The sequence below is a fragment of the Ranitomeya imitator genome, chromosome 5 (genome assembly GCF_032444005.1).
Source record: "Ranitomeya imitator isolate aRanImi1 chromosome 5, aRanImi1.pri, whole genome shotgun sequence".
In the NCBI taxonomy this organism is placed as follows: domain Eukaryota; kingdom Metazoa; phylum Chordata; class Amphibia; order Anura; family Dendrobatidae; genus Ranitomeya; species Ranitomeya imitator.
This window is the reverse complement of record NC_091286.1, coordinates 472,170,446-472,314,624: the sequence shown is the minus strand read 5'-3', so window position 1 is coordinate 472,314,624 and position 144,179 is coordinate 472,170,446. Positions and strand designations below refer to the sequence as shown.

At 44.5% G+C, this 144,179-nt stretch overlaps 1 protein-coding gene across 1 annotated transcript; it reads right to left on the bottom strand.

Annotated features, from left to right (window-relative positions):
- Nucleotides 1-83,089: 83,089 nt before the first annotated feature.
- Nucleotides 83,090-120,769, bottom strand: NCEH1 (neutral cholesterol ester hydrolase 1). Its single transcript, XM_069727308.1, has 5 exons — nucleotides 120,573-120,769; nucleotides 105,887-106,115; nucleotides 97,659-97,728; nucleotides 90,658-90,829; nucleotides 83,090-87,827 (listed from the first exon to the last, which is right to left on the bottom strand). The coding sequence occupies exons 1-5, from the start codon at nucleotides 120,708-120,710 to the stop codon at nucleotides 87,210-87,212; spliced, it is 1,227 nt and encodes a 408-aa protein (XP_069583409.1). The 5' UTR covers nucleotides 120,711-120,769; the 3' UTR covers nucleotides 83,090-87,209.
- Between the last annotated feature and the right edge of the window lie 23,410 nt (nucleotides 120,770-144,179).

Here is a 144,179-nt window from a genome sequence, read left to right as displayed (position 1 = left end):
GCGGACATTTCTTCTTTTCTTATGTCATGTGGATGTTTTTATAAGAGGGTTATTTGGTTTTGTTTTTAATGTGATTTTATTATTTTGTATTAATGGCTACTATTTGATCCTTTTAGATTTATGCCAGTAGATGTTAATCTGGCTTTTTCACTAACCTTGTGAATATTTTGGTCTGTCTAGTTCACTTGAGGGTTCCATGGATGACGACTAATCGTGGAGAAGAATATATTCATTTAAAGACCAGGAAGCTTCTACGAATTCCTTAGGACATTTATGGTATAATATTTTATCTGATTTAACACCTATATTTGTCTCTAGTGAGGTCATCCGTTTGAGAAGGAATTTTGAAGTAATTTGAATGGATTATTGTTTTCACCTCACTGGAAAATATATAGGACTTGTTAAATTATATATAATATTTATTAATTTTAACAAATATAGGACCTTATTAAAATTAATTTACCGGTAGGTTAAGAGGCTAATTGAGGGAGGGAGATTTATGTGACTGATCTTGTAGACTCCTTCAATATGATTGTAGGAAATGTGAGTAATTTATCGGGTATACTTAGTTATTTATAAAACTTATTATAATATAATGTATAGGAATGACTCCTTTCTTAACATTTTGAGTGTCATTTATTTTGGGTATGTATGCTTGAATTTTTTAGTTCATGGATATTGTATGTACATTCCAGGTTTGTGAAATCTACCTTGGAACTCTCTTTTTGTAGGTATCCCTTTATTATTCATTTTCTTTATTTTTCTTTTTTCCGTCGTGATTTTGTATAGTTTCAGTCTTACACTTATGCTCACCTTATCAGTGGGAAGATCTTTATAGTTGTTTCTTTTACCATTAGTCACTTTCACTATCACTTCACATCACTTTAGCTCTCCTTTTAATTTTAATTTTATCGCCTTCATCAGACATTCATCTTCATTAATGTCACATATATTATTATAGGTCTATACAACATTTATTGTATTTTATCAGCATCAGTCTAGTTTTTTGTGCACTTAGATCACCGCATCACATATGCTGCTGCTTTGGGCATCCCGCTCCTGGCACCTGATGGGGGCACTTTACTTCCGCTTGGCTGTGGCCGGGTGGAATGCAGTGCATTCTATCACATCCGGAAGTCGGAGGTCCATTGCAGGAGTGACTATAGTGTAAAATATCCCGTGGCACTACTGTGAAGGTGCTCAAGTAGGTTACCCAAACCAATAAGTAGAATAATAACACTTGGCACTCAACTTGTGGAAATCTTTTGTAGTATAATTTTATTTGCAGTCTGTAAAACGTTTCGGTCCCACACGGACCTTCATCAGTCTGCCGACTGCTGTTAGAAGAAGAGTATGGAGATGAAACTATAATGTCAAATGCCAATGGTGGTCAGTGGTTTAATTGTGTATTATAGACACGGTGTCCACTGACAGACAAGTGGTGGACACCGTGTCTATCATACGGCCTGCAAATAAAATTATACTACAAAAGATTTCCACAAGTTGAGTGCCAAGTTTAATTATTCTTCCATTTGTTGGAGTGACGTCAGTGCCGGATGCGCCGCCACCTCTTGGCCCTAATATACTTCCTGACGGGCAGAAATACAAAAGGAAGCTGTCACATGATGATTTAGCTTGTTTTTATTGGCCATAAGGCATTTAAAAGGATCACAAGGTTCCCAGTTAGAAGAATCGGCGAAACGCGCATCGGGGTTAGACACAGCATTTGTGACACAGTATTCGGGTATTTAACAGACTTTATGCACTTCGGTGTGTGATTAATTAGGGTAATTTTGATTTGTAGATTCTTTACCTGTTTTCATTCACCCAGACACCTTACAAACATTTTGGTAGTTCTTGCATACGGAGACCTGGTAGATTTTTACCTTATTTATATGCACTCAGACACCTTATAATGTTTTGGTAGGTCCTCTTCATTAAGATCAAGGGTGTTAGATTGATGTTTTATTGGTAAAAAAAAAAAACCCTGCAAATTAATCTATCATGTCTTGGGTGAATGACATTATGCCTTATTTTAATGATTTCTAATCTACCTTACAAATAGGGTTAAACTTTGGGTACTGACAATTGCCATCTTTTCAATATTGATTTTTCCCATTGCCCATGGTATTTTAAACCACTGAGGTCAATAATAATATCATTAGCCTATATTTTGTGTGTCAGTTTGCTGCTTGTCTTCTGGTCTGACCAGTAGCATCCATTATATACTTTCACATCAATTTTATGTATAATTATTAATAATATATTTTGATATATTTTCTATATACTTCTTGTGCTGTTTGTTTAGTGGGTTCTGATTAAGTTACAGTGCCTTGTGAAAGTATTCGGCCCCCTGGAACTTTTCAACATTTTCCCACATATCATGCTTCAAACATAATCCCAAATCTAAATTTTTTGGTGAAGAATCAACAAGTGGAACACAATTGTGAAGTTGAACGAAATGTATTGGTTATTTAAAATTTTTGTGGAAATTCAAAAACTGAAAAGTGGGGCGTGCAATATTATTTTGGCCCCTTTAACTTAATACTTTGTTGCACCACCTTTTGCTGCGATTACAGCTGCAAGTCGCTTGGGGTATGTCTCTATCAGTTTTGTACATTGAGAGACTGAAATCCTTGCTCATTCTTCCTTGGCAAACAGCTCGAGCTCAGTGAGATTTGATGGAGATCGTTTGTGAACTGCAGTTTTCAGCTCTTTCCACAGATTCTCGATTGGATTGAGGTCTGGACTTTGACTTGGCCATACTAAGGCTAGTTTCACATTTGCGTTTAAAAATGCAGTGTTTAAAATGCAAACGCAGGTGGTGAAAAAAACACGTGCAAACGCTGCGTTTTTTAAACGCATGCGTTTTTGCATGTGGTAAAAAAACGCGGCGTTTTGACGCGTTTACATGCATTTTTTTCCTGCGTTTGCGTTTTTTAAACGCATGATGAGAAGTGTGTGACAGCTGCCAATCATCAAAATCAACTAGAAACTCACTATAAACAGAAATAGCTAGGGTTAGGATCCCTAGGGTTAGGGTTAGGATCCCTAGGGTTAGGGTTAGGGTTAGGATCCCTAGGGATAGGGTTAGGATCCCTAGGGTTAGGGTTGGGGTTAGGATCCCTAGGGTTAGGGTTAGGATCCCTAGGGTTAGGGTTAGGATCCCTAGGGTTAGGGTTAGGGTTTGGATCCCTTTATCACCTTTATGGTGGGGGGTGGCTTATCAGTGTGTATTCTTGTTTTTTTCTATTGAAACGCATGCGTTTAAAAACGCAAGCAAACGCATGTGCTTAAAACGCATGCGTTTTCATAGACAGCAATACGTTTTTTGCCACAAAAAACGCATGCGTTTTTTTGCGGCAAAAAAAGCCTCTAGAAATTACTACATATTGCATTTCTGCAACAAAACGCAAGCATAGAAACGACGCATGCATCAACAAACACGGCAAAACGCATGCAAAAAAAACGAATGCGTTTTTAATGTTAAGTATAGGGAAAAAAAGCATGCGTTTTTTTGCGCTAAAATGCAGCGGCAAAAAACGCAAATGTGAAACCAGCCTAACACCTGGATACATATATTTGTGAACCTTTCCATTGTAGATTTTGCTTTATGTTTGGGATCATTGTCTTGTTGGAAGAAAAATCTCCGTCCCAGTCTCAGGTCTTTTGCAAACTCCAACAGGTTTTTCTTCAAGAATGGTCCTGTATTTCACTCCATCCATCTTCCCATCAATTTTAACCATCTTCCCTGTTCCTGCAAAGGAAAAGCAGGCCTAAACCATGATGCTGCCACCACCATGTTTGACAGTGGGAATAATGTGTTCAGGATGATGAGCTGTGTTGCCTGTACGCCAAACATATTGTTTGGCATTGTTGCCAAAAAGTTTGATTTTGGTTTCATCTGACCAGAGCACCTTCTTTCACATGGTCAGTGCGTCTCCCAGGTGGCTTGTTGCAAACTTTAAACAACACTTTTTATGGATGTCTTTGAGAGAAATGGCTTTCTTCTTGCCACTCTTCCATAAAGGCCAGATTTGTGTAGTGTACAACTGATTGTTGTCCTATGGACAGACTGTCCCACCTCAGCTGTAGATCTCTGCAGTTCATCCAGAGTGATCATGGGCCTCTTGGCTGCATCTCTGATCAGTCTTCTCCTTGTTTGAGATGAAAGTTTAGAGGGACGGCCAGGTCTTGGTAGATTTGCAGTGGTAAGATACTCCTTCCATTTCAATATGATTGTTTGCACAGTGCTCCTTGGTATGTTTAAAGTTTTGGAAATCATTTTGTATCCAAATTCGACTTTAAACTTCTCCACAACAGTATCACGGACCTGCCTGTTGTGTTCCTTGGTCTTCATGATGCTCTCTGTGTTTCAAACAGAACCCTGAGGCTATCCAGAGCAGGTGCATTTATACGAAGACTTGATTACACACAGGTGGATTATATTTATCATCATTAGGCATTTAGGACAACATTGGATCATTCAGAGATCCGCAATGAACTTCTGTAGTGAGTTTGCTGCACTGAAAGTAAAGGGGCCGAATAATATTGCACTCCCCACTTTTCAGTTTTTGAATTTCCACAGAAACTTAAAATAACCAATAAATTTCGTTTAACTTCACAATTGCGTTCCACTTGTTGTTGATTCTTCACCAAAAAATTACATTTGGTATCTTTATGTTTGAAGCATGATATGTGGGAAAAGGTTGAAAAGTTTCAGGTGGCCGAATACTTTCGCCAAGGCACTGTATATACGGAGTGTGACATGTTTTTTTAAGGACTAATATGTATGAATATTCACATTTAGCCTATGCTATCTATTACAATCAGGTACATTTTATCCAGATTGGGTTAAATAGTTATGAATTTTTTGTATAATATTCCTGGTCATCTTACTAGGCTTGTTAAAACATTGGAAAATTTATAAAGACTATGTGCACATGTTGCAGATTTTCTGCGGATCCGCAGCGTTTTTTTCCACGCAGAAATGCTGCAGATCCACAAGTGATTTACAGTACAATGTAAATCTATGAAAAAAAAATGCTGTGCTAATGGTGCAGAAAATTCCACATGGAAAAGCAGCGGATTAAAAGAAGGAGCGTGTCATTTGTTTGTGCGGATCTGCAGTGTTCCTGCACTCATTCCATAATAGAAATCCGCAGGGGTAAAAACGCATGAAATCCGCATAGAATCCGCAGTAAATCCACAACAAGAACGCACAAAAACCGCATGAAAAACCCCGCAGATTTTGACCTGCGTTTTCTGCCAAGAGATGCAGCATCCAGACGGAAAATTCCACATGCAAATCTGCAACGCGTGCACATACCCTAATAGGGTAGCTACCTATTAGTGAGATAGTTTTCTTCTCATCTTGGGACAGCTAATTTGCATGTTTTCTCATGGGACTTTGCTAATCAGACACCATACAAAACTGGCTTCCGTAACGAGAGCCAGTAACTTCGCCAAAGATGCGGTAAAGGATCAATAAAAAGAAATCTTTGTTTTTTCTGAGTGCTGGACTTTGCATTTCTTAATTAGAACACAAAGTCCTCAGGCTGCCATGTGCAGAGGAGAAGAATATTGCAGGTGTGGTGAGCTGATATATTGCTTTTTCTCTTAAGAGTAAAGGTTATAAGGAAACCATTTGGATAGTTAGCTCCTGAAGCAAGAAATGAAGCTTGTGCAGCGCCCCAGAGATCTGGTCGTTGCAGTATGACACTCTGCCGCTAAGGGGAGTGATGGTACGTCTGATGGCACTGAAGGAATTCTACTGACCAGGTATCACCAGCACACATTACACTTCACACTCCGGCCACTAGGGGGAGAAAAAGGCTTTATTTATTGGGCCACTCCTCACACTGGTAAAACTAGGGGTTGGATAGGAAGTTAGTCAGAAGCTGACTGGGTTGGATTCAGGCAACATCCCGTGGTAGGGGGTTTGGAAGGAAGAAGGCACAGGGGGATCCCTGTCAGGCGTGGGAACCTTACAGGTGCCTAGCGAACAGAGCAGAACGTTACGGAACCGCGCCTGCACACCCCGCGGCAGTATCCTAAGAAAGTGACACGAAGGGAAGGATATTGTGGAACAGTGAGAAACGAGATCAAGCACAAAGGAGAGCCAGTAGGAGTTGTGTCGTGAGACCGAGGCAACATCCTACTGAGGCGCATAGCCGGTGGCCGGAACACCGCGGGAGTAACTGACTCTAGGCCTTACTTCGAACTCCGCAGGACAGTTAATTATAGGTTGGCTGTCTACCTTAAATTTCCTACAAAGACATGGGCAATGCGTGGAGAGGGGCGTCTCTAGGGTCCCAGAAGAGCTCCGAGCCTTCCCGTCATACGGGTGCGTCCTAGCCATAACACACCTGGGGGACGAGAAACTAGTAACATCTGGAACAAGAGAGAGAGAGAATTAGAAAGAACGAACGAACGAGAACAGAAGTTGTGAGGACTATTCCGAATGCTCAGCAGGGTAGCACTACAACACACAGGCGCTAGTGGTAGGCACTGTTTTCCACCTGCAAAGGGAACTCTGGATGTGCCCATCGGACCGGCCGGTCTCAGAAAGCCCTGTTAATCGTGCTCTGGATTGAGGATCCTGAAGTCTTAAGTAAAGAGGTAAAGAGACTGCGACCCTGTGTCTTCGTTATTGACTGCACCTTACACCATCACCATCTACCTTACTGGGAAGCCCTGGGGACACACTTCACCTGTGGGAAGGTATACCATCCAGCTGCCATTCCATCACCCCAGCGGACCCCACAGCAGCGTCGGTCACCCTGACCGAGCACCACAGGTGGCGTCACGAACCCCTGACAGACTGTACCACCTTTATTGGACGCCCCTTAGCAGGGTCGCGGGCCGGGTCTAGCCACCGTGACAGTCTCAGAACCGAACCAGAGAGGCCCGGTACAGAGAACTCGTGGCCCTGTGTCTGGGGGCGCTCCACTGGCACATGCCAATCCTGTAGGAAGCAAAATGTAAAAATAGTACAATTCAGTCTCTGAAGAGTTAATTTTATTCGGTAGGTTCTACTACAGCTAATAATTAGTGATGGACGAACGCGCTCAGATAAGTTATCTGAGCATGCTCATGGGCTAACAAACAGGCATTCCCTGCATGTGCTGTGGCTGTCGAACTGGACATGGAGGCGCAGGGACTCAAACATATTTTTTGAGCACACCGAAAACACTCGGTTAGCCCTCTTTGCATGATATCACGCACCTGTAGGTCTCATAACATGATTTGCAAGAGTTGGCGTCATTGCCAGTTCTGCTCAAGCCTTTCTTCAAGCACATAATTGCGTCTCTGAAGCAAGGTGTACTTCTCCCGACTTCAGAGTTGCACTGTGCATAACCAGAAGTGCAGATGACGACTCAAGTACAACTTGAGGACTTTTGGTTATGTGTTTAGGTAACTAACAGGATAAAGGACTGTTTAGGCAAGGAATTTAGCAATAAATACACAAATCAGTGTAGGTTGGAGGGCATGGGGGACCTGACAGGTTCCATGTAACAGGTGCATTGTTCCGGATATCCAGTATGTACAGGATGGGTGACAAATGTATGACCAAGGTGGCACCAACCCATCATGAGAACAGGAGTCCTAAAGTCCTCAGCGTGAATGAAGCATTAGTGAGGAAGTGCAACCACTGCTCTATTATCTATACGCTGAGTGCAGAATTATTAGGCAATTTTGTATTTTTGTTTGATTATATTGTTCAACAACTACAGTTCTGTAACTCCATAAGGTTAATAAACAAGAAACTTAAATATTTAAGGAAGTAACAGTGAGGTTTTGTCTTTTTAGGAGAATATCTCCATGTGCTTAATTATTGGGCAACAATTAGTGTGCAGTAGTATTATGCAACTAAATAAAAAATGTGAAATCAAAAACTTGTCCTCATTTGAAAATGGCCCTACTAACATGGGCAGCACTTCTAATTACATTGTACAAAACCAAAGATTTACCAAGTGCATGGTTTCACTGTGGTAAAAATTAGAAGTCATACTTGTCTAAATTTAAAACCAGGTGAATATTAAACAAAAAAACTAATTAAAACCAGTATAAGGTGCAAGTTAGAAAGAGGGACTGGAGCTGAAAGCGTAATGTTAGCGAATAGGTAAACACTGGAGAAGATGTCACACTCAAATTAGCATATAAAAATGTGAATATAACAGACAGAAGGGCAAAAATTGTCTGATATAAACCAATACTTAAATGTACTTTTCTAAAGATGATTTATTTGCATAATAAATAGAGTGCAATGTGCAACTATTTAATGCAAACAGGCAAACTTTAGGTTAGACCCAGAGTCTATGTATATAATCGTGATAAATTAGATAGCCATTTTACAATAGGCATCAGGTGAGCTATTTAGTCACAAATTAGTGCAGCTAAAATGCTTCCCTGCTGCACAGCAATTCTTTCGTGACTATACTAACAAAATGCAATATAAGTCTAAGGCCGGCGTCGCACCTAACGTATAAAAATATGGTCCGTTTTTTACGTTCGAGATACGCAGAAATGTTTATGAACAGTGATCCGTATGTCATCCATATTCAATGCGAGGATGCGATTTTTTTCTCAAAAAAATATCCATGTGCCATCCGTATGGCATCCATATGACATCTGTGTAGCGTTTTCTCCTCGCACCCTTGCAAAATGGACATTTACCGGTTTTTAGGCCTGAAAATAATTTAAAACATAATCAGCAACCCTATTTATTGCCTTTACAACATTTGTCACACTCCAATCTGGGCATTTTCTGGCCGTGGTTTGGTTTGTGCATTTCTGATTATTGGGAAACATGTCTGACAGACTTCATATCACCCCAACTCAGAGGATGCTTTACAACTGGGTTTTGTCACGATGCTTTGGGCAGCTATACCCAGTGATTGTGGATCCGATGAGGCGGAGACGAATGTGGGTCCATCCGCTTTTGAGGCAACGCCTCACTAAAGGTCATTTTCACCGTCTCTATGCATCTCTGCGGACACATCCTGACAAGTTTTACCAATATTGTTGCTAGAGCCTTGCCACCTTTGATGTTTTGTTGGAGAAAGTGCGCCCTGGGATAACCTTTAAGGACACCAGGATGCGCCAGTGTATTTCTGCCGAGGAGCGCCTTATTCTTACGTTATGGTATGGGTTTCTCCTCCTCTATGTTAATGATGTTTATACATTTTTGTTTTAGTTCTAAACATAATACACATACAATCATATACAAGATTTCTCTCGCGCATCACCCCTACTCTGGAACTCTCTACCACAACATATCAGACTCTCACCTACCATCGAAGCCTTCAAAAAGAACCTGAAGAGCCACCTCTTCCGGCAAGCCTACAACCTGCAGTAACCACCGATCGACCAAACCACTGCATGACCAGCTCTATCCTCACCTACAGTATCCTCACCCATCCCTTCTAGATTGTGAGCCCTCGTGGGCAGGGTCCTCACTCTTCCGGTACCAGTTATGACTTGTATTGTTCAAGATTATTGTACCTGTTTTTATTATGTATACCCCTCCTCACATGTAAAACGCCATGGAATAAATGGTGCTATAATAATAAATAATAATAATACCTTTAGTAATTTTTGTATTTTAACAAAAAATACCTGTAATTAATCATAATGTTTTGCTTATTTACAAATAACATTGCCAGTGTTAAAAATATAATTGTGTTATGGCATGGCTTATTCCTAACAGACTCAAAATTACTTAAATGTTAAATTATTTCTAGATGTAAAATGTTATCTGAATTTTTTCTTTTTCATTTTTTTTTTAGTTTCCTCACAACTGGTCTTTCATATGCGGCACTGCATCATTAATTTTTTATTGGAAATTCAACAATATCAGGCATAGTCCGCTCTATCTGTTCTGAAATCTGGTCACGACTTCGAGTGGTCACGCCTGAGCCAAAAATGGAAGACTGGGTGCGGATAGCGCATGGTTTTGAGGAGACCTGCCAGTTTCCAAATTGTATTGGAGCCCTGGATGGCAAACACATCCGGGTGCGTAAGCCGCTGAACTCAGGGTCCCAATTCTATAATTATAAACAATATTTTTCTGTAGTGTTGTTGGCCCTGGTCACTACAGGTTTATAATTGTAAATATTGAGGCCTATGGATGAACTGGAGACTCCAGAATCTTCAATTCATCCATTATGAGTCGACAGCTGCACAATAATCAGTTGGATGTACCCCCACCACGTCAGCTTCCAGGCTACAATATGGAACCTGTGCCTTTTGTCCTTGTTGCAGATGAGGCGTTTCAATTAACCCGTCATGTCATGAGGCCATATCCCCGTCAAAACCTGGACCACCTGCGAAGAATCTTTAACTTGCGCCTATCCTGCGCACTCCGACTGGTGGAGTGTGCCTTTGGTATTCTTTATGTCAAATGGCGAGTCCTTCAGTCAGCCATTCAGCTAAGTGACGCTAATGTACAGTGCCTTGCGAAAGTTTTCTGCTCATTGGAACTTTTCAACCTTTTCCCACATATCATGCTTCAAACATAAAGATACCAAATGTAAATTTTTGGTGAAGAATCAACAAGTGGAACACAATTGTAAAGTTGAATGAAATTTATTGCTTATTTTAAATTTCTGTGGAAATTCAAAACCTGAAAAGTGAGGCGTGCAATATTATTCGGCCCCTTTAACTTAACACTTTGTTGCGCCACCTTTTGCTGCGATTACGGCTGCAAGTCGCTTGGGGTATGTCTCTATCAGTTTTGTACATCGAGAGACTGAAATTCTTGCTCATTCTTCCTTGGCAAACAGCTCGAGCTCAATGAGGTTTGATGGAGATTGTTTGTGAACAGCAGTTTTTAGCTCTTTCCACAGATTCTCGATTGTGGATTGAGGTCTGGACTTTGACTTCTAACAGCTGGATATGTTTATTTGTGAACCATTCCATTGTAGATTTTGCTTTATGTTTGGGATCATTGTCTTGTTGGAAGAAAAATCTCCATCCCAGTCTCAGGTCTTTTGCAGACTCCAACAGGTTTTCTTCAAGAATGGTCCTGTATTTGGCTCCATCCATCTTCCCATCAATTTTAACCATCTTCCCTGTCCCTGCTGAAGAAAAGCAGGCCCAAACCATGATGCTGCCACCACGTTTGACAGTGGGGATGGTGTGTTCTGGGTGTTGAGCTGTGTTGCCTTTACGCCAAATATATCGTTTGGCATTGTTGCCAAAATGTTCAATTTTGATTTCATCTGACCAGAGCTCCTTCTTCCACATGTTTGGTGTGTCTCCCAGGTGGCTTGTTGTAAACTTTAAACTACACTTTTTATAGATATCTTTGAGAAATGGCTTTCTTCTCGCCACTCTTCCATAAAGGCCAGATTTGTGCAGTGTACGATTGATTGTTGTCCTATGAACAGACTGACCCACCTCAGCTGTAGATCTCTGCAGTTCATCCAGAGTGATCATGGGCCTCTTGGCTGCATCTCTGATCAGTCTTCTCCTTGTTTGAGATGAAAGTTTAGAGGGACAGCCGGGTCTTGGTAGATTTGCAGTGGTATGATACTCCTTCCATTTCAATATGATCGTTTGCACAATGCTCCTTGGGATGTTTAAAGTTTTGGAAATCATTTTGTATCCAAATCCGGATTTAAACTTCTCCACAACAGTATCATGGACCTGCTTCTGTGCTTCAAACAGAACCCTGAGACTATCACAGAGCATTTATACGGAGACTTGATTACACAAAGGTGGATTATATTTATCATCATTAGGCATTTAAGACAACATTGGGATTGGATCATTCAGAGATCCACAATGAACTTCTGGAGTGAGTTTGCTGCACTGAAAGAAAAGAGGCAGAATAATATTGCACGCCCCACTTTTCAGTTTTTGAATTTCCACAAAAAATTAAAATAACCAATACATTTCGTTCAACTTCACAATTGTGTTCCACTTGTTGTTGATTCTTCATCAAAAATTTACATTTGATATCTTTACGTTTGAAGCATGATATGAGGGAAAAGGTTGAAAAGTTCCAGGAAGCCGAATATTTTCTCAAGGCCCTGTAAATGAGGTAATAAAAGCATGTGTGATCCTACACAACTTCTCCAGAATACATGATTGCTAATCATCTAATGATGCTGAAGTTGTGTTGGGAAATGTTGTGATGCCTATTCCACAAGTGATACCTCTCCGTCGTCCGCCCCCTCGCCTTAAAGTGCAGGATGTGTTCACTAATTAGTGTTCGGAGATTTAGTTATAGTCCCCTCAGCTGCATGATTTGCGACTGTTAGACAGCTTGATTACTTGTGGGGATTCCCTAGCAACCAGGCAACCCCCACATGTGCTTAGGCTGGCTAGAAGTTGTAAATCATGCAGTTGCATCAACAAAAACTAAATCTCCAACAGTTACAAATACTCGGAGATCACCCGAGCGTGCTCGGAAAAACCTGACCAAAGAGTATACTCGTTCATCACTAGTAAAAATCATTAACACATTATGATTTTATGGTCTAATGGAAACACGTATTAGTTTGCTCAATAATATTAAGAAAGAAGAGTACTTACTAATTTGTGGCTAGCCCTCACATGGTCTGTCCTCAAAGTCATAGAACATCTGGACACATATCCTCCTCCATGCAACCTCTTTTCTGACACGGTCAGCATAATGGGCGTCCCTCTGATCCCACAGTTCTTGCCTCTCTTGGACCAGAACTAGCAGCAATTCCTCATTTATGTATGTTGCCATACTGGATTCCGTGGAGGCGTTCTTCCGGGATATATGGAGCGCTCTCTAAGCTAATTAGCATGTCAAAGCTTCCTGATAATGTAAGATTCAATTTCCTGTCACCTGGAGAAGTCTTCCCTATTTCTCGCAAGTGACACGCATGGTCCGGGTGTAATCCGTATTTTTCTCGAACCCATAGACGTGCATTGGCTTATTTCGGGCGTAATACGGTGACAATCGCAGCATGCTGCGATTTCGTACGCACGTTTAATATGGCCGAGAAAATAACAGATGATAGGAGCTGCATCATATATTAACATTGGTCCGAGTGCTATGCTTTTTTTATTTATAGGACTCATTCGTATTACGGTCAAGTGTGACTCCGGCCTCAGGAACAAATACAATCATGCGTGTCTGTGCAAAGTACAATAATGCATATAGGTGTTTGAGGTAGGGTGACAGATTACCAAAAGGAACAATAGTCTAAGAAATTGTAACAGATAAAGCCTTGTATCACTCAATTGTGATCAACTACACAGCCACCTTAATCTTTATTTTTTAATATTTATTTTTTATATAGCGCTAACATATTCCGCAGTGCTTTACAGTTTTGCACACATTATCATCGCTGTCCCTGTTGGGGCTCACAATCTAAATTTAAGCCGGTTTCACACGTCAGTGGCTCCAGTACGTGAGGAAACTGTCACCTGACACTGACTCACGTAGACAGATTAAAATCAATGTGTCTCTGCACATGTCAGCGTGTTTTCACGGACCGTGTGTCCGTTTGGAAAACACGGAGACATGTCAGTGTTCGTGGGAGAGCACGGATCACACGGACCCATTAAAGTTAATGGGTCCGAGTAAAACACGTACCGCACACGGATGCTGTCCGTGTGCAGTCCGTGTGCCATGCAGGAGACAGCGCTACTGTAAGCGCTGTCCCCCCCGTGTGTTGTGCTGAAGCCGGAATTCATCCCTTCTTCACAGCAGCGTTCGCTGGAAAGAAGGAATGAATAATCTTTTTTTCTTTCCCCTTAAAAATAAAGTTTTTGCGTCCCCTCCCACCTCCCATCCCCTGTGCGCCCCCCCCCCCCCAGCTTGCCAGGAAATACTCACCGACACCCAGCTCCAGCGATGTCTCCTCTCAGCGGCTGCAGCCTGTGCTGTATGAGTGGTCACGTGGTGCCGCACATTACAGTGATGAATATGTGGCTCCACCTCCCATAGGGGTGGAGCCACATATTCATTACTGCAATAAGCGGCACCACGTGACCGCTCATACAGGAAGAGCTGTGACACTGAGAGGATGGAAGCACTGAGGGAGCTGGGTAAGTATTTTAATGCCAGCGGGCGGGCACACAGGGGGTGGGAGGGGGCAGATTACCGGCAACTTTATTTTAAAAACAAAAAAAAATTTTTTTAAATGATTTTTCATTCCTTCTTTCCAGCGAACGCTGCTGGGAAGAAGGGATGAATACCGGCTTCAGCACCGCATACAGGGGACAGCGCTTAACTGTAGCGTTGTCTCCTGCACGGTCCGTGTGGTCCTCAGTCGGCACACGGGCGGCACACAGCTGCCGCACATGTGCCACACTGATGTGCTACGTAAGCACACGGGCACGGATAATTCCGGTACCGATTTTCCGGTACCAGAATTATCTGGTCGTGTGGGACAGGCCTTATGATAGGTATCAAATGTGATATTCACCTACCAATTAGTATGGCTGGGAGCCGGCACCTGCTGCACTCAGAGTTTTTTTTATAATTAATTGCACTAAATACACTCATGGCCAAAAGTATTCACACCCCTGCAATTCTGTCAGATAATACTCAGTTTCTTCCTGAATATGATTGCAATCACACATTCTTTGGTATTATTATCTTCATTTCATTTTTGTCTTAAATGAAAAAACCTAAAAGAGAATGAAGCAAAAAGCAAAACATTGATCATTTCACACAAAACTCCAAAAATGGGCTAGACAAAAAGTATTGGCACCCTCGGCCTAATACTTGGTTGCACAACCTTTAGCCAAAATAACTGCGACCAACCGCTTCAGGTAACCATCAATGAGTTTCTTACAATGCTCTGCTGGAATTTTAGACCATTCTTCTTTGGCAAACTGCTCCAGGTCCCTGATATTTGAAGGGTGCCTTCTCCAAACTGCCATTTATAGATCTCTCCACAGGTGTTCTATGCGATTCAGGTATGGACTCATTGCTGGCCACCTTAGAAGTCTCCAGTGCTTTCTCTCAAACCATTTTCTAGTGCTTTTTGAAGTGTGTTTTGGGTCATTGTCCTGCTGGAAGACCCATGACCTCTGAGGGAGACCCAGCTTTCTCACACTGGGCCGTACATTATGCTGCAAAATTTGTTGGTAGTCTTCAGACTTCATAATGCCATGCACACGGTCAAGCAGTCCAGTGCCAGAGGCAGCAAAGCAACCCTAAAACATCAGGGAACCTCCGCCATCTTTGACTGTAGGGACCGTGTTCTTTTCTTTGAATGCCTCTTTTTTTTCTCCTGTAAACTCTATGTTGATGCCTTTGCCCAAAAAGCTCTACTTTTGTCTCTTCTGACCAGAGAACATTCTTTCAAAACGTTTTAGGCTTTTTCAGGTAAGTTTTGGCAAACTCCAGCATGGCTTTTTTATGTCTCGGGGTAAGAAGTGGGGTCTTCCTGGGTCTCCTACCATACAGTCCCTTTTCATTCAGACGCCGATGGATAGTACGGGTTGACACTGTTGTACCCTTGGACTGCAGGGCAGCTTGAACTTGTTTGGATGTTAGTCTAGGTTCTTTATCCAACATCCGCACAATCTTGCGTTGAAATCTCTTGACAATTTTTCTTTTCCATCCTCATTTAGGGAGGTTAGCCACAGTGCCATGGGCTTTAAACTTCTTGATGACACTGTGCACGGTAGACACAGGAACATTCAGGTCTTTGGAGATGGACTTGTAGCCTTGAGATTGCTCATGCTTCCTCACAATTTGGTTTCTCAAGTCCTCAGACAGTTCTTTGGTCTTCTTTCTTTTCTCCATGCTCAATGTGGTACACACAAGGACACAGGACAGAGGTTGAGTCAACTTTAATCCATATCAACTGGCTGCAAGTGTGATTTAGTTATTGCCAACACCTGTTAGGTGCCACAGGTAAGTTACAGGTGCTGTTAATTACACACATTAAAGAAGCATCACATGATTTTTCGAACGGTGCCAATAATTTTGTCCTCCCCCTTTTTTATATTTGGTGTGGAATTATATCCAATTTGGCTTTAGGACAATTCTTTTTGTGTTTTTTTCATTTAAGACAAATTCAATGAAGATAATAATAACAAAGAATTTGTGATTGCAATCATTTTCAGGAAGAAACTGAGTATTATCTGACAGAATTGCAGGGGTGTTAATACTTTTGGCCATGACTGTATATGCACACTAGGTCAAACACTCTAATATAATAAACCATATAAAATACTATATCCAAATCAAGCATAATTGGAGGGTTTAATAGGGCAGCAAAAAGCAGTAATGCTTGGATACATATTAGAAAGGGTAACACATTTACAATAGCAAAAGTCTCAGCAACTGTGGCTACTGCGAGAAAAATACAGAAGTGACAAAGTAGTTTTAAAGCAAGGTTTTAAAGATTATAGTTTTACCTGTATTAACGCTATTGAGAGTTATGAGGAGTTCCTGCCAACAGCCGCAATGCACAGGTTTAAGAGATACAGTACATGGCTTTATCTGTTGAAATTTCTTAAACTATTGTTACTTTTGGCAATTTGTCACCCTACCTCATTCATACTTATATGCATTATTGTACTTTGCACAGACACGCATGATTGTATTTGTGCCTTAGACTTATTTAGCCTATCTATAATATAACGCTGGGAGCGTCACTCTGTCTGAAGCCTTTATAAACTGCGCAAGCACCTGCACAGTCTGGACCCCACAGAGTGAGGCATACGGGGATGAGAATTGTGGCCCTTGAGATCGCGGTATGCGTAAGCACTGAACGCATACTGCGATCTCTGATGGAGAAGCAGGGACGTGCCAGGAGGGTGAGTATGCGATATTAATCTGTCCCCGTTCCACCGCTGTGCGCTGCTCTGTCTTCCGCATCCTCTGGCTGTGACGCTCAGGTCAGAGGGCGTGATGACATGGTTAGTGCGTGCCTCTGACTGAACAGTCACAGCCAGAGGACCCGGAAGACAGAGCAGCGTCTGGCGGTGGAACGGGGACAGGTGAATATTACAAGTGCAAGGGGCCTGAGCCAGCAGCGACTTCGGCACCTGACCCCCATAGCGCACCGGTGTCCCCGCCTGCTCAGGTCCCCGGCACTCAGCGCCCAGCGATGAGAGGAGAGTATGTTTTTTTGTCTTTTAATCGCAGCAGCATACGGGACATATTATGCTATGGAGTATCTTATGGGGCCATTAACCTTTAAGGAGGAGCATACAGGGCATATTATGCTATGGAGCATCTTATGGGGACCATCAGCCTTTAAGGAGCAGCATACAGGCATGTTATGCTATGGAGCATCTAATGCAGGCCATCAACCTTTATGAAGCAGCATACAGGGCATATTATGCTATGAAGCATCTTATGGGGGCCATCAACCTTTATGGAGCAGCATACGGGGCATATTATGCTATGGAGCATCTTATGGGGCCATCAACCTTTATGAAGCAGCATATGGGGAATAAGGATGGGAGAAGCACATGACAGAATGGGGGCGCAGGATGAGAGCAGCACATGGCAGGATGGGAGCAGCACATGAAAGAATGGGGGCGCAGGATTGGGACAGCACATGACAGGATGGGGGCGCAGGACGGGAACAGCACGACAGGATGGGGGCGCAGGATGGGAGCAGCACATGACAGAATGGGGGCGCAGGATGGGAGCAGCACATGACAGAATGGGGGTGCAGGACGGGAGCAGCACATTACAGAATGGGGGAGCAGGATGGGATCAGCACATGACAGAATGGGGACGCAGGATGGGAGCAGCACATGACAGAATGGGGGCACAGGATGGGAGCACCACATGACAAGATGGGGGCGCAGGATGGGAGTACCACATGGCAGGATTGGGGAGCAGGATGGGAGCACATGACAGGATGAGGGCTACTTTAGTAGCACATGACAAGATGGAAGCTAACAAAATAAAATGAGGGCGCAGGATGGCAGCTGCACATGACAGGAAGGGTCGCAAAATGGGAGCAGCATATGACAGGATGGGGACACCAGATGGTAGCAGCACATGACGGAATGGGGGCGCAGGATGGGAGCAGCACATGAAAGAATGAGGGCCCAGGATGGGAACAGCACATTACACAATGGGGGTGCAGGATGGGAGCAGCACATGTCAAGATGGGGGTTCAGGATGGGAGCAGCACAAGTCAGGATGGGGGCGCAGGATGGGAGCAGCACATGTAAGAATGGGGGCGCAGGATGGGAGCAGCACATGACAGAATGGGGGTGCAGGATGGGAGCAGCACATGACGGAATGGGGGTGCAGGATGGGAGCAGCACATGAGAGAATGGGGGCACAGGATGAGAGCAGCACATGACAGGATGGGGGCACAGGATGGCAGCAGCACATATCAGAATGGGGGCGCAGGATGGGAGCATCACATGACAGAAAGGGGGCGCAGGATGGGAGCAACACATGACAGAATGGGGGAGCAGGATGGGAGCAGCACATGATAGAATGGGGGCGCAAGATGGGAGCAGCACATGACAGAATGTTGGAACAGGATGAGAGCAACCCATGACAGCATGGGGATGCAGGATGAGAGCAGCACATGACAGGATGGGAGCAGCACATGACAGGATGGGGGCACAGGATGGGAGCAGCACATGACAGGATGGGGGGGCGCCAGATGGGAGCAGCACATGACAGAATGTGGGCGCATGATGGGGGCAGCACATTCCAGAATGAGGGCCCAGGATGAGAACAGCACATGACAGGATGGGGGCACATTATTTGAACTGCACATGACAGGATGGGGGCGCAGAATGAGAGCAAACATGATAGGGTTGGGGCGCAGGATGAGAGAAGCACATGACAGGATAGGGGTGCAGGATGGGAGCAGCACATGACAAGATGGGAGCACAGGATGAGAGTAGCACATGACAGAATGGGGTGCAGGATGGGAGCAGCACATGACAGGATTGGGGTGCAGGAGGTTTCAATTGTTTATTTTCATCTGTCAAAGTGAGAATAATAACCACACAGCTTAAAATGTACAAAAATACATATCTGACATAACATTAAAAAAACCTGACCCCCATAGCACACCGGTGTCCCCGCCTGCTCAGGTCCCCGGCACTCAGCGCCCAGCAACGAGAGGAGAGTATGTCTTTTTTTCTTTTAATCGCAGCAGCATATGGGACATATTATGCTATGGAGTATCTTATGGGGGCCATCACCCTTTATGGAGCAGCATACGGGGCATTTTATGCTATGGAGCATCTTATGGGGCCATCAACCTTTATGGAGCAGCATATGGGGCATATGGATGGGAGAAGCACATGACAGAATGGGGGCGCAGGATGACAGGATGGGAGCAGCACATGAAATAATGGGGGCGCAGGATGGGGGTAGCACATTACCAGATGGGCGTGCAGAATGAGAGCAGCACATGACAGAATGGGGGCGCAGAATGGGAGCAGCACATTACAGAATGGGGGAGCATGACGGGAGCAGCAGATGACAGGATGTAGCGAAGGATGGGAGCAGCATGTGACGGGATGGGGGTGCAGGATGGGAGCAGCACATGACAGAATGGGGGTGCAGGATGGGAGCAGCACATGGCAGAATGGGGGCGCAGGATGTGTTGTGAATTCTGTGGCCAAGCTCCCTCCTGTGGTCGTGAGTGGTACTGCGGCTGGTTCTGTCTATAAGCTTCCTTTGGTGGATGAGAGTGGTACTGCGGCTTCTGAGTTTCCTTCCTCAGGTGATGAGGTTAAGTCGTTAGGTGCTGCTCTACTTAACTCCACCTGGTGCTTTGATCCTGGCCTCCAGTCAATGTTCTAGTATTGGTCTTGCTTCCTCCTGGATCGTTCCTGTGGCCTTTCTATCCTGCATAAGCTAAGTTCTGCTTGTGTTATTTTTGTTCGCTATATTTTCTGTCCAGCTTGCTATATTGGTTTTTCTTGCTTGCTGGAAGCTCTGAGATGCAGAGGGAGCACCTCCGTACCGTTAGTCGGTGCGGAGGGTCTTTTTGCCCCTCTGCGTGGTTGTTTGTAGGTTTTTGTGTTGACCGCAAAGCTATCTTTCCTATCCTCGGTCTATTCAGTAAGTCGGGCCTCACTTTGCTAAATCTATTTCATCTCTGTGTTTGTATTTCATCTTTACTCACAGTCATTATATGTGGGGGACTGCCTTTTCCTTTGGAGAATTTTCTCTGAGGCAAGGTAGGCTTATTTTCCTATCTTCAGGGCTAGTTAGTTTCTCAGGCTGTGCCGAGTTGCATAGGGAGCGTTAGGCGCAATCCACGGCTACCTCTAGTGTGGTGTGTTAGGATTAGGGCAGCACGGTGGCGCAGTGGTTAGCACTACAGCCTTGCAGCGCTGGGGTCCTGGGTTCTAATCCCACCCAGGACAACATCTGCAAAGAGTTTGTATGTTCTCTCCGTGTTTGCGTGGGTTTCCTCCGGGCACTCCGGTTTCCTCCCACATTCCAAAGACATACTGATAGGAATTCTAGATTGTGAGCCCAATCGGGGACAGTGATGATAATGTGTGCAAACTGTAAAGCGCTGCGGAATATGTTAGCGCTATATAAAAATAAAGATTATTATTATTATTATTAGGGATTGCGGTCAGCAGAGTTTCCACGTCTCAGAGCTCGTCCTATGTTTTTGGTAAATGTCAGGTCACCTTGTGTGCTCTGAACTTCAAGGTCCATTGTGGTTCTGAATTACCTGTTCACAACAGGATGGGAGCAGCACATGACAGAATGGGGGTGCAGGATGGGAGCACATGAAAGGATGAGGGCACAGGAATAGATTGCCACATGACAGGATTGAGGAGCAGGATGGGAGCACATGAAAGGATGAGGGCACAGGAATAGATTAGCACATGACAAGATGGAAGCTAACAATACAGGATGAGGGCGCAGGATGGCAGCTGCACATGACAGGAAGGGGCGCAGGATGGGAGCAGCATATGACAGGATGGGGGCACAAGATGGTAGCAGCACATAACAGAATGGGGGCACAGAATGGGAGCAGCACATTACAGAATGAGGGCCCAGGATGGGAGTTGCACATGACAGGATGGGGGCACAGGATGGGAGCAGCACATTACAGAATGGGGTCGCAGAATGGGAGCAGCACATGACAGAATGGGGGTGCAGGATGAGACCAGCCCATGACAGCATGGGGGCGCAGGATGAGAGCAGCACATGACTGGATGGGAGCAGCACATGACAGGATGGGGGCACAGGATGGGAGCAGCACATGACAGGATGGGGGAGCAGGATGAGAGCAGCACATGACAGGATGGGGGCACAGGATGGGAGCAGCACATGACAGAATGTGTGCGCATGATGGGGGCAGCACATTCCAGAATGAGGGCCCAGGATGGGAGCAGCACATGACAAGATGGGGGCGCAAGATGAGAGCAGCACATGACAGGATGGGGGCACATTATTTGAGCTGCACATTACAGGATGGGGGAGCAGGATGGGGCAGCACATATCAGAATGGGGGCGCAGGATGGGAGCAGCACATGACTGCATGGGAGTGCAGGATGGGAGCACCACATGACAAGATTGAGGAGCAGGATAGGAGCACATGAGAGGATTGGGGCGCAGGATGGGAGCACATGACAGGATGAGGGCACAGGAAGAGATTAGCACATGACAAGATGGAAGCTAACAAATCAGGATGAGGGCGCTGGATGGCAGCTGCACATGACAGGAAGGGGCGCAGGATGGGAGCAGCATATGACAGGATGGGGGCACAAGATGGTAGCAGCACATGACAGAATGGGGGGGCAGGATGAGAGCAGCCCATGACAGCATGGAGGCGCAGGATGAGAGCAGCACATGACAGGATGGGAGCAGCACATGACAGGATGGGGGCGCAGGATGGGAGCAGCACATGACAGAATGAGGGCCCAGGATGGGAGCAGCACATGACAGGATGGGGGAGCAGGATGGGAGCAGCACATGACAGAATGGGGCGCAGGATGGGAACAGCACATAAAAGAATGAGGGCCCAGGATGGGAGTTGCACATGACAGGATGAGGGCCCAGGATGGGAGTTGCACATGACATAATGGGGTCGCAGAATGGGAGCAGCACATGACAGAATGGGGGTGCAGGATGAGAGCAGCCCATGACAGGATGGGAGAAGCACATGACAGGATTAGGGCGCAGGATGGGAGCAGGAAGAGAGCAAAACATGACAGGATGGGGGCGCAGGATGGGAGCAGCACATGACAGAATGGGGGCGCAGGATGGGAGCAGTACATAAAAGAATGAGGGCCCAGGATGGGAGCAGCACATGACAGGATGGGGCGCAAGGACAGATGTGGGTATAAAAGGGGACATTTATCCTTCTGCAAGTAGACTCTACAGAACAGCAGCCAGGACACCATGGCTCCATCTGGACAGATACAGATTTAAGGAAAGAAACACCATGTGCACTGCTATAATCTGGTGCAGAGACTAGGTACCCAAACCATCTAGTAAATTATGAAGACGTCTCGCACTCAACTTAAGTGTTTAATTTTGTAGATTTATTAATAGTACTAGCAGTAGCACACTTAAGTTGAGTGCGAGACTTATTCATAAGTTGCTAGATACAGATTTAAGACACTTCTCTACATGAAGACGGATTATGGCCCAAGTTGGACGAATACAGATCTGCTCCATTGACTATCACTGAATCCATGGAGACATTTGGAGAAGCCAGGTTGAGACCATCCAGTCACCTGGCCCCCATGGAGATGTTTGGAGAAGCCAGGTAGGGACCATCCGGTCACCGGGCCCCATGAAGATGTTTGGAGAAGCCAGGTAGGGACCATCCTGTCACCTGGCCCCATGGAGAGAGACCTTCGGAGAAGCCAGGTTGGGGAAATTAGGTTACCTGGCACATGCTTCAATGTCAGCTTCCTAACTTTGTTGTTACCTTCTCCCAGTGGGTGCCTGCCAAAAGCGGGGTGTCACTGGCAGGGGTAGTCAACCCTGGAAACCCCAAATTTGTAGCTGCTCTAATCCTGGCAAGCCAACAGAAGGGTGAGACTCTGTAATTTGCACCATCTTATGTACTTGCTGGGACTGTAGTATGTGTTATTGTCTGTTGATGGTTCTATAAATTATTGCCACACTGTTTTACCCTCACCTTGTGTTGTCTGAGCAGTATTATGCCAATGGGTAAGGTGAGCAAGCATTCAGTGGTATGAGCATTTGTTCATGGTGTCTTTTTAACCCCTTCCCGACCTTTGACGCATACGCTGCGTCATGAAAGTCGGTGCCATTCCGACCCATGACGCAGCATATGCGTCATGGAAAGATCGCGTCCCTGCAGATCCGGTGAAAGGGTTAACTCCCATTTCACCCGATCTGCAGGGACAGGGGGAGTGGTAGTTTAGCCCAGGGGGGGTGGCTTCACCCCCCCATGGCTACGATCGCTCTGATTGGCTGTTGAAAGTGAAACTGCCAATCAGAGCGATTTGTAATATTTCACCTAAAAAACTGGTGAAATATTACAATCCAGCCATGGCCGATGCTGCAATATCATCGGCCATGGCTGGAAACACTTATGTGCCCCCACCCCACCCCACCGATCGCCCCCCCAGCCCTCCGTTCTGTGGTCCGCTCCCCTCTGTCCTGTGCTCCGCTCCCCCGTCCTCCTGTCCGCTCCCCCCGTGCTCCAATCCAACCCCCTGCACTCCGATCTGTTATGGCTGGCAATCAGGCAACACAGCGTGCAGTAATCAGCGCACATACAGAGATCTGGCAATAACCAAAAACAATAGGACGAGCTCTGAGACGTGGAATCTCTGTAGACTGCAGTACCTGATCTATCCTCACACAACTATAAGCAGCAGTGGATTGCGCCTATCACTACCTATGCAACTCGGCACTGCCTGAGGAGCTGACTAGCCTGAAGATAGAAATACAAGCCTGACTTACCTCAGAGAAATACCCCAAAGGAATAGGCAGCCCCCCACATATAATGACTGTTAGCAAGATGAAAAGACAAACGTAGGAATGAAATAGATTCAGCAAAGTGAGGCCCGATATTCTAGACAGAGCGAGGATAGCAAAGAGAACTATGCAGTCTACAAAAAACCCTAAAACGAAAACCACGCAAAGGGGCAAAAAGACCCACCGTGCCGAACTAACAGCACGGCGGTGCACCCCTTTGCTTCTCAGAGCTTCCAGCAAAAGTTAATAGCAAGTTGGACAGAAAAAACAGAAAACAAACTAGAAGCACTTATCTAGCAGAGCAGCAGGCCCAAGGAAAGATGCAGTAGCTCAGATCCAACACTGGAACATTGACAAGGAGCAAGGAAGACAGACTCAGGTGGAGCTAAATAGCAAGGCAGCCAACGAGCTCACCAAAACACCTGAGGGAGGAAGCCCAGAGACTGCAATACCACTTGTGACCACAGAAGTGAACTCAGCCACAGAATTCACAACAGTACCCCCCCCTTGAGGAGGGGTCACCGAACCCTCACCAGAACCCCCAGGCCGACCAGGATGAGCCACATGAAAGGCACGAACAAGATCTGGGGCATGGACATCAGAGGCAAAAACCCAGGAATTATCTTCCTGAGCATAACCCTTCCATTTGACCAGATACTGGAGTTTCCGTCTAGAGACACGAGAATCCAAAATCTTCTCCACAATATACTCCAATTCCCCCTCCACCAAAACAGGGGCAGGGGGCTCCACAGATGGAACCATAGGTGCCACGTATCTCCTCAACAACGACCGATGGAATACATTATGTATGGAAAAGGAGTCTGGGAGGGTCAGACGAAAAGACACCGGATTGAGAATCTCAGAAATCCTATACGGACCAATAAAACGAGGTTTAAATTTAGGAGAGGAAACCTTCATAGGAATATGACGAGAAGATAACCAAACCAGATCCCCAACACGAAGTCGGGGTCCCACACGGCGTCTGCGATTAGCGAAAAGCTGAGCCTTCTCCTGGGACAAGGTCAAATTGTCCACTACCTGAGTCCAGATCTGCTGCAACCTGTCCACCACAGAATCCACACCAGGACAGTCCGAAGACTCAACCTGTCCTGAAGAGAAACGAGGATGGAACCCAGAATTGCAGAAAAATGGAGAGACCAAGGTAGCCGAGCTGGCCCGATTATTAAGGGCGAACTCAGCCAACGGCAAAAATGACACCCAATCATCCTGGTCAGCGGAAACAAAACATCTCAGATATGTTTCCAAGGTCTGATTGGTTCGTTCGGTCTGGCCATTAGTCTGAGGATGGAAGGCCGAGGAGAAAGATAGGTCAATGCCCATCCTACCACAAAAGGCTCGCCAGAACCTCGAGACAAACTGGGAACCTCTGTCAGAAACAATATTCTCAGGAATGCCATGTAAACGAACCACATGCTGGAAGAACAAAGGCACCAAATCAGAGGAGGAAGGCAATTTAACCAAGGGCACCAGATGGACCATTTTAGAAAAGCGATCACAGACCACCCAAATGACCGACATTTTTTGAGAAACGGGAAGGTCAGAAATGAAATCCATCGAAATATGTGTCCAAGGCCTCTTCGGGACCGGCAAGGGCAAAAGCAACCCACTGGCACGTGAACAGCAGGGCTTAGCCCTAGCACAAATTCCACAGGACTGCACAAAAGCACGCACATCCCGTGACAGAGATGGCCACCAGAAGGATCTAGCAACCAACTCCCTGGTACCAAAGATTCCTGGATGACCGGCCAGCACCGAACAATGAAGTTCAGAGATAACTTTACTAGTCCACCTATCAGGGACGAACAGTTTCTCGGCCGGACAACGATCAGGTTTATTAGCCTGAAATCTCTGCAACACTCTCCGCAAATCAGGGGAGATGGCAGACACAATGACTCCTTCCTTGAGGATACTCGACGGCTCAGATAACCCCGGAGAGTCGGGCACAAAACTCCTAGACAGAGCATCCGCCTTCACATTTTTAGAGCCCGGAAGGTATGAAATCACAAAATCAAAACGAGCAAAAAATAACGACCAACGGGCCTGTCTAGGATTCAAGCGCTTGGCAGACTCAAGATAAGTAAGGTTCTTATGATCAGTCAAAACCACCACGCGATGCTTAGCACCCTCAAGCCAATGACGCCACTCCTCGAATGCCCACTTCATGGCCAGCAACTCTCGGTTGCCCACATCATAATTACGCTCAGCAGCAGAAAATTTCCTGGAAAAGAAAGCACATGGTTTGAACACTGAGCAACCAGAACCTCTCTGTGACAAAACCGCCCCTGCACCAATCTCAGAAGCATCCACCTCGACCTGGAACGGAAGAGAAACATCAGGTTGACACAACACAGGGGCACAGCAAAAACGACGCTTCAACTCCTGAAAAGCTTCCACGGCAGCAGAAGACCAATTAACCAAATCAGCACCCTTCTTGGTCAAATCGGTCAATGGTCTGGCAATGCTAGAAAAATTACAGATGAAGCGACGATAAAAATTAGCAAAGCCCAGGAATTTCTGCAGACTTTTTAGAGATGTCGGCTGAGTCCAATCCTGGATGGCCTGAACCTTAACCGGATCCATCTCGATAGTAGAAGGGGAAAAGATGAACCCCAAAAATGAAACTTTCTGCACACCGAAGAGACACTTTGATCCCTTCACGAACAAGGAATTAGCACGCAGTACCTGGAAAACCATTCTGACTTGCTTCACATGAGACTCCCAATCATCCGAGAAGATCAAAATGTCATCCAAGTAAACAATCAAGAATTTATCCAGATACTCACGGAAAATGTCATGCATAAAAGACTGAAAAACAGATGGAGCATTGGCAAGTCCGAACGGCATCACCAGATACTCAAAATGACCCTCGGGCGTATTAAATGCCGTTTTCCATTCATCTCCCTGCCTGATTCTCACCAGATTATACGCACCACGAAGATCAATCTTAGTAAACCAACTAGCCCCCTTAATCCGAGCAAACAAGTCAGAAATCAATGGCAAGGGATACTGAAACTTAACAGTGATCTTATTAAGAAGGCGGTAATCAATACACGGTCTCAGCGAACCATCCTTCTTGGCTACAAAAAAGAACCCTGCTCCCAATGGTGACGACGATGGGCGAATATGTCCCTTCTCCAGGGACTCCTTCACATAACTGCGCATAGCGGTGTGTTCAGGTACGGACAAATTAAATAAACGACCCTTAGGGAATTTGCTACCAGGAATCAAATCGATAGCACAATCACAATTCCTATGCGGAGGTAGGGCATCAGACTTGGACTCTTCAAATACATCCTGAAAGTCCGACAAGAACTCTGGGATGTCATAAGGAATGGATGACGAAATAGACAAAAATGGAACATCACCATGTACTCCCTGACAACCCCAGCTGGTTACCGACATAGAGTTCCAATCCAATACTGGATTATGGGTTTGTAGCCATGGCAACCCCAACACGACCACATCATGCAAATTATGCAGTACCAGAAAGCGAATAACTTCCTGATGTGCAGGAGCCATGCACATGGTCAGCTGGGCCCAGTACTGAGGCTTATTCTTGGCCAAAGGTGTAGCATCAATTCCTCTCAACGGAATAGGACACCGCAAAGGCTCCAAGAAAAATCCACAACGTTTAGCATAATCCAAATCCATCAGATTCAGGGCAGCGCCTGAATCCACAAACGCCATGACAGAATACGATGACAAAGAGCACATTAAGGTAATGGACAAAAAGAATTTGGACTGTACAGTACCAATAACGGCAGAGCTATCGAACCGCCTAGTGCGTTTAGGACAATTAGAAATAGCATGAGTAGAATCACCACAATAGAAACACAGTCTGTTCAGACGTCTGTGTTCTTGCCGTTCTACTTTAGTCATAGTCCTGTCGCACTGCATAGGCTCAGGTTTACTCTCAGACAATACCGCCAGATGGTGCACAGATTTACGCTCGCGCAAGCGACGACCGATCTGAATGGCCAAGGACATAGACTCATTCAAACCAGCAGGCATAGGAAATCCCACCATTACATCCTTAAGAGCTTCAGAGAGACCCTTTCTGAACAAAGCCGCTAGTGCAGATTCATTCCACAGAGTACTGACCACTTCCTAAATTTCTGACAATATACTTCTACATCATCCTGACCCTGACATAAAGCCAGCAGATTTTTCTCAGCCTGATCCACTGAATTAGGCTCATCGTAAAGCAATCCCAGCGCCTGGAAAAATGCATCAACATTACTCAATGCAGAATCTCCTGGTGCAAGAGAAAACGCCCAGTCCTGTGGGTCGCCGCGCAAAAAAGAAATAATAATCAAAACCTGTTGAATAGGATTACCAGAAGAATGAGGTTTCAAGGCCAAAAATAGCTTACAATTATTTCTGAAGCTCAGGAACTTAGTTCTGTCACCAAAAAACAAATCAGGAATCGGAATTCTTGGTTCTGGCATCGATTTCTGATCAATAGTATCTTGAATCTTTTGTACATTTACAACGAGATTATCCATTGAGGAGCACAGAGCCTGAATATCCATGTCCACAGCTGTGTCCTGAAGCACTCTAATGTCTAGGGGAAAAAAAAGACTGAAGACAGAGCTAAGAAAAAAAAATGTCAGGATTTCTTTTTTCCCTCTATTGGGAATCATTGGGTGGCTCCTTGTACTGTTATGGCTGGCAATCAGGCAACACAGCGTGCAGTAATCAGCGCACATACAGAGATCTGGCAATAACCAAAAACAATAGGACGAGCTCTGAGACGTGGAATCTCTGTAGACTGCAGTACCTGATCTATCCTCACACAACTATAAGCAGCAGTGGATTGCGCCTATCACTACCTATGCAACTCGGCACTGCCTGAGGAGCTGACTAGCCTGAAGATAGAAATACAAGCCTGACTTACCTCAGAGAAATACCCCAAAGGAATAGGCAGCCCCCCACATATAATGACTGTTAGCAAGATGAAAAGACAAACGTAGGAATGAAATAGATTCAGCAAAGTGAGGCCCGATATTCTAGACAGAGCGAGGATAGCAAAGAGAACTATGCAGTCTACAAAAAACCCTAAAACGAAAACCACGCAAAGGGGCAAAAAGACCCACCGTGCCGAACTAACAGCACGGCGGTGCACCCCTTTGCTTCTCAGAGCTTCCAGCAAAAGTTAATAGCAAGCTGGACAGAAAAAACAGAAAACAAACTAGAAGCACTTATCTAGCAGAGCAGCAGGCCCAAGGAAAGATGCAGTAGCTCAGATCCAACACTGGAACATTGACAAGGAGCAAGGAAGACAGACTCAGGTGGAGCTAAATAGCAAGGCAGCCAACGAGCTCACCAAAACACCTGAGGGAGGAAGCCCAGAGACTGCAATACCACTTGTGACCACAGAAGTGAACTCAGCCACAGAATTCACAACACCGATCCACCCCGTGCTCCGATCCACCCCCCCGCACAGCGATCCCCCACCCCGTGCTCCAATCCACCCCCCGTGTTCCGATCCACCCCCCCATGCTCCGATCCACCCCCCCGTGCTCCGACGCCCCCCCGTGCCCTGATCTTCCCCCCCCCTTATACTTAGCTAGCCTCCCGGGGTCCGTCCGTCTTCTTTCCTGGGCGCCGCCATCTTCCAAAATGGCGGGCGCATGTGCAGTTCCAAAGTGAGTTTGATCACTGAGATATAACCTATCTCAGTGATCAAAATAAAAAAAAGTAAATGACCCCCCCCCCCCTTTGTCACCCCCATAGGTAGGGACAATAAAAAAAAATAAAGATTTTTTTTTTCCCACTAATGTTGGGGTAAGAACTAGGGGTAGGGGTAGGGTTAGGGGTAGGGGTAGGGTTAGGGGTAGGGTTAGGGTTAGGGGTAGGGGTAGGGTTAGGGGTAGGGTTAGGGTTCGGGATGTGCACACGTATTCTGGTCCTCTGCGGATTTTTCCGCAGAGGATTTGATAAATCTGCAGGGCTAAACCACTGTGGATTTACTGCGGTTTTTCTGCGCATTTCACTGCGGTTTTACAACTGCGATTTTCTATTGGAGCAGTTGTAAAACCGCTGCGGAATCCGCAGAAAGAAGTGACATGCTGCGGAATGTAAACCGCTGCGTTTCCGTGCAGTTTTTCTGCAGCATGTGTTCAGCGATTTTTGTTTCCCATAGGTTTACATTGAACTGTAAACTCATGGGAAACTGCTGCGGATCCGCAGCGTTTTCCGCAGCGTGTGCACATACCTTTAGAATTAGGCTATGTGCACACGGTGCGGATTTGGCTGCGGATCCGCAGCAGAGTTCCATCAGGTTTACAGTACCATGTAAACATATGGAAAACCAAATCCGCTGTGCCCATGGTGCGGAAACGCTGCGTTGTATTTTCCGCAGCATGTCAATTCTTTGTGCGGATTCCGCAGCGTTTTACACCTGTTCCTCAATAGGAATCCATAGGTGAAATCCGCACAAAAAACACTGGCAATCTGCGGTAAATCCGCAGTTAAAACGCAGTGCCTTTTACCCGCGGATTTTTCAAAAATGGTGCTGAAAAATCTCATACGAATCCGCAACATTGGCACATAGCCTTAGGGTTAGGGTTGGGTTGGAATTAGGGTTGTGGTTAGGGTTAGGGGTGTGTTGGGGTTAGGGTTGTGGTTAGGGGTGTGTTGGGGTTAGGGTTGTGATTAGGGTTACGGCTACAGTTGGGATAAGGGTTAGGGGTGCGTTGGGGTTAGGGTTGTGGTTAGGGGTGTGTTGGGGTTAGGGTTGTGATTAGGGTTACGGCTACAGTTGGGATAAGGGTTAGGGGTGTGTTGGAGTTAGAATTGAGGGGTTTCCACTGTTTAGGCACATCAGGGGGTCTCCAAACGCAACATGGCGCCACCATTGATTCCAGCCAATCTTGTATTCAAAAAGTCAAATGGTGCTCCCTCACTTCCGAGCCCTGACGTGTGCCCAAAAAGTGGTTTACCCCCACATATGGGGTACCAGCATACTCAGGACAAACTGCGCAACAATTACTGGGGTCCAATTTCTCCTGTTACCCTTGAGAAAATAAAAAATTGCTTGCTAAAACATCATTTTTGAGGAAAGAAAAATGATTTTTTATTTTCACGGCTCTGCGTTGTAAACGTCTGTGAAGCACTTGGGGGTTCAAAGTGCTCACCACATATCTAGATAAGTTCCTTGGGGGGTCTAGTTTCCAAAATGGGGTCACTTGTTGGGGGTTTCTACTGTTTAGGCACACCAGGGGCTCTGCAAACGCAACGTGACGCCCGCAGATCATTCCATCAAAGTCTGCATTTCAAAAGTCACTACTTCCCTTCTGAGCCCCAACGTGTGCCCAAACAGTGGTTTACCCCCACACATGGGGTATCAGCGTACTAAGGAGAAACTGGACAACAACTTTTGGGGTCCAATTTCTCCTGTAACCCTTGGGAAAATAAAAAATTCTGGGCTAAAAAATTATTTTTGAGGAAAGAAAACGTATTTATTATTTTCACGGCTCTGCGTTATAAACTTCTATGAAGCACTTGGGGGTTCAAAGTGCTCACCTCACATCTAGATAAGTTCCTTTCGGGGTCTAGTTTCCAAAATGGGGTCACTTGTGGTTTCTACTGTTTAGCCACATCAGGGGCTCTGCAAACGCAACGTGACGCCCGCAGAGCATTCCATCAAAGAAATAAAAAACAAAAGATGCAGCGGCGCTAGTGAAAAAAGCATAAAAAAGCAGCGGGTACAGCCCTTAACCACACAGGGCAAAGATAAGACTCAATGAATGGCAATAATTAATATATACCTGCGCTAAAAAAATGCATAGAAGTAGATAACCATTTACCTGAAGCGAAGGATGGTACTGGGAATAATATTCATATATGCACAGAGCAATAATAATCGGACTAAAGAGAAAAAAAGTAGAAAATAAAAAACAAAAAATAAATCTATATATAATATACTCCTCAGAAAAAACAAAACATGAATGGTGTTGTATGCTCAACACATAGCCAAGCAGATAAATATAGATAGTATTAGAGAAATATATATGCGTAATATAAAAGAGCAATCAATGATATAAAGGAGCAATCAATGATATGAAAGCTCACATACTAATAACTTCCTTCAAGCAGCACACAATGGCAATCGAGGAGCAATTATACGTACTATCCACTGCAGCGGCACATAGGTCCGGAGGATATCAGCAGGAGCAACACACGTGGAGTGATGAAACAAACCTTGAAACTTGATATTTACTTCCCTTAGGTCCTTGTAGTGGAGTTTAGAGGTAATAATCCCTCGGCGCGCTGTCCCGGTCGGTGACAGCCGCCCTTACAGCAGGAAGTAGATCGGCTAAGCGCTTCAGTTCGTTGCAGCTGACAGGACCTGCGGAGACTTCGGGTCACGTGTCCTGTATGTCACGTGGTGCCCCTGTTGAAAGTACGGAGCACCGTGGGAGCCAAGAATAACCGACGCGTTTCGGAATACCACAGATTCCTTCTTCAGGGTTGGCTCCCGATGTGCTCAGCTGGCTATATATAGCCTTGACTCCCAAGATGCCCGTCACTCAAAAGCAAAAAGTTCGACTCCATTATTAAGTCCCTTCGGTTTGAGTGTATCCAATTCAAAAATAAATCTCGTTTCTTCTCTTGACATTTGTTTAATGTAGTCACCATTGCGCCAATCTTTCTGGACCACTTTTATTCCAAACACTTTCATCCCTTGTACAGAGCCCCCATGATGAACTGCAAAATGTTTTGAAAGGGGATGTTCGCCATATTTTTTCTTTATATTGCGGAGATGTTCACAGATTCTCCTACATAGGGGGCGTTTAGTTCGCCCTATATACAGCTTTTTGCAGGAACATTCGATTGCATAGATCACCCCTTTCGTATTACAAGTAATGAAATCAGTGATTTCTATTACTATACCATTGTGAGATACCACAGATTTTTGTTTTGAAAGACTTAATGATTTACATATCTTACATTTTTGGCATGGGAAAAAACCTTGTATAGTCTGTTTAAATGGGCCTACGTATTTCTCCGTGGGATATCATCCTTCATTGTTTGATTACTAAGGAGCTGCTCTCTAGGGATATCTCCCACGTTATTTCTTGTTTCCACCAATAGTTTATAGTCATAACCCTTGCTCACAAATTTTTCTATCAGAATATCCGATTCTTTAGTATAGTCGGTGGATTTTGAGCAATTTCGGTTCAATCTCATAAATTGACTGCATGGGACGTTCAGCAGCCATCTTGAAAGATGGCAACTGCCCATAGAGATAAAACTGTTCGAGTCCGTTGGCTTGCTGTATGTGTTTGTCTGAATCCTACCGTTTTATATAAAAATATTTAAATCTAAAAAATGAATACTTTCTTTATTAATATTTGCACAAAATTGAAGATAAAAATCATTATTATTAATGCTAGTTAAAAACTGATTCAGTGAGACATCATCCCCCTCCCAAATGAAGAGGATGTCATCTATGAACCGCAGCCATAGGGCCAGGCCCGCGCGCAGACACCCCCCCTGGAATATGTGGAGCTCCTCCCACATACCCACATAGAGGTTAGCGTAACTGGGCGCGAACCTGGTCCCCATGGCTGTGCCCCACTGCTGGGCATAGTAGTCCGCCTTGTATTTAAAAACATTGTGTGTTAAAATAAAAACTGCACACTCTTTTAAAAAATTTACTTTTGCTGGAGAAAAAAGTTGTGATGCATCTAAAAAATGTCCCATTGCTGTTGTGCCTTTTTCGTGCTGAATAACTGTGTATAATGAGGCTACATCCAGCGTACCAAAAATATAGTTTTCTTTCCATTGTATTTCATTTAAAATTTGTAAAACGTGTTTACTATCCTTTAAATAGGCTGGCAGTGTTGGCACTAATTTTTGTAAAAAACAATCCACGTAATGGGATAAATTTGACGTTAAGCTTCCGATTCCAGAAATAATAGGGCGACCTGGAGGATTAGTTGAATCCTTATGGATTTTCGGGAGGTGATAGAACATAGAGGTCCTAGGGTATGGTGTATAGATGTAGTCAAACTCCTGTTTGTTTATTAAACTACCCTCTAGACCTTTACTCAAAAGTACTTTTAAGTCCTGTATAAACTGTCCTGATGGATCACTATCTAATTTTTTGTATGCTCTTTTATCACCTAAAAGGCGTCGTGATTCTTTATCATAATAGGCTTCGTCTAAGATAACGATACCTCCCCCTTTGTCCGCTGGGCGGATCACAATATCCCCCCTTTTGTTGCAGGTCACAGATTGCTTCTCGCTCTTTTCTGGAAAGATTATACCTATATTTAGAGCACTTTTTTTCGCTAGTGAGCTTTATATCGTTGATCACATTTTTTTGGAATGCCTCAAAGGCTTCGGAGTACTCATTTACAGGATTAAATGTCGATCTAGGTCGTAAACTACTATATGTATCCACTGATGTATCATTACTTGGCGTGGTATATTCACTAGGGGCTTTTTTAAAAAAATGTTTTTTTATAGCTAGCTTACGCATAAATTGTTTGACCCCAATAAAAGCATGAAATTTATTAAATTTATTAAATTTATTAAATTTAGATCGACATTTAATCCTGTAAATGAGTACTCCGAAGCCTTTGAGGCATTCCAAAAAAATGTGATCAACAATATAAAGCTCACTAGCGAAAAAAAGTGCTCTAAATATAGGTATAATCTTTCCAGAAAAGAGTGAGAAGCAATCTGTGACCTGCAACAAAGGGGGGATATTGTGATCCGCCCAGCGGACAAAGGGGGAGGTATCGTTATCTTAGATGAAGCCTATTATGATAAAGAATCACGACGCCTTTTAGGTGATAAAAGAGCATACAAAAAATTAGATAGTGATCCATCAGGACAGTTTATACAGGACTTAAAAGTACTTTTGAGTAAAGGTCTAGAGGGTGGTTTAATAAACAAACAGGAGTTTGACTACATCTATACACCATACCCTAGGACCTCTATGTTTTATCACCTCCCGAAAATCCATAAGGATTCAACTAATCCTCCAGGTCGCCCTATTATTTCTGGAATCGGAAGCTTAACGTCAAATTTATCCCATTACGTGGATTGTTTTTTACAAAAATTAGTGCCAACACTGCCAGCCTATTTAAAGGATAGTAAACACGTTTTACAAATTTTAAATGAAATACAATGGAAAGAAAACTATATTTTTGGTACGCTGGATGTAGCCTCATTATACACAGTTATTCAGCACGAAAAAGGCACAACAGCAATGGGACATTTTTTAGATGCATCACAACTTTTTTCTCCAGCAAAAGTAAATTTTTTAAAAGAGTGTGCAGTTTTTATTTTAACACACAATGTTTTTAAATACAAGGCGGACTACTATGCCCAGCAGTGGGGCACAGCCATGGGGACCAGGTTCGCGCCCAGTTACGCTAACCTCTATGTGGGTATGTGGGAGGAGCTCCACATATTCCAGGGGGGGTGTCTGTGCGCGGGCCTGGCCCTATGGCTGCGGTTCATAGATGACATCCTCTTCATTTGGGAGGGGGATGATGTCTCACTGAATCAGTTTTTAACTAGCATTAATAATAATGATTTTTATCTTCAATTTTGTGCAAATATTAATAAAGAAAGTATTCATTTTTTAGATTTAAATATTTTTATAGAAAACGGTAGGATTCAGACAAACACATACAGCAAGCCAACGGACTCGAACAGTTTTATCTCTATGGGCAGTTGCCATCTTCCAAGATGGCTGCTGAACGTCCCATGCAGTCAATTTATGAGATTGAACCGAAATTGCTCAAAATCCACCGACTATACTAAAGAATCGGATATTCTGATAGAAAAATTTGTGAGCAAGGGTTATGACTATAAACTATTGGTGGAAACAAGAAATAACGTGGGAGATATCCCTAGAGAGCAGCTCCTTAGTAATCAAACAATGAAGGATGATATCCCTATGGAGAACGATAATGTGATATCTATTCCAATTATCACACAATACAATTCAAATGTTCAGATACTCAGAAAAATTGTTAGAAAACACTGGCCACTTCTGAAAGATGATAAGGTAATTGGGGAAAAATTGCCAAATTATCCAAGTTTTGTATTTAGAAAGGCACGTAATTTAGGTCTCTTTGTCGCTCCCACTGTGAAGTGTCCAAATCCCACGGAGAAATACGTAGGCCCATTTAAACAGACTATACAAGGTTTTTTCCCATGCCAAAAATGTAAGATATGTAAATCATTAAGTCTTTCAAAACAAAAATCTGTGGTATCTCACAATGGTATAGTAATAGAAATCACTGATTTCATTACTTGTAATACGAAAGGGGTGATCTATGCAATCGAATGTTCCTGCAAAAAGCTGTATATAGGGCGAACTAAACGCCCCCTATGTAGGAGAATCTGTGAACATCTCCGCAATATAAAGAAAAAATATGGCGAACATCCCCTTTCAAAACATTTTGCAGTTCATCATGGGGGCTCTGTACAAGGGATGAAAGTGTTTGGAATAAAAGTGGTCCCGAAAGATTGGCGCAATGGTGACTACATTAAACAAATGTCAAGAGAAGAAACGAGATTTATTTTTGAATTGGATACACTCAAACCGAAGGGACTTAATAATGGAGTCGAACTTTTTGCTTTTGAGTGACGGGCATCTTGGGAGTCAAGGCTATATATAGCCAGCTGAGCACATCGGGAGCCAACCCTGAAGAAGGAATCTGTGGTATTCCGAAACGCGTCGGTTATTCTTGGCTCCCACGGTGCTCCGTACTTTCAACAGGGGCACCACGTGACATACAGGACACGTGACCCGAAGTCTCCGCAGGTCCTGTCAGCTGCAACGAACTGAAGCGCTTAGCCGATCTACTTCCTGCTGTAAGGGCGGCTGTCACCGGCCGGGACAGCGCGCCGAGGGATTATTACCTCTAAACTCCACTACAAGGACCTAAGGGAAGTAAATATCAAGTTTCAAGGTTTGTTTCATCACTCCACGTGTGTTGCTCCTGCTGATATCCTCCGGACCTATGTGCCGCTGCAGTGGATAGTACGTATAATTGCTCCTCGATTGCCATTGTGTGCTGCTTGAAGGAAGTTATTAGTATGTGAGCTTTCATATCATTGATTGCTCCTTTATATCATTGATTGCTCTTTTATATTACGCATATATATTTCTCTAATACTATCTATATTTATCTGCTTGGCTATGTGTTGAGCATACAACACCATTCATGTTTTGTTTTTTCTGAGGAGTATATTATATATAGATTTATTTTTTGTTTTTTATTTTCTTCTTTTTTTCTCTTTAGTCCAATTATTATTGCTCTATGCATATATGAATATTATTCCCAGTACCATCCTTCGCTTCAGGTAAATGGTTATCTACTTCTATGCATTTTTTTAGTGCATTCCATCAAAGTCTGCATTTCAAAACGTCACTACTTCACTTCCGAGCCCCAGCATGTGCCTAAACAGTGGTTTACCCCCAAATATGGGGTATCAGCATACTCAGGAGAAACTGGCAACAACTTTTGGGGTCAAATTTCTCCTGTTACCCTTGGGAAAATAAAAAATTGCGGGCTAAAAAATCATTTTTGAGAAAAGAAATTTTTATTTTTATTTTCATGGCTCTGCGTTATAAACTTCTGTGAAGCACTTGAGGGTTCAAAGTGCTCACCACACATCTAGATTAGTTCCTTTGGGGGTCTAGTTTCCAAAATGGGGTCATTTGTGGGGGATCTCCAATGTTTAGGCACACAGGGGCTCTCCAAACGCGACATGGTGTCCGCTAATGATTGGAGCTAATTTTCCATTTAAAAAGGCAAATGGCATGCCTTCCCTTCTGAGCCCTGCCGTGCGCCCAAACAGTGGTTTACCCCCACATATGGGGTATCTGTATACTCAGGACAAACTGGACAACAACATTTGTGGTCCAATTTCTCCTATTACCATTGGCAAAATAGGAAATTCCAGGCTAGCAAATCATTTTTGAGAAAAGAAAAATTATTTTTTATTTTCATGGCTCTGCATTATAAACTTCTGTGAAGCACCTGGGGGTTTAAAGTGCTCAGTATGCATCTAGATAAGTTCCTTGGGGGGTCTAGTTTCCAAAATGGGGTCACTTGTGGGGGAGCTCCAATGCATAGGCACACAGGGGCTCTCCAAACGCGACATGGTGTCCGCTAACAATTGGAGCTAATTTTCCATTCAAAAAGTCAAAAGGCGCGCCTTCCCTTCCGAGCCATGCCGTGTGCCCAAACAGTGGTTTACCCCCACATATGAGGTATCGGCGTACTCGAGAGAAATTGCTCAACAAATTTTAGGATCCATTTTATCCTATTGCCCATGTGAAAATGAAAAAATTGAGGCGAAAAGAAATTTTTTGTGAAAAAAAAGTACTTTTTCATTTTTACGGATCAATTTGTGAAGCACCTGAGGGTTTAAAGTGCTCACTAGGCATCTAGATAAGTTCCTTGGGGCGTCTAGTTTCCAAAATGGGGTCACTTGTGGGGGAGCTCCAATTTTTAGGCACACGGGGGCTCTCCAAACGTGACATGGTGTCCGCTAAAGAGTGCAGCCAATTTTTCATTCAAAAAGTCAAATGGCGCTCCTTCCCTTCCAAGCCCTGCCGTGCACCCAAACAGTGGTTTACCCCCACATATGAGGTATCAGCGTACTCAGGACAAATTGGACAACAACTTTCATTGTTCAGTTTCTCCTTTTACCATTGGGAAAATAAAAAAATTGTTGCTGAAAAATCATTTTTGTGACTAAAAAGTTAAATGTTCATTTTTTCCTTCCATGTTGCTTCTGCTGCTGTGAAGCACCTGAAGGGTTAATAAACTTCTTGAATGTGGTTTTGTGCACCTTGAGGGGTGCAGTTTTTAGAATGGTGTCACTTTTGGGTATTTTCAGCCATATAGACACCTCAAACTGACTTCAAATGTGAGGTGGTCCCTAAAAAAATGGTTTTGTAAATTTCGTTGTAAAAATGAGAAATCGCTGGTCAAATTTTAACCCTTATAACTTCCTAGCAAAAAAAAATTTGTTTCCAAAATTGTGCTGATGTAAAGTAGACGTGTGGGAAATGTTATTTATTAACTATTTTGTGTCACATAACTCTCTGGTTTAACAGAATAAAAATTCAAAATGTGAAAATTGTGAAATTTTCAAAATTTTCACCAAATTTCCGTTTTTATCACAAATAAACACAGAATTTATTGACCTAAATTTACCACTAACGTGAAGTCCAATATGTCACGAATAAACAATCTCAGAACCGCTAGGATCCATTGAAGCGTTCCTGAGTTATTACCTCATAAAGGGACACTGGTCAGAATTGCAAAAAACGGCAAGGTCTTTAAGGTCAAAATAGGCTGGGTCATGAAGGGGTTAAAGTGGACGGGAACACACACTCAGACCCATGTCACCACACTTCCACTATGTTGTTGAAATGCTGCCTCCTGCTAATACGAACCATATCAGATGGTGGTGTCGGATGTTGTGGCATGACGAGGAAGGTTTTCCACATTTCAGCCATGCTAACTCTCCCTTCCAAGGTGGTACCAGTGCCCCAGCTGTGTTGGTGACTTCCTCCTCCTCTGCCTTGTGCTTCCATTGGGCCTCTCCACTGTCAGATGGGAACACCATCAGTATTGCATCTACCGGCATGCACTTGTATTCCCACATATTCCAATCCGGCTCCAGTGATATAAGTAAGGATGGTAAGTTGTCCTTGTAGCGGCGAACCAACAAGGTGGCCACCCAATAATCACCACTGGTAACAATCTGGAAAACTCGGCGGTCATTGCGCAGGCGTAGCAAAATGTATTGGCTCATGAGTGCCAGGCTACAAACTGTCCTCAGTGAAAAGTGCATAGTCTGGGTCCTCTGTATTCCACTAGCCACGCTTAGTGATGACTGTGAGCTGCTTTTAGTGCAACCCGGCTGTGAACACTGTTCCTCTTCCTCCTCCCATTCCTCCAAAACTGTCCCCTTGCTGCACAGTTGTGCACCGGCCACTGTTGGTACAGAAATTCACCCTCTGAGCCATGTGTGAACGACTGGCCTGATAATGGAGTGCATGGTCCCTGTTCCTCCTCCTCTTCCTCCTGTACCACCACAGCATTTTCTTCAAGCATAGAAGTGGAATAGTAATGCTGATGATTGCATTATCAGTGCTGGCCAAACTGGTGGAGTACTTGAAGCAGCGCAACATGGCAGCACAGACATCCCACATGGAGGCCCATTCGGTGGTGAAGTGATGTTGTTCCGCAGAGCGTTTCACCCGTGCATACTGCAGCTGAAACTTGTCTATTGCCTGCTGATGCTCGTACAGTCGCTCCAGAATGTGTAAAGTTGGTGTGAGGCATATGAGGTGATGAACGGAAAGGCAGAGGTGAAGCTGCAGTGTAGACAGGCGTGCAGCAGCAAGCGGAGAACGACAAAAGCGCGCAAAAATGCCTGTATTTTCAGCAGCAGTTCTGACATATCGGGGTAATTTTTAAGGAAGCTCTGCACCACTAAGTACAGCACAGGTGCTAGGCAAGGGATTTGAGGGATTTGCATCAAACAGGCTACGATACAAGATTTTGCCTGTTATCGCACACCAACAGGCCAGGCTTGAAGTGGCATGAAACCACTCATTGGTCTGTTGATTGATCCCCGTCCACAACTCCTGCATGGTTTGGAATCTTTTCCCCAAACAGATGAGTTTCAGAACAGCCTACTGTCATTTATCCATTCCTGCGCTGAAGTAGGTGGTGTAAGTGTTCCACTGACTGGATGAGGAGGCTGTGGAGGAAGCGGAGTAGGAGGAGGAGGCAACATGGTCATAGAAGCGTCCATTATACCTCGGTGGTGGTAGGACATGCAGCAGAACGCCTTTTACCTCAAGTTCAGCCACCACTATATTTACCCAGTGGGCAGTTAGGGAGATCTAACGTCCCTGACCGTGCTTACTGGTTCATGTATTAGTGGTTATGTGGATCTAGCAACTGATGGAGTTGTGCAGTGCACATCTGATTTTGTCCGCAATGTGTGTGTGTTTGTGTGTGTGGGGGGGGGTAGGGATGGCTCCCTGTAAAAGTAGTGGCAGCTGGAAAGCACATACTGTGGAACAGCCTCCGCCATCAATTTTATAAAACTGTCCACCTCCACTAGCTGGAATTGCAGCATTTCAAAGGCCAGGAATTTTGAAATGCTGCTATTCAGGACCATATCTCATTGGTGAGTAGGGGCACTGTCACTGCCTCTCTTTACGCTGAGCCTGGTGGCCCTGTTGATTGGGAGCTGGAGGAAGAGGCTGAGACTGCAGCAGAAGAGGGAGCCTCAGGTCTTTCTTTTACAGGAGTGTACTCCATTTCAGCTTATGCTTTGAATTCAGACGCCTCATCATGCAGGTGGTGCTCCATTTCCGAACATTTATGTCTCACTTCAGGCTCTGACGGCACAGCCAGCAAACCACCTGTCCCTTGTTATCAGTACATTACCTGAAGAAATTCCTACACAAGGGCGCTCCAATGAGCTGGCTTTGGTGTGTTCAGTTCTCTGTTCTACTGGTATATCTAAAGTCACGTATCTAAAAACAGGTATCACACAGCACGGTCACAGATACAGTTCAGCAAAGTACTCACACAGAGATGGGTGCAGAGTACACACAGAGGCTTTTAGGCACAGTACTCACACAGAGATGGGAGACGGGTGCAGAGTACAAAGATAGAGGCTTTTTGACACAGTATTCACATAGAGATGGGTGCAGAGTAGACATACAGAGACTTTTTGGTACAGTAATCACACAGATGGGTGCAGAGTACACACAGGCTTTTGGCAAAGTACTCACACAGATACAAGTGCAGAGTACACACACAGGCTTTTTGGAAAAATACTCACACAGAGACAGTTTCAGAGTACACACAGGCTTTTTGGCACAACAGTCACACAGATGCATGCAGAGTATAAACACAGGCTTTTCGTAGAGTACTCACACAGAAACAGGTGCAGAGTACACACACAGGGGCTGTTTGGCACAGTACTCACACAGAGACGGAATGTAAGCACTCAGTGTAGATTACAGCACACATGTGAGCCGAGCCTTACTGCGATCTCTGGGAGACAGCAGGTCAAAAATCGGTTTCATTTATTTTTTATGCCATTCCTCATGCTGTATAACTGATAAGATGATCAGTGCGATTACAGCAATAGCAGATTTATATTGTTTTTTTTTTTTGGGGGGGGGCTACTATCACACACTAAAAAGCGCTATACTTTACAAGAAAAAGGTTTTGCATTACCATATTTGAGAGCTATTATATACATATACACACATATGCACGCACGCATGCACACATTCTTTTTCTGTATTTCTGCCAACAGAGTCATATGAGGGCTTGTTTTTTGCAGGACGAGTTGATGTTTTTATTGGTACAATTTTTTGGTAACATAACATTTTTTGATCACTTTCTATTCTGATTTTTGGGAGGCAGAATCAACAAAAACCAACAATTCAGGAATTGATTTTAGGAATTTTTTTTTGCCTTTCACTGTGTGGTAAAAGTGATAAGACAGCTATATTCTTCGGGTCAGTATGATTACAGTGATACTACAATGAAACATATCATTTTTTATGTTTTGCTGCTTTTACTGAATTAAAATAATTTTAAAGAAAAAAAATGTTTTTGCATCGCTATAGTTTTTTTATTTTTCCTCTGAATGAGCTATATGGGGAGATAATTTGTTTTCTGCTGGACAAGATGATGTTTTCAACTATAGCACTTCTATTCACATTCATCTTTTCGATCGCGTTTTATTCCACTTTTTTTCTGTGGCATGATGAAAAAGCATATTTTTTTTGCCTGTTTTTTTATTTACTTTTTACGGTGTTCACCATAGGGGTTAAATGTTGTGACAGTTTTATAGATCTGGTTGTTCTAGACATGGCGATAACAAATGTGTACTTTTTTGTTTTTATTTATTGGTACAGTATAATTTTTTTTTCATTTTTTTGGTTCTATATTTTGTGATATTTCAAAAATATTTTTGCTTAGTCACTCTATGGGACTTTTACTTTTATTAGTCGCATCACTGATATAGTGCATTACACCTGTCAGTTTTAGAGAAAAGTCAAAAGGCTGTATAACTTGGACGAGAATCACAATGCATTGCAGCTGCTTTGAAATATACTGTATGCTGTCATGCTCTGGTCAGGAGAGCGGCAGCCAGTCCGAGCATTGCGTTGTGATCCTCGTCCGAGTCATACGGCCATCTGACTCTTACTGTGTAATTGTCCGTTACACCGTCAAAATGCCTTTCAAACCATGTTCCTGGCATAATCTAACAGGCCACTATAGCTTGCAGACTTATTTAACCTCCTGCTGTTATGGCATCCATCGGCAACCTGTGATCACGTCACAGGGTGTGTCACTCGGGTAGGAGACGGAACCTTCTCCCTCTCCTAACCTTCTAAATGCTGCAACTGTTATTGAGAGGGTTAAAAAGCCAGGGGATGGTGCAGGCACCATTCTTGTCTGCAACAGCCGGAGCACAGCTATCACTTAAGCCGAGCTCCTATCGGCGATCATTCGGGCACAGATCGTACCAGTTCCAGTACGTTATATGTTTGCAAGTGACTACAAAACATGATATATTTGCAATCTAAATATGAAAGTAAAAATCTGAAAGAAAAAAAAGCTGTGAGATACCTCATATCTCACAGCATTTCTAGGTGTGAGGTATCTCCCAGATATAATAACTATACTACGCCTATAATATTCAAGGGAACTGATAAGGGAAGGTTGACAGAATTCCCGTAACTTAGTGTTGCATAAGCCATAAAAATCTGCTCTCTCCCACTGAGTCAGTAACATATTCATTGGCATGTATTGTAGTGAAAGAGGTATCTAAATACTGTAATTAATTCTTGTTTTCCTCAGGCATATGTTTGGTGTATGCATGTTTAGACAATTCCTTGTAATACACTACTCAACATTGAAATTGAAAAAAACAAGAAGGAATAGTCATGGAATTATGAAAATGATGTGATTAATAAATATGCGAATGATGAAAAAATGGAAACAAAAGTTTCAAAACATCTTCATTTATTAGTCATCAGGTATTACCGCCATGTACAGAAATACAGACACACCTTTATTGTTATCAATGAGGTTATCAATGGATATCTGAAGAATGGTCTGCCACGCTGAATTCACTTGGGCAAATCCACAAGATCTGCTGCTGGCAGCTTCTTTTAAAAATGCAGACCAATGACATCACAAATGTGCACATTGGGAGACAACTCCTGAGACACTGCAGGCTACGGTAGCACATTCAGGCCACACATGACTTGTAAATCTATGACAAAATGAATTGCATTTATTTGGTTTTGCTATGTTTTATGACTACTTTACATAAGCATCATTTTTTTTTACTTTTTTGTTAGCAATGTAGAAGGTTTAAAAGTTTAGCAGCAATTTTTTTTCCAGCAAAATGTGCAAAACCAACTTATTTAGGGACTACTTACCATTTGAATTGACTTTTAGGGGCCTATGTATAAAGAAACTCACAAAAGTTACCCCATTTTAAAAAACTTCATTCTTCAAGGCATTCAAGCCACATTTAGGTAGTTTGCTAAATCTTCAGGTGCTCCACATAATTAAAAGAAAGTGGAAACAATAAATGAAAAATCAATTATTTTTCACAAAAGTGTTGCTTAAGCCCCAAATTTATAATTTTCACAAGGGTAAAGGTAGAAAACAGATCATTAAACTTTTTGTGTAATTTCTATTGAGTGTGCTAATACCCTATATGTGGTTGTAAACAACTGTTTGGGCACACGGCAAGGCATGGAAGGGAATAAGCGCTGTTTGAAATTTGGAGCATTATTTCGCCAAAAATAGATTGCAAACACCATGTCCCATTTGAAAAGCCCAACATGACAAAACAGAAGAAACTCTCTATAACCCCTTTACCCTCAAGGGTGGTTTGCACGTTAATGACCAGGCCATTTTTTACAATTCTGACCACTGTCCCTTTATGAGGTTATAACTCTGGAATGCTTCAACAAATCTTGGCGATTCTGACAATGTTTTCTCGTGACATATTGTACTTCATGATAGTGGTAAAAATTTTTGATATTACCTGCGTTTATTTGTGAAAAAAATGGAAATTTGGCGAAAATTTTGAAAATTTTGCAATTTTCCAACTTTGAATTTTCATGCAATTAAATCACAGAGATATGTCACAAAAAGTACTTAATAAGTAACATTTCCCACATGTCTACTTTACATCAGCACAATTTTGGAACCAAATTTTTTTTTTGTTAGGGAGTTATAAGGGTTAAAAGTTGACCAGCAATTTCTCATTTTTACAACACCATTTTTTTTAGGGACCACATCTCATTTGAAGTCATTTTGAGGGGTCTATATGATAGAAAATAACCAAGTGTGACACCATTCTAAAAACTGCACCCCTCAAGGTGCTCAAAACCACATTCAAAAAGTTTATTAACCCTTCAGGTGTTTCACAGGAATTTTTTGAATGTTTAAATAAAAATGAACATTTAACTTTTTTTCACAAAAAATTTATTTCAGCTCCAATTTGTTTTATTTTACCAAGGATAACAGGAGAAAATGGACCACAAAAGTTGTTATACAATTTGTCCTGAGTACACCGATACCCCATATGTGGGGGTTAACCACTGTTTGGGCGCATGGCAGAGCTCAGAAGCGAAGGAGCGCCGTCTGACTTTTCAATGCAAATTTGACAGGAATTGAGATGGGACGCCATGTTACGTTTGGAGAGCCACTGATGTGCCTAAATATTGAAAACCCCCCAAGTGACACCATTTTGGAAAGTAGACCCCCTAAGGAACTTATCTAGATGTGTGGTGAGCACTTTGACCCACCGAGTGCTTTACAGAAGTTTATAATGCAAAGCCGTAAAAATAAAATATCATATTTTTTCGCAAAAATGATCTTTTCGCCCCCAGTATTTTATTTTCGCAAGGGTAAGAGAAGAATTTGGACCCCAAAAGTTGTTGTACAATTTGTCCTGAGTACGCGAATACCCCATATGTGGGGGTAGACCACTGTTTGGGCGCCTGGCAGAGCTCGGAAGGGAGGGAGTGCCATTTGACTTTTCAATGCAAAATTTACTGGAATTGAGATGGGACGCCATGTTGCGTTTAGAGAGCCACTGATGTGCCTAAACATTGAAACCCCCCCACAAGTGACACCATTTTGGAAAGTAGACCCCCTACTGAACTTATCTAGATGTGTGGTGAGCACTTTGACCCACCAAGTGCTTTACAGAAGTTTATAATGCAGAGCCGTAAAAATAAAAAATCATATTTTTTCACAAAAATGATCTTTTTGCCCCCAATTTTTTATTTTACCAAGGGTAAGAGAAGAAATTGGACCCCAAAAGTTGTTGTATAATTTGTCCTGAGTACACTGATACCCTATATGTGGGGGTAAACTACTGTTTGGGCTCATGGGAGAGCTTGGAAGGGAAGGACCGCCGTTTGACTTTTGAATGCAAAATTGACAGGAATTGAGATGGGATGCCATGTTGCGTTTGGAGAGCCACTGATGTGCCTAAGCATTGAAACCCCCCACAAGTGACACTATTTTGGAAAGTAGACCCCATAAGGAACTTATCTAGATGTGTGGTGAGCACTTTGCCCCACCTAGGGCTTCACAGAAGTTTATAATGCAGAGCCATAAAAATAAAAAATAAAAATTTTCCCACAAAAAATATTTTTTAGCCCCCAGTTTTGTATTTTCCCAAGGGTAACAGGAGAAATTGGACCCCAAAAGTTGTTGTCCAATTTGTCCTGAGTACGCTGATACCCCATATGTTGGGGTAAACCCCTGTTTGGGCACACAGGAGAGCTCGGAAGGGAAGGAGCACTGTTTTACTTTTTCAACGCAGAATTGGCTGGAATTGAGATCGGACGCCATGTCGCATTTGGAGAGCCCCTGATGTGCCTAATCAGTGGAACCCCCCCATTATAACTGAAACCCTAATCCAAACACACCCCTAACCCTAATCCCAACGGTAACCCTAACCACACCTCTAACCCTGACACCCCCCTAACCCTAATCCCAACCCTATTCCCAACCGTAAATGTAGCCCCAACCCTAACCCTAACTTTAGCCCCAACCCTCACCTTAACTTTAGCCCCAACCCTAACTGTAGCCTTAACCCTAGCCCCAACACTAACCCTAGCCCTAACCCTAGCCCTAACCCTAGCCCTAGCCCTAACCCTAGCCCTAACCCGAGCCCTAACCCTATCCCTAGCCCTAATGGGAAAATGGAAATAAATACATTTTTCTAATTTTTTAATTTTTCCCTAACTAAGGGGGTGATGAAGGGGGATTTGATTTACTTTTATAGTGGGTTTTTTGGCGGATTTTTATGGTTGGCAGCCGTCACACACTGAAAGACGCTTTTTATTGCAAAAATATTTTTTGCGTTACCACATTTTGAGAGCTATAATATTTCCATATTTGGGTCCACAGAGTCATGTGAGGTCTTGTTTTTTGCGGGACGAGTTGATGTTGTTATTGGTAGCATTTTCAGGCACGTGACATTTTTTGATCACTTTTTATTCCGATTTTTGTGAGGCAGAATGACCCAAAAATCAGCTATTCATGAATTTCTTTTGGGGGAGGCGTTTATACCGTTCCGCGTTTGGTAAAATTGATAAAGCAGTTTTATTCTTCGGGTCAGTACGATTACAGCAATACCTCATTTATATAATTTTTTTTATGTTTTGGCGCTTTTATACGATAAAAACTATTTTATAGAAAAAAAAATTATTTTTGCATCGCTTTATTCTGAGGACTATAACTTTTTTTATTTTTTTGCTGATGATGCTATATGGCAGCTCGTTGTTTGCGGGACAAGATGATGTTTTCAGTGGTACCATGGTTATTTATATCAGTCTTTTTGATCGCGTGTTATTCCACTTTTTGTTTGGCAGTATGAGAATAAAGCGTTGTTTTTTGCCTCGTTTTTTTTTTTTTAGCGGTGTTCACTGAAGGGGTTAACTAGTGATATAGTTTTATAGGTGGGGTCATTACGGACGCGGCAATACTAAATATGTGTACTTTTATTGTTTTTTTTTATTTAGATAAAGAAATGTATTTATAGGAAGAATATTTGGGGGGGGGGAATTTTTTTTAAATTTTTTATACACATGTGAATATTTTTTTCACACTATAACATTGCCCCGGGGGGGGCATCATGTTATAGTGTAAGATCGCTGATCTGACACTTTAACATAGTTACATAGTAACATAGTTAGTAAGGCCGAAAAAAGACATTTGTCCATCCAGTTCAGCCTATATTCCATCATAATAAATACCCAGATCTACGTCCTTCTACAGAACCTAATAATTGTATGATACAATATTGTTCTGCTCCAGGAAGACATCCAGGCCTCTCTTGAACCCCTCGACTGAGTTCGCTATCACCACCTCCTCAGGCAAGCAATTCCAGATTCTCACTGCCCTAACAGTAAAGAATCCTCTTCTATGTTGGTGGAAAAACCTTCTCTCCTCCAGACGCAAAGAATGCCCCCTTGTGCCCGTCACCTTCCTTGGTATAAACAGATCCTCAGCGAGATATTTGTATTGTCCCCTTATATACTTATACATGGTTATTAGATCGCCCCTCAGTCGTCTTTTTTCTAGACTAAATAATCCTAATTTCGCTAATCTATCTGGGTATTGTAGTTCTCCCATCCCCTTTATTAATTTTGCTGCCCTCCTTTGTACTCTCTCTAGTTCCATTATATCCTTCCTGAGCACCGGTGCCCAAAACTGGACACAGTACTCCATGTGCGGTCTAACTAGGGATTTGTACAGAGGCAGTATAATGCTCTCATCATGTGTATCCAGACCTCTTTTAATGCACCCCATGATCCTGTTTGCCTTGGCAGCTGCTGCCTGGCACTGGCTGCTCCAGGTAAGTTTATCATTAACTAGGATCCCCAAGTCCTTCTCCCTGTCAGATTTACCCAGTGGTTTCCCGTTCAGTGTGTAATGGTGATATTGATTCCCTCTTCCCATGTGTATAACCTTACATTTATCATTGTTAAACCTCATCTGCCACCTTTCAGCCCAAGTTTCCAACTTATCCAGATCCATCTGTAGCAGAATACTATCTTCTCTTGTATTAACTGCTTTACATAGTTTTGTATCATCTGCAAATATCGATATTTTACTGTGTAAACCTTCTACCAGATCATTAATGAATATGTTGAAGAGAACAGGTCCCAATACTGACCCCTGCGGTACCCCACTGGTCACAGCGACCCAGTTAGAGACTATACCATTTATAACCACCCTCTGCTTTCTATCACTAAGCCAGTTACTAACCCATTTACACACATTTTCCCCCAGACCAAGCATTCTCATTTTGTGTACCAACCTCTTGTGCGGCACGGTATCAAACGCTTTGGAAAAATCGAGATATACCACGTCCAATGACTCACCGTGGTCCAGTCTATAGCTTACCTCTTCATAAAAACTGATTAGATTGGTTTGACAGGAGCGATTTCTCATAAACCCATGCTGATATGGAGTTAAACAGTTATTCTCATTGAGATAATCCAGAATAACATCCCTCAGAAACCCTTCAAATATTTTACCAACAATAGAGGTTAGACTTACTGGCCTATAATTTCCAGGTTCACTTTTAGAGCCCTTTTTGAATATTGGCACCACATTTGCTATGCGCCAGTCCTGCGGAACAGACCCTGTCGCTATAGAGTCACTAAAAATAAGAAATAATGGTTTATCTATTACATTACTTAGTTCTCTTAGTACTCGTGGGTGTATGCCATCCGGACCCGGAGATTTATCTATTTTAATCTTATTTAGCCGGTTTCGCACCTCTTCTTGGGTTAGATTGGTGACCCTTAATATAGGGTTTTCATTGTTTCTTGGGATTTCACCTAGCATTTCATTTTCCACCGTGAATACCGTGGAGAAGAAGGTGTTTAATATGTTAGCTTTTTCCTCATCATCTACAACCATTCTTTCCTCACTATTTTTTAAGGGGCCTACATTTTCAGTTTTTATTCTTTTACTATTGATATAGTTGAAGAACAGTTTGGGATTAGTTTTACTCTCCTTAGCAATGTGCTTCTCTGTTTCCTTTTTGGCAGCTTTAATTAGTTTTTTAGATAAAGTATTTTTCTCCCTATAGTTTTTTAGAGCTTCAATGGTGCCATCCTGCTTTAGTAGTGCAAATGCTTTCTTTTTACTGTTAATTGCCTGTCTTACTTCTTTGTTTAGCCACATTGGGTTTTTCCTATTTCTAGTCCTTTTATTCCCACAAGGTATAAACCGCTTACACTGCCTATTTAGGATGTTCTTAAACATTTCCCATTTATTATCTGTATTCTCATTTCTGAGGATATTGTCCCAGTCTACCAGATTAAGGGCATCTCTAAGCTGTTCAAACTTTGCCTTCCTAAAGTTCAATGTTTTTGTGACTCCCTGACAAGTCCCCCTAGTGAAAGACAAGTCCCCCTAGTGAAAGACTTTGCTGTGCACTGTGTCAGATCAGCGATCTGACGTGCACTTCTTCTGGCTTTCCGGTGCCTGTTCTGAGCAGGCGCAGTGAAGCCACCTTCCTGCAGGACCTGGATGCCGTGGCCCTCTTGGATCCAGGCCTGCAAGGAGGAGGAGGAGGTAAGAGACCCTCGCAGCAACGCGATCACATTGCGTTGCTCCGGGGGTCTCAGGGAAGCCCGCGCGATGCTTCCCTATACCGCCGGCACACCGCGATCATGTTTGATTGCGGTGTGCCGGGGCTAATGTGCTGGGGGCGGTTCGTGACCGCTCCTGGCACATAGTGCCGGATGTCAGCTGCTTAGTCAGCTGACACCCGGCCGCGATCGGCCACGCTCCCCCCCATGAGTGCGGCCAATCGCTATGACGTACTATCCCGTTGGTGGTCATATGGGCCCACCCCACCTCGACGGGATAGTACGTCATATGTCAGAAAGGGGTTAAGGAACCCTATTCTGGAAATCTTACATCTCAAAGAAATCATCTAGGGGTGAAGTGAGCAGGGGTGTCAAACTGCATTCCTCGAGGGCCGCAAACCATGCGTGTTTTCAAGATCTCCTTAGCTTTGCACAAGGTGCTGCAATCATTATGTGTGTAGGTGATTAAATTATCACCAGTGCACTACAAGGAAATCCTGAAAACATGACCTGGTTGCAGCCCTCGAGGAATGCAGTTTGACACCCCTGAAGTGAGCATTTAGGTTTCACAGGTGGTTCACTGAATTTAATAGCATTTAAATTTTTCCTCAAAAATGTTCCCTCCGACCCAAATTTTACATCTTCATAAGAGAAACAGGAGTAATTTGAGCACACAAATTGTTGTGCAAATTCTCCTGAGTACGATGATACCCCATATGTGGTTGCAAACTACTGTTTGGGCACATGGCAGGACTCGGAAGGGAAGGAGTGCTACTTGAATTTTGGAGCACCATTTTAACTGGAATAGATTGCAGATGCCATGTCAAGTTTGAAGAGCTCGTGATTAGGGTTGAGCGAAACGGATCGTTCATTTTCAAAAGTCGCCGACTTTCATGAAACCCGACCCGACCCCTGTGTGGGGTCGGCCATGCAGTACGCGACTTTCGCGCCAAAGTCGCGTTTCAATGACGCGAAAAGCGCCATTTCTCAGCCAATGAAGGTGAACGCAGAGTGTGGGCAGCGTGATGACATAGGTCCTGGTCCCCACCATCTTAGAGAAGGGCATTGCAGTGATTGGCTTGCTGTCTGCGGCGTCACAGGGGCTATAAAGAGGCGTTCCCGCCGACCGCCATCTTACTGCTGCTGATCTGAGCCTAGGGAGAGGTTGCTGCCACTTCGTCAGAAGCAGGGATAGTGTTAGGCAGGGTCCATTAACCACCAAACCGCTTGTGCTGTAGCGATTTCCACTGTCCAACACCACCTTTTGTTTGCAGGGACAGTGAAAGCTACATTTTTTTTTCTCAGCGCTGTAGCTCATTGGGCTGCCCTAGAAGGCTCCCTGATAGCTGCATTGCTGTGTGTACGCCGCTGTGCAAACCAACTGCTTTTTTCAAAGCACAAATCCTCTTGTTCCTTCCTTTCTGCACAGCTATCTTTTTTGTTTGTACACACTTTTTATTTAATTTGTGCATCAGTCCACTCCTTATTGCTGCCTGCCATACCTGGCTGAGATTACTGCAGGGAGATAGTAATTGTAGGACAGTCCCTGTTTTTTTTTTTTTTTTTTTTTTAATTCTCCCTAAAAAAATAAGTTGTGGGAGATTAAGATTGGCATTTCTGCTAGAGTGCCATCCCTGTGTGTGCGCCATCTCTCTCACATAGTGGGCCATAGAAAGCCTTTTTATTTTTCTGTTTTTTTTTTGTGGGGTTTATAAATTCTCCCTGAAAGAAAAAAAAACAGTGGGAGATTAATATTGGCCTTTGGGCTTGTGTGCCAGTCCTGAGTGTGCCATCTCTCTCTCTCAAATAGTGGGCCATAGAAAGCCTATTTATTTATTTTTTCTTTTGGTTTCTAAATTCTCCCTGAAAAAATAAAAAAAAATCAGTGGGAGATTAATATTGGCCTTTCTGCTTGTGTGCCACTCCTGACTCCTGGGTGTGCCATCTCTCTCTCTCAAATAGTGGGCCATAGAAAGCCTATTTATTTATTTTTTTATTTGGTTTCTAAATTCTCCCTGAAAAAATAAAAAAAAATCAGTGGGAGATTAATATTGGCCTTTCTGCTTGTGTGCCACTCCTGACTCCTGGGTGTGCCATCTCTCTCTCTCAAATAGTGAGCCATAGAAAGCCTATTTTTTTTTATTTGGTTTCTAAATTCTCCCTGAAAAAATAAAAAAAAATCAGTGGGAGATTAATATTGGCCTTTCTGCTTGTGTGCCAGTCTTGACTAATGGGTGTGCCATCTCTCTCTCTCAAATAGTGGGCCATAGAAAGCCTATTTTTTTTAATTTGGTTTCTAAATTCTCCCTGAAAAAAAAAAAAATCAGTGGGAGATTAATATTGCCCTTTCTGCTTGTGTGCCAGTCTTGACTCCTGGGTGTGCCATCTCTCTCTCTCAAATAGTGGGCCATAGAAAGCCTATTTTTTTTTTATTTGGTTTCTAAATTCTCCCTGAAATAATAAAAAAAAAAGTGGATGATCAATATTGACATTTGTGCTTGAGTGACAGTCCTGCGTGTGTGGCATCTCTCTCATTTGGTGCCACCGAAAACAGAGTGTGTAACATTGTGCCTGATTTTCCTTGCGGTCTCACCCACCTGTAAAGGGATATCTAAATCATACTGAAGTTATAGCTCACCGTGTAAGTTGTTTTACAGCAACAAATACCGTTACGTTGGTTAATTTTTTAAAACAATGAGGAAGTCTGGTGGAAGAGGTCGTGGCCGTGGGCGTTCATTGTCAGCTGGTAATGATGGTAGTGGTAGTGGAGCATCAGGTGGTCGTGGGAAAAAAAATATTGCACCTAAGTCTGGAGCTGTGGAGCCAGGTTCGTCGTCTGGCTACACAAGGCCTCGAACGCTCCCTTTTCTGGGAGTAGGAAAACCGCTTTTAAAGCCGGAGCAGCAAGAGCAAGTTTTGGCTTACCTTGCTGACTCAGCCTCTAGCTCTTTTGCCTCCTCTTTTGAAACTGGTAAATGTAAAAGCAGCGCGTCGTTAGTGGATGTTCACGGTCAGGGACAAGTCGCTTCCTTGTCCTCTTCAGCAAAAACAACAACAGAGAAGGATGCAGCAGGCGACACAACGGGTTACTCCATGGAGCTCTTTACACATACCGTCCCTGGCTTAGAAAGTGAAGCAGGCCATGCCCATTACAAGTTGAATCTGACATGGAGTGCACTGATGCACAGCCACAGCCAGACTACTATGCTGGTCCTTTGACTCAGACCACAACATTGCCCTCGCAGGGTACTGATCCAGAATCAGACCGTGATGAGACTATGTTGCCCCGTCACGAACGCTCTACCACCGACTTACACGGTGACACAGACGAAGTTGCGCACGAGCTAGAAGAGGAGGTTATAGATGACCCAGTTGTTGACCCCGATTGGCAGCCATTGGGGGAACAGGGTGCAGGCGGCAGTAGTTCTGAAGCAGAGGAGGAGGGGCCGCAGCAGGCATCAACATCGCAACAGGTTCCATCTGCCGGGCCCGTAGATGGGACAAAACGCGTGGCAAAGCCAAAACCTGTTGGAGGACAGCGTGTCCATCCGGTTAAAGCTCAGTCTGCAATGCCTGAAAAGGGATCCGAGGCTTGAAAGAGTGCAGTCTGGCATTTTTTTAAACAACATTCAATTGATCGGCGCAAAGTCATCTGTCAAAAATGTTCAACTACCTTAAGCAGAGTTCAGAATCTGAAAAGTCTCAATACAAGTTGCATGCATAGACATTTAACCACCATGCATTTGCAAGCCTGGACTAACTACCAAACGTCCCTTAAGGTTGTAGCACCCTCGGCCAATGAAGCTAGTCAGCAACGCTACATCCCTGCCGTCACTCTAAGGCCACCATTTTCCGCACCACCTGCAGTATCTGTGCAGGTTTCTTTGCCAGGCCAAAGCAGTCAGGGTCAGGGAATCACCAGTTTCGTAGTAGGAAATACTGCATCTAGGGCACCGGCGGAAACAATACCGTCTCCAACCGTCTCTCAGTCTGCCATGTCCACCGGCACACCCGCTAGTTCCACGATCTCCAGCTCTCCAGTCCAGCTCACCCTACATGAGACTCTGGTTAGAAAAAGGAAGTACTTATCCTCGCATCCGCGTACACAGGGTTTGAACGCCCACATAGCTAGACTAATCTCGTTAGAGATGATGCCCTACCGGTTAGTTGAAAGTGAAGCTTTCAAAGCCCTGATGGACTACGCTGTACCACGCTACGAGCTACCCAGTCGACACTTCTTTTCGAGAAAAGCCATCCCAGCCCTCCACCAGCATGTTAAAGAGTGCATCGTCCATGCACTCAGGCAATCTGTGAGTACAAAGGTGCACCTGACAACAGATGCATGGACCAGTAGGCATGGCCAGGGATGTTACGTGTCCATCACGGCACACTGGGTGAATGTGGTGGATGCAGGGTCCACAGGGGACATCAATTTCGGGACAGTTCTGCCTAGCCCACGGTCTAGGAAACAGTTGGCTGTAGGTGTTCGCACCCCCTCCTCCTCCTCCTCCTCGTCCCTCTGCAGAAGCGAGAGCTCGTCCACAGACCGCAGTCGCCAAACCACTCCATCCGCAGCTGGCACTGTTGCACACCAGTTGTCCCATTATGGGGCAGCTACTGGCAAGCGTCAGCAGGCTGTATTGGCTATGAAGTGTTTGGGCGACAACAGACACACCGCGGAAGTTCTGTCCGAGTTCTTGCAGAGAGAAACGCAGTCGTGGCTGGGCACAGTAGATCTTGAGGCAGGCAAGGTAGTGAGTGATAACGGAAGGAATTTCATGGCTGCCATCTCCCTTTCCCAACTGAAACACATTCCTTGCCTGGCTCACACCTTAAACCTGGTGGTGCAGTGCTTCCTGAAAAGTTATCCGGGGTTATCCGACCAGCTCCTCAAAGTGCGCGGACTTTGCTCACATATCCGCCGTTCGCCCGTACACTCCAGCCGTATGCAGACCTATCAGCGGTCTTTGAACCTTCCCCAGCATCGCCTAATCATAGACGTTGCAACAAGGTGGAACTCAACACTGCACATGCTTCAGAGACTGTGCGAACAGGGGCGGGCTGTTATGTTTTTGTGGAGGATACACATACACGGGCAGGCAGTAGGATGGCAGACATGGAGTTGTCAGGTGTGCAGTGGTCGAAGATACAAGACATGTGTCAAGTCCTTCAGTGTTTTGAGGAATGCACACGGCTGGTTAGTGCAGACAACCCCATAATAAGCATGAGCATCCCCCTAATGTGTCTGCTGATGCAAAGTTTGACGCACATAAAGGAGCAGGCATCTGCAGCCGAGGAAGAGGAAAGCCTTGATGACAGTCAGCCATTGTCTGGTCAGGGCAGTGTACAGGACGAGGTAGCGGGCGAACAGGAGGAGGAGGATGATGGGGATGAGTATTTTTTTAATGAGGAAGCTTCTCCGGGGCCACTGGAAATTGGTGGCGTGGCAAGGCCGGGTTCTGGGTTTCTGAGGGACACAAGTGACGTAGGTTTGCCTGAAACTGTCCCTCAAACAAGCACAACCGCAGATTTGACAACTGGAACTTTGGCACACATGGCGGATTATGCCTTACGTATCCTCAAAAGGGACACACGCATTACGAAAATGATGAACGATGACGATTACTGGTTGGCCTGCCTCCTTGATCCTCGCTATAAAGGCAAATTGCAAAATATTATGCCACATGAGAACTTGGAACTAATATTAGCAACCAAACAATCAACTCTTGTTGACCGTTTGCTTCAGGAATTCCCAGCACACAGCGCCCGTGATCGTTCTCACACGAGCAGCAGGGGGCAGCAGACCAGAAGTGTTAGAGGTGCAGAAATCCGAAGTGGCGTTGGACAGAGGGGTTTTCTGACCAGGTTGTGGAGTGATTTTGCTATGACCGCAGACAGGACAGGTACTGCTGCATCAATTCAAAGTGACAGGAGACAACATTTGTCCAGTATGGTTACTAACTATTTTTCATCCCTTATCGATGTTCTACCTCAACCGTCATTCCCATTTGATTACTGGGCATCCAAATTAGACACCTGGCCAGAATTGGCAGAATATGCATTGCAGGAGCTTGCTTGCCCTGCAGCTAGTGTCCTATCAGAAAGAGTATTCAGTGCTGCAGGTTCAATATTAACCGAAAAAAGGACTCGTCTGGCTACCCAAAATGTTGATGATCTAACCTTCATTAAAATGAACCACAACTGGATTTCGAATTCTTTTGTCCCACCTTGCCCGGCCGACACCTAGCTTTCCTATGAAAAGGTATTGCCTGTGGACTACTCTGAATGACTTTACCAATCTCGTAATTTGCAGCAGCTGATTGTCCAGCATACGACATGTTTACACCTCCCTAAATGGCCAAACTCCCCACACGGGGCCGTGGTATCGCCACTTGGCGCAAGCATCCGTGAGAGTGCTGTTTGTCTGAAGAGGTGGGTGTGCCCGCTTTTGGTCGACAGCACTGCCACTGGGTCCTCATAGTACAATAAAGTGTCTCTGGCGGTGGTGGTGCGCACCCAACGTCAGACACACTGTTGTAACATGAGGGGCCCTGGGCATGTACCGCCGGCCACAAGAGAGTTCCCCCACCCCCAGCTCAAACATTGCTCTACCACTTGCACAATTATCTCTCACAGTTCCACCAATGTTTAGTCTATGCGCTGACATCCGTAAATTCCTGCCACTGACAATACCATTGTGTTGACATGTATGATGGTACTTAACATAGTCAGGGCCAGTGTCCTATATTTACCCAAGTAAATACTTTGTGCCAAATTACTAGGTCTGAAACTACGCAGAGGACCCCACCCCTGTACCTAATGATTGCACCCTTTTGTGTTTTCGTTTTGTTGTAATGCGAGACATTAACATGTATTTATTGTTTGGGACTACTAACTGGCAGACACTCATTACAATCGGCCGCCGCTGACAACACCAATGGTGCCTGTGTACCCCTGCAAGAGAATTCAAAGTGCCTACAGCCCAATTGTATTATGTTAGGCCTTCGAAGCCTGTCTGCGGTCCCTCCTTCCACTAGGCGTCCACTGACCTGTCTACTGCTGCCCGTGTGCCGCTGGAACCAATTATAAAGTGCCTACAGCCCAATTTTATTATGTTAGGCCTTCGAAGCCTGTCTGCGGTCACTCCTTCCACTAGGCGTCCACTGACCAGACCACTGCTGCCCGTGTGCCCCTGGAACCAATTATAAAGTGCCTACAGCCCAAGTTTATTATGTTAGGCCTTCGAAGCCTGTCTGCGGTCCTTCCTTCCACTAGGCGTCCACTGACCAGACCACTGCTGCCCGTGTGCCCCTGGAACCAATTTCAAAGTGCCTACAGCCATATTTTATTATGTTAGGCCTTCGAAGCCTGTCTGCGGTCCCTCCTTCCACTAGTCCTCCACTGACCTGTCTACTGCTGCCCGTGTTACCCTGGAACCAATTTTAAAGTGCCTACAGCCCAATTATATTATGTTAGGCCTTCGAAGCCTGTCTGCGGTCCCTCCTTCCACTAGTCCTCCACTGACCTGTCTACTGCTGCCCGTGTTACCCTGGAACCAATTTTAAAGTGCCTACAGCCCAATTTTATTATGTTAGGCCTTCGAAGCCTGTCTGCAGTCCCTCCTTCCACTAGTCCTCCACTGACCACACCACTGGTGCCCGTGGACCCCTGGAACCTATTTTTAATTGCATAGAGCATCCTTTTTTTAATTGTAGGCATACAAAGTCTGTCTGCCGTCCATAATTGAAATTGTCCTCCACTGACCAGACCAATGCTGCCTGTGTTCCCCTGTAACCTTTTTTAAACTGCATTGAGCCACATTTTTGTTTTAAGGCCTACTACCTGTGTCTGTCTACGCCACTCAATACAGCTGTCCTCCTTTGAAAAAAGCTGAGCGTCAATAGTCTTGTTTTCAGCCTCTAGGAATTTGAAAACTGCATTGGGGCTACTACTTCGGTAGGGCCTACTAACGGTGTCTGCCGCTCCAAGGTGTTCCCCAGGTTTCCTCGCCATTGCTTCGATCTTCTGACTCTCGTTTAGTAGTTGTTGAAAACTACACTGCATTAGGCCTACAAATTGGGTATGGGGTGTAGAGACGGTGTGTTCCACTCCAAGGTGTTCCCCAGGTTTCCTCTCCATTGCTTCAATCTTCTGGCTCTCGTTTAGTAGTTGTTGAAAACAACACTGCATTCGGCCTACAAGTTGGGTCTGGGGTGTAGAGACGGTGTGTTCCACTCCAAGGTGTTCCCCAGGTTTCCTCTCCATTGCTTCAATCTCCTGGCTCTCGTTTAGTAGTTGTTGAAAACAACACTGCATTCGGCCTACAAGTTGGGTCTGGGTTGTAGAGACGGTGTCTTCCGCTCCAAGGTGTTTTCCAGGTTTCCTCTCCATTGCTTCAATCTTCTGGCTCTTGTTTAGTAGTTGTTGAAAACACTGCATTCGGCCTACAAGTTGGGTCAGGGGTGTAGAGACGATGTGTTCCACTCCAAGGTGTTCCCCAGGTTGCCTCTCCATTGCTTCAATCTTAAAGCTCTTGTTTAGTAGTTGTTGAAAACACTGCATTCGGCCTACAAGTTAGGTCAGGGGTGTAGAGACGGTGTGTTCCACTCCAAGGTGTTCCCCAGGTTTCCTCTCCATTGCTTCAATCTTCTGGCTCTCGTTTAGTAGTTGTTGAAAACAACACTGCATTCGGCCTACAAGTTGGGTCAGGGGTGTAGAGACGGTGTGTTCCACTCCAAGGTGTTCCCCAGGTTGCCTCTCCATTGCTTCAATCTTAAAGCTCTTGTTTAGTAGTTGTTGAAAACAACACTGCATTCGGCCTACAAGTTGGGTCAGGGGTGTAGAGACGGTGTGTTCCACTCCAAGGTGTTCCCCAGGTTTCCTCTCCATTGCTTCAATCTTCTGGCTCTCGTTTAGTAGTTGTTGAAAACAACACTGCATTCGGCCTACAAGTTGGGTCTGGGTTGTAGAGACGGTGTCTTCCGCTCCAAGGTGTTTTCCAGGTTTCCTCTCCATTGCTTCAATCTTCTGGCTCTCGTTTAGTAGTTGTTGAAAACAACACTGCATTCGGCCTACAAATTGGGTCAGGGGTGTAGAGATGGTGTGTTCCACTCCAAGGTGTTCCCCAGGTTACCTCTCCATTGCTTCAATCTTAAAGCTCTTGTTTAGTAGTTCTTGAAAACACTGCATTCGGCCTACAAGTTGGGTCAGGGGTGTAGAGACGGTGTGTTCCACTCCAAGGTGTTCCCCAGGTTTCCTCTCCATTGCTTCAATCCTCTGGCTCTCGTTTAGTAGTTGTTGAAAACAACACTGCATTCGGCCTACAAGTTGGGTCAGGGGTGTAGAGACGGTGTGTTCCACTCCAAGGTGTTCCCCAGGTTGCCTCTCCATTGCTTCAATCTTAAAGCTCTTGTTTAGTAGTTGTTGAAAACACTGCATTCCGCCTACAAGTTGGGTCAGGGGTGTAGAAACGGTGTGTTCCACTCCAAGGTGTTCCCCAGGTTTCCTCTCCATTGCTTCAATCTTCTGGCTCTCGTTTAGTAGTTGTTGAAAACAACACTGCATTCGGCCTACAAGTTGGGTCAGGGGTGTAGAGACGGTGTGATCCACTCCAAGGTGTTCCCCAGGTTGCCTCTCCATTGCTTCAATCTTAAAGCTCTTGTTTAGTAGTTGTTGAAAACAACACTGCATTCGGCCTACAAGTTGGGTCAGGGGTGCAGAGACGGTGTGTTCCACTCCAAGGTGTTCCCCAGGTTGCCTCTCCATTGCTTCAATCTTAAAGCTCTTGTTTAGTAGTTGTTGAAAACACTGCATTCCGCCTACAAGTTGGGTCAGGGGTGTAGAGACGGTGTGTTCCACTCCAAGGTGTTCCCCAGGTTGCCTCTCCATTGCTTCAACCTTAAAGATCTTGTTTAGTAGTTGTTGAAAACAACACTGCATTCGGCCTACAAGTTGGGTCTGGGTTGTAGAGACGGTGTCTTCCGCTCCAAGGTGTTCTCCAGGTTTCCTCTCCATAGCTTCAATCTTCATGCTCGTCTTAAGTAGTTGTTGAAACAACACTACATTAGGCCTACAAGTTGGGTCTGGGTCGTAGAGACGTTGTCTGCCGCTCCAAGGTGTTCTCCAGGTTGCCACTTAATCGAAGCTGCATAGAGCCTATTTTGTAATTTTACGCCTACAAAGTCTTTCTGCGGTCCCTCCTTCCAATTGTCCTCCACTGAGCACAACAATGCAGAACGTGTACCCATGTAACCTTTTTTAAACCAGCGTCGAGCCAACTTTGTGGTTTAAGGCCTACTTGTAGGGTCTGGCTGCGCCACTCAATACAGCTGTCCTCTTTACAAAAAATGACCTACAATTATCTGGTTTTCAGCCTATCGGGATTTTAAAACTGCAGTGGGCCTACTAGTTGGGTTGGGGACTTCTATCTGTGTCTGCCGCTCCTTGCTGTTCTCCTACAGTTAACAAAGCTGTGCCGCCTGTTTACTACTCTTGCCAATTTTGAACTGCATTTAGACTACTTACAGATTTAGGCCTACTCTCTGTGTCAGCCTCTCATTCCAGTTGTCCTCCACTGAACAAAACAATGCCCCCTGGTTAGTCCTGTTACCAATTTTGAACTGCATTTAGCCCACTTTAGTCTTTGGCCCTATATCTGTGTTTCCTCCTCATCCTGCCCATTGCCCAGCCAGTGATAGATGAGTCTGCTGGTACATTGACCCATAATGCAACATTCCCCGTGCACGCTACACTGCAAGATAGTGACCCTGCTGAAAGTCAGGTCCCCCTTCCCGCATACCATACCACTTTACACGGGGACAAAGAGGAAGGTGCAGATGAAGGTGCAGGTTCCTTCATCAGGTGGGGGGAGGAATACTCGTTGGCGATGTCACTGGCACAGGGCCCCTCATAGTACGCAAAAGTGTCGCTCCCGGTGGGAGGCGCCCCCGCCGTGCAAACACACCGCTGTACTTTGAGGGGCCCTGTGCCAATGCCAACGAGGGCCCCCCCCCTGCTTGCTCAGGATCACAGCACTTGCAAAGTTGAAATACTTACCTCTCCCTGCTCCACTGCCGTGACGTGGTCCAGATGTCCTGGGCCCACTAATTGCTTGAACCAGCCCTACCCCCCACAACTTCCAATTATTATAAGCTAAATTACGATTGACAAGCTTCAGTAGCAAGAATGGATGTTTTTGCCAATACAATGGGCTCTGTACATGTTTTCCTGGCCTCTACTCACTGCCGACTATGCTCCCCCATTGACTTGCATTGGGTTTCGTGTTTCGGTCGATCCCCGACTTTTCGCGATAATCGGCCGATTCCACTCGACTCGACTTTTGAGATAGTCGGGTTTCGCGAAACCCGGCTCAACTCTAAAAAGGTCAAGGTCGCTCAACTCTAGTTTTTAGTATTTTTAGCCCATTTTTGATTTGCGCTAAATCCTTCTTTTAATTTGCTTTTTCTATTTTGTGTTCGCTTTTTTATGTTCTACAGTGTGAGTGTGGTTGTTTGATTTCCACATTTTTGCAGCCGAATGTGACTTATCAAAAAGGTGCAACATTTTTTAGAAGTATCCTTCAGTCCGATCTACAGGACAGATTTTATGTATGCCTAATTTTTTTTGCACAAAACTCATTCATAAAACACATGCACAATTTTGATGAAAAATAGAAGAGTGAAAAAAGAAAATAACAAATGATGAATCGGACCCTATGTGTTACTCTGTAATGTCTGATATTGTTTGTACATGTACCCTCTGAATTGTACATGGCTGCAGAGTATCTTGGTGCTACAGTATAAATAAGGTGTAATTTAGTACTAATTTTATCTGAGCCCTCATATTGCAGTAGAATAGTCAGTTTTTCTCATATGGAATCGATATATAGGATCCATAGAATATGTATAGGATACAGTGGGTACGGAAAGTATTCAGACTCCTTGAAATTTTTTACTCTTTGTTTTATTACAGCCATTTGGTAAATTCAAAAAAGTTCATTTTTTCTCATTAAAGTACACTATGCACCCCATCTTCACAAAGATAACAGAAATGTAAAATTATTTGCACATTTATTAAAAAAGAATCACTGAAATATCACATGGCCAAAAGTATTCAGACCCTTTGCTCAGTATTGAGTAGAAGCACCTTTTGAGCTTGTACAGCCATGAGTCTTCTTGGGAATAATGCAACAAGCTTTTCACACCTGGATTTTGGGATCCTCTGCCATTCTTCCTTGCAGATCCTCTCCAGTTACGTCAGGTTGGATGGTGAACGCTGGTGGACAGCCATTTTCAGGTCTCTCCAGAGATGCTCAATTGGGTTTAGGTCAGGGCTCTGGCTGGGCCAGTCAAGAATGGTCACAGAGTTGTTCTGAAGTCACTCCTTTGTTATTTTAGTTGTGTGCTTAGGGTCATTGTCTTATTGGAAAGTGAACCTTCGGCCAAGTCTGAGGTCTAGAGCACTCTGGAAGAGGTTTTCATCCAGGATATCTCTGTACTTGGCCGCATTCATCTTTCCTTCAATGACAACCAGTCGTCCTGTCCCTGCAGCTGAAAACCACCCCAATAGCATGATGCTGCCACCACCATGTTTCACTGTTGGAATTGTATTGGGCAGGTGATGAGCAGTGTCTGTTTTTTTCCACACATACCACTTAGAATTATCACCAAAAAGGTCTATCTTCATCTCAACAGACCAGATAATCTTATTTCTCATAGTCTGGGAGTCCCTCATGTGTTTTTTTTAGCAAACTCTATGGGGGCTTTCATATGTCTTGCACTGAGGAGAGGCTTCTGTTGGGCCACTCTGCCATAAAGGTCCGACTGGTGGAGGGCTGCAGTAATAGTTCACTTTGTGGAACTTTCTTCCATCTCCCTACTGCATCACTGGAGCTCAGCCACAGAGATCTTGTGGTTCTTCTTTACCTCTCTCACCAAGCCTCTTCTCTCAATATTGCTCAGTTCGGCTGGATGGCCAGGTCTGGGAAGACTTCTGGTGGTCCCAAACTTCTTCCATTTAAGGATTATGGAGGCCACTGTGTTCTTAGGAACCTTGAGTACTGAAGAAATTCTTTTGTAACCTTGGACAGATCTGTGCCTTGCCACAATTCTGCCTCTGAGCTCCTTGGCCAGTAACTGTGACCTTATTATTATTATTATTATTATTATTATTTATTTATTTAGCACCATTGATTCCATAATGCTTTACATGAGAAGGGGTTACATACAATTTACAGATATCACTTACAGTAAACAAACTAACAATGACAGACTGATACAGAGGGGGGAGGACCCTGCCCTTGCGGGCTTACATTCTACAGGATTATGGGGAAGGAGACAGTAGGTTGAGGGTTGCAGGAGCTCCGGTGTTGGTGAGGCGGTAGCTTCGGTAGTGATGAGGCGGCAGTGGGGTCAGTGCAGGCTGTAGGCTTTCCTGAAGAGATGGGTTTTCAGGTTCCGTCTGAAGGGTCCGAATGTGGTTGATAGTCGGACGTGTTGGGGCAAAGAATTCATGATTCTCATTTGGTCTGACATGCACTGTGAGCTGTGGGGTCTTATATAGACAGGTGTATGCCTTTCCAAATCAAGTCCTATCAGTTTAATTAAACACAGCTGAACTCCAATGAAGGAGTAGTGCCATCTCAAGGAGGATCACAAGGAAATGGACAGCATGTGACTTAAATATGAGTGTCTGAACAAAGGGTCTGAATACTTATGATCATGTGATAGTTCAGTTTTTCTTTTTTAATTAATATGCAAAAATTTCTACATTTCTTTTTTTTTCAGTCAAGATGGGGTGCAGAGGGTACATTAATGAGAAAAAAATGAACTTTTTGAATTTACCAAATGGCTGCAATGAAACAAAGAGTGAAAAATTTAAAGGGGTTTGAATACTTTCCGTACCCACTGTAGCTTTTACCAACACTGAGCAGGCAAGGAATGTGGAGAGATTTTAGCCCTGAAGTCTTTAATGTAATAAATAGAAGAAATGTATGTTTTTTGCAATTGATATGACACTGGAGACAAAACCAGGTAGTACTATAAGCTCAGAAAGCCTTTTATTGCATACAAGTCACCACTGCCATATTTAGAAACCTGACGGACTGGTCTTCACATAGAAACTAGAATATAGCTCACATTTCTGCAAGTCTTTGTCTACATGAAACATTCGATAAAATCCTCTTCTACTTATAAGAAAAAGCCTTGTCTGAAACTTCTCACTGAACTGGCCATGAAGGGATTATTGGATGAATGTCAGAACTGTCAGAGGAAGCATGTGGAAAAACAATGTATTGTGAACTTTTCCTGTACACTCAGCTCGGCATGTAAACACAGACATTAATCCTCGAACCTTCAAACAAAACTACAGGCAAAACTGATACAATAAGGCTAGGGTCACATTGCGTTAGCGCAATCCGCTAGCGCTAGCGCTAAACGGATTGCACTAACGCAATGTTTTCTATGGGGCTGCGGTCGGGGTCGCGGTAACGTCCCCGCTCTCGCAGATCCCCGATCTGCGAGAGCGGGGAACGGACCGCGGGCGCGCCTCGGACGCTGCAAGCAGCGTCCGCGGCGCGCCAGGAATCCCCGGCGCGTCGCTAGCGCGTGCCGAACATGGCACGCGCTAGTGAAGCGCGTTCCCATTAGCGTGAATGGGCGCGTTAACGGCCGCGTTGCACGGCGTTAATTTCGCCGTGCAACGCTGTCCGTTTAACGCGGTCCCATAACGCAATGGGAACCCAGCCTAAGGCTGCTTTCACCTTGCGTTCATTGGGGCATATGTCCGATATTGCCTGCAAATCGAGGTCTGGAAGGATGCGCCAATGGGGCCATAGACTGCAATGGAGATGGCAGAGAGAATGTGAGCTCCGCCGTGCACTTTTTTCAGCAGTCTACTACGTCTGGATGTCAACCTCCTGTAGGTGTACACTCCCCAAAAAAGTGCACGGCAGAGCTCACGTTTGCTCTGACGTCACCACTGCATCCTATAGTCTCATTGGTGCATGCGTCCGGACCCCGTTTTGCAGGGGATTTAGGACGAATTCCCTGATGGGGACACAAAACGCAATGTGAAAGCACCGTTCCATACATGACTTCTATCTTTAGTGCACTATGAATGGTTGATTCCCTGCACTAGACATTGAAAGGTTTGTTCACTACTCAGACAACCCCTTCTTAAATATTACATTACTTATTGCAAAATCAAACAACAGATACTACTCCCGCATCGGCAATGTTCCAGCGATGTCAGTGCCGGGCCTCCTGAGGCTCACATGACAGAAATGCAGCCAATGAGTGGTCACTAATGCTTTGTTCACACCTGGACATAGCTCAGACATCTGAAGGAAGCATGAGAACTGCAGACCATTAGCCAGCACCTGTTGTTTCGCAACGTAAGTACTGCAGCCAATGTCGTGAGCATTGGGAGATTGGGCACTGACATCACGAGAACAAGTATTTAAGAAATATAGAAATACAGTATTTAAGAAAAGATTGTCTGAGTAGTGGACAATCCCTTTAACATTATATTCACGTGGACATAAGTTACCACATCAGCTAGATGCCCTTTTAAGAGCATGATGAATTATATTTAGGACCCTAAAATTTGCTACACTATTGTGTCCCACAAAAAAAAAAGACAGACCCCACACAAAAGGAGGTGAAACAAAGTAAAAATTGTCATTCTTTGGATTCCGTTTGCAATGAATGTACATTTTATGGGGCACTTCTTCATACCATTTTCTGTAAATAAAAGATGAAAGCCATGGACCAGTACTACGTATAGAGCATTCTGTAATGTGAACACAACCTTATTATTGGTTTTAAGTGATAATTTTCAGTCTAAATAAAGTATATTCTTAAATGTGGCCACGCAAACAGGGTTCATGGTTTTTTACAAACAATAGGTAAAATAGATTATTGATGATCCTCAAATTCCTATTCTCAATTACATTGTTTTTCTTCAGTTGATTCCCTCCTTTCCCTATTATCAAACTATGCAGTGATTTTCACATTTAATGGGATGTTTCACTGCAGCATAATTTTTTTCTACTGCTGGAGTTGTTTGTCAACTTCTAACAATAGCGATAGGGAGTTGCCGGGCAAACAGAAAGAAAACGTTTCTGGCATTGCCATCTTGCAAGACAAGGCATATAAATATGTTGGGAAGGTATTAATGATGACCTATTAACCTAATTTCACAAAGAAGTATTACAACACGAGTCAACCCGTATGAGGTGTCTCACAGCTATAATAATTATACTATCCCTATGATATTCACGGGAACTGATCAGGAAGCTTGGCCAAATTCCTGCAACTTAATGTTGAGTAAGTCATAAAAACCTGCACTCTCCCGTTGAGTCAGTAACATATTCATTGGCGTGGATTGTAGTGAAAGAGGTATCTAAATACTGTAATTAATTCTTGCTTTCCTCAGGCATGTTTAGTGAAAAATATGTTTAGGCAATCCCTTCTAATAGACTCCTCAACATTGAAATTGCAGAAAAAATGGTGAAATGTAAATAATAGGATCTACAGTATATGCAAATAAAAATTGGAAATATATTTTCAAAACATCTTCATTTATTCATTATTGAGTGTTATTGCCATATCAAGATCCACTGCTAGCAGCTCCCATTACAATTGCGGAACAATGACGACCCAGATTTGCTTGATGGGAGACAAGTCTGGAGACACTGAAGGCCATGGTAGCACGTTTAAGCCAAGCAGACTACTCATAGTAGCATGAGAAACATGTGGCTTGGAATTTTCTTGTTGAAAAATTGCTCCAAGGAAACTTTGGCGAAATAGTCTTTTCACTGGTTCCACATCCAATACAATGTAACACCGAGCTGTTAATGTACCTTGAATGAAGACTAGAAGGGTCCGGGTACCGTTCATTATGTTGCCCAACACTATAATCCTGTGAGTAGGACCAATGTGAGGTTCACTCTTTGCCCATGCTGCATTGCCCATGTCGTCTCCAGACCAATCTCTGGGTAACATTACATCCAAGACAAAAGGCGGGACTCATAACTGAAGATCGAATCCAGATATACAGATATAAATAAATATATATGTATGTACAGTAGTTGCTGCCCATGAATTCCTATATAAGATTGACTGATTAATTAATTGATTAAGATTATTGGTTGATGTCCAGTTATCTGTATTGATAGTCAACAAACAAGTATTTATAAAAACGCCTGTTCACGATCATCGGCCTTTGTAAACATGTAGTTAAAAGTTCAGAAGGTGAGCTATGTGAACACTGGCATATGGCTGGGAGTATATATATTAATGAAGATTTCTAATAAAGTATTTTAACATGGATGTGCTGGACTGATACTTTTTCTATGCAATGATGCCGCTCGCTGATCAACACACTTGTTTGGCAGATGTTCGTTTATGCAGGTCATTACCTCACTGTTATGTCTCACTCAGGCTTCCATTTTTTTCACTAGTGTGCTTGATCCGAGTTTCATCATTTACTCTCCGATGAGAGGGAAAAAAAAAGGTTCTCCGGCTTCTTCTATCAGTCCTTGATTTTCTTCACAGTCTAATAGGTTTGCGTTGTCGATTTCGATCTCACCCTCGGATCAATATTGGACATGTCAACACTCTTTTGCATGGACCACTCTGTCCACAAAAATGCATGGTTATGTGAACTTTTTCCAAGTGCTATCTGTGAAAAATGTGGCTAGCACTTGTACGAGAAAAACGGACATCTGAATGAGACCTATGGAATATTCTGCAGACAACACTTTTGGTATATGGAGACTGAATGGTAACGTATCAGATCATGCGCTGGCGAGTTTGATGCCCAACATGGATCAAAGTAAAACATGCATTAGTTTTATTTATTCTCGTTAACAGTTGACTATAAAAAAAAGGACACGTGAAAGACATATTGATTGTAATTACACCATAAACCATCCCCCAAAGTAACGCACAGCAGACACACCAAAATGAAAGATGTGTGAGAGATCCCATTTTTTGGTATGCGTGCTAGCCACTATTGTTAGGGATAGATCATTGACCTTTTACAATTAATGTGCCTTGTCACAATGTCCACGATTGTCCGAAAAAAAAACCCCAAAATTTAAACATGTCCTACTTTCATTACACTTGCCAAGGTAAGTCAATGGCCCACTGAAAAACAAAGGACACGTTTGTCGTCCGTGTGTTGTCTGTATTTTACGATTCAATGGGAAGGAGAAGCTAGGAAAGGTTTTTCTTCATATGAGAAAAAAACAATTAAACAAGGATTTTAAAAACTGACACATGGACCAAATAGAAAAAGAAAAACCTTAAAGGGAATTATTGTAAAAACAAAATGCTAGTATCCTGCAGATATGGGGTTAATCTGCAGATTAATAGTGTTCTGAAGCTGCTTGGCTCCCACACTGAGAGGTCGGCGGCCAGGAGGAAATTAACTTTATTAGCATTAGAGCCGGCTGTCAGTCAGTGTTGGGGCGCAGTTACAGCCGCCACTCACTATGTACTGAGCGGTGTCTGAAGCCGCGCCTCCCCCCACCTCTACACCAGGGGTGGACTGGGACTGAAAATCAGCCCTGGCACACAAACCAAAGCCCACATGCAAATCGCTGTTTTTAAATATGATCGTACCTTCTATGAAACCTTTTTAGTACAGTTTGTGGGTGAGAACACTAAGGGTATGTGTCCACGTTCAGGATGCATCAGGGTTTGGTCAGGATTTTATGCAGGTAAAATCCTAACCAAATCTGCACCTGAGGTCACTGGCAGGTCACCTGCGCTGTCCTTGCGTTTTTTCTGCAATATAAGGACATGCTGCGTTCTTAAAAGATGCGCCACATGTGCGTTTTCGCGGGTATGCCGCATGCGTCTTTTACTGCATAGTGGAGACGGGATTTCATGAAATCCCCTCCACTATGCTGTAACATCTGGATGCTGCGTTTTTGACGCTGCGGCTCAACGCTGCATCAAATATGCAGCATTTCCTGAACATGGAAACATACCCTTAGGGAGTTCAATAAGTGAAAATTTACTTTGTCTTTAAAAGTTGGGAGATACGCCGTTCTGTGACTGCGCCTACGTTCCGTGACCCCCTGGCAATTTTTGGTTTTGGAAGGGGGAATTAGAATTAGGACTTCCATTTATCTCCCTAGTTGCAGGAGGACCTAACGTCAGTACATATTATAATAATTATAATTTATACACTCAGCCCATCCTCCCACATCATTAAAGAGGTTTTCCACCCTGTGCACATTGTTAGTCAGCAGTGCAGCTTGCTGACTATAATCCGGGTGTAATGTTGGGATTCAGGCGGTTCAGGCAGTTGTGACGTACCATAAGTATATGATTTGCCAAGCAAATTCTCATTACTTCTCCAATTCTCTTACTTTTTCTATTGATGGATGCAGATGAGAACGTGTTTGGCACAGTGAGGGCTCGCTCACGCTGGTGTATAACATGGCCGAGTGCTGTTCAATGTTTTATTCAGATCACCCGTACAAGTCAATAGGTGCGTGTGACACATCGGACTGCACTCTGTGTGATTTAAGCTGACCTAGACAATGGAGAAGATGGAGAAATTAAGTTCTTTCTCTCATTTGATACCATTATCTCATGTGAGAGAATCCGATCACAGTAAACTGACACTGATCAGACTTGGATCAGAGTGTGATCAATATCAATGTCATTACGATAATCGATCCGATTCTCTGGCAATCATCAATCGTGTGAACGGGCCCTTACTGGTATAACCTCTTAAGGAAAAAATTAAAGGAATTGTCCCCCTACTAAAAATGGCCAGTCCTCCATCCAGTATTGCACCAGGAGCTTATTTGGCCAAGAAAATCTGATTTATATACGGACTGATTGCCCAGCACTTATAGAAATCATATAGTCTGGGCCAGATAAGCTCCTGGTGGGTGTAAAACTGACTGGGGGGCTTTTATTAGGGAGGAAACATAATTATCATCAGCCCCAAATGTCAGCCACCAGCCAGTTCTGTACCAGAGGAGAGAAACATATTTAAATGTGTTGTCCACTCCTTTAACACTGATGACCTAGAGCAGGCACCCAGCAAATGAAAGGGGCTGGCAGCAGTAATAATTGGCTTGCGGCCCCCCAAACAGTGCCACACCGCGGCCCAACAGGGCAGATTAGCCATCCAGGCCTAACCTACGTGACTGAAAGGCCAAGGCTGTCGAAAAGGCATAAAGTTAGTTTCCTCCCAGCAACCGGGCTCTCAGTGCAAATGTCGGGCAGCTTCATAACACTATCAACCTGCAGATTAATCCAATCTCTGCAGGTTAATAGCGGTTTTTTTACATGACAGGTTCCCTTAAGAAACATTGATCATTTTTAAAGTATAAGGAAATAAAATCTGACATGTAGAACAACACATGCCTTAGATTGCTCTCTGTTGGCGCTTGGTAGTAATATTGGGCATGTACTCTAACTGTGCATTGGTCATATCTGCTATGGGCTGCATATTGCGCCAAATCTTCTGTATGTGAAACTTGCAAGGATTTCGCTTGTCAGTGTAACCTTAACACAGGCTTTCTCTAGGCAAAACATCAATTGACAAGAATCCAGATAAACAAGTCCAGTGAACAGAAAAACATGATCAAAGTACACTTACACTCTTCGTGTACAAAGACTGCACAGGGATATAGAGGACAGGAGGTAATAAACGTTTTAAAGAGGTATGCATTGCCATGAGTTGTCTCAGATTACAGCACAACTCTTTTGTGAGAACCAGGCACATCCCAAGTGCTGTTTCTGGAAACAAAAATTAGACTTTTCTTTTCAACATACAATTTATACTCCCCGGGACTGCCTAACCTAATGAAAACCACAGCCACAGTCCAAGGCACCAGATCACAGGTACATGTAGGATCCGGCCGGCTTGGAAGCGAGTTGGGGTTCCCCTAACCAGGTGGAGTTAGAAGCCTTCCCTCTAGCGCTGTGGTGTAGTTCCTTGCTGCCCTAGGCCTCTCTCAAGGTCCTCACGTGTTCTCTCTGTGCTCCTTGTAGATAAGACACTAACCCATATGACAGGCGGCTCAAGCCTTTTTACAGGGTCTCTATCACGACCCGGGCTCTATGCACCACTGTGTCTCCAGGTGTCAGGGCAGACAGGTGACTTGTAATCTAGCTGTCCTGCCGGTTTCTGCTCTGAGCCGTGGAGTCCCTCACAACCTCAGTCTTCCGGCTACCGATGTCTGTGCTCTGTAGGGAGGTAGCCCAGTCGCAGCTATTCTCCCCAGTTCTAACTCTCCTGTGCTTCTATTCTCCTACACACTCTCTACAATCCATTCGGCTTTCTCTCGTTCTAGGAGAATGTGTCGTGGCTGTGTGACAGTCACATGCATGTTTGTTGGGCTCTCCATGCATGTGTTGTGACTGTCACACAGCCGCGACACATGCAGCTGCGGTGCCGAACAGCTATCGGGAGCTCTTCGGGTATCCAGGTTCCCGATGCAGCTATTCAGGAAGCGCTATAGCTATTCGAAAGCTCTTATTCGAAGCTATTCGATCATCCTTCGTCACCATAGCTAAATTTTTGGCGCATCTAATATTGAGATGGTGCCTTCAGGCAGATGATGTTCAAAACAGCACCCCACCTGATCATGGCTGTGCATGGGATTGCAGCTCAGCTCCATTTACTTCAATGGGGAAGTGCTGCAATACCAAACACAATCCATGGATAGGGGAGGCACTATTTCTAAAGGAAAGCAGCCACAGTTTTCTTATCCTAGACAATGCATTTCCCCGATATTATCTGAATGGAAGGAAGAGTGTGAACTTGTGCTACTTGTGCAGTAACACTTTGTCATCTTTGCTCTGTCGTGTCTTCCAGCATAGGGTTAAGAATACTCCGACTCCATATCTGGCTTCATGACTTGATCATAGATGCTGGATCCTGATTACGAAGAAAATTCCACCAACCCAAGATTGTGAAAGAAACACACAAAACACTTTTATTGGATGTCAAATTGACAGAAATTTATTACAAATCACATTATTATTATTTCATTCAGTGTCTGAAATTTAGAATGAGCCAATTGTTATGGAAAAGACACTGAAAATGGCAAACCACTGACTCACAAAGAATCTTCCTTCAGCACTCAGGAGAGGAAAACCCCCTGTGGAGGAAACCTCTAGAGAACCATGGCTGGAGGACTGCCCTTCCCTAGGGCTTAGAAGGTTAATACCAACACGTAAGAGCAAATTGTACCAGAATTTGTACATTGTATCATATTTACAGTGAGACATTATATACATCCACTATAGATATGAGAGCAGTGCCATCACAGTCACACAGGTTACACATTACATCAGCAGAAAACAGACAGTAATGGAGAAGGTCAAAGCTGGTGCCCTGTGTTAGCGCTGTATAGAAAAGCCTAATACATCCTCTCCAGGCTGTACACAGAGGTTAAGGCGGCTAGTACCAGGTGTGAGGGAGATCTGGATGCAACATCTGTCACCCCATTGATCGCTAGGGTTAGTTAGATCTGGCTGGCTAGGCGGTATGGCTGATCTGGCTGGCTAGGCGGTATGGCTGATCTGGCTGGCTAGGCGGATGTCCCCTTCCTCCCATTGTAGAGTGATGAAGCTGCAGGTCTCCTGACACATCAAGTACAGCACCTCATATGGCTGAATGACCACTGGTTCCAGAATATTGTTTTAGATCATAGATGTATGTGCTTATGACATTAGCACAGTTGCCATAGTTACCACAAGAGTTTATTACTGATGCTTCATTGGCTAGAAAGTTCCTTTCAGTGTTCCAAAGAATTAACCATTTAATGACTGGCATTGTGCCTTTCTCCAGCAGCCTGTAAAATATTCTTGTCACCAGGCAGAACCATTATCATTATTATCTTTTAAAGTTGCCCTAACCAAAGTATAATTAGTGAGTGCATCTACAGAGTTGATGCGTAACAAGCACAATAATTCCCCTACACCCTACTAAATGCATAAATGAGCAATATAGGTATAGAGCAGTCCGATAGAGAATGAAAGAAATCAAGGTCAATGCACTTAAATAAAGAAGTAGAAAACCAAACCGGAGTAACGTCTTCGCATGACACAATACAACATACACTGCAGAGGAATGGCATGAATGGGTGTCCTCCACAAGGGAAGCCTCTCCTAAAGCCGAGGCACAAAAAAGCCCGCTTCCAAACTGCCAGGGCCCATATTGAAAAATATGAAGACTACAGGGACTCTATACTCTGGAATGGTGAGACCAAAGTAAATGTTCTTGGAAATGATGGCTTCATGCTGAAATCTCAGCAAGAGCGCTGCGAGTATCGTGGAGCTACAAGACATTTCATTAATAGAAAGAGAAGATGCTACCATCACTCCATGCTCTTGGTAGACATTCACTCCAACACAACAATGATCCAAGATATGCCACTTAGGCCACAGGTGCATTTCTGAATAACACAGTGAGGGTGTTTTAGTGGCCAAATATGTCTCCTGATCTGAACCCAGTCAAACATGTTTGGGGAATTCTGAAGAGACAAGTTGAGTTTCACTCTCCATCCATCATCCAGGCTCTAAAAGAGGTCGTTCTTGAAGAATAGAAAAAGATAAAGATAGATGTTGCAATATATCACCCATTTGTTCATTCTTGCCTAGAAGACTTGGTGCTATCCTTAAAAATCATGGAGGTCATGCAAAATACTAGATGCAGTAGTTTTTGATATGGGTTGTATTCATTTTTGCATCAACTAATTTTAGTAAATCTGATTGATTTTGTAAAGAAAGTTATATGATTAACATTACTTTCATGTTAGGAATTAAAAAAAATTCTGTGAAACTCAGTCTTGCCAATATTTTGGAAATTGCTCAGTAACAGATTAAAATCTTACTTTTCAAAGGGGATGCACTCATTTATGCTGAGCAGCGTATATTCTGCCAACACGTAACAGCAAATTGTACCAAAATTTGTACATTGTATCATATTTACAGTGACATAATATACATCCACTATAGATATGAGAGCAACGACATCACATAGTCACACAAGTTACACATTAGGCTATGTGGAACGTTTCGAATTTGCCTTTGTAAAATTCTGTGCAGATTCTGCCTCTCTTGGCAGAAAATGCAGTTGAAAATCTGGGTGGTTTTGATGCAGATTTTCATGTGGTTTTCTTAACGGATTTGCAAGCTAAATAAAGAAATACTATTTAACAACAAAAAAATTAATTGTTATGTCATTTCCTTGTCCAACCTCTTCTTTTACATTCTCCATTGAAGACCATAATGTCATTACATACCATGTTCAAATATAATGTTTAGACACACAAAACAAATATAAATGAATATATATACATATATATGCTAGTTAGCCCGTACGAAACATTGGTCGTCAGGGGCGCAGGCAATTTCCGAAAAGGCAAGCTGGTCAAATGTACATGATGAACACAGAGAGGTATTTATATATGTAGATTGTTAATACAAAAAAATGGTTTGATAAGTAGAGGCCACAAAATATCTTAGCAAAATAAAATATCGCTGTTATGAAACCTCCTTAGATGCAACATTGGGGGTGATAATGTCAATCTGAGTGACTTTTTGATTGTATCGCTTACGCAAACACTCCACATTGTATTGCAAGTGAAAGTGATAAAAAGATCTGGCTTGCCAAAGCGAGCAACTACAGCCATTGCATCCTAATAATTTTGAAGTATATTTCTGCGGCTACCAATATATTGTATGTTGAGGGAAGAACAATAGGAATTTCCCCAACTGCACCTCGTTTTTGAGCATTACTGTGAAGAAAGTCCATTAAACCTTTGTAACTGTCAGCTCTAAGTTTTTTTTTATGTGTGCGAATGTACGCTAACCTGGAGCCTTCTATTTTTACATACAGTAACTGTCTACAATGCACTGTTGAAATAATTTACCTGAAGCATGAAGTATACTGAAACCATCTCTAACTGCGAACCGATGACAATAGTACTGCAATATAGCCTCCTGCCAGGAATATTGACACGGTTCACTTGAATTGATGCAAAAGCCAAAGCATTATTAAATTGCCTTATATTTTGCAAATAGTTTTGAGCTACATGATCGTTCTTTTCAATAAGTGTCTGACGTTCTTTACAAACAGTAATGGCATGTAATTTAACCTTTCCCTTGTGGCAACAGATGGAAGCAGATTGGTGACGACCGACTTCACCTAAATACAGCTTTGCTGAACAATATGGACATACTTTATCCATACTCCCAACACTGTGGGTTTTAACTTCATTGTCTGGAAGTAATAAGCAAGCACAACAGTATGTCTTTGGAAGTGAATGTTGGCCCCTCCTTGCACAGATGTCTTGTCGTAGACACAGGAAATAATCAGGTGGAGCTAAATCAATACAGTGCTCTTGCAGTAGTGCTCTACGCTGATTCACTGTTGTCTGTGCTTCTGTTGAGCCTATCTATGGTTTTCAAGTCTTTGTTGCCTTTGTTCAAGAGGTTGTAGCCTGTTTGATGTTCGCTGAGATGCTGTCTGAAGAGGTCTGGGACGTCTCGTTCTTGTTGGCCTGCCTTGAGGCCTGCTTTTTATACGCCTCTTCCTAGTCATTCTGCAAAGAAATTCCAAACCCAAACAATGTCAGGTCTGCGCTCCAAATGAAGCTTGAAATGTACAATAGGCAGTGCATGTTTCCAATAGAATAAGCAGTGCATGTTTCCAAATGTGTTTGCATATGTGACTCACCTGCAGTGAAGTGTGCAATCTGTTTGGATTTGTTTGTGATGTCTGTAATCAGCTTTGTGGTAGTGTGCTTTGGGGTAGTGTGGTGCCACCTACAGGTCATTTTTCCTTACTGCAGGTATATGAAAATGTTTAAACTGTATTTTGTGATCACATCATGGATGTGTGGTTTGTTTAGCTATTATCTTGCTGAAGGGGGCAATTTTACCTTTCAAATGGTGTATCATTTGTGTGTGTGGGTGCAGTATGAACGGAGATACAAAGTAATCACCGAAAAAGAGTGTTTAGAAATAATATGTTCAAATATAATGTTTACACACAAAACAAATGTAAGTGAAAAAAAAATTATATAATGTATGTGTCAGCTAGATACCCTCAACAATAAAATGGTATATAAAAGTTAAATAAAAGACACACACACGAAATTTGCGTGAAACGCAATATCTGTTTAATTTAAAAAAAAAAAAAAAAAATTGCATGGCCTCCCGCGTAATTTCCATAACCAGCAGAGAGAAGGCCGATAGCTGATGTTAATATTCTGGGAAGGAGCCAATGTCCATAAAGGTTCCCAGGTTATTAATATCAGCTCACAGATGTTTATATAGCTTCTACTGGCTAGTTTACAGAAGAACCCCAGAAAAAAAATGACATGGGGTCCCCCTATAAAATCGAACCAGCAAAGGCTAGGCAGACAGCTGCGGGCTGATGTTAATAGCATGGGAAGGGGCCATGTATATTGACAACCCCCAGGCTAAAAACATCAGCTCTTAGCTGCACCTGAAATGGTGCATTTTATACATGCACCAATTCTGGCACTTAGCCTCGCTCTTCCCACTTGCCCAATAGTGGTGGCAGTGGCGTAATATTTGTGAGGTTGATGTCACCTTTGTATTGTCCGGTAACATCAAGCCCACCGCTTCTATAAGACACCTATCCATTACTAATCCTATAGTTACATGGTAAAGACAAAGCCAGAATAAAGTCGTTTAATTGAAATAATCACACAGACACCTTTATAAATCTTAATTTACCATACTTACTGCATCGCCTAATCCACAAATCCTTCGATCTCCTGCAACAAAAATAAGGTAATAAACCAACACAAATACTCCCTGTCCAACGTAGTCCATTTACCGGGAGATGTGACTGCTCTACATGGCCTCTAGTGATACAGAGTTCACTGGAGTTTGTGCTCTCACGGCACTACAACTGAGTGACAATTTTCTAACGCAGCGGTGCCGCAAGTGACAGCATGAACTATGGTGACCTCTGACGGCAGCGCAATGATACACTGCAGGAGGATACCTCCTGTCACTGTATCACCGGGAGTAAGGTAGAGCGGTCACATCTCCCAATGTGACTGTTTTACACGTGAGATCGTTGTGGGACACTCGTTATTAAATGGACTACGGCAGAAAGGTAACTAGATGTTGGTTTATTATTTTTTTTTGCAGGAGATCGAGCGTGACAGTGAATTAGGTGTTCGGTGAGTATGAATGTGTTTTTTTTTGTTTTGTTTTACAATTGAACACAATCGCCGGATGATGGGACTACTACTGTCCCATCATCGGCTCATGCTGTCACTGTTCTATGTGACAGCAGATATAGCTGAATGGGAGTAGTAGTCCCATCAAACGATGCCTGGCTATGCACACAGACATCCGCAGACAGACACACACACAGACACCTGCACACACAGACACACACACACAGACACCCGCAGACAGACACAGACACTTGCAGGCAGACACCCACAGACAGACCCGCACATATTCTCCGCTCACACAGTCTCGGCCCACACACATGTTCTCCGCCCACACACTCTTCCTCCTTTCTTTCCGCAGCAGTTTTGGCACACAAATCTGCAGCTAATCTGCTTTTTACACCTGTGATTTAGCTGTGGATTTGATTGACTCCATGTAAGTTAATGGGTGCAGAAACGCTGCAAATCCGCAAAAATATTTGACATGCTATGGAAAATAAAACGCTGAGAATCAGTGTGAAATTTTCCGTAGCATGTGCACACCAATTCTGGATTCCCATAGATTAACATTGCCTGAGCACTCTGCGGATTTGTTGCAATCCGAGACAAAAAAAACGCTGCAGATCCGCAACAAAATCTGCAACGTGTGCACATAGCCTTACATCAACAGAAAACAGACAGTAATGGAGAAGGTCAAAGCTTCTGCACTGTGCGAGCACCGGATGAGCAGTGTATATTGTGCTGACATTCTATAAATCATTTCCCAGGTATGTCATGTATTATAAAAACAGACATTTTAACTTAGGAAGTTTTATAGACTGAATTTCTTTAGGGATCTGGTCTGGGTTCTGAATTAGTTCGGGTTTTGTCTGGTCTGTGTGGTCTTGGCCAGATGAAGAAGAAAAGAAAATACCATGTAAAATTAGAATGGGTGTCACCTGTGGGTCACTTGGTTGACAGAGGGTCTGTTATCTCTCCTGAAATATCTGGTCAATTCTTAAATTCTCCATAACAATTCCGAAGCAACATCTATTCAGAATTAAGTTTTGTGGCCTTAAAGTTATTATCCACTGCTGGAAAACTACAACTTAGTCAGTTCAGGACCCCAAATAATAAAATAGAAACAGTGGATACTCACCTATAACCCATGAGCGGCCGCTGTTTGGTTGCACTTCAGCAATATTTTGTCAGGGTGGACATCCGCTCTGATGATGCTGCGGTTGAGCAGACGCCCATTGGCTGAAGCTGGCACATACGTTATGTCACTCTCCCAAGAACAGCTGTGCTGACATCATTAAACAGGGGTTGTCCAGATGTTGAAAAACACTTTACTCTGTTTAGCCTCCTGGAAACGGTTGAATACGTCTGGTCTAGCAAGAGACATTTTGACACAGACTTTTGAAGCTGGACTTGCATAGGTGTGTGTGATGAGAAGCATGACCAAGTAGATTTACCCTAATTTTCCTTGATAGAAGAAATGGTTAGAAATATCATATGTGTGGGCTGCTGAGGTTTGTGTGCCAGGACTATATTTTAATCCCAGTCTGGCACAGTCTATAGCTCATGAGGTCACATAGCATATTTGCTATGGAATAGCTTCAGCACATGGCATAAGAATAGGGTGCAACCATGGACTCCATACACTTACCCCCAAGCCTTATCAATACAGCAGGGCTTTATTATTAGTGATGAGTGAATATACTCGGTACTTGAGATTTCCCGAGCATGCTCGGGGGTCCGCCGAGTATTTTTTTAGTGCTCGGAGATTTAGTTTTTCTTGCCGCAGCTGAATGATTTGCATCTGTTAGCCAGCATAAGTACATGTGGGGGTTGCCTGGTTGCTAGGGAATCCCCACATGTAATCAAGCTGGCTAACAGATGTAAATCATTCAGCTGCGGCAATAAAAACATGGCGTGCACCTTGCCACAATTCCTACTCCCGTCCCTGCTGGAGTAAGATTATTGTCATAGTGAATGAACATCATGGCTCATCATAAATTTGATAAGCGGTGGTTATCATGCCCGTATTCTGCCCACTTTGTTGGAGTTGGGCAAAAATGGCATCAGAATGGCAAAAGTTGCCATATTTTAGCGCAGCCTCTTGTTCCAATAAAGGTAGCAACTCTTCAAACCCTTTTATATCTGAATATTGGCATAAAAGCATTAGTGAGTCTGGCCCAAGACTCCTAAGGTCACACAGACTTACAGAAGACAGTGCTAGCCATACGTGTCCTCAAGGTGCACCATGACTCATTTTTAGTGTCAGTTAAGAACACTGCAAATAACATACTAAACCTAGGTCTTGTAATGTCAGTATCTCGCAATATCGCTAATTAGTTCGGTGTTTGACATGAAAGCAGCTTTAAAAAACAAAACAAAAAACAACAATCTGCCTGATGGATGGTTGCCATCTTCTGGCAGAGATTAGTACTACACATACTAAAGAACAAAAAAATATTTTTTTTCTAAATGTAGAGCTGCATGGCCAAAACTCAAAACTCCGTCTGCTCACCAAGACAAGATTGTGCACCCACTAGCAGAGTTTCGGTCGTCCGACTAGTTCTACCATATGGCAATATCGTTTGTGGGGTACAAGCATATGCTTATGAAAAAATCTCACAGATATTTTGTCTACAGCACTTAGAAATATGTCAATGAAAAGTATCAGTAGATATGAGCCCAGTAGGCTGCGGGCGGGACTGCACAGATCCTGTAGGGCCGAGGTCACACCCATCTATATAAAACATGGCACTATATGAGCGAGACAAAAAGAATTACATTTAAAAAAAAAAAAAAAAAAAAACCATGAAGAAAACAAAAGAAATATGGATGAAATAGTCAGGAACAAAAATAGGTCTTCATTAGGCTATCCTTTTTACATGGACCTCAACAGACTTTAATGGCCGAGTCTGACCCGCAAAATGGATGAGAATAGGCCATATTGTTAATAGTGACAAGAACTGGAGACACGGATACATGTTTAAAATGGATTTATCAATGAAACTATGGATTAGTGTGAGGTCTGTGGAAAAGAAAATGGACGTTGTGTCATACGGATGTGTGAATATAGTCTAACACATATATGTACAACTAGATGGTGGCCCGATTCTAACGCATCGGGTATTCTAGAATATGCATGTCCACATATTATATTGCACAGCTCACATAGTATATTGCCCAGTGACGTAGTATATTGCCCAACCACGTAGTATATTGCCCAGCCACGTAGTATATTGCCCAGTGAGGTAGTATATTGTCCAGCCACGTATTATATTGCCCAACCATGTAGTATATTGCCCAGCGACGTAGTATATTGCCCAGTGACGTAGTATATTGTCCAGCCACGTAGTATATTGCCCAGTGACGTAGTATATTGCCCAACCACGTAGTATATTGCCCAGCCACGTAGTATATTGCCCAGTGACGTAGTATATTGTCCAGCCACGTAGTATATTGCCCAGTGACGTAGTATATTGCCCAGTCACGTAGTATATTGCCCAACCACGTAGTATATTGCCCAGCCACGTAGTATATTGCCCAGTGACGTAGTATATTGCCCAGTCACGTAGTATATTGCCCAGTGACGTAGTATATTGCCCAGTGACGTAGTATATTGCCCAGTGACGTAGTATATTGTCCAGCCACGTAGTATATTGCCCAGTGACGTAGTATATTGCCCAACCACGTAGTATATTGCCCAGCCACGTAGTATATTGCCCAGTGACGTAGTATATTGTCCAGCCACGTAGTATATTGTCCAGCCACGTAGTATATTGCCCAGTCACGTAGTATATTGCCCAGTCACGTAGTATATTGCCCAGTGACGTAGTATATTGCCCAGTGACGTAGTATATTGTCCAGCCACGTAGTATATTGCCCAGTGACGTAGTATATTGCCCAACCACGTAGTATATTGCCCAGCCACGTAGTATATTGCCCAGTGACGTAGTATATTGTCCAGTGACGTAGTATATTGTCCAGCCACGTAGTATATTGTCCAGCCACGTAGTATATTGCCCAGTGACGTAGTATATTGCCCAGTCACGTAGTATATTGCCCAGTGACGTAGTATATTGCCCAGTGACGTAGTATATTGCCCAGTGACGTAGTATATTGCCCAGCCACGTAGTATATTGCCCAGTGACGTAGTATATTGTCCAGCCACGTAGTATATTGTCCAGCCACGTAGTATATTGCCCAGTGACGTAGTATATTGCCCAGTCACGTAGTATATTGCCCAGTGACGTAGTATATTGCGCAGTGACGTAGTATATTGCCCAGTGACGTAGTATATTGCCCAGTCACGTAGTATATTGCCCAGTGACGTAGTATATTGAGCAGCCACGTAGTATATTGGCCAGTTACGTAGTATATTGCCCAGTCACGTTGTATATTGCGCAGCCACATAGCATATTGCCGAGTGACGTAGTATATTGCACAGCGAAGTAGTATACAGCACAAAGCCATGTAGTATATTGCCCAGTGACGTAGTATATCACACAGCGACTTAGTATACAGCACAGAGCCACGTAGTATATTGCCGAGTGACGTAGTATACAGCACAGAGCCACGTAGTATATTGCCCAGCCAGGTTTGTCACAGGTGAAAAAATAAAAAATAAACATATACTCACCTTTCAAAAGGCCCCTTGTAGTCCACGGCAGCTTCCGGCCCCAGCGTTGGTATGGGCGCAGGACCTGTGATGACGTCATGGTCACATGACCGTGACGTCATGGCAGGTCTTTCTAGCGCAGGCGCGCAGGGCCTGTGATGACGTTGTGGTCACATGACCGTGACATCATGGCAGGTCCTTCTCCCATACCATCTTTGCCACCGGAAACTGCAGCGGAAGATGGCGGCCGGCAGGAGCGGCTCAGCGGACTACAGAGGGCGAGTATAGCAGGTTTATTTTTTAATTATTTTTAACATTACATTTTTTACTATTGATGCCGCATAGGCAGCGTCAATAGTAAAAAGTTGGGGTCACACAGGGTTAATAGCGGCGGTAACAGAGTGCGTTACCCGTGGCATAACGCGGTCCGTTACCGCCGGCATTAACCCTGTGTTAGCGGTGACGGAAGGGGAGTATGCGGGCGACAGGCACTGACTGCGGGGAGTAGGGGGCAGCCATTTTTTTCCGGTCTGTGCCCGTCGCTGATTGGTCCCGCCAACCATGACAGGCAGCTGGTGAGACCAATCAGCGAATGAATAACCATGACAGAAGGACAGACAGACGGAAGTGACCCTTGGACAATTATATAGTAGATAATATGTAAGTAATAAAATACAAAAAACCCACACGAGAATTCTGGAATATTTTCACATTAAATTTTATTATTTTTGATAAATATTCTCAAAATGTATGCTGACAAAGTTGTGAGAAGCACAATAAGGCAATTCTGTAAAAAATATGGTATTAATGACTTTTCTAAGACTAGCCGTGGGGCAATACATAACAATATAAGTTAATGCAGAATTAATTGCCATACATGACATTTTGGAAAATATGCCGCCATGTTACTAATGTAAGGAGTGGCTTATGGCGTCACCTACACGGTAAGAGGCGAGCCAATTCATCATCACCACGTATGCAGTTCAGGCCATCAGTAGCCGTGTAGGTGACCTGTGCAGTCCTGGCAAAATATACTCTACACTTTCTTGTGCCATAAAAGCATACACACAAACACACACCAAGAAGATTACATTTTTTAAGCCAAAATTAGGAATGGGCATTTATTAAAAAAAAAAAAGTCTTGAAATAATATAAAGAGAAAGCTTAAGTGTACATTAAAGGGAATCTGACAGTAGGATCACCCCTCCTAACCGTGTATATGGGCACACAGTGATGCGCGAGAGTGCTCGGATAAGGTGTTACCTGAGCACGCTCGTGTCCTAATCGAGTATTTTCGTTGTGCTAGAAAAGAATGCTCAAATCATGGCGGCTGCATGTTTTGAGTCGCTTAGACATGCAGCTGCGGCAACTCGAGCGGTTTCTTTAGGACACGAGCATGCTCAGGTAACACCTTATCCAGTGCATGCTCGCTCATCACTAGCACACAGGCCATAGGAAGCCAAATTATATACCTTGATATCTGTGATGTTTTAGTCCAGAGAAACTCTACTTTTTTCTTATACTTGTATGTAAATGATCTTTTCCAGGCTATGGGCGCACACTGATCTGCCTCCAGAGCCAAGTGTGAATGAAAGGGGACATTATCAGTGTTTTGTAATGGTTCCCAGTGTGATATGTTGTGGCCGCTCTATGCTCTCCTGATCTCACTACTGAGTTATGTGTGACTATAAGTTTAAGGTCACACCAGCGTATTTTCTCTCATTCGAGAGAATTGAGCCGATTATGCTAATCACACTCAGATTAAACCGAGCACAGTGTGATCCAATTCTATCGGATGAGGCTAAGGTGGAAAAAAAAATTCTCCATCCTCTCCATTCTGTCAGTCTCTGAAAATTAGACTGCACTTAGATGTCATCCGAGTGCAGTTAGATGGCTTCCATGGACTCATTGACATGTATGGCTGAGTACGATCCGAATATCGGATCAAACTCAGAAATGCTGAGAAAAAAAATGCGGACATATGTACGGACCCATGGAATAAAATTGTTGGGTCGCACTTGAACAGAAAATACAGTCATGTGCACAAGCCCTTAAACATCTGCATGTGTCCTCCAAGTGCTTCAGCTTCCATCTAACAAGCAGCTTTTGCAGTATTGTTGCAACACAGCAGAAGTGTGAGAGCTGCAGCTGCTAATGTGTTTGTAAGGAGGCAAAGTTCAGTCCTACTGTCCGGTCTCCGTTACATGTCTCACACTGGTAATGTCCCCTTTCATTTATATAATCTCTGGAGGCAGATTCTCCTGCAGATCACTGTCCGGCCCATAGATCTTAACTGCTCATTTACATAGTCAGAAAATATGGATTTCTCTGGAGTATGGCATCGGATTGCAGACATCAAGATATCATTTTATTCTGCTACCTATGACCTACATGCCATATAAACAGTCTAAAAGGGCTGACTCTAGTGACAGATTCCCTTTAACAAGCTCTTATTAATGCGTAACTGGCCGCTCTATTCGGCTTCTCCGAGTGTTCTTCCACATTGCTCTTTCTTGCAGTGTATTTTTCAACTGGATCGAAAATCCATATTACGGTATAAAGGTGGTGGATGAGGATATATTAACAAATCTCATACACACCCTGCAGAAACATTGTGCTGCTGATACAGATCTCCCTTTATAATGCAAAGGGTAGTGCCAGTGGTATAGGTGCGGCATTATGCAGTGATAAATAAAAGCGTATAAATCCTACAATCATGAGGAGGTCTGAAAGCAAGTCCAGTATTCTAAAAAACAAACATTGCACAGATCCCTTTGGATCAGATTTTAATAAAATGCAGCTGTAAAACTCAGTCCAAAATAATCTAAACCCACACAGCGCAATACTAAATTGTGTCGTACTAACACCAATACTACTGAAAGGGAACATATTATTGCATTGATTCCATTCCCTGGAGGGAACAGCCTTTCCATATAGCTCAAAACAACAAAAAAAAAAAAACACACAAGCACACACACAACTCCTAAGTCATCCACATATAAAAGCGATTATCTAGGTCAGTAGAGAGCACACAGGCGCTGGACAAGGGCCAGACGGGCGTTTTATTTCACTTTTAAGACAACGAGAGTCAGTAGAGGTTAGTGCAAAGTATCTGTAATCTTTTCCAGCAAACTCATTACAGCATATATATTTCTACACACAAAGTCTGATACAGGCGAAAGCTGCAGAGGGTAAAATGAAGCTTCCAAGTGATTCACGAAAATTCCTTGCATGTTATTCCTTTGTGTGCTTTGGCAAGGAGCGTTGGAGTGTTAGTCCAATCACTTAGACTTTCTGAGCAGAAAACACGATAACGCCGCTCCATGAACAACATGAGCAATATTGCATAGCCCACCTTCCAAGGCCTGATTCACGTGTGTGAACTTTGGTCTGTAAGATAACGGAGCGCTGATCACAGTCAGTATTGTTCTATAGTGGTCCTGTATAATGCACGATATGGAAACAATCTGCAGGGGAAAACGGAGAGCTACATTTCATCCGATAGAACATGATCTGTGCAAGACATCCGGGGTGTCAACACTGCAACTGCTCAATACGTGCAGTGTACAGTCAACACACAATGGTGATTGAGGCCTCCAGCAGAAATGTATTTCAAGTGTAATAAGATGGCGTTCCGGCACCTGTTCGGTGGCGTCATCAGAACTTACGTCTGGACCCCCAGCAAAACTGGTTTCGGACATATGTTCCAACATGGCCATTGACTATAATGACGCCGTCGGCGAACAAGTCCAAATCATGCTTTGTGGGGGGGAATTTAAGACACGTGTCCCGATGTGGCCACCGAACGGATGCCAGAACGCAATGTGAAAGCGCCCTAATACACAGCGGTGAAGCATGTAACAAACTTTACTACAATTCCAGTTTTTCTGTGGTCATCCAATTGCATACTTTAAATAAATACAGAGAAGTCATTTCCTTTTAGGTAAAGAAGTACTCCAGCATTTTTGCAGATATGATGCTTAGTCATCAACAATATTCTCAAAGAGAAATTTATTTTACCCTACCATAGCTGCTCCCATACATTTTATACCTCCCATTCATGGCAGCTATAACACGTGATCTCCACTTTGACTACCAATCCAGAACATTCTCCCAAGTGTACACGGGAAGTCACTTTCTGATGTCAGGACTACACAGTGACATCACCTGTTAAAATCACCCATGACAGCTCACATACTCAACCTAGATTTAACCTCCCTGTTCCTCTGCACGTCTTCCTTCACCACTCAAGATATAATTTATGCTTTATATAAAAGCAATGATATAGTGGACATGCTCATACAATGACTAGCTGCAGTTATAAAACTGTACTGAGGCACACTGTTTATATAACCTACGAATATTATGTGAATCTTGTAAAAGGTGACAGTGAGAAACCTATCACAAGAAGAAGTCAGAGGAGACAACCCAACACTGCATCATACAGGATACACTGTAGTGTGAGTAAGCAGTTCTATGCCCTTCACCTATTACAGTTGCTGTGCGAAAGTTCTCGGGGCTGGTACAATATGATGAGACTCTGCCCCCTCTATTTCGATAAAGCCAGAATGGGAAACATAGGCTTCATCTCATGGGGGAAAGAATAAAGATGACACATCAACTAACACTGCTTAACACTAAGAATACAGAGGCTTTTGTCTATGCCTCAATAGCTTATGTTGAACTATATAGGCAAAACAAAATTGCTGGAGTGCTTCTTTAATTAAAAAACATGAAGATCCTTCAAATCTAAAATGAAAGTCTTGCATTTTTTTCCCAGAGCCGACTTCATAGTCCTTGTAAATTTGTTATGTCGCGTTTATTAAAGGTTCTCACTAAGCCATTTGATATAGCCGTCTCTTGTTCTGGCACCAGCTGAGAAATAAGTTGGCCAGGAAGCAAAGAGCATGCAGCCATGGAAGCCATCTTCATAATGATCGTGAGTGACGTCAACACCAGCTTCTTCCAGCCGCTTCGCATACATGGTCCCATCATCCCTCAAGACATCATGTTCACAGGTTAAGATATAGGTTTTTGGAAGCTTCTGAAGGGTCTCCTTGTGTGCAATCAATGGAGAAGCCCGGGTGTCAAATAAAGCAGGTACGTCTTGAACAATCCTGGGGTTCCCTATAGTTTGGATCAGAGGCATGTAGTTCTTTTTAAAGCTCAAAGGCAACAATGAATTCCAGTTCAAAAGTTGCCGAAGTGCAACAGCTTCATGTACGTCTAAAGAGGTGTGATTGTTAACAAGCATGGCCTGGGCAAAAGTGTGGCTCCCATTTAGATAGTCCAGCCAGAACTTTATCATGACGTAGCGGGAAAGGATTGGCATATCCATATTTTGCTGGTAGGAGGGGGTGTTAAAATCTAATATTTGGAGTACTGGATAAATCAAAGCTTGCAGTTTTACTTTGGTTGTTACATTCTCATCTTGTGTAAGCTATACAGGAAGCAAACAGAAAGAAGAACATAAGTATTATATGATATTAAAAACCTAGACTTCGCGTGAGAAAAATGATGGAGCGTTACGAGTTTTAGAACTCAGTCTTATGCTGTACCCCTGTTATTCCTCCTGGAAATGTATGAGAAAAATAAAATACAACATGGTGTTCTCATGGCTTTTGTCAATATGTAGGTAGTTGTAGTAGGTTAAAGGCCCCTGTACACATTAGACCCATGTCAAGCCGAATCCACAGATATCAACACGTTTGGCTGACACTCTGATGTGTATTGGGTCATGGAAAAGATGTCGGTCAGGTCAGATTTTGAACTGCTGACAGCTTTGTTCTCCTGGAGATAAGCCGCCATCAGAGAAATCGGTCAGTCGTTTTATAATAGAGAACACGCTTGGCTGATTGAGCACTACTGTGTATGGGATAGTCAGCGGAGATGGCGGTTGGCTAAACAAAGCATCGTTCGGCCAACAGTCACCTAACTCATGCATATGGTTGGCCTAATTCTGGAATACCAAGCAGATACAGCAGGCGAAACAGAGGCTGCACAGTTCAGGGTCAAAGCCAAAATAGCAATACTAGGGTTAAACAATCAGGGTGGTTAGAAAAGCTGGGAAAGAAGAAATAAATACACGAAGGCCTCGTTCACTATTTTACCTCAGTCTTTGGAAGCCAAAATCAAGAGTGGAACAATCAGAGGGAAAGTATAATAGAAATACGTCGCCACTTTTGCATTTATTTTGGCTTACAGATACTGAGGTAAAATACTGAACGTGTGAACGTGGCCTTTGTGTATCTATTTCTGACCAGACTTTTCTCACTAACCAAATACTGAGCGTGTGACTATACCTTAGAGCGGAATATAGCACCACATAAGCTTCCCATGTATAAACAGTGAAAATCACCCCAAGCGGCCACCAAGCTTCACCCTGTTTTCGTTTCCGGGACTAGCCAGTCAGCAAACCCTGACATTTAATCAACGATCACACTGCAGGACGAGTAGTCGTCAAGGCCAGACATGACGTTAGTGCCACAAGTCAGTACCCAATAATGGCGGTACAGAGTAAAGACATGGGGCTAGGAGGGTTTGTCACCACTGTAGCCACAAACCCTAAAAAAAGGAAATGGTAAATCCCACTTGTCAATTTATTCATTCCCAGGAGAAATGACAGAGGACCGCAGTTCCAGAACATTATCAGAATAGATTTTTTTTTCCCCCTAACAGACATGAGGAGAAATGTCACGTCCCCTGTAAAAGATATTTAGACAAAATACCTTATAAACTTTTATAAAAGTAAATACACATACTACATAAAATGATTTTTTACAATATGAGAACAATCTTCTCTCTTAGTGATTGTCAAATCAGATTAAATTTGATTTGAGCATATGAAACAGATGAAGAGCAAATTCAAATGGAAGTATGGGAGAAAAGATTTAAGAAAATAATTTTCTGTTCTGACCGATCGACTCATAGCACAAGTACGCGTTTATTTTAGGTGTAGGATAAAGGGGGACACTTCTATTACCAGTGGTAACTGTACAATTTGCAGATAACCAACAGTGCCACTTAGTGGTCAGCAGAGGGATTGCTGCTTATAACATTTGAACGTCTATTTTGGAGTTTTCATTCTTTTGGTGAAAAAACAAAATGTTTGAAACTTTAGTTTTACAACCTTTATGCTACAATTAAAAGATATGCTACAATTAAAAGATATAATTGTTTCATGCAGATATTTTTATACCTCCTATTGAGTATTCAGCATTTCCATGCATGTTTGGCCACTGCTATATACAAAACCATAGATGGAATGGTAAGGACAAGGTACCAGGGTCCCATCAGTGATCAGTGACGTTCGGACTGGCATGGTCTCTAGCAAGTTAAAATATGCATAAAGCCTTTCTTGGGGCATCCGATAAACATTTATCACCCATTCACAAGATAGATCGTAAATGCAGGATCACTGGAGACTTGGCTACCTGAACCCTCACTGGTCCTGAGAATGGAGGGTCCTGAAACACCCTGTGTTAATGTTAATGATTATGTCCGTTCTTTCCCTTTAGAGAGTTATTCATAGATGGTTTTTGTTGGATGCTGTTTGAAAAAAAACAACAACAACAAAAAAAAAGCACTTTCACAATTTCCAGTTTATTAAAATTTGCAGCAGTGGTGGCCAAACATGTACAGTGCACACAAGCGCTGTTCTACTGAGCTTGTAAGCGCTGCCCTGAAGCTGACTATGATTGCTAAAAGGCACTGCTAGCTCCCAATCCAGGACAGATTCAGAGCAGCGCTTACAAACTAGACAGTGAGTGCAGAAAAGTTAAAATTTGCAGTCTCTCTCGAGATATTAATAAACCGTAAATTGCAAAACTGCTTAAATTATCTGACAATGTCATATGTGGATATGGGAACGCCCGCTAATCCTTAACAATTTTTCAAAACTTATGATTGGGAAAATCAATCACATTATGGTGAATAGCTTAAAATGTATGCAACTTTCCCAAAAGAGGAAACATTAAAATGCTCCACAGATTATGGAGAAATCATTATACTGTATACTAATCAGCTTTAAGTCATGACAACATTGGTATCAGTAAGGCAAGCTGATGAAGCAAACCACCAACCCATTCCTAGAATTAGGAAACAGTTTTCCTGGTGTCACACGCAACTAATTTTGGGGCAGATTTTTTTTGCGATTGTCCGGTTATCTGGCAGAAGGTCATTGCATAGAATGGATTGTGAGTCCCAAAAATGTAAATCCTCTAAAAATGTATGAAGTGAGAAGATGACTACTAAATCTCCACATGCGTTACCTGCTGACATACTGCTGCTGCCAGGTTTCCTCCAGCACTGTCTCCAGAGAGGGCAATCCTGTGCGGATCTACAGAATATTGGGCGAGGACCGCTGGTTGCAAGAAGTATTTAGAGGCTGCATATACGTCGTTTATTTGCTCTGGAAAATGCACATTTGGGACAAGTCTGTACCTAAAAAAACACAACATACATCAATACATACATCTGTACATGTGCAGTGAAAGCCAGGTGTGCTGACTGAGCTCAATAATCGGCATTAAGTAGCACTCCAGCTATTATTTTGCCAATAAAACCAATTCATGAGTAATATTCCAGGAGTAGAACTTGTTTCAGTTACATCCATACATATAATAACATGGGTTGTGCCAGGATTTTAATTTATATATCAAAAAATTACCGCACACTCAAAGTTGTTGTCATGCACTTTGTGTGTGCGGTAATTTTTTGATATATGGTCTGTTTTACCGGCACCTCCTTGTCCTTGACCTGAGTGCACACCATTTTCCCTCTATACATGATTTCAATTTATCACGGCCCTCGGCCATCTCCATTAGTCCCATATGCAACGAGTGGAACAGCAGTAGACTTGTCTGACCATTCCTCCATTCTGCTTGTATGGAGCGAGGCCGCGTCCTTTAGTCTGACACACCCACTGGCCGGCCGCGTCACTTGATGGGGCACGGCCTTGGCTCAATACAAGTGAATGGAGCGAGACCATGCCCACTGGCTGGGAGTATGTATAACGCATACATACCCTCCGGTCCCGGGTCTGAAACCGGCGAATCCCTGCAGCACACGGTGCGTGCACTGGAGGGATTAATAAGTCTGCAGTCACACAGAGTGACTGCAGACTTCACGGTTTTGACAGGACAAACCCTTTAAGGAAGGCCTTATATATTTCAGCAAGACAATGGTAAACCACATACTGCATCTAACACAACAGCGTCACCGTGACTCTGCCGCTCTGCGCCAGCCACTGAGATGTAGGACCGTAGCCAATTCCCTACACTTTCAATAGTTTCTCTTTTGTTAAATGTTATTTATCATTACAAACAGTTCACAGCAAAGAGACGTGTATTTTACTTGTTTGGAGATATTTATCCCTATATTGGTGGGAGGCCCCCACTTGGCGGGTGGCCCGGGCCCCCCCTAAATCCGGGCCTGCCGTCACATAAGAAGAGTTCGATGATGAAACAGCTGCCTGCAGTCCAGACCTTTCACCAATAGAAAACAACTAACTCATTACAAAACTAAAAATTTGGAAAAGAAGACCCATGACTGTTGAGCAGCGAGAATCTTACATCAGACAAGAATGGGACAACCTTCCTTTTCCAAAACAACAGCACTTTGTCTCCTCACTTCCCAGATGTTCCCAGTCTGTTGTCTGCCCTAACTTATTTTGATATGTGTTGCTGTCACCAGTTTCTAAAGGAGTTATTTTTTTCACAGCAAATGGAAAACATGTAACGCTCACCTTCTGATATCTGCTCTATGTCCTAAATAAAATATGGCTATAACAGATTTCCAATCATTGCATTCTTGCTTTCTTTACATTGTACACAACATCGTAACTTTCTTGAATTTGGGATTGTAGTTTTATAATCGCACACTTTTTAATAATGGGTGATGAGTAGCCATATAAAAATGTACTATTATGACATACAGCGATACATGGCTCAACCTGGGTGGATCTGGTGTAGTGAATCACATCTCTGGCCTACTGAGCTAATTACACAGAGCAATTAGCAGAATAACTAACATGGAGAACATACAGTATATAGAAACTCCACAAAAATGTTCCACAAACTGCCAGCCCTATGTGCATCAACTATTTCACATATGCAAATACACAGACACACAAAAACAAACATAAAACAGGAAGACACACAAAACAGAGACATAAGTGGAATTAAAATATTATTCTTATTTGACAAATATTAAATATTAAGCAACCAGTAAAAAGGAGTCCGATATGTTGAAAAATGTGACTATACAAATATACATATGGAGGACTACCAAGCTGTAAACCTGGAGCAACCAGCCCGCGTTACGTACAATGACCTGACCTATCAAGGGGTAAATCAGGGTAATATATAAAGGCATCAGTTTTATGCAGAATGCTTATTGGATGAAGGGGATCGGGTGATGTGTATTTGTGTCATTTGTATGGTGAGGCCTAAGGATACAACACCCTTTATTAAGGTGTGCAGAATTATTAGGCAGCTTGTTCTCCTCAGGAAAAATGGGGCAAAACATTTTTTAAGAGATTTAACTAACTCTGAAAAGTAAAAAAAATGTTAAAAGAGGTTGTGTGACAACCCATGTTGGCTGTTAAAAGCTCCTATATAGGTATAAATATTCACAGAAAATGTTTAAAGTGGATAACGTGGAAAAGCAGCAGCCTCGTCTTCACTGGCTCGGGGCCCGCATCGCTGCCTGTATCGCCTCCTTCCCCGCTGCAGTGGTCAAATAGACCCTTACTACATTCCGGCTTGACAGAAATCCTTTTCATTCCCCTAAAAATAGAGTATGCGCTCACTATTTCACCTCTCAAAAATCAACTCTATTATACGTAACAAAAAGGCTGACAGGATTGTGGGGCAGTGGGTGTCAGAAGCTTGTCAATAAAATAAGCACCATGTGGCGTGAAGGGAAAAGAGTGACATGAGATAAGCAGCATGTAGTATAAAGGCCCCGTCACACATAGCGACGCTGCAGCGATACCGACAACGATCCGGATCGCTGCAGCGTCGCTGTTTGGTCGCTGGAGAGCTGTCACACAGACAGCTCTCCAGCGACCAACGATCCCGAGGTCCCCGGTAACCAGGGTAAACATCGGGTAACTAAGCGCAGGGCCGCGCTTAGTAACCCGATGTTTACCCTGGTTACCATCGTTAAAGTAAAAAAAAACAAACGCTACATACTTACCTATCGCTGTCTGTCCTCGGCGCTCTGCTTCTCTGGTCTGGCTGTGAGCACAGCGGCCGGAAAGCAGAGCGGTGACGTCACCGCTCTGCTTTCCGGCTGCCCGGCGCTCACAGCCAGACTAGAGAAGCTGAGCGCCGAGGACACTCACTCACTCACGCCCAAAGCACAACCCGCTTCTATACGCGCGGTGATTCCGGATGTGTTTATTACACACATCCGGAATCTCCGCACCTCATTCATAGGGCCTGTAATTTATCTTGGGGCGACCATTTGCACGATTTTGTCCTTGACGTGACTTCTCAGCTCTGACCCGGGTTGGCGACCATTCCTACATCTGGACAACAGCCTTTCCGAGGTGGCATTCCAATGGGTCCTAGAGTAAAACCAAAACCCTGTACAGGGGTTAAAGTGTATTGGGATTTCTCTGGAGTGGCTTGAGCCAAGTCTGTACGAGGCAGCTTTTTGAGCCATTGGCATTACACTATGGAGGTTAAGAGAATTACTTATTCTTTTCTTTGAAAAAAAAATGTACCTGCTGATTCTAGGTCTTTATGTAGCTCTCCACATGTGGTCATTAACTCTTGGTCAGCTTTTCTGATAATTCTTTACACTCCTGTCTGAAATCTTGTGGGGAGAACCAGGTCATGGCTAGTTATTGGTGAAATTATGTATTTTCCACTTCTGGACTATGGCCCCAACAGTCCTCACAGAAACCTTCAGTAGTTTAGAAATTCTTCTGTAATAAATGCAGTTACAGAACACCATGTTTTGCAACAATAAGGTTGCAAAGGTTTTGAGATGGCTCACTGGTTTTACTCATCAAACGATGTTTCATGTATGGCAGGGGTCCCCAACTCCAGTCCTCAAGGCCCACCAACATGTCATGTTTTCAGGATTTCCTTAGTCTTGCCCAGGTAATAATTGCATCACCTGTGCAATGCAAAGGAAATCCTGAAAACATGACCTGTTGGTGGGCCTTGAGGACTGGAGTTGGGGACCCCTGATGTATGGCACCTTGGTAACGAGATACCTTTTTATAGGCCATCAGTTTCACCTCCTGATATTTTTCATTAAGTGGCAGGATTGCTTTCTAATTACTATTATATTTCAGCTGGTATAATGACTTTCCATGGCTTTTTGCACCTCTCTTTTTTCATGTGTTCAATACTTTTTTCATGTGTCATTTCTCATTATTACACACAACTTAATTTATCGTTATCTATTTTTTTTATTTATTTGCCTGTGTAAATTGGATGGCTTGTTACCGACATCTGGTAAGAATTTCATGTCAATTGCACCTTTAGAAATATATTTTCTTAGAAAATTAGTGAAATGTTTAATACTCATTTCACCCACTGTATATTATATATTACATAGGCTTGTCTTCATAGAAGTACAGTTATGACAGGCACAGCGGTTTTTGGCAGACCCTGGCTGTCTTTACAACTCAACGGTGACCTTGTCAATGGATCTTGCACATTAAATGCCGCTGTCAGAGATTCACAGTGTCATTTAAAGGGAACCTATCACCCCTAAAATCGAAGGTGAGCTAAGCCCACCGGCATCAAGGGCTTATCTACAGCATTCTGTGATGCTGTAAATAAGCCCCTGATGAATCCTGAGAGAAAAAGAGGTTAGATTATACTCACCCAGAGGCGGTCCCGTTTCTATTCTGGTCCGATGGGCGTTGCGGTCCGGGGCCTCCTATCTTCATGCCATGACGTCCTCTTCTTGTATTCACGCTGTGGCTCCGGCGCAGGCGTACTTTGTCTGCCCTGTTGAGGGAAGAGCAAAGTACTGCAGTGCGCAGGCGCCGGGCCTCTCTGACTTTTCCCAGCGCCGGTGCACTGCAGTACTTTGCTCTGCCCTCAACAGGGCAGACAAAGTACGCCTGCGCCGGAGCCATAGCCTGAAGACAAGAAGAGGACGTCATCGTAAGATGGGAGGCCCCAGACCGGACCGCAACACCCATCATACCGGGATTGCCCCTGGGTGAGTATAATCTAACCTCTTTTTCTCATCTTTCAGGATACATCGGGGCTTATCTACAGCATTACAGAATGCGGTAGATAAGCCACTGATGCTGGTGGGCTTAGCTCAACTTCCATTTTGGAGGTGACAGGTTCCCTTTAAGGGATTAACGGCAGCTGGCATAGTTCTCTGCTGAGCTACAATTTCCTCCTTTCACCACTCATGCAGTATTCAGTGGTGAGAGGTGACAGGAGGTCCGGGCAGCATTGTGAGCACAGATTGGGCAGCCTGACATTGTACTGATAATACCAGGCTACACGCCTGTCCTCATTGCTGAAGACAGCTTTGCTGTGATGTTTTGAGCGGGGTTGAGGCGGTAACTTCTTCCAGCAGTGAGGACAGGTGGGTAGCTGGGTATTAGTAATACATCAGGCTGCCAGAACTGTACTCACCGTCGATGTCAATGCACTATTCAGAGCACAGCAATAAATTCATCATACTGCTGTGCTCTGCACACTGACTCAGCTCTGCCAATGTAAAGTGTTATTCACATGTCTGTGATGTAGGAATGTCTGAATGAAGCTTCTCTTCAAAACCGAATCCAGAGCGGAGTACGTCACTAAACAAAATCACTGCCACAGCCCTGGTGCCCAGACCTGCGCTCACAGATTATTACTGTAATGACTGATAGCTCTGGCCAGATCACGGTCATTTCCTGCTGAATTGTACATGTGATTCAGTCTGTGCATCTCTTCCCATTGTGTGATGCAGTCCATGCATCTAATCCAATCATGTGAGACACAATCTGTTCATCTAATCCTATTGTGTGTAATGCTGTCCATGTATTTAAAACTATCATGTGCAGTACATTTCTGCAGAACTGTTCTTCTAACCTTGTCACATGTACTATTGACCAAGGACAAGAAGAATCTTATATTGGCTTTAGGTTAGTGCAAAGAAGAAGAGGGCAAGCTGAAGCTCTAAAGCTGCTGTGTAGCTTTACACACAGCCTGGCTGTCAGAACATGATTCTCCAGAGCTTGGGAGCCCCAGATTGCTAATTTAGTTGGTCATGCTGGTCTTCATAAGGGGTGTGCTGGAGTCAGATGTTCCCGATTCATGACGAGGTGCATGCTTCTGCCTGAATCTGGAGCAACTGACGAATGGTGTGAGCCTTCATGCGCTACGCCAAAAATCTCACTTCAGTCAGGTACTGGAGTACAGAAGGCCACAGCTCGTCAGAAATTAGATTAGCTATGGCATCGCTTCCCCTCATCGTGCCCGTCCCCCCAATTTTGTCAGGGCTGGGAGAAACCAGGGTGAAAACACCAAAAGTCACAGAATTTAGGTGCAACTCTGAGTTGATCCTACATTTTGTGACCTTTCAAAGCTTTTACACCAGAATTCTGATGTGACAGCTCTGATGAACCAATGTCTGTAATCTCTAGGTCTATGCTCCTCTTCACCTATAGTAACAGTAAAGGCCACTGGATAAATACAAAAGGTCAAATGAAGAGAAATATGGAATGCACTCACCGGTCCTTATGAATTCAATCCTTTATTGGGACATACAAAACTTCAGCGAGGGAGAATGTCAACAAAAATTGGACGACGGCCGTTCCACGCTACCGCGGGTCCTAAACCCCGTGGAAGCGCGGTAGCGCGAAATGGCCGTCGTCCATTTTTTGTTGACATTCTCCCTCGCTGAAGTTTTGTATGTCCCAATAAAGGATTGAATTCATAAGGCCTGGTGAGTGCATTCCATATTTCTCTTCATTTGGACTATATATGCTATTTTCTGGAATTTGCACACGTGTTTCCTTAGTTTTGGGCTTGAGAAGCACATTTTCATTGACTGATAAATATAAAAGGGAGTGGTCCCACCATGCTTAGATTGCAGGATTTACTTGTCCACTCCTCACTAACCAAACATTTCATTCCTTTAACACTTAACTAACAAGATGTGACAGAGCTGAACACATTTTAACAGTGGGTGTGAGAAGAAAAATGCATTCATATCGGAGTGCAATTAAAATTCAGGTCACTAATTCCAGTAAATGTGCTCTGAAGAATGAAACCAGAAGGTCACTGTTCATACTCACTCAATAGATACGACAACTGCATTCACATCTTCCGAGATTTTTCGGCACAGGCTGTCATAGGACCTCATTCCTAAAACGAGCATGATAAGGAATGCAATCAGTAAAGGGAGGGTGAACAAAGTGTGCTAGGTAATGCTGAGCCCGGCTCAAATGAGGAGCATACTTTCCATAAGAAATTCTCTTACAGACTGTAATACACTGTGCCAGGAAAAGGTAATCATCATCAAGATCAACTTCTCCAACCAATTTATATAAGCATTTAAGTAAATGAAAGATAAACACATTGGCGCCGTTATATTCACTATCTGCTGCCAGAATCCAAAAAAAGCCCCCCATTTTTGCAATATGCAAATTAAGCATTAAAATGAACCTGTCACCAATTTTGGACGATATGAGATACAGCCATCATCTTTAGGGGCGGATATACAGCATTCATTCTATAATGCCGTATATCTGCCCCAACCCGACTTGTAAGAGAAGAAAAATACATTTTATTATACTCACCTGGGGGGAGGTTCGGTTTGATGGGTGTCGCTCTTCTTGGTCCGGCGCCTTTAATCTTCTTACGATCCCTGTCCTCCTGCTTGATGACACATCCCTTCGTCATCCACACAGTCTTCTCAGCACAGTGCTCCGGCGCAGGCGTACTTCTATGGCCTGTCGAGGGCAGAGCAAAGTACTGCAGTGCGCAAGCGCCGAGGCTCTTTGGCCTTTCCAGGCACCTGCCCACTGCAGTACTTTGCTCTGCCCTCAACAGAGCAGAGAAGTACGCCTGCGCAGGAGCGAGGTGCCGAGGAGACGTGTCATCCACACGAAGCAAGCAGGAGGGAGGCATAGCAAGAAGAAGGGAGGCGCTGGACCAAGACCACCGATGTCCATTGGACCGAACCGCCCCCGCAGGGGAGTATAATAAAAGTTATTTTTCCTGTCTTACAGGTCGGGTTGGGGGCAGATATACAGCATTATAGAATACTGTATATCAGGCCTGAAAGGTGATGGTCGTGTCTCTTATCGGCCAAACCTGGTGACAGGTTCCCTTTAAGTGCCTTTTCCCCACAGAGAGCACTAAATAAACTCTGCCTCCTGAGATAATTTCCATCCTTAGCACCTCTATTTCTCTGTTGAGCATTAGATCAATGTATCTGATGTCAGGCATCAGCCAGGAATTCTAACTCCTGCGTAGATCACCGGTCTCCTCACTTCTGTGCAATAATGTGCCCTGCCAAGTGCACTGGCTTCTGCATTCCGCTCAACATGCACAGACCATCCATGCTGTATGCATCCTCCTTGCTCTTCTTCAGGGTCTACAGAGTGTCTGGGCAGTGCATGCCAGTGCACTTATCAGGGCACCATAGTGCAGAGAAGAGAGGAGAGAAGTAATCTACACAGGCGCTAGATTTTATCGAGCTATTACACAAAGGGAGAGGGTGCACAAAGGGTGAAAATAAAATAAAAAAACTCTTCCTCCTGAGGTTAAGTGCTATGGGTGTGAAAGCATTTAAGGCCTCATAAGCATACTGCACAAATGTTGTATTTCTGCCAAGTTAGACAATGTATAGCAGATTTAAATAGGTACCAATGAGTTTAGCCTTTACTGATCTACATGCCCACATAAACCATTTAGGGGGGGTGGTGATACTGATTCCTTGTAAAGAAGAAAATACTAATTTTTATATCAGAAGCAAGTATATGACCACTTGGAAATTACTTTTTGGATGTTATAGTATATATGGCAGCTGCACCTTTAAAGAGAGAGTCTATCAGCACAAAGTAACTGTTCAAACCAAGCACAGATGCAAGCAATTCAATGCCCCTTTACGCCTACTCGTTTTCCAGCTCTCTCTCTTCTTCCCTGTAAAGCCTAAACTGTCAATCAAGGAAAATGAGAGGGGAGGTAGACAGAAAATAAGTAGGAGGGAAGATGCACTGAACTGCTTGGGAGTGCGTGTCACGAGTTTACAGAGACAGAGAGGGGCCAAAAGACCACGGGGTTTGACTGCACATACTCCTACACTGATTAGTACAACTTCATAGTAAACAGTTCAGGTTCCTGCTAGGAGTGCAGGAGTTTATCTGTTCAGTTGAGTGCTCCTAGAGATTTCCTGCTTTGATGGTCTCAGCTGCTCAGTGTTGGCCACTCTCCTCTGCTATATATACTGGCCTCTGGCAATCAGGGATTACCAGTGTTGGTTTCATACTGCCTGGTTCTGGAGTTGATTGAGGAGGTGGTTGGAATGTTGTTCAGACGACTGTTGCTTGGTGATTTGTCTGTGTGCATATCTTCATCCTCATCTATTTGGTTTTTCCTCCCTTTATTTCCCAATGTTCCACTCTTTGTGAGTGCATATTTGTGTGATTTGCATTTTCATTTATCCCTGTATGTCTTGTTAGTATAGCTTGCCCATTCTTATACACTACAACTCCCCACTTCCATGGGTGGGAGAGGGGACAGATAAGGGCTGATTTTGGAGCTCAGCAAGACATTTGAGACTAATGTCGTCACCTTCAGAAGATAACAAGGAAGCAGGCTTAGCTTTAGGGATAGGGAAGGAGCCCCTAGTCCTAGGATATCCTGTAACAATGTCATGACAGCCTGTTCTTAGTTTGAACAGTCATTCTGTGCTGATAGACTCCCTATAAAGAGAGTCTATCAGCACAAAATGACTGTTCAAACTACTTACATTGACATCTCTGGCTTTATATAGAGCCAGAGAAGGGCAGAGATACAGTCCTGCTCATTGTTATTGGCACCCATGAAGTTTATGTGGAATATCTCCTGAAAAAAAAAAGAATCAAGTGAAACAGTTTTTTTTTATATAACACTCGTGTTAAATATAAAAAAGAAAATGAAAAACAATCATTTAAAATTCAAAACAACGGGAGGGAAAATTAGAAAAACAAAGCTTTCTTTGACACTGGTATTGGCACCCTTTACATTAAATTAGTATGGAAACACATTTTGACTCGCCTTCGGTAAATCACAAATGAGAATCACCTGTTATTAATTGTCGGTGCCTATGTGACATGAATTAGCCAATGAATGATTACTTCATTGTTTTAAACAGCCACATGGTAGGTGGGGTTCCTTTGTCACAATTGTGAAGACAAAGGAGCTGTCTGAGGACATCAGAACTGCTATTAGCAAAAACAAAGACTTCCAAAGAGTATAAAAGCATTATGCCATCTCCAAAGACCTTGGTATCTCAGTTTCAACAGTGCGCAATGTAAAGATGTTTGTCAAGCATGGTACCGTCAAAAACTTCCCTGGACTTGGGGGAAAGTGGAAAATTGACAAAAGATGTCTTCGAAGGTTGGTGCGAATGGTGGAAAAAACACCACGTTAAACATCCAAAGACCTGAAAACTAACCTGGAACAGTTTTGGGTCATAGTTTCAACAAAGTATCGTACACCACACACTAAACCAAGCAGCACTTTATGGCTGAAGGTCAGGGAAAAGACATTGCTGAAGAAAAGACATAAAAAGGAACAACTGATATTTGCCAAGGAGTACCTTGATAAACCACAATCCTTCTGGGAAAATGTTCTGTGGACACATCAAACAAAAATAGACAAAAAACACCCTACAACAGTTAACCCCTTTACCCCCAAGGGTGGTTTGCACGTCAATGACCAGGCCAATTTTTACAATTCTGACCACTGTCCCTTTATGAGGTTATAACTCCGAAACGCTTCAACGGATCCCGGTGATTCTGACACTGTTTTCTCGTGACATATTGTACTTCATGATAGTGGTAAAATTTCTTTGATAGTACCTGCGTTTATTTGTGAAAAAAACGGAAATTTGGCGAAAATTTTGAAAATTTCGCAATTTTCAAACTTTGAATTTTTATGCAATTAAATCACAGAGATATGTCACACAAAATACTTAATAAGTAACATTTCCCACATGTCTCCTTTACATCAGCATAATTTTGGAACCAATTTTTTTTTTTGTTAGGGAGTTAAGGGTTAAAAGTTGACCAGCAATTTCTCATTTTTACAACACCATTTTTTTTTTAGGGACCACGTCTCATTTGAAGTCATTTTGAGGGGTCTATATGATAGAAAATGCCCAAGTGTGACACCATTCTAAAAACTGCACCCCTCAAGGTGCTCAAAACCACATTCAAGAAGTTTATTAACCCTTCAGGTGTTTAATAGGAATTTTTGGAATGTTTAAATAAAAATGAACATTTAACTTTTTTACACAAAAAATTTACTTCAGCTCCAATTTGTTTTACTTTACCAAGGGTTACAGGAGAAAATGGACCCCAAAAGTTGTTGTCCAATTTGTCCTGAGTACGCTGATACCCCATATGTGGCAGTAAACCACTGTTTGGGCGCATGGGAGAGCTCGGAAGGGAAGGAGCGCCGTTTGACTTTTCAATGCAAAATTGACAGGAATTGAGATGGGACGCCATGTTGCGTTTGGAGAGCCACTGATGTGCCTAAACATTGAAACCCCCCCACAAGTGACACCATTTTGGAAAGTAGACCCCCTAAGGAACTTATCTGGATGTGTGGTGAGCACTTTGACCCACCAAGGGCTTCACAGAAGTTTATAATGCAGAGCCATAAAAATAAAACAAAATTTTTTTCCCACAAAAATTATTTTTTAGCCCCCAGTTTTGTATTTTCCCTAGGGTAACAGGAGAAATTGGACCCCAAATGTTGTTGTCCAATTTGTCCTGAGTACGCTGATACCCCATATGTGGGGGGGAACCACCGTTTGGGCGCATGGGAGGGCTCGGAAGGGAAGGAGCGCCATTTGGAATGCAGACTTAGATGGAATGGTCTGCAGGCGTCACATTGCGTTTGCAGAGCCCCTAATGTACCTAAACAGTAGAAACCCCCCACAAGTGACACCATTTTGGAAAGTAGACCCCCTAAGGAACTCATCTTGATGTGTTGTGAGAGCTTTGAACCCCCAAGTATTTCACTACAGTTTATAACGCAGAGCCATGCAAATAAAAAATATTTTTTTTTCCACAAAAATTATATTTTAGCCCCCAGTTTTGTATTTTTCCAAGGTTAGCAGGAGAAATTGGACCCTAAATGTTGTTGTCCAATTTGTCCTGAGTACGCTGATACCCAATATGTGGGGGGGAACCACCGTTTGGGCGCATGGGAGGGCTCGGAAGGGAAGGAGCATCATTTGGAATGCAGACTTAGATGGATTGGTCTGCAGGCGTCACATTGCGTTTGCAGAGCCCCTAATGTACCTAAACAGTAGAAACCCCCCACAAGTGACCCCATATTGGAAACTAGACCCCTCAATGAACTTATCTAGATGTGTTGTGAGAACTTTGAACCCCCAAGTGTTTCACTACAGTTTATAACGCAGAGCCGTGAAAATAAAAAATCTTTTTGTTTTCCCACAAAAATTATTTTTTAGCCCCCAGTTTTGTATTTTCCCAAGGGTAACAGGAGAAATTGGTCCACAAAAGTTGTTGTCCTATTTGTCCTGAGTACGCTGATACCCCATATGTGAGGGTAAACCCCTGTTTGGGCACACAGGAGAGCTCGGAAGGGAAGGAGCACTGTTTTACTTTTTCAACGCAGAATTGGCTGGAATTGAGATCGGACGCCATGTCGTGTTTGGAGAGCCCCTGATGTGCCGAAACAGTGGAAACCCCCCAATTATAACTGAAACCCTAATCTAAACACACCCCTAACCCTAATTCCAACGGTAACCCTAACCACACCTCTAACCCTGACACACCCCTAACCCTAATCCCAACCCTATTCCCAACTGTAAATGTAATCTAAACCCTAACCCCAACTTTAGCCCCAACCCTAACCCTAACCCTAGCCCTAGCCCTAACCCTAACCCTAGCCCTAACCCTAGCCCTAACCCTAACCCTAGCCCTAACCCTAGCCCTAACCCTAGCCCTAGCCCTAACCCTAGCCCTAGCCCTAACCCTAACCCTAATGGGAAAATGGAAATAAATACATTTTTTTTTATTTTTCCCTAACTAAGGGGGTGATGAAGGGGGGTTTGATTTACTTTTATAGCGGGTTTTTTAGCGGATTTTTATGATTGGCAGCCGTCACACAGTGAAAGACCCTTTTTATTGCAAAAAATATTTTTTGCGTTACCACATTTTGAGAGCTATAATTTTTCCATATTTGAGTCCACAGAGTCATGTGAGGTCTTGTTTTTTGCGGGACGAGTTGACGTTTTTATTGAAAACATTTTTGGGCACGTGACATTTTTTGATCGCTTTTTATTCCGATTTTTGTGAGGAAGAATGACCAAAAGCCAGCTATTCATGAATTTCTATTGGGGGAGGCGTTTATATCGTTCCGCGTTTGGTAAAATTGATAAATCAGTTTTATTCTTCGGGTCAGTACGATTACAGCGATACCTCATTTATATCATTTTTTTATGGTTTGGCGCTTTTATACGATAAAAACTATTTTACAGAAAAAATAATTATTTTTGCATCGCTTTATTCTCAGGACTATAACTTTTTTATTTTTTTGCTCATGATGCTGTATGGCGGCTCGTTTTTTGCGGGACAATATGACGCTTTCATCGGTACCATGGTTATTTATATCTGTCCTTTTGATCGCGTGTTATTCCACTTTTTGTTCGGCGGTATGATAATAAAGCGTTGTTTTTTGCCTCTTTTTTTTTTTTTTCTTACGGTGTTTACTGAAGGGGTTAACTAGTGGGACAGTTTTATAGGTCGGGTCGTTACGGACGCGGCGATACTAAATATGTGTACTTTTATTGGGTTTTTTTTTAATTTAGATGAAGAAATGTATTTATGGGAATAATATTTATTTTTTTTTTTCATTATTTTGGAATATTTTTTTTTTACACATTTGGAAAAATTTTTTTTAACTTTTTTACTTTGTCCCAGGGGGGGACATCACAGATCAGTGATCTGACAGTTTGCACAGCACTCTGTCAGATCACTGATCTGACATGCAGCGCTGCAGCCTTCACAGTGCCTGCTCTGAGCAGGCTCTGTGAAGTCACCTCCCTCCCTGCAGGACCCGGATCCGCGGCCATCTTGGATCCAGGGCTGGAGGGAGCAGGGAGGGAGGTGAGACCCTCGCAGCAACGCGATCACATCGCGTTGCTCCGGGGGTCTCAGGGAAGCCCGCAGGGAGCCCCCTCCCTGCGCGGTGCTTCCCTGCACCGCCGGCACATCGCGATCATCTTTGATCGCGGTGTGCCAGGGGTTAATGTGCCGGGGGCGGTCCGTGACCGCTCCTGGCACATAGTGCCGGATGTCAGCTGCGATAAGCAGCTGACACCCGGCCGCGATCGGCCGCGCTCCCCCCGTGAGCGCGGCCGATCAGCTATGACGTACTATCCCGTCCAGGGTCAGATAAGCCCAGGGCACCTCGACGGGATAGTACGTCTAAGGTCACAGAGGGGTTAAGCACGGTGGAGGATCCGTAATGTGGGGTTGCTTTGCTGCGTCTGGTACTGGATACCTTGACAGTATCACAGGAATCATGAAATCAGAGAATTATCAAGAGATTTTTGAGAGAAATATCCTAACCAGTGTAAGAAAACCTTGGTTTGAGTGAAAGATCATGGATTCTCAAGCAAGACAATGACCCAAAGTACGCATCCAAAAGTGCACAGGAATGGTTGAAAAAGAAAAAAATGGACTGTTTTAAAGTATCCAGCAATGAGTCCTGACCTAAATCCCATTCTCAATCCCCAAATCTTTGCGGTGAGCTGAAATCTGTCATTGGTAAAAAGAACCCTGCAAACATTCAAGAGCTTGAACAAACTGCAAAGGAAGAGTGGGAGAAAATACCAGCTGAGAAGGGCACGAAGCTTATGGATGGCTACAAGAAATGTCTGGAGGCTGTCATCAATGCCAAAGGGTGTGCAACTATTAGGTGTGCCTTTATTGCTGCACATGCTGTTTATTCTGTTTCTTCTTTCAAATTGCAACATGTAAGTTGAAAAATAATGTTTTATTGTTGTATTACTTTGGACCACTAATTAAATTCTGAGGGTATAACTTTGGTACATTTCCATTTATTTTTGAAGATATTTTATAGGCTATGAATAAAATGAAGGGGTGCCAATAATGGTGAGCAGCACTGTAGAAAACAAGTAGGTGGGAAAGGGGGCACTGAACTGCTCAGGAGCGCATGTGTTGGGTTTGAACAGTAATTTTTTGCTCTCAGACTCTCTCTTTAACTCACCTTCCTATAATATGCATGCTAATCAAATTCCAGAACACAAACGTACTTGCACTTCCAAGTGCCCATCCTCCTCCATGAACATAGATGATGCTGCGTTGCAATGAACCATGTAGCTCCTTCTTGGGTTCGAAGATTCTGACCTCCACTCCGTCAAACACAGTGTCTGTGACGGTTAAATGAGCAGACGATGTTGGATCCAACTTGTCAAAGTAGCTGGACACAAAATTTAGGACTCGCAAGTGGTGACCAAGACCCACATAGTGGGCAAAGTTGCACTACAAAAATCAAAACAAGAAATATTAAAATGTTTACTTTTAAAACAATAATGGACATGACATATTGAAGGGTTGTCCACTATTAGGACAAACCCTTCTTAAATTAAATGTTCGTGCTGTTCTTGCGGTGTCAGCACTCGCTCTCCTCGGGGCTGTGATGCGATTGTTGTGACACTTGACAACAGCACCCAATCGGCGCTGGCATCACTGTCTCAGCTTTTAAAAAAAATATAAACTTGAAGAGGGAGTCAAAGCAGCTGCAGCTCGGACTTTCTCTTCATGTTCAGTTTGTCCGAAGGTGGGAACAGTGATGCCAGTGCTGATTGGGTGCCAGGCACCAGGTGTCATTCCACCGCATCACAGCCCCGGGACCGCGGCATTTGTCTGATGCAAATCGATAAGTCTGCAGTAACTTTTTCTGTCTTGTTTCTCCAAAATAGACACCCCTAGTAGGACATTTACTACACAGAATTAAAGCACCACTTACCAGTCGCCATCTTCTGCACTTCCCAGCACCTTTCCGGACCCGGTCTGCCATCTTGTGGCCGCAGCTCCTGACTATCCGGAAGTCAGAGCTAATGGTCTCAAGCTCTCAATGTAAGTCTACAAGAGCCTCGTTCTGGCTCACATACAGATGAACTAGTTACTTCTCAGTGTTACTCTATATCTATCAGAGCCTGTTTTCAAATTCCTGACCAGTGTCTGGGTATGTGGTAATAACTCTAAAACATATCCCAGTGATTGAGAATGTTTTTTAGTGACACTTTGTACTTTATGTCAGAGGTAAATTTAGGTCGATATTTTGTGCGTTTCTGAAAATATCGGAGTTTTGGTGAAAATTTCTTCAATTTTTAAAATGTTAATAAATATCTGGTTTCAGGGCACAAAAATTTTATGAGATATAACTAACATTTATCACGTCTACTTTACATCTGTAGAATTTTTCAAACATAATTTGTTTTTCTAGGAAGTTAGAAGAGTTAACAGTAGATCAGCAATTTCTTGTTTGCCCAACTAAATTTACAAAACCAATTTTTTTAAGAGCCCACATCATATTTGAAGTGAATTTTAGGGCCTATGTGACAGAAAATGCCCAGAAGTGACACAATTTTAAAAACTGCACCAATCGAAGAGCATGAAAGCACATTCAATAACTTTATTAACCCTTCAGGTGTTTCACAGGAATTTAAGCAATTTGGAAGGAAAAAATGAAAATGTTAGCTTTTTTCTAAAAAAAATTGTGCAATTTTTTCCTGAGTGCGCCAATACCATACATGTAATCAAGGAATACTTATCAGGCATAGTGGAATGCTCAGAAGGGAAGGAGCAGCATATTATAGTTCAGATTTTGTTGTTATGGTTTGCAGATGCCATGTCACATTGGCAGAGACCCTGAGGTACCAGAGAAGGGGAACCTTCCCCATAAGTAACCCCATTTTACAAACTACACCTTTCAATGAATTCATCTAAGGGTGCAGTGATCATACTGAAACCACAAGTGTGTCACAGAATATGGCATCTGTACGGCGAGATTTTCTCGCCGACTTGCAAAATGGACATATAATGGATCCATGGGCTCAAGTATTCGTGAAAATTTGAGTATATATATATATATATATATATATATATATATATATATATATATATATATATATATATATATATATATATACATACATACATACATACACAACTGAAGGGGTTAAATAATTTTACAACCAGGAGCCTGCTAATGCAGCTGAGATGCCCCATACAAAATACACCCTATATAATGCTCCAGAAAGTTTATGATGGGCCCTATAAGATGCTCCATACAAAAATATCCCCCATATAATGCTGCACAAAGGTTGATTATTGCCCCATAAGATGCTCCATAGAAACATTTGCCCCATATAATGCTGCATAAAGGTTGATTATGGCCCGTCTTCCGGGTCTCTTTTGCAGTGACTGTTCAGGCAGAGGGCGCACACTAAACTCGTCATCTCGCCCTCTGATCTGAATGCCACAGCCAGAGGACATGGAAGACGGAGCCCGGAGGTGGAAAGGGGACAGGTGAATATCACAATTCTCACCCTTCCCCGTCATACTTACCCTCCCGACGCAGTCTCTGGCAGCTTCTCTGATGTGATGGCCTCTCCGGCGCCGTCAGCTCTTCCTGTATTCAGCGGTCACTGGTACCGCTCATTAAAGTAATGAATATGCACTCGACTCCTATGGGAGTGGAGTCGCGTCCATAGTCATTACTTTAATGAGCGGTACCATGTGACCGCTCAACACAGGAACAGCTGCCGGCACCGAAGAGACCATCGCATCAGAGAAGCAGGGATGCGCAGACCGCGTGGGAGGGTGAGTATGATGTGACAGAGAGATGGACCGGGGGAGAGGGGAGACAGATTGGTGGGGGTAACGGGAGACAGACCAGTGGGGGTGACTCGAGTATAAGCCGAGAGGGGCACTTTCAGCCTAACAAAGGGGCCAAAAATCTCGGCTTATACAGTTTGTCTTTTTAAGACAGGTGAAGTGTCTATCCTTGTCTGTTGGGCTACAACAGATACGATTATATCTGATGGCTTGGCTGTAGACGATAGACTTTTTATTGTGTTTCAGGTGGAAGCTGTCCCATCTGAGGTACGGTATGTACATTAGTCAACTGGTTTACAATACTCGGATATCTGAATTGAACCATTTTATATTTTTATGGTGGTATCCGAAAAGTTGATTTCTGTATATGAGTGTTCCAATGTCAAATTTGTGGTGGGATGAAATGCATTAAATCGGTCCAGACTTCATTGATTTAACAGAAGTAGGTCAAGGGTTTGATGGAGCAAGAAGCTAAAAAAGTCACGTTCCCACTTAGCCATCAAGAGGTTGGTGCATTCAGGTGCCATTTTGCTGCCCACAGCAGTTCCGGTTTGTTGTTGATATAGCTGCTCACAAAAATAATAAAAAAATATGTATGAGGCTAAATCTGGTAAGTTGTAGTAGAGACTCAAAAGGGATCCTATTGGTTTCTAGATACATCTGGATGGTTTGTCCATCTTCATGTGGGATGTTAGAATACAGGGATTCCACATCCATAGAGGCTAGGATGGCATCCTTAAGGAGGGGATCCATGGTAGATCGCTTGTTCAACAGGTTTCTGCAGATGGCTGGCTGCTTTTCTTACCTGTGGTTTAAGGACCCTCTCTATCCATCCTTAGATTTTCTCAGTGAGCGTTTCCAATCTTGAGATAATTAGCCTCCCTGAATTACCTAGCCCACATATCTTGGGAAGCATGTCAAAAATTCCTATTAGGATTGACAGGTATTAAGTCTAAAAGGTTTGTAGAATCTGTACCCCGGCCTCTGATGACCCTTTTCAACTCCTCCTTATATTTTGGAGCTGAATATTCAACTAGTGTGATGTGGTTCTGTATACCAGTCAGCTGCCTGTGTGCTTCTTTAAGACTTGAAAGCTAACTTTGTGTAACATCACTTATTTGATTTTTGTTATCCATTGCAAGGTTTCATATTAACAAAATGATTAATGAGCAATCTTTTTTCCAACATGAAACACAGTTTCAAAATTTTTTCTTTTATAGCCCTTTCATAGCACACATACAAGTTACAACCACGTGCCCCCAAGGAAGGGATCGGACAAGTATCTTGTCAAAATAACATACGTCAGAATAAAGTTACGGTAATCTGTGTTGGTCTATCACTTTTAAAACAAGAGATATATTCTTGTACTGCTAAAATAATAAAAATGGAAGCTGGTTTGGCAGCTAATTAGCCGCCTGCAGCTCCCTACTCTTCAAGATGAAATTATAGAGGTCAGAGGGGGCTTAGCCCCATCTTGGATCTCAGGTCGGTCGCCATCTTCCAATCATGGTTTTCTGTGCAGCCATGCTGATATCGACACCATTCTAGTTAGATAGGATGGTCACTACAAAGAAGGTAATTACTGTTACCCTCTTTTTTAACAAGGCAAGCCTCCAGAATAATTGTGTGGGACAGTATCAGCATGGCCGCAGTGCTGCCACCATTCAGCGAGGGCAGACGTGACTGTCTGCTCACTAATCTGTACCTCAGCATCCAGTTCATAGTTTCAAAACCTAGTAGGCCTCATCGTGCACCCCTTGAGCCTGAAGCGTACTCTTTGGTACTCGTGCTGCAGGTTGGAAAATTCTGCTAGAAAATATAGAACAATGCAGGTCCAGACGTAATGCATTTTTTCCGATGACTTCAGAGTCTGTTCACCTTTGTATTGGAGCAGATCCAGCCCCCCAAATTAGAACAGATTGCTGGAAACAATAAAGGTAACAGGACCTATAGTCAATGTGGTCCATGTAGTGCCGATGGTGCCCGGCCAGCAGCGAGCGCGCCACTTCCATTATTTGTGTATTTCGGATCCTATAAAACAGCTGAACTTTACTTGGAAAAGATAGAAGGCGGCTGCTGATAGCTTATTATCAGGCGCCTTATAGCGAGTTATGTGCCTGGTCGTGCGCTGTACTGCAGGGGTGTCAAACTGTATTCCTCGAGGGCATCAAACCATGCGTGTTTTCAAGATTTCCTTAGCATTGCACAAGGTGCTGGAATCATTCTCTGCAGGTGATTAAATTATCACCTGTGCAATGCAAGGAAATCCTGAAAACATGACTTGTTTGCATCCCTTGAGGAATGCAGTTTGACACCCCTGCTGTACTGGACCATCAGATGCCAGCGTAAAGGAACACTGGCAGACATCGCTGCTCCTACAGTAAAGACGTATGGTCCATAACTCAGGGCACAGCCAGCCATTCTGCGTCCTTTTGTCCTGTGACCGTGTTCACAGCTCCGTGTGTGAGCTATGTGGTGAGCGTGCGAGAAGTAGGGGAAAGGTCATGTGTGCATGGATCAAGAGCTGCAAACCAGCCAGCAGGGAGGACACATCGGATCTATAGTCCACCACCCTACTGTAAGAATATACTGAACATCGGGCTATATTAATCCGGAGGATTACAGATGACTGGCACCATGTTCTTTCCTCCACAATGTGCCATCCTATTTTGTAATAGGGATTGCAAAACCCAACACAACCCTCAACCACAGCTGGCTGAAAGATGAAGAAATTCCCTTCTGACAGGCCGGTGTGTGCAGAGTGCACCCAGAGTCAGGTCAATGACCCTCCGGACCCCTGCCCCAGACTGGCGGACCCTAATGGCATATAATTTCTCTTTATGTTTCTAGACACCGAGGCCGGTACAGACATACAAGAAATCTGCACTTATTCCAATGCATTCCAGCTACATGCAGACTGTATATGTGTACCATGATTCTACGAACACGCGGTGAACATGGCAGCGGTGCAGCCTTATGCTCCAGCTTAAAAGAAATGGCGCCACTCTTGCTTATAGGGTGTGACGGGCATTGCAGTTTCTTTCTAAACTATATTCAGGATTCTGATCTGTACGTTTGTAATAGCCCTTTTTTTTCTCTGCCTATTAGCTGATAAAACCAGATCTTATGCACACAATCGAGCTGCCAGAGCTACGAGCACACGCAATAACTCACTTGTGTGTCTGGATCACTGAGTGACATAGCTGTAGGCTACACTGCTTACATGAGCCAGGAAATATTGTGGTCGGGGTGGAAAACAAAACACCATTCATTTGGAGATCTAGGTGGTATATGGAAACTTAAAGGGAATATATCACCCCCTGGACACAAGCTATTAATATGGGTATACAGGTAACAGAATGGTTAAATAGTCCTACCTGTATGCCTCATAGCTGCAGACTAGTTGTGGATAGAGTTTTAATCTTTTATGCTTTATGTTTCCCAAATGAGCCACATTACAGCTTGTTTTTTTGCGGTACAGTTTGGAGTTTTAATTTCTAGGTTTTTTTTTTTTGCTTTGGTGTTTTTACATGTCTTTTGATAGCTTTTTATGCAATTTGTTGTGTGTCAGTATGATATAAAAGCATTTTTTTAAGGAATTAATAATATGTCAGTTTTGCAGATCAGGTCGTTACGGACACAGCGATACCAATTATGTTTACTTTTTTTTTGTTTATACTCAAACACTGCGACTTTAGTGGTGAAATGACTTTGTGAATTGTATTTTTTTTTCTTTTTTTACCTTTTACACATTTTATGTAAAAAAAAAAAAAAAAATTTTTTGTTTAGTTCCACTGTGAGACAAGAAATAATTTTTACTTTGATCGTTGGATCTCATGCATTGCAGTACTCGAGTACTGCAGTGCATGAGAAAGTCAGTGTGTCACTGACACAGCCTGCTAGACCCTGCTTGTAGAAGGATCACCATACCATGTTGTCATCAGCCGACCTCAGGGTACCATGCCAATGATCAGCACTTGTGATTATGATCACGGGGGATCAATCCTACCATAAGGGGTATTTATTTTGAACCCCTATTAACCACTTAAATACAGCTTTTGCGATTGATAGTGGTATTTAAGAGGTTAGCAGGCCCTGATCAGTTCCAAAACCGGCCAGGGCCGATAATAAAGATTGTCAGCTGTGATGTACAGGATGTAGAGTGATCACCAAAGGATATTGCGCCCGTGGGAGGCACTATTCACTTATTCCTGACCGCCAATTTAAAACGGCGATAAGGAATAAGGCCCCTTAACAGCCGTCGTTTTAATGAGCATTGGAGGTTGTTAAGGGACTCAGTTTGAACAGTCAACCTGTGATAACTAAGTCCCATTGCTCCGTGCTTCACAGCGGGGTCCATCATTTAAATACACCTTCCCACCTGCTTGCTTCCCTTCATATCCCCACCTGCCCCTCTTCTTTGATTGACAGCCCTGGCCTCATAGAACCAGAGGAGGGTGGAGGTAGTTGGAAAGCAAGCAGGTGAGAAGGTGTATATAGACCCCGACATGAAGCACCGAGTGCCTGTACTTGGGTTGGGCAGCCATTCTGTGCTGACAGAGGCCCTTTAAAGAACAAAAAGGGTCAGACATGCTGGATCTCCATCCCCCATGGCATCATATGTAAGAAGGGAGTCCCCCGTACACATTAGTCTGTTGGCTGAAACCGTCAGTGTCAGCAGTGTATGGGGGCTTTACTAGAGAGTCCCCCGTACACATTAGTCTGTTGGCTGAAACCGTCAATGTCAGCAGTGTATGGGGGCTTTACTAGAGAGTCCCCCATACACATTAGTCTGTTGGCTGAAACCATCAATGTCAGCAGTGTATGGCGGCTTTACTCAAGGCTCTTTTAGAGGGGCTGATAATCGCAAAGTATAAGTATGCCACAATCAGAAAAATGTTCATTGGCTGATCATTTATGAGGACCCTGATGTTATCATTGTCAGCCACATATCAACACAAGTCAACAGAGGGCGTGCTACCACCAATACACATACTGTATAAGAACAATAAAAATAACCATTGTTCGCAGTGTGAACACTGCCAAAAATCACCACACAGACTTGTATACAGTCGATCAGCGGTCGTTAATGGGGAGAAATCGGGAAGTCTAAAAAAAAAGGCTTTTAAATGCAATACTCCACAAGTATGTAAATTTGTTCTCCTCCAGAAGGAACAAAAACTCATACTGGCAGAAACAGACATCCATTTGTAGTAAAATGTTTTGAGGGCCTTACCCCTGACCAGTACACAGCAGAGTACAGGTCGGCTGGATGAGGAAGAGCACAGGGAATAATAATATAATTCATGGGGACATGTAACGATGTGTCTCACCTCATGAGCTGCTACAGGGAGATTGGGAAAAAAATTATTTTGCAGCATCTCCCTTTATTATGAATTCCACCCTCCAGGAAAGCGTTGTCAGCGCTCCACTTCTCTCAGGTCACATTCTTAGAACATCTGAATGAGGCCTGTACATGTTTCTCATGGATAGATCATGTACCCATTGCTCTCTGGGGATGTTCACACGGTATGTGTTTAATTGCAAAGATGTCCACTTTTGATCTAAGTCATGGATCAAACTCATCCATGCAAGTCTTTGATTCCGTGAAGAAAAAAAAAAACGGCACTCGGATGCCACATGGGTGTGATTTGGAAAAAGAAAGACAAAATATGTGGGCAACAGCGGGAATAAATTAAAGTCAAACATTGGACACTTGACCTAATGACACATCCTTCTAATAGTAAGGGCAGTCTCACACGTCCAGATAATTCCGGTACCGGAAAAAAAAAAATCGGTACCGGAATTATCCGTGTCCGTGTGCCGGTGCGTTTCTGTGGCACATCAGTGTGGCACACGTGCGGCACACGTGTGCCGCCCGTGTGCCCACTGGGTACCAGACGCACCGTGCAGGAGACAGCGCTAAAGTTTAGCGCTGTCCCCTGCATCTGGTGCTGAAGCCACCATTCATATCTTCCCTGCAGCAGTGTTTGCTGTAGAGAAGATATGAATATTCCTTTTTTTCTTTTTTTTTGTTTCTCGTGTTTGAAATAAAGATCCATGTCCCCAACCCCCTCCCACCCCCTGTGCACCCGCCCGCTGTTCTTAAAATACTCACCCGGCTCCCTCGCTGGCGCGGCTTCCTGTCCTGGCCGCATCTTCTACTATATGAGCGGTCACGTGGAGCTGCTCATTTACAGTAATGAATATGCGGCTCCACTCCTATGGGAGGTGGAGCCGCATATTCATGACTATAATCAGCGGCCCCATGTGACCGCTCATACAGTAGAAGATGCGGCCAGGACAGGAAGCAGCGCCAGCCAGCGAGGGAGCCGGGTGAGTATTTTAAGAACAGCGGGCGGGCGCACAGGGGGTGGGGACATGGATATTTATTTTAAACACGAGAAACAAAAAAAAAAAAAAAAGGAATATTCATATCTTCTCTACAGCAAATGCTGCTGCAGGGAAGATATGAATGGGGCTTCAGCACCAGTGGGGGGGACAGCGCTTACTGTAGCGCTGTCTCCTGCACGGCACACGGACTGGACACAGACAACGTCCGTGTGCGGTACGCGTTTTACATGGACCCATTCACTTTAATGGGTCCGTGTAATCAGTGCGCTCCCACGAACACTGACATGTCTCCGTGTTTGGCACACGGAGACACGGTCCGCAAAAAATCAATGACATCTGCACAGATGCATTGATTTCAATGTGTCTACGTGTGTCAGTGGCTCCGGTACGTGAGGAAACTGTCACCTAACGTACCGGAGCCACTGACGTGTGAAACCGGCCTAAGTCTGTGGTCTCCTTCACACAAACTACTTTTTCAGCATATGGCTTGTAAAAAAATCCATGATATAAAGCAATTTTTAGTGTTTTAGCACTTATTTTTAAGATTTGTAACATGCATTCATCAAGTCCTCAAAAAGCAAAAACAAAAAAAAAAAAGGAGAAAGAGAAACAAGCCAAAGCCTCAGACAAGAAAACTCTATGAAGGCTGTTCAATAATTGTCTAGAGATGTAACCTACAGATGATGGATTAAGGACTTTAATGACTTTGTATCTATTGAAGAGGTCATAAATATGAGATTTTGGGGATCCAACGTCCGGCATCCCCGCGGATCAGCCAACATCTGGCAGTGATATGGTGCTCCGCTCCATACATGGCCCATATCCTGTAACCACCAGAGCAGATATCAGCTGATCTGATGAGGTGTCTGGTGTTAGACTTCCACCAATCTCATACTGATGGCCTAGCCCACACATAGGTCATCAGCGTATGAAGTCACGGACAACCCCTCAAACTTGACAGTAAACACAACATATCAAATGATGTAAGGTTCAAGATACTACCAAAAGAAAAAAATAAAATACCGTATATGTTTAATATAGTTGAACATACTGTATTTTTTGGACTATAAGACGCACTTTTCCCCAAAAAAATTTGGGAGGAAAATGGGGGGAGGGTGTCTAATAGTGCGAACGCAGGCTTACCGAGGGGTTGTGGCAGAGGTGTGGCGATGCTGCGGCAGTGGGCGGTGCGGAGTGCACCTGATCAGGGTCCTCTCTTCAGGATGCCGGCGGCAGAAATCGCAGTCACACCCCAAGACTGCAGCACTGCCCTTCTGCCATTACCGGCTTCCTAAGGAAGGGACTATGCCTTCTGTGACCCCGCTGTACCACCGCAGGCCCTTAGGTAAGATACCTTAAATTAGGACAATAAGTCGGACCCCATCTTATAAAAATCTTTTTTCTGCTATTTTCCACCCCAAAATTTGGGGTGCGCCTTATGGTCCAGTGCATCTTATAGTCCGAAAAATATGGTACATTGTAGATGCCTCTTACAAAGGTCACCTATTGGGAAAAATAGTGCAGGCTCTTACCATACAGTTGTTAAGTGGAAGACACAGTTTTGTGTAGAATTGAATAAGGACGCATTGAATAATAAAGGTAACTACGGATATATCATCTCTAAGGCTGCCGTCACACTATCAGTATTTGGTCAGTATTTTACCTCAGTATCTGTAAGCCAAAACCAGGAGTGGAACAAATAGAGGAAAAGTCTAATAGAAACATTGCACAACATCTGCATTTATCACCCACTCCTGGTTTTGGCTTATAAATACTGATGTAAAATACTGACCAAATACTGAACGTGTGATGGCAGCCTAAGGCTGCAGTGCTTATACTTTTAAGGAAAACGCCATTAAAAGCTTCATCAAAATGGTAGGAAAAAAAAACACTTCAAACTACTGTGAATCCACATATGGCAAGTCAGGAGAGCTTTCTGCAGTGAGGATAAAGGTGGAAGGTGCATCTGGAATTCCAAGTGGCCTATGGAATTGCCATCCAGTGAGTACATATGCCCCACCAGGTCCAGTCTAGCATGTCTCCCATAGGCTGCTCACAACACTTAGGTCACTTCCAGGACAGAGGAACAGGAAAACTTTGTCTAGCGCAGGACAAAATACCCAGCAGCACTTACAAAACATCACCTATCAGCCAGCCCGGAGTGCCCAATCTCTCTCCTCTGCCAGCAGTCAGCCCGGTGTGCCCCATCTGGCCCCTCTGCCATCAGACAGCCCGGTGTGCTCCATCTATCCCCTCCGCCATCAGACAGCCCGGTGTGCTCCATCTATCCCCTCCACCATCAGACAGCCCGGTGTGCTCCATCTATCCCCTCCACCATCAGACAGCCCGGTGTGCCCCATCTATCCCCTCCACCATCAGACAGCCCGGTATGTCCCATCTATCCCCTCCACCATCAGACAGCCCGATGTGCCCCATCTATCCCCTCCACCATCAGACAGCCCGATGTGCCCCATATGTCCCCTCCGCCATCAGACAGCCCGGTGTGCCCCATCAGTCCCCTCCACCATCAGACAGCCCGGTGTGCCCCATCAGTCCCCTCCACCATCAGACAGCCCGGTGTGCCCCATCAGTCCCCTCCGCCATCAGACAGCCCGGTGTGCCCCATCAGTCCCCTCCGCCATCAGAGAGCCCGGTGAGCCCCATATGTCCCCTCCGCCATCAGACAGCACAGTGTGCCCCATCAGTCCCCTCCGCCATCAGACAGCCCGGTGTGCCCCATATGTCCCCTCCGCCATCAGACAGCCCGATGTGCCGCATCTATCCCCTCCACCATCAGACAGCACGGTGTGCCCCATATGTCCCCTCCGCCATCAGACAGCACGGTGTGCCCCATATGTCCCCTCCGCCATCAGACAGCCCGGTGTGCCCCATCAGTCCCCTCCACCATCAGACAGCCCGGTGTGCCCCATATGTCCCCTCCACCATCAGACAGCCCGGTGTGCCCCATCAGTCCCCTCCGCCATCAGAGAGCCCGGTGAGCCCCATATGTCCCCTCCGCCATCAGACAGCACAGTGTACCCCATCAGTCCCCTCCGCCATCAGACAGCACAGTGTGTCCCATCTGTCCCCTCCGCCATCAGACAGCCCGGTGTGCCCCATCTGTCCCCTCCGCCATCAGACAGCCCGGTGTGCCCCATCAGTCCCCTCCACCATCAGACAGCCCGGTGTGCCCCATCAGTCCCCTCCGCCATCAGACAGCCCGGTGTGCCCCATCAGTCCCCTCCGCCATCAGACAGCCCGGTGTGCCCCATATGTCCCCTCCGCCATCAGATAGCCCGGTGTGCCCCATCAGTCCCCTCCGCCATCAGACAGCCCGGTGTGCCCCATATGTCCCCTCCACCATCAGACAGCCCGGTGTGCCCCATCAGTCCCCTCCGCCATCAGACAGCCCGGTGTGCCCCATATGTCCCCTCCGCCATCAGATAGCCCGGTGTGCCCCATCAGTCCCCTCCGCCATCAGACAGCCCGGTGTGCCCCATATGTCCCCTCCGCCATCAGATAGCCCGGTGTGCCCCATCAGTCCCCTCCGCCATCAGACAGCCCGGTGTGCCCCATCAGTCCCCTCCGCCATCAGACAGCCCGGTGTGCCCCATATGTCCCCTCCGCCATCAGACAGCCCGGTGTGCCCCATCAGTCCCCTCCGCCATCAGACAGCCCGGTGTGCCCCATATGTCCCCTCCGCCATCAGACAGCCCGGTGTGCCCCATCAGTCCCCTCCGCCATCAGACAGCCCGGTGTGCCCCATCAGTCCCCTCCGCCATCAGACAGCCCGGTGTGCCCCATCAGTCCCCTCCGCCATCAGACAGCCCGGTGTGCCCCATATGTCCCCTCCACCATCAGACAGCCCGGTGTGCCCCATCAGTCCCCTCCGCCATCAGACAGCCCGGTGTGCCCCATCAGTCCCCTCCGCCATCAGACAGCCCGGTGTGCCCCCATATGTCCCCTCCGCCATCAGATAGCCCGGTGTGCCCCATCAGTCCCCTCCGCCATCAGACAGCCCGGTGTGCCCCATATGTCCCCTCCGCCATCAGATAGCCCGGTGTGCCCCATCAGTCCCCTCCGCCATCAGACAGCCCGGTGTGCCCCATCAGTCCCCTCCGCCATCAGACAGCCCGGTGTGCCCCATATGTCCCCTCCGCCATCAGACAGCCCGGTGTGCCCCATCAGTCCCCTCCGCCATCAGACAGCCCGGTGTGCCCCATATGTCCCCTCCGCCATCAGACAGCCCGGTGTGCCCCATCAGTCCCCTCCGCCATCAGACAGCCCGGTGTGCCCCATATGTCCCCTCCGCCATCAGACAGCCCGGTGTGCCCCATCAGTCCCCTCCGCCATCAGACAGCCCGGTGTGCCCCATCAGTCCCCTCCGCCATCAGACAGCCCGGTGTGCCCCATCAGTCCCCTCCGCCATCAGACAGCCCGGTGTGCCCCATATGTCCCCTCCGCCATCAGACAGCCCGGTGTGCCCCATATGTCCCCTCCGCCATCAGACAGCCCGGTGTGCCCCATCAGTCCCCTCCGCCATCAGACAGCCCGGTGTGCCCCATATGTCCCCTCCGCCATCAGACAGCCCGGTGTGCCCCATCAGTCCCCTCCGCCATCAGATAGCCCGGTGTGCCCCATCAGTCCCCTCCGCCATCAGACAGCCCGGTGTGCCCCATATGTCCCCTCCGCCATCAGATAGCCCGGTGTGCCCCATCAGTCCCCTCCGCCATCAGACAGCCCGGTGTGCCCCATATGTCCCCTCCGCCATCAGACAGCCCGGTGTGCCCCATATGTCCCCTCCGCCATCAGACAGCCCGGTGTGCCCCATATGTCCCCTCCGCCATCAGACAGCCCGGTGTGCCCCATATGTCCCCTCCGCCATCAGACAGCCCGGTGTGCCCCATCAGTGCCCTCCGCCATCAGACAGCCCGGTGTGCCCCATATGTCCCCTCCGCCATCAGATAGCCCGGTGTGCCCCATCAGTCCCCTCCGCCATCAGACAGCCCGGTGTGCCCCATATGTCCCCTCCGCCATCAGACAGCCCGGTGTGCCCCATCAGTCCCCTCCGCCATCAGACAGCCCGGTGTGCCCCATCAGTCCCCTCCGCCATCAGACAGCCCGGTGTGCCCCATCAGTCCCCTCCGCCATCAGACAGCCCGGTGTGCCCCATCAGTCCCCTCCGCCATCAGACAGCCCGGTGTGCCCCATCAGTCCCCTCCGCCATCAGACAGCCCGGTGTGCCCCATCAGTCCCCTCCGCCATCAGACAGCCCGGTGTGCCCCATCAGTCCCCTCCGCCATCAGACAGCCCGGTGTGCCCCATCAGTCCCCTCCGCCATCAGACAGCCCGGTGTGCCCCATATGTCCCCTCCGCCATCAGACAGCCCGGAGTGCCCCATATGTCCCCTCCGCCATCAGACAGCCCGGTGTGCCCCATCAGTGCCCTCCGCCATCAGACAGCCCGGTGTGCCCCATCAGTGCCCTCCGCCATCAGACAGCCCGGTGTGCCCCATATGTCCCCTCCGCCATCAGATAGCCCGGTGTGCCCCATCAGTCCCCTCCGCCATCAGACAGCCCGGTGTGCCCCATATGTCCCCTCCGCCATCAGACAGCCCGGTGTGCCCCATCAGTCCCCTCCGCCATCAGACAGCCCGGAGTGACCTACATCCCTGATCTCCTATTATGCGGTCACAGCTGCTCCTCAGTAGCCGCGCACACCCGTTCATTGCCGTGCACTCACCAGATCCTGCGCACATCTGAAGGTGGCATCCAGCAGCATGAGCTTCCAGGGCTCGCTCAGGGTGCTGGGCAGCGGGCTGTACACATAGTAGGCAGTGAGCGCCGCCAGTGCGGTGAGCAGGGCCGGCACAGGCTTCATGCTGGCGGCCGCTCCAGTCTCCACATCACAACTCACAACGCAAGTTTGTGTTGGTGTCATTGAACAAGCTGGGCCCGCAGCAGCCAATCATGGGGCGGAAGAAAAGGAAGCCAGCCAATCAGAGGGCAGTAGATAAGGAAGCCAGCCAGTGTCACGTCCTTGTTCAATGCAAGGCTGCAGACAGATGTGCTCAGCAGCGCCACCGTGTGGATGACTGTGTACTAGTCTTGAGTACTGAACAAGGATCAGTCTTGGGGCGTGGTCAGGAAGTGTTGGCTTCGCCCACTACTTCTGCGGGAGTGACGACACAGGAGGCTCCTCCCAGAACTAAGTGAGAGCCCCGTGTACACACAGCACCTACAGGGAAGAGCAACCGCCTCACAGTGACATGGAGGGTACGAGAGGCAACTGGTACCACAACGTGCTTAAAGGGCTTGTCCAATAAAGAACAGTTCACACCTGATAACTTGTTGATCAGTGGGGATCCGATTGCTGCGACTAGAGTGGAGCAGTGCGCATGCCCGACCACCGCGCCATTCATTCCCTATGGGGCTGCAGAGCGCTGCGCTTGGCATTATCCTGCAGCCCTATAGAGAATGGCGGCCCGACTAACGCATCGGGTATTCTAGAATATGCATGTCCACGTAGTATATTGCCCAGCCACGTAGTATATTGCCCAGTCACGTAGTATATTGCCCAGCCACGTAGTATATTGCCCAGCCACGTAGTATATTGCCCAGCCACGTAGTATATTGCCCAGCCACGTAGTATATTGCCCAGCCACGTAGTATATTGCCCAGCCACGTAGTATATTGCCCAGCCACGTAGTATATTGCCCAGCCACGTAGTATATTGCATTGCGACGGAGTATACAGCGCAGAGCCGTGTAGTATACAGACTTAAAATAAAAAATAAACATATACTCACCCTCCGTTGAAGTCCTGGCCCTGTGTGCGGTGCACGCGGCAGCTTCCGGTCCCAGGGTTGGTATGGGCGCAGGACCTGTGATGACGTCGCGGTCACATGACTGACATCATGGCAGGTCCTTGCCACATACCATCCTTGTTACCGGAGCATCGCGAGGAGCGGGAAAGGCGCCGGAATGTGAGTATATGAAGATTTTTTTATTTTTTTTATTATTTTTAACAGATCTTTTTACTATTGAGATTGCATAGGCAGCCTCAATAGTAAAAAAGTTGGTCACACAGGGTTAATAGCAGCGTTAATGGAGTGTGTTACACCGCGGCATAACGCGGTCCATTAGCGCTGCCATTAACCCTGTGTGAGCGCTGACTGGAGGGGAGTATGGAGCGGGCACTGACTGCGGGGAGGAAGGAGCGGCCATGTTGCCGCCGGACTGTGCCGTCGCTGATTGGTCGTGGCAATGGTCGTGGGCGTTTTGCCACGACCAATCAGCGACTTGGATTACATGACAGACAGAGGCCGTGACCAATGAATATCCGGGACAGACAGAAAGACGGAAGTGACCCTTAGACAATTACATAGTAGATACATGGAGCGGTGGTCGTGTGTCACATCTGCCTCTCTATAGAGAATACATGGAGCGGTGGTCGGGCGTCACATCTGCCTCTCTATAGAGAATACATGGAGCGGTGGTCGGGCGTCACATCTGCCTCTATATAGAGAATACATGGAGCGGTGGTCGGGTGTCACATGTGCCTCTATATAGAGAATACATGGAGCGGTGGTCAGGTGTCACATCTGCCTCTATATAGAGAATACATGGAGCGGTGGTCGGGCGTCACATCTGCCTCTGTATAGAGAATACATGGAGCGGTGGTCGGGCGTCACTTCTGCCTCTGTATAGAGAATACATGGAGCGGTGGTCGGGCGTCACATCTGCCTCTGTATAGAGAATACATGGAGCAGTGGTCGGGCATCACATCTGCCTCTGTATAGAGAATACATGGACCGGTCGTGGGCGTCACATCTGCCTCTGTATAGAGAATACATGGAGTGGTGGCTGGGCGTCACATCTGCCTCTGTATAGAGAATACATGGACCGGTGGTCGGGCGTCACTTCTGCCTCTGTATAGAGAATACATGGACCGGTCGTGGGCGTCACATCTGCCTCTGTATAGAGAATACATGGAGTGGTGGCTGGGCATCACATCTGCCTCTGTATAGAGAATACATGGAGCGGTGGTCGGGCGTCACTTCTGCCTCTGTATAGAGAATACATGGAGCGGTGGTCGGGCGTCACATCTGCCTCTGTATAGAGAATACATGGAGCGGTGGTCGGGCATCACATCTGCCTCTGTATAGAGAATACATAGAGCGGTGGTGGGCATCACATCTGCCTCTGTATAGAGAATACATGGAGCGGTGGTGGGCATCACATCTGCCTCTCTATAGAGAATACATGGAGCGGTGGCCGGGCATCACATCTGCCTCTATATAGAGAATACATGGAGCGGTGGTCGGGCGTCACATCTGCCTCTGTATAGAGAATACATGGAGTGGTGGCTGGGCATCACATCTGCCTCTGTATAGAGAATACATGGAGCGGTGGCTGGGCATCACATCTGCCTCTGTATAGAGAATACATGGAGCGGTCGTCGGGTGTCACATTTGCCTCTGTATAGAGAATACATGGAGCGGTGGTCGGGCGTCACATCTGCCTCTATATAGAGAATACATGGAGCGGTGGTCGGGCGTCACATCTGCCTCTGTATAGAGAATACATGGAGCGGTGGTCGGGCGTCACATCTGCCTCTGTATAGAGAATACATGGAGCGGTGGTCGGGCATCACATCTGCCTCTGTATAGAGAATACATGGAGCGGTGGTGGGTGTCACATCTGCCTCTGTATAGAGAATACATGGAGCGGTGGTGGGCGTCACATCTGCCTCTGTATAGAGAATACATGGAGCGGTGGTCGGGCATCACATCTGCCTCTGTATAGAGAATACATGGAGCGGTGGTCGGGCATCACATCTGCCTCTGTATAGAGAATACATGGAGCGGTGGTGGGCGTCACATCTGCCTCTATATAGAGAATACATGGAGCGGTGGTCGGGCGTCACATCTGCCTCTGTATAGAGAATACATGGAGCGGTGGTCGGGCGTCACATCTGCCTCTGTATAGAGAATACATGGAGCGGTGGTCGGGCATCACATCTGCCTCTGTATAGAGAATACATGGAGCGGTGGTGGGTGTCACATCTGCCTCTGTATAGAGAATACATGGAGCGGTGGTGGGCGTCACATCTGCCTCTGTATAGAGAATACATGGAGCGGTGGTTGGGCATCACATCTGCCTCTGTATAGAGAATACATGGAGCGGTGGTCGGGCATCACATCTGCCTCTGTATAGAGAATACATGGAGCGGTGGTGGGCGTCACATCTGCCTCTGTATAGAGAATACATGGAGCGGTGGTCGGGCGTCACATCTGCCTCTGTATAAAGAATACATGGAGCAGTGGTCAGGCGTCACATCTGCCTTTGTATAGAGAATACATGGAGCCGTGGTCAGTAGAGTAGAGCGACTTTTATTTTGTAGGATCGAGTCGGGTTTCGCAAAACCCTACTTTGTCTAAAGTTGGGTCGGGTGAAATCGGCCGATTATTTCGAAAAGTCGGGGGCCGACCAAAACACGAAACCCAATGCAAGTCAATGGGGAATCAAAGTCGGCAGTGAGTGGAAGACAGGAAAACACCTACAGTGCCTATTTTAATGCCAAAAACATCAATTCTTATTTCTTAAGCTTGTCAATCTTAATTTACTTTATAATAATAGTTAGGCATTGAAAACAGGGGGTCATTTGGCTAAAGTTGTGGGGGGGTGGGCCCAGGAAACACGGAATACGTCACGGCGGTGGAGCAGGGAGAGGTAAGTATTTTAACTTTGCAAGTGCTGTGATCCTGAGCAAGCAGGGGGGCCCACTAGTTGGAACTGGCACAGGGCCCCTCATAGTACGGTGGTGTGTTTGACGGTGGGTGGCGCCTCCCACTGCCAGAGACACTTTTGCGTACTATGAGGGGCCCTGTGCCAGTGCCAACGAGTATGCCCCCCCACCTGATGAAGGAACCTGCACTTTCATCTGCACCTTTCTCTTTGTTCCCGTGTAAGGTGGTATAGTATGCGGGAAGGGTAACCGGACTTTCAGCAGGGTCAGATTCTGGCTGTGTAGCGTGAAAGGGGAATGTAGTGGTCTGGGTCAATGTACCAGCAGACTCATCTAGCAGTGGCTGGGCAATGGGCAGGATGAGGAGGAAACACAGATATAGGCCCAAAATAAAAAAGTAGGCTAAAAGCAGTTCAAAATTGGTAACAGGACTAAACAGGCGGCATAGCTTTGTTCAGTGGAGGACAATTGTAAAGAGTGGCGCAGACACAGTTAGTAGGCCCAAAATAAAAAAGTAGGCTAAATGCAGTTCAAAATTGGTAACAGGACTAAACAGGCGACATTGCTTTGTTCAGTGGAGGACAATTGTAATGAGTGGCGCAGACACAGGTAGTAGGCCCAAAATACAAAAGTAGGCTAAAAGCAGTTCAAAATTGGTAACAGAATTAAACAGGCGGCATAGCTAGGTACTGGGGTGGGCTCCTCTGCTGAGTAGCAGACAGTGGTAGTAGGCGCAAAGTATTAACTGGTCTAAATGGAGGCCAGGGCCCCTGAATATTTTAACTATCATCTATCATTTCAGCAAATTTGTATTGGCAGTGCCATTGAAGGATTTAACAGCACAGACTACACAGTGGTGGAGCAGGGAGAAGTAAGTATTGCAAGTGGTAGAGCACTGTTCGAGCTGGGGGGGAACACTCTCTCGTGGGCAGCGGTACTGGCACAGGGCCCCTCATATTACGACGGTGTGTCTGACGTTGGGTGTGCACCACCACTGTCAGAGACACTTCATTGTACTATGAGGGACCCTGTGCCAGTGCCGTCGCCCAAGAGTGGGCACACCCAACTGTCCAGGTAAACGGCACTCGCACGGGTGCTTGTGCCAGGTGGTGACCACGGCCCTGTGCGGGGAGTCAGCCCATTTAGGGAAATATAAAAATGGCCTATGGTGGACATTCAGCAGCTGCAAATGGAGGAATTGGAGAAGTCAGTAAGAGGAGGCCAAAAGCAAGACATTTTTCAGGCAAGCTATGTGTCAGCAGGAGAAGGTGGGGCAAAATAATTTAAAATCCATGATTGGTCCATTTTAATGAAGATTAGATCATCAACATTCTAGGTAGCCAGACGTGTCCTTTTTTCGGTCAGTATTGAACCAGCAGCACTGAAGACTCTTTCTGATAGCACACTAGAAGCGGGGCAAGCGAGTTCCTGTAATGCAAATTCTGCCAATTCAGGCCAGATGTCTATTTTAGATGCCCAGTAATCAAAGGGGAATGACCTGTGAGGGAGAACATCGATAAGGGAGGAAAAATAGTTTGTAACCATACTGGACAAATGCTGTCTCCTGTCACTTTGAATCGATGCAGCACTACCTGTTGTGTCAGCGGTCACTGCGAAATCACTCCACAACCTGGTCATAAAACCCCTCTGTCCAACGCCACTTTGGATTTGTGCACCTCTAACACCTCTGCCATGTTGCCCCCTACGGCTCGTGTGAGAACCATCACCGCCGCTGTGTGCTGGGAATGCCTGAACCAAACGGTCTACAAGAGTTGCTTGTTTGGTAGCCAATATTTGCTCAAGGTTCTCATGTGGCATGATATTTTGTAATTTTCCTTTATATCGTGGATCCAGGAGGCAGGCCAACCAGTAATCGTCATCGGTCATCATTTTGATAATGCGGGGGTCCCTTTTTAGGATACGCAAGGCATACTCAGCAATGTGGGCCAATGTTCCAGGTGTCAATGCACTGCTTGTGCTGGGTTGAGGAGCAGTTTCTTGCAAATCAACATCACTTGTGTCCCGCAAAAACCCTGTACCTGACCTTGCAATGCCACCAGTTTCTATTGCCCCCTGAGAAGCATCCTCCTCCCATAAATATTGATCCCCGTCATCCTCCTCCTCTTCGTCCGCCACCTCGTCCAGGAGAGTTCCCTGAGCAGATAATGGCTGACTGTCATCAAGGCTTCCCTCCTCCTCGGCTGCAGATGCCAACTCCTTAATGTGCGTCAAACTTTGCATCAGCAGACGCATTAGTGGGATGCTCATGCTTATGATGGCGTTGTCTGCACTTACCAGCCGTGGGCATTCTTCAAAACACTGAAGGACTTGACAGAGGTCTTGGAGCTTCGACCACTGCACACCAGACAACTCCATGTCTGCCATCCAACTGCCTGCCCGTGTATTTGTATCCTCCCACAAATAATCACAAATTCTGAAGATTCTTCCCTCTGCTAAAGGTCTTTGAGCATTTCTTACAGATAACTTTTGACTGATCATTCGGATCTTGGTTAAAAAATTGCCACACTGCACTCTTCCTACTATACATTTTCAGGCATTGCGCGCTGTGCTACTTTCGCCGGATGGCCACGCTGTCCTAAAACTGTTTTTGTTTTTGACAAACGTTTCTGGCCTGATACGGGCCTGCCAGATGATAGCTGTTGCGATGTAGATGGCTGCTGCGGATCATCCTCCTCCGCTTCAGACCTACTGGCAGCGGCACCCTCTTCCCCCAATGGCTGCCAATCTGGGTCAACAACTGGGTCATCTATCACCTCCTCTTCAATGTCATGTGCACCTTCCTCTGTGTTACCGTATAAGGTGCTATAGCGTTCGGGACGGGGCACCATAGTCTCATCAGGGTCAGATTCTGGCTCAGTACACTGCGAGGGCAATGTAGTGATCTGAGTCAATGGAACAGCATTATAATCTAGCTGTGGCTGTGCATCAGTGCACTCCATGTCTGATTCATCTTGTAATGGGCAGTTAACAATTTCCCGTTCTAACCCAGGCACGGTATCTGTAAAGAGCTCCATGGAGTAACCTGTAGTGTCGCCTGACGCATCCTTCACTTTTGGTTTGGGTGAAGGACACAAGGAAATGTCTTGTTCCTGACCGGGAGCATCCACTGACGACTCGCTGCTTTTATATTTGGAACTTTCTGAAGAGGAAGCGAAAGAGCTAGAGGCTGAGTCAGCAATGAAAGCCAAAACTTTTTCCTGCTCAGGCTTTTAAAAGCTGTTTTCCTACTCCCAGAAAAGGGAGCCTTCGAGGACTTGTGTAGCCAGACGATGATGCTGGCTCAACACCTCCAGCCTTAGGTGCTATTGCGCTTTTGCCACTACCACCAGATGCACCACCACTACCACCACCACCATCAGTACCAGCTGGCAACCACTGCCCACGGCCTCTTCCACGAGACTTCCTAATTTTTTGGAAAATCTAACCAAAATAACAACCGTTATATGGTACTGTAAAACAAGGTAGAAGGTGTATATAAACTTGTTGAGAATTTGAATCGCCCTTTTTTTGGGGGGGGGAGACTGACCCAAAACTCAGGCCCAGTGTATAAAACAACGCAATGTAAGTGGCAGAAAGTGGCTGGCTGACATACACCAAACTAACAGGTGTTAGTTTGCAGTAGATCCACTTTATGAGAATTTGAATCTCCCCTTTTTTTGGGGGAGACTGACCCAAAACTCAGGCCCAGTGTATAAAACAACGCAATCTAAGTGGCAGAAAGTGGCTGGAAGATATATGAAAAAATACAAGGACTGTAGTACAATTTGTTAAAAATGGTTATTTCGCACATATATTTAATCAGGACTATTCACCAGGTGCTTACTCTTAAAGAAAAATGTCATGATATTCTGATGAAAAGTATAGTGGTTTATTGAATTGTCCATAGGAAAACCACATTGAAGCAATAACATAAAAGTAGATGAAATAGTTACGAACGGATTGTCCATGTGTAAATATCAGCGCTTGTCTTGTTACTCATCTTTCCCAAGGTCCTGAATGGTAAAACCGTCTGTCTGTGTGAACGTTGAAGTCATCATGACATGGAGTAGAATCATGGCATGGCTACCAGCTGTTGTTCCTTGTCTTGTCTCATGTCCATGGATAATGATCACGAAGGCCGGAGATGGCAGCCCCCACGTGACAAAAGCCCCCACACCCTCCTAAGAGACGTTTATATATGTTTCCTACAGATCACGTGTCCTCTGTATATGGTGTTAACTTATACTCTGAGCTACATACACAGAAATAGCTTTTGATAGTGTCAGCAAGAAGCAATGTGCTCAGTACAGAATAAGAATAATTCAATTACTGTAATAATTAATATTTAACACAATTTCAATCTCCCTACAATGATCTCAGGAAAAGTATGGCAGCAATAAAAAGGACTGCTGCACACAAAAGTGTGGACAAATAAACAAGATAATTGTGCAGAAAGGAGCAACAGGATTATTGCTTTTAAAAAAGCAGTTGGTTTGCACAGCAGCGTGCAAACAGCAATGCAGCTATCAGGGAGCCTTATAAGGCAGCCTAATAAGCTACAGAGCTGATGCACAAAAATATAGCCTCCACTGTCCCTGCAAACAAATGGTGGTATTGGACAGTGGAAATCGATACAGTGCAAGCAGTTTCAGGGGTTAATCTTCCCTCCCTAACTATGTCCCTTCTTTTGATGAAGCTGCGGCAACCTCTCCCTATGCTACGATCGGCAGAAGATTGCGGTCGGTGTGCATGCCCCTTTAAAGCCCCTGTGACGCCGCAGGAAGCAAGCCAATCACTGTCATGCCCTTCTCTAAGATGGTGGGGACCGAGATCTATGTCATCACGCTGCCCACACTCTGCGTCCTCCTTCTTTGGCTGAAAAATGGAGCTGAAAGCATCATACGAAACGCGACTTTGGCGCGAAGATCGCCGACCTTATGGCTGATCCCACACTAGGATCGGGTCGGGTTTCATGAAACCCAACTTTGCCGAAAGTCGGCGATATTTGAATTTGTCCGATCCGTTTCGCTCAACCCTAGTGGTCAGTAGAGTTGAGCGACTTTTACTCTGCGAGTGTCTTCTTGTATCCTACATGGCCTGCTAGTTTTGAGATATGGCCCCAATGTAGAACTCGAGACCTTTCGTTCACCTGGACAAAGGAATTACCTGGTGGTAAAGAAGACATGCTGACCACAAGAATAATTTTGCTGGGATCCACGATGTGTGGCGGCTCCTCTTCAACATCGGATGCGAGAAATGACCTGCACAAAGCATCGGCTTTGAAGTTCTTGTTTCCAGGACGAAAATGTAATTCGAAGTCAAAATGGGCAAAGAACGAACATCTGGATTGTCGAGGATTCAATCTTTGCGCCGAGCAGATATATTCCAAATTCTTATGATCTGTGAAGATCTTGAAAGGGTGAACAGCTCCCTCCAACAGATAACACCACTCCTCCAGCGTCAATTTTATGGCCAATAGTTCCTTGTCACCGATGGCATAGTTCCTCTCCGAGGCGGAGATTTTGGAAAAGAAACCACAAGTAGACAGATGTCCGGAAGAGGATCTTTGGGAAAGTACCGCACCAGCACCATGGCAGAAGCGTCTACCTCAAGAATGAAGGGCTTGTTGACCTCAGGCCGATAGAGTACAGGAGCCGAAGCAAAGGCTTGTTTCAGAGAGCGAAAAGCATCTTCAGCTTCAGAAGACCAGATGTGGGGGTTGGACCCCTTGCAAATCAAAGCAGAAATTGAGGCGACCAGAGTGGAGAGATATGGGATAAACTGCCGGTAGTAATTTGCGAACCCGAGGAAGCGTTGGATAGCTTTTACTCCCTGAGGACGTGGCCAGTTAAGCACAGCAGACACTTTTTCTGGGTCCATTTGCAAGCCAGAGTCAGAAATGATATAGCCAAGAAATGGTAGCGAAGACTGCTCAAAAACGCACTTCTCGAGTTTTGGCATAAAGATGGTTATCTCTAAGACGAGACAGCACTTGGCGGACATTCCTTCTGTGGGAAGCAAGATCTGAGGAGAACACCAAAATGTCGTCTAAATATACCACCACACAGGAGTAGAGTAGATTACGGAAAACAACATTCACAAACTCCTGGAACACCGCAGGAGTGTTACACAAGCCGAAAGGCAAGACTAAATACTCATAGTGGCCATCTCGAGTGTTAAAAGCGGTTTTCCATTCGTGTCCTGAACAAATACAGATTAGATTGTAAGCTCCGCGAAGATCCAATTTCGTGAAAATTTGGGCTCCCCTCAGGCGATCAAACAACTCAGGAATGAGAGATAGCGGTACTTGTTCTTGGTCGTGAGATTGTTGAGACCACGGTAGTCAATACAAGGACGAAGGGACCCGTCCTTCTTCTTAACGAAGAAGAAACCCGCACCTGCAGGGGAGGAGGATTTGCGAATAAAACCTTTGGATAAATTCTCCCGGACGTATTCAGTCATGGCTTGAGTCTCTGTAGGTTTCAATGGGTAGATTCGACCTCGGGGAGGAGTAAAGACCGGAACAAGGTCAACTGGGCAGTCGTAGGGTCGATGCGGAGGTAAAGTCTCTGCCTCTTTCTTATTGAAAACATCCAGGAAAGATACAGTTATATGAAAAAGTTTGGGCACCCCTATTAATCTTAAGCTTAATGTTTTATAAAAATTGATTTTTTGCAACAGCTATTTCAGTTTCATATATCTAATAACTGTTGGACACAGTAATGTTTCTGCCTTGAAATGAGGTTTATTGTACTAACAGAAAATGTGCAATCTGCATTCAAACAAAATTTGACAGGTGCATAAGTATGGGCACCCCACCAGAAAAGTGACATTAATATTTAGTAGATCCTCCTTTTGCAAAAATAACAGCCTCTAGTCGCTTCCTGTAGCTTTTAATGAGTTCCTGGAAACTGGATGAAGGTATTTTTGACCATTCCCCTTTACAAAACAATTCCAGTTCAGTTAAGTTTGATGGTCTCCGAGCATGGACAGCCCTTGGACATCGACTGTCGAGGAGTCTCCAGGGATCTGACCGGAATCCCCAATCTCCTAACTGCCTCGAGTTGAATAAAGTTCCCGGCTGCCCCGGAATCTATATAAGCAGAGTCAGAGAAAAGTTTATTACCCAGATGTAAAAGAACAGAAAGAGTGAGGGGTTGAGAGGGTTCTGGGATACCTAGGGAGACCTCTCTTACCAGTCCTAGGTGGAGGCGTTTCCCGGCCTCAAAGGACAGGAACACGAGAGATGAGACGCACTACCACAATAGAAACAGAGACCTTGAGTTAGTCTCTCTTTCCGACGTTGATCCACAGGCTTAAGACGACCCACCTGCATGGGTTCTGGGGCAGAATTAGCAGAAGAAGACTCAGACTGAGGACGGAAAGAGCTAGGAGAAACAGGAGGAAGTCGAGGAAATCTCTCTCTAGCGGATTCTCGAGAACGTTCTTGAAAACGTAAGTCAATGCGGGTTGCCAACGAGATGAGATCCTCCAAGGAAGTCGGAGTATCACGACCCGCCAACTCGCCCTTAATTTGAGGAGAAAGCCCCCGCCAGAAGGCTCCCACCAAAGCCTCATTATTCCATCCTGATGAAAGGGTGCAAACCCGGATAGCGTATTGGCCCACCGAAAGTGTACCTTGTTGAAGGTTGAACAGAGACACGGTGGTAGAGGCCAAATGACCTGGTTCATCAAACACTTTGCAAAAAGTATCAAAGAAGGTGGAGAATTGAGAAACAAGGGGATCATCCAGCTCCCAGAGAGGTTTAACCCACGCCAAAGTCTCACCCTCTAAGTGAGAGATTACAAAAGCCACTTTAGAACGGTCAGTGGGATACTGCATGGGAAGTAACTCTACACAATTTTGGATCCCCACTATAGCGAGGAGGTTTAGCCAGATGGGAAGGTGGGTGAGGAGCTGAGGCCAGAGAAGAGACGGGAGCCGAAGGCTGGAGGGCGCGAAGACGATCATCCACAGAGGCCATACAATTTAGAATATGAGCTTGAGTGTCACGCTGTTGGGCCAGCTCCTGTTGGAGACTTGCTAACTTCGAAGCGCTCCCAGGATCCGAGGCCTGCAGGGATGAGAGACGAGATTCCAAGGTTTTCAAAAAGGACATAATCCTAGACTGATTCTCCCTAAGGAACATTAATTCCTTCTGGGTAGGAGTCGGGGTACCAGCGGGGTCCATGGCCTGTCTGTACTGTGAAATCTTTTGGAACACCTGGAGTGGATCTGCAGATCCACGACAACGAACCTCCCAAGGGTGAGCTGACCAGGTAGACCACCCCCTATACAGGGAGCGTAAGGGGCAGACCCAAGGGAGACTATTGCCGCAGAAGCTGGAACCCGGAGACAGGTAGTAGAAGGTACAAAATAGAGAAGCTGGGCGTAGGACGGACAGAGCAGGGTAAGATGAAGTACAGTTTGGTAAGAGCTGAGTACAGGCACTGGGAAGGGGAAGACACAAAGGAAGCAGGTCAGGACAGAGACACCAGACTAACAGAGTACGGAGCGGACACTGGGAAGGCTGGACTGGACGAGGAGACAAGGAAGCCTGGGAAAGGCAGAGAAGCTGAACTGGCTGGACAGAGCAGAGACGCAGAACAGGCAGTGCAAAGACAAAGGTGGACCTGAGTCACAGAGCACAAATGACAGACAGGCAAGGAGCAGAGGAAGGAATCGCCTTAAATACATGGAGTGCTGAAGGACTTCAGGGTCACGGTCCTCCAGGATCTCAGAGAGGAGATACAGAGTGCCTGTAAATCAGAAAGAGGAAGTGCTGGAGTGGGCGGTGCGCACGCGCACCCGACGAGAACAAGGTAGCGGAGAAGAATGAAGGAGAGAACGTGCGCCTGCAGGAGGAGGGCGCAGCATCGGGTAAGTATGAGCGGGGGGAGCGGCGGTGGTCCCGGCAGCAGGCATGGCAGCAGAAGGAGTGGCCGTGACACCAGACTGGAACCAGACCCAAATGAAGAATTGAGTGACCAGACCTGAGTGATAAATCCAGTGAGCAGATAGAAAGTGAAGAATCCAGAGAACACATCTGAATGAAGAATCCAATGACTATATCCGAGTGAAGAATCGAAAGACCAAATCCAAGTAGAGAACCAAGTGACCAGATTGCAACGAGACCCGAGTGAAGCACCGAATGATCGCGACCCAAAAGAAGAACCAAGGGACTGAGACCAGAGGTAAATGAACAGAGCCAGATTCGAGTGAGCGGGACCACAGCCATGAGAAGCAAGCAGACCGCGATAGAGGGATATTCGTGTAATGTGCAACGTGAGGTGCAGAAGTACGGTACACAGGGGGACTGGGGCCGCGCTTGGGGGGACAAAGGCAGCCAGCACAATGTGTGCTAGAAGATACTCACCAAGAAAGGACTTGCAGCCTAACTATGTAGTAGAATAGATTCCCGTTAGGCCCCAGATGAAGACAATGATGAGACTGATGGGATGCATCATAGGACAGAGTACTAGAATAGAAACGCTTTTATCTAGCGATAGAGGGACACATCTCTGGATGGTCTGTAGACCTGTGGTTGAAATCAGGTGTAAGCACCCTTGTCAAACTTGTAAATGGACCTGTATTCCCCTCCTTTGCAGATTTGTCTAAATTTACAAGATTCCCAAAGCGTGCTTTTATCAGTACCTCCAAATTTGTCATTTTATCCATTCGTGTACATTTCCAGCTTGGTGGAGCCCTGACCTATCAGACATGATGCAGAAATACTTTAAAGTAGAATACCCAAATGAACATGGATTGTCTCTGTTTTATAGGACTCTTAGGGTATGTGCACACGTTGCAGATTCGTCTGTAGAATTTTCTGCGCAGATTCCGCATCTCTTGGGAGGAAACGCAGGTAAAAGTCCACCGCGATTTGATGTGTTTTTTATATGGATTTTCATGCGGATTTGTATGAGTTTTTGAAAGCTAAATAAAGATCTATTATTGAAGAGAAAAAAAAATTGTAATTTCTTGTCCAATCTCTTCATTTACATACTCCATTGAAAAATAATGGAACACAGAAAGATAGATAGGTAGATAGATAATAGATAGGTAGATAGATAGTACCAAGCCCAATGTTTAGTAATAAACATATTAAAATGGTACATAAAGAGTTAAATAAAGACACACACACACACAAAATCTGTGTTAGGCCGGGGTCACACTTGCGAGAACCTGGCACGAGTCTCACACCTCAATACCCGGCACTGCCGCCGGCACTCGGGACCGGAGCGTTCAGCTGCATAAAAATACATGCAGCCGCACGCTCCGATTCCGAGTGCCAGGTATTGATGCAACAGACTCGTGTGAGTTTCTCACAAGTTTGACCTCGGCCTTAACCCCTTTCTGACATTGGACGTACTATTCCGTCCATGAGGGGTGGGCCCTAATTCCCAAGGACGGAATAGTACGTCCAGCGCGATCGGCCGCGCTCATGGGGGGAGCGCGGCCTGGTGTCAGATGACTATCGCAGCTGACATCTGGCACTATGTGCAAGGAGCGGTCACGGACCGCTCCCGGCACACTAACCCCCGGCACACCGCGATCAAACATGATCGCAGTGTTCCGGGGGCATAGGGAAGCATCACGCAGGGAGGGGGCTCCCTGCGTGTTTCCCTGAGACGATCGGTACAAGGCGATGTGCTCACCTTGTACCGAGCGTCTCCTCCCTGCAGGCCCCGGATCCAAAATGGCCACGGGGCTACTTCCGGGTCCTGCAGGGAGTACTTCCGGGTCCAGAGCAGGCTCTGGTAACCAAGCAGCAGGGCAGTGCTCTGCAAAGTGTCAGATCAGCGATCTGTTACTATACAGTGATGTCCCCCCTGGGACAAAGTAAAAAAAAATTTTTTTAGATATGTAAAAAAAAATTTTTTAAAAAAATTGCTAAATAAAGAAAAAATTATCATACCGCCAAACAAAAAGTGGAATAACACGTGATCAAAAAGACGGATATAAATAACCATGGTACCGCTGAAAACGTCATCTTGTCCCGCAAAAAACAAGCTACCATACAGCATCATCAGAGAAAAAACAAAAAGTAAACAGTCCTCAGGATAAAGCGATTCAAAATAATTATTTTTTTCTATAAAATAGTTTTTATCATATAAAAAGCGCCAAAACATAAAAAATGATATAAATGAGGTATCGCTATAAACGTACTGACATGAATAATAAAACTGCTTTATCCATTTTACCAAATGCGGAACGGTATAAACGCCACCCCCCCCCCAAAAAAAAAAGAAATTCATGAATAGCTGGTTTTTGGTCATTCTGCTTCACATAAATCGGAATAAAAAGCGATCAAAAAATGTCACGTGCCCGAAAATGTTACCAATAAAAATGTCAAATCGTCCCGCAAAAAACAAGACCTCACAAGACTCTGTGGACCAAAATATGGAAAAATTATAGGTCTCAAAATGTGGTGACGCAAAAAACATTTTTTGCAATTAAAAGCGTCTTTTAGTGTGTGACGGCTGCCAAATATAAAAATCCTCTAGAAAACCCGCTATAAAAGTAAATCAAACCCCCCTTCATCACCCCCTTAGTTAGGGAAACATAAAAAAAAAAAAAAAAAAAATGTATTTATTTCCATTTTCCCATTAGGGTTAGGGTTAGGGTTGGGGTTAGGGTTGCGGTTAGGGTTGGGGCTAGGGTTGGGGCTAGGGTTGGGGTTAGGGCTAGGGTTGGGGCTAGGGTTAGGGTTGTGGCTAAAGTTACGGTTGGGGCTAAAGTTAGAGTTAGGGTTCGGGCTAAAGTTAGGGTTAGGGTTGGGTCTAAAGTTAGGGTTAGGGTTGGGGCTAAAGTTAGGGTTGGGGCTAAAGTTAGGGTTAGGGTTACATTTACGGTTGGGATTAGGGTTAGGGGTGTGTCAGGGTTAGGGGTGTGGTTAGGGTTATGGTTGGGATTAGGGTTAGGCATGTGTTGGGGTTTCAGTTAGAATTGGGGGTTTCCACTGTTTAGGCACATCAGGGCTCTCCAAACGCGACTTGGCGTCCGATCTCAATTCCCGCCAATTCTGCGTTGAAAAAGTAAAACAGTGGTCCTTCCCTTCCGAGCTCTCCCGTGCGCCCAAACAGGGGTTTACCCCAACATATGGGGTATCAGCATACACAGGACAAATTGGACAACAACTATTGGGGTCCAATTTCTCTTGCTACCCTTGGGAAAATAAAAATTTGGGGGTCTAAAAAAACATTTTTGTGGGAAAAAAATTAATTTTTATTTTCACGACTCTGCGTCATAAACTGTAGTGAAACACTTGGGGGTTCAAAGCTGTCAAAACACATCTAGATAAGTTCCTTAGGGGTCTACTTTCCAAAATGGTGTCACTTGTGGGGGGCTTCTACTGTTTAGGTGCATCAGGGGCTCTGCAAATGCAATGTGACGCCTGCAGACCAATCCATCTAAGTCTGCATTCCAAATGGCGCTCCTTCCCTTCCGAGCTCTGCCATGCGCCCAAACGGTGGTTCTTCCCCACATATGGGGTATCAGCATACTCAGGACAAATAGGACAACAACTATTGGGGTCCAATTTCTCTTGCTACCCTTGGGAAAATAAAAATTTGGGGGTCAAAAAAACATTTTTGTGAAAAAAAATTAATTTTTATTTTTACGGCTCTGCATTATAAACTGTAGTGAAACACTTGGGGGTTCAAAGCTGTCAAAGCACAGCTAGATAAGTTCCTTAGGGTGTCTACTTTCCAAAGTGGTGTCACTTCTGGGGGGTATCTACTGTTTTGGTGCATCAGGGGCTTTGCAAATGCAGCGTGACGCCTGCAGACCAATCCATCTAAGTCTGCATTCCAAATGGCGCTCCATCACTTCCCGAGCTCTGCCATGCGCACAAACGGTGGTTCCCCCCACATATGGGGTATCAGCGTACTCAGGACAAATTGGATAACAACTTTTGGGGTCGAATTTCTCCTGTTACCCTTGGGAAAATACAAAACTGGGGGCTAAAAAATAATTTTTGTGAAAAAAAAAAATAATTTTTATTTTCACGGCTCTGCATTATAGACTGTAGTAAAACACTTGGGGGTTAAAAGCTGTCAAACACAGCTAGATAAGTTCCTTAGTGGGTCTACTTTCCAAAATGGTGTCACTTGTGGGGGGTTTCAATGTTTAGGCACATCAGGGGCTCTCCAAACGTGACATGGTGTCCCATCTCAATTCCAGTCAATTTTGCATTGAAAAGTCAAATGGCGCTCTTTCCCTTCCGAGCTCTGCCATGCGCCCAAACAGTGGTTTACCCCCACATGTGGGGTATCGGCGTACTCAAAACAAATGGCACAACAACTTCTGGGGTCCAATTTCTTCTCTTACCCTTGGGAAAATAAAAATTTTGGGGTGAAAAGATCATATTTGTGAAAAAATATTATTTTTTATTTTTACGGCTCTGCATTATAAACTTCTGTGAAGCACTTGGTGGGTTAAAGTGCTCACCACACATTTAGATAAGTTCCTTAGGGGGTCTACTTTCCAAAATAGTGTCACTTGTGGGGGGTTTCAATGTTTAGGCACATCAGGGGCTCTCCAAACGCAACATGGAGTCCCATCTCAATTCCAGTCAATTTTGCATTGAAAAGTGAAATGGCGCTCCTTCCCTTCTGAGCTCTGCCATGCGCCCAAACAGTGGTTTACCCCCACATGTGGGGTATCGGCATACTCAGAACAAATGGCACAACAACTTTTGGGGTCCAATTTCTTCTCTTACCCTTGGGAAAATAAAACAAATTGGAGCTGAAGTAAATTTCTTGTGACAAAAAGTTAAATGTTAATTTTTTTTTAAAACATTCCAAAAATTGCTGTAAAACACCTGAAGGGTTAATAAACTTCTTGAATGTGGTTTTGAGCACCCTGAGGGTGTCACACTTGGTTATTTTCTTTCATATAGACCCCTCAAAATGACTTCAAATGTGATGTGATCCCTAAAAAATATTGGTGTTGTAAAAATGAGAAATTGCTGGTCAACTTTTAACCCTTATAACTCCCTAACAAAAAAAATGTTGGGTTCCAAAACTGTGCTGATGTAAAGTAGACATGTGGGAAATGTTACTTATTAATTATTTTACATGACATATCTCAGTGATTTAAGGGCATAAAAATTCAAAGTTGGAAAATTGCAAAATTTTCGCCAAATTTCCGTTTTTTTCACAAATAAACGCAAGACATATCAAAGAAATTTTACCACTGTCATGAAGTACAATATGTCACGAGAAAACAATGTCAGAATCGCCAAGATCCGTTGAAGCATTCCAGAGTTATAACCTCATAAAGGGACAGTGGTTAGAATTGTAAAAATTGGCCCGGTCATTAACGTGCAATCCACCCTTGGGGGTAAAGGGGTTAGAATGCAATATCTGTTTAATTTATTTAAAAAAATGGCGTGGGCTCCCGTTCAATTTTCTGCCCCAGAGAGGGAAAGCCAGCGACTACGGGCCGATGTTTATAGCCTGGGAAGGGGTTAAAGGGAACCTATCACCTGAATTTGGCTGGACCGGTTTTCGGTCATATGGGCGGAGTTTTCGGGTGTTTGATTCACCCTTTCCTTACCCGCTGGCTGCATGCTGGCCGCAATATTGGATTGAAGTTCATTCTATGTCCTCCGTAGTACACGCCTGCGCAAGGCAATATTGGATTGAAGTTCATTTTATGTCCTCCGTAGTACACACCTGCACAAGGCAATCTTGCCTTGCACAGGCGTGTACTACGAAGGACATAGAATGAACTTCAATCCAATATTGCGGCCAGCATGCAGCCAGTGGGTAAGGAAAGGGTGAATCAAACACTCGAAAACTCCGCCCATATGACCGAAAACCGGTCCCGCCAAATTCAGGTGACAGGTTCCCTTTAATACCCATGGATCTTCAATGAATATCAGCCGGCAGCTATATATTTAGGCTTTACTGGCTATTAAAATAGGGGGACTCCCCAAAAAATGACGTGAGATCCCCTATAATTAATAGCCAGAAAAGGCTATGCAGACAGCTGTGGGCTGATATAGCCTAGGAAGGGACCATGGATATTGGCCCCCCACCTACAAACACCAGCATTCAGCCGCCCCAGAAATGGCACATCTGTAAGATGAGCCAATTCCGGCACTTAGCCTCTCTCTTCCCACTGCCCTGTAGCAGTGGCAAAAGGGGTAATTGGGGATTAATGTCACCTTTGAATTGTAAGGTGAAATCAAGCCAGGCTAGTAATGGAGAGGCGTCAATAAGACACCTATACATTACTAATCCTATAGTTGTTAATGGGTAAAATAAACACACACACGTGCAAAATAAAGTATATTGATGAAATAAAGCACAGCACAGTTTTGCCATCTTTATTTTTCTGCCAATCCCTGCGACACCCTTGATCGCCTGCAAAAAAAAAGAAAAAAAACCCAACACAAATACTCCCTGGTCCCATGCAGTCCATTTAATAACAAGTATCCCACGACAATCTCCCCTATAGAGGTGTCACATCAGGAGATGTAACAGCTCTATAGGCCTCCAGTGACACACTGGCAGGAGACAATGGCTCCTGCAGTGTTATCACTGAGGCTTCAATGGCCTTTCACTTTATGATACTGCTGCCTGAGAATTTTCCCAGGCAGTGGAGCTGCAAGTGACAGTATGAACTATACTTTACTCACAGCGGCGGATAGGATACAGTGCGGAAGGATACCTTCCGTCATTGTATCCTAGAGCCCCTGGAGAGCGGTCGCATCTGCCGATGTAATAGCTCTCCACGGGAGATCGTTGTGTGACACTCGTTATTAAATGGATTACATCGGATCAGGGAGTATACTGTTTTTTACCGGTGATCGAGGGCTTCGGGGATTAGCTGTATGGTATGTACTATGTGTTGTATGTACTGTATGTGTATATGTGAGTATGTGTTTGTTTTTTACACTTGAACACAGTAGCCGGATGATGGGACTACTACTGTCCCATCATGCGGCTACCTGTCACTGTAGCAGGCATAGCCGGATGGGACTAGTAGTCCCATCGGACGATGCCTGCCTACACAAAGACCCGCATACACACACAGCCCTGCACACACACATACAGCCCCGCACATCCACGCAGATACTCACAAACACCCGCACACAGCCCCGCACATCTTCTCCACACACACTCTTCCCCCTCTCGATCTGCAGCGCTTCTTGTAGGCACATCTGCAGCAAATCTGCAGATCTTTTTTAATCCTAAAAACATGACAATATAACATGACTGCTATATTGATATAATTGTGCAAACAAGTTATTTCTGTTATAAGATTTAATTGAATAAAAATGTGTTGTTTAAAAAAAAATAAACACTTTTATCTATTGTAACTGTTTAGTGCCTTGTATGACAGGGTTTCATTGCTATAACTGTTACGGTAGCTTCAATCCGAAGATGTGACTTAAGTTTAAATGGTAAGCAGTGCTGCTACCAGGATTTTCAGGGTCCCATACTGGCAAAATACGGGGATATGCCAGTAAGGGCAGTAATGACCAGTTGGTGGCCCTGATTGTAACACATTATATTGCACGTTAATAATCTGCAAACCTTGTTTAAGTTTGTATCTGAATCATGCAAATTGCTGTGTTAGGCTGGAGTCACACTAGCGAGTTTTACGGACGTAAGAGCGCAGAAAATACGTCTGTAAAACACGCCTAACAAACGTCCCAATTATTCTCTATGCCCCTGCTCCTATCTGCCGTATTTTACTGATCAGTATTATACGGCTTTCTACAGCCGTAGAAAATCGCAGCATGCTGCTTTTGTCACCGTATTGCGCAAAAAAAAAAAACGCCAATGAAAGTCTATGGAAGCCAGAAAAATACGGATTACACACGGACCAGCAGTGTGACTTGTGAGAAATACGCAGCGGTGTTAGAGAGAAAAGCCGGCAATTCAGTGCGGTGTACAGTAAAATCACACTGACAGCTTCCAGTAGAATAAATGTGTACACATAGAATAGGTATATATATATACAGTGGGGCAAAAAAGTATTTAGTCAGTCAGCAATAGTGCAAATTCCACCACTTAAAAAGATGAGAGGCGTCTGTAATTTACATCATAGGTAGACCTCAACTATGGGAGACAAACTGAGAAAAAAAAAATCCAGAAAATCACATTGTCTGTTTTTTTAACATTTTATTTGCATATTATGGTGGAAAATAAGTATTTGGTCAGAAACAAAATTTCATCTCAATACTTTGTAATATATCCTTTGTTGGCAATGACAGAGGTCAAACGTTTTCTGTAAGTCTTCACAAGGTTGCCACACACTGTTGTTGGTATGTTGGCCCATTCCTCCATGCAGATCTCCTCTAGAGCAGTGATGTTTTTGGCTTTTCGCTTGGCAACACGGACTTTCAACTCCCTCCAAAGGTTTTCTATAGGGTTGAGATCTGGAGACTGGCTAGGCCACTCCAGGACCTTGAAATGCTTCTTACGAAGCCACTCCTTCATTGCCCTGGCGGTGTGCTTTGGATCATTGTCATGTTGAAAGACCCAGCCACGTTTCATCTTCAATGCCCTTGCTGATGGAAGGAGGTTTGCACTCAAAAGCTCACGATACATGGCCCCATTCATTCTTTCATGTACCTGGATCAGTCGTCCTGGCCCCTTTGTAGAGAAACAGCCCCAAAGCATGATGTTTCCACCACCATGCTTTACAGTAGGTATGGTGTTTGATGGATGCAACTCAGTATTCTTTTTCCTCCAAACACGACAAGTTGTGTTTCTACCAAACAGTTCCAGTTTGGTTTCATCAGACCATAGGACATTCTCCCAAAACTCCTCTGGATCATCCAAATGCTCTCTAGCAAACTTCAGACGGGCCCGGACATGTACTGGCTTAAGCAGTGGGACACGTCTGGCACTGCAGGATCTGAGTCCATGGTGGCATAGTGTGTTACTTATGGTAGGCCTTGTTACATTGGTCCCAGCTCTCTGCAGTTCATTCACTAGGTCCCCCCGCGTGGTTCTGGGATTTTTGCTCACCGTTCTTGTGATCATTCTGACCCCACGGGGTGGGATTTTGCGTGGAGCTCCAGATCGAGGGAGATTATCAGTGATCTTGTATGTCTTCCATTTTCTAATTATTGCTCCCACTGTTGATTTCTTCACTCCAAGCTGGTTGGCTATTGCAGATTCAGTCTTCCCAGCCTGGTGCAGGGCTACAATTTTGTTTCTGGTGTCCTTTGACAGCTCTTTGGTCTTCACCATAGTGGAGTTTGGAGTCAGACTGTTTGAGGGTGTGCACAGGTGTCTTTTTATACTGATAACAAGTTTAAACAGGTGCCATTACTACAGGTAATGAGTGGAGGAAAGAGGAGACTCTTAAAGAAGAAGTTACAGGTCTGTGAGAGCCAGAAATCTTGATTGTTTGTTTCTGACCAAATACTTATTTTCCACCATAATATGCAAAAAAAATTATAAAAAAACAGACAATGTGATTTTCTGAATTTTTTTTTCTCAGTTTGTCTCCCATAGTTGAGGTCTACCTATGATGTAAATTACAGACACCTCTCATCTTTTTAAGTGGTGGAACTTGCACTATTGCTGACTGACTAAATACTTTTTTGCCCCACTGTATATATATATATATATATATATATACATATATATATATATATATATATATATATATATATATATATAGGCAAAAATTGGAACAGCATCTACAGAGTACCTGATAAAGTGCAAAGCTTTCCCAGTCAGTAGTCCAATGACTTCTAGCGATATGAAGAAAAAAGAAAAGCAGCACAAAAAAAATAAAGAAAAATGTGGACTTTATTGCCTGAATGGCGTGGCGACGTTTCGGATACAAGATCCTTTTTCAAGCAGTGAACACATGGGTGAAGCAGTCATTTATACAAAACCCATAACAATCTCATTATAAAATCCATTATGTGCAATATCATAAATATAAGAGAATTACATTAGACAACAGTCTATAAAAAGGTGACTCCATATACAAAAGGATACTTTCATAAAATCCGTACTCAGTGTACATCAAACAATAATGTGACACGTGATATATCATAAAATATCCTAATGATCAATTACTAATCAAGTAAAATCAAAGTATCCCAGGTGTGTCCATCCCATACGCTCTGATCATATGAGTTATATACATATATTACCTAAGACCTGCACGCCACGGCTCTCGGCGTCCACCAGCGCACACTTCGCATGTCCGTGACGTCAGAGCCAGAAGAGGCCCATAATGCCACAGCTCGCAGCTGCGCAAAGCAGCGCCGAAGGTCCGGCCACCATTTTTAATAAGGGAAAACTTCGCCCACGGGGAACACTGGCTACAAAACTATTAAAACTATACATTACTAAAATATCTAACCGTAACAAGTAGAAATGGACTCATATTCACGGGCCAAACGTATTATGGCCATACTAGACCCAAATTGTTCCAAACTTTAGTCTCGAGCACCACCACACAGACCAACAGGCAGAAGATACACTCTATATAAAGGAATAAAATGTGCCAAAACCTAAAGGGACCAGGACAAGAGTCCAATATTGAGTCACACGGACTCAGGTGCTCACACTAACAAGTGTAGCATCTCGTTCCAACAACGGACTTGGAGAT

Bases quoted from the DNA above. Each gene is read 5' to 3' on its own strand.
- NCEH1 (XM_069727308.1), bottom strand. From the start codon at position 120,710: ATGAAGCCTGTGCCGGCCCTGCTCACCGCACTGGCGGCGCTCACTGCC. The intron at 97,729-105,886 runs GTACGTTTGTGT...TGCTCGTTTTAG, and splicing joins ATGGGCACTTGGAAGTGCAA to GAATGAGGTCCTATGACAGC. The intron at 90,830-97,658 runs GTGAGTATGAAC...GTGTTTTTTTAG, and splicing joins GCAGTTGTCGTATCTATTGA to GTACAGACTTGTCCCAAATG.